Source organism: Gadus chalcogrammus, chromosome 4, assembly GCF_026213295.1.
Source record: "Gadus chalcogrammus isolate NIFS_2021 chromosome 4, NIFS_Gcha_1.0, whole genome shotgun sequence".
NCBI classification, from domain to species: domain Eukaryota; kingdom Metazoa; phylum Chordata; class Actinopteri; order Gadiformes; family Gadidae; genus Gadus; species Gadus chalcogrammus.
Window position 1 is genome coordinate 5,172,461 of NC_079415.1, and position 122,345 is coordinate 5,294,805.

General features: G+C 49.9%; 6 protein-coding genes and 1 long non-coding RNA gene across 12 annotated transcripts; 2 read left to right on the forward strand and 5 right to left on the reverse strand.

Annotated features, from left to right (window-relative positions):
* Nucleotides 1–1,289: 1,289 nt before the first annotated feature.
* On the reverse strand, nt 1,290–2,827 carry LOC130381735 (uncharacterized). Its single transcript, XR_008895457.1, has 3 exons — nt 2,731–2,827; nt 2,020–2,128; nt 1,290–1,588 (listed from the first exon to the last, which is right to left on the reverse strand). It is a non-coding gene; the product is annotated as an uncharacterized LOC130381735 (long non-coding RNA).
* A 7,084-nt stretch (nt 2,828–9,911) lies between these two features.
* On the forward strand, nt 9,912–21,237 carry LOC130381733 (sodium-coupled neutral amino acid symporter 2-like). 2 transcript variants are annotated; one of them, XM_056589464.1, is made up of 16 exons: nt 9,912–10,232; nt 11,493–11,612; nt 11,754–11,841; nt 11,988–12,103; nt 13,587–13,660; nt 13,978–14,070; nt 14,646–14,718; nt 15,467–15,549; nt 15,897–15,955; nt 16,315–16,479; nt 16,830–16,909; nt 17,119–17,219; nt 18,122–18,246; nt 18,512–18,656; nt 18,907–19,004; nt 19,372–21,237. In XM_056589464.1, exons 2-16 carry the CDS (start codon nt 11,494–11,496, stop codon nt 19,471–19,473), a joined length of 1,521 nt encoding a protein of 506 aa, XP_056445439.1. In that variant the 5' UTR covers nt 9,912–10,232; nt 11,493; the 3' UTR covers nt 19,474–21,237. The 2 variants fall into 2 exon arrangements, with proteins under 2 accessions (XP_056445439.1, XP_056445440.1); XM_056589465.1 differs by having other exon boundaries at nt 11,757–11,841.
* Nucleotides 21,238–21,395: 158 nt separating this feature from the next.
* scaf11 (SR-related CTD-associated factor 11) lies at nt 21,396–41,248 on the reverse strand. The gene is made up of 15 exons (XM_056587718.1): nt 40,939–41,248; nt 34,902–34,949; nt 33,963–34,135; nt 33,292–33,375; nt 32,668–32,747; nt 32,413–32,486; nt 32,291–32,328; nt 31,999–32,072; nt 30,697–30,822; nt 29,480–29,619; nt 26,917–29,121; nt 25,757–26,097; nt 24,868–25,035; nt 24,158–24,277; nt 21,396–23,991 (listed from the first exon to the last, which is right to left on the reverse strand). Exons 2-15 carry the CDS (start codon nt 34,918–34,920, stop codon nt 23,896–23,898), a joined length of 3,738 nt encoding a protein of 1,245 aa, XP_056443693.1. The 5' UTR covers nt 34,921–34,949; nt 40,939–41,248; the 3' UTR covers nt 21,396–23,895.
* A 1,502-nt stretch (nt 41,249–42,750) lies between these two features.
* On the reverse strand, nt 42,751–52,963 carry LOC130381548 (B-cell CLL/lymphoma 6 member B protein-like). 5 transcript variants are annotated; one of them, XM_056589202.1, is made up of 8 exons: nt 52,016–52,963; nt 51,312–51,434; nt 50,238–50,366; nt 49,578–49,683; nt 49,274–49,451; nt 47,232–47,420; nt 46,313–46,609; nt 42,753–45,309 (listed from the first exon to the last, which is right to left on the reverse strand). In XM_056589202.1, the coding sequence occupies exons 4-8, from the start codon at nt 49,647–49,649 to the stop codon at nt 43,901–43,903; spliced, it is 2,145 nt and encodes a 714-aa protein (XP_056445177.1). In that variant the 5' UTR covers nt 49,650–49,683; nt 50,238–50,366; nt 51,312–51,434; nt 52,016–52,963; the 3' UTR covers nt 42,753–43,900. The 5 variants fall into 5 exon arrangements, with proteins under 5 accessions (XP_056445181.1, XP_056445180.1, XP_056445177.1 ...); XM_056589204.1 differs by having other exon boundaries at nt 51,312–51,821; XM_056589203.1 differs by lacking the exon at nt 52,016–52,963 and having other exon boundaries at nt 51,312–51,981.
* Nucleotides 52,964–55,081: 2,118 nt separating this feature from the next.
* LOC130381749 (zinc finger protein 629-like) lies at nt 55,082–60,235 on the reverse strand. Its single transcript, XM_056589493.1, has 2 exons — nt 58,651–60,235; nt 55,082–58,380 (listed from the first exon to the last, which is right to left on the reverse strand). The coding sequence occupies exons 1-2, from the start codon at nt 58,862–58,864 to the stop codon at nt 57,482–57,484; spliced, it is 1,113 nt and encodes a 370-aa protein (XP_056445468.1). The 5' UTR covers nt 58,865–60,235; the 3' UTR covers nt 55,082–57,481.
* Nucleotides 60,236–61,597: 1,362 nt separating this feature from the next.
* On the reverse strand, nt 61,598–91,053 carry arid2 (AT rich interactive domain 2 (ARID, RFX-like)). The gene is made up of 22 exons (XM_056587500.1): nt 90,687–91,053; nt 88,151–89,602; nt 87,934–88,027; nt 86,945–87,042; nt 79,923–80,056; nt 78,754–78,972; nt 78,189–78,256; nt 77,830–77,899; nt 76,694–76,944; nt 75,263–75,359; nt 74,548–74,757; nt 72,330–72,494; nt 70,797–70,875; nt 70,490–70,624; nt 69,897–70,072; nt 67,096–69,305; nt 65,466–65,587; nt 64,793–64,931; nt 64,089–64,174; nt 63,374–63,497; nt 62,079–62,170; nt 61,598–61,711 (listed from the first exon to the last, which is right to left on the reverse strand). Exons 2-22 carry the CDS (start codon nt 88,240–88,242, stop codon nt 61,600–61,602), a joined length of 4,773 nt encoding a protein of 1,590 aa, XP_056443475.1. The 5' UTR covers nt 88,243–89,602; nt 90,687–91,053; the 3' UTR covers nt 61,598–61,599.
* A 2,104-nt stretch (nt 91,054–93,157) lies between these two features.
* Nucleotides 93,158–120,440, forward strand: gas2l3 (growth arrest-specific 2 like 3). Its single transcript, XM_056587503.1, has 9 exons — nt 93,158–93,388; nt 102,927–102,982; nt 108,145–108,322; nt 110,343–110,461; nt 110,847–110,988; nt 113,675–113,738; nt 114,209–114,350; nt 115,807–115,911; nt 116,602–120,440. The coding sequence occupies exons 2-9, from the start codon at nt 102,959–102,961 to the stop codon at nt 118,318–118,320; spliced, it is 2,493 nt and encodes an 830-aa protein (XP_056443478.1). The 5' UTR covers nt 93,158–93,388; nt 102,927–102,958; the 3' UTR covers nt 118,321–120,440.
* The last annotated feature ends 1,905 nt before the right edge of the window (nt 120,441–122,345 follow it).

Consider the following 122,345-nt stretch of genomic DNA (forward strand, 5'->3'; position numbering starts at 1 on the left):
TTTAAATTAAAACACTCTAGTTTTTTATTGCTCGTCCTTAAAAAAACATAAGGGGTAACACTGTCGCTTTTTATCGGTCAGCATGAGAGAAAGCACAAGGGGTAACGCTGTTGTTTTTTATCGGCCGACATGGAACAAAACATAATGTCGTTTTTTAGCGGTCGTCATTAAAAAAAGCGGAAGGTGTAACAATATTTTAAATATTTTATTCTCTATTACTCACAACATAGGTTTAAACTATTAATTGATCCCATTTCAGAAAACCGCTTTTGTCATGAAAAAAAACATAAGGCATAAGACCAATGATAAACTGTCGTTTATCATTGGTCGCCATTAAAAAAACATGACGGGTAACACTGTTGTTTTTTTATTGGTCGTTATCAGGGTGCGAATTGTCAAATAACCCAGAGGGGGGATGTTGTTGTTCCTTTTATCATGAAAAATAATAATCAACAGGTCTAATTATTTTAAGTTAATGGTAGACCCTATTAACCTGCATCTAAAACAGTGGAACATTCATCTTTAATGCAAACTAAAAAGACATGAAACATTTAATTTTCCAAAAATAAAATTAAACAGAGGGGGGGGGGATCCCTCCCATCCCTCCCATCCCCCACCCAATAATTGCACCCTGGATATGTGTACCAATAGAGCAGTGAACTAACCTAATATGGTTATAGTGTTTATGCCCTCATGATTGTATTGCCTGGTTAACCCCCTGCATAGCCGGTCAGGCTGCATAAATATCTATGTTAATATTGTATATACCTCCTAATTACGGGGAAAGTGTTACGCGTGTGATAAGTGTTATGTTTAATGTGTGTGAATGTGGTGTATATAATTGCTCCTGTTAGTTAGTACTGTTTATTCTAAACCGAAGGTCCTCTGCTGTGATCGGACCACAGCCACCACCCCTTAGTGTTCACCAGCTCTGTTACACGTATCTGCAGGGGCCCTAGACCTCTATCTCAGTCCAGGCGTCACAACAATGTTCTTTGTGGTTTATGTGTGTAAGTGTATGTGCATGTGTACACCTACACCTTAGCTATATAAGTTTAATAAGATAGGCAAAACTCAGCGTGGGAAAGTGTGCGTAGATTACCGCTTTTGAACCAGTCGCAAGCGGTTTTTGTGTATGTCTCTGTCGCCACACATTATAAAATGAATGTCATAATGTGTTATTGTCTTAGCTTATTACATGAACCTTGACATGATTTTACATACCTCCTCACATAATGTTAAACAATAATTGAAGAAACGACATTTAAAGGAAAGCCGAGCTAAACAGGATTTAAAGTAGGCCCCTGGAAGTCGCACAGCACATTTTCAGAAGTTGGTGATAAAGTAACATAAAAATGAAGTCATGCATCACAACCCTAATTCGATGGGACGCATAATTTATGTTGTACCTGTGTTTTTCATACTGTGAGAGGGTAGATTACTGACCAATCACAGGAGGCAGCAGGCAGGTGCATTCTGGGTATCGATGCCCTAGTCCTCCTAGTACTCCGACGCTTGAGTCGAATCGGCAGGAGAAGTTAGCAGGAGCTCCACCTCTCTTCAGGTGGGTGAAGACCACCAGCCTGATCTGGGAACGATGGAGGAGAAGAAGGCTTTGGTGTGAAGATCCAACTCAAAGTTAACTCAAGAGCAGACTCAAGCAAAGATCTACAACGCGTGAATGTTTGGCTACAGGTCTGGAGAATAAGTCTGAAGTATTTTTTACAAACACATAAATATACCTGGCATCAAGCAATCCCTAATGCAACAAATCGGCCGCCAAATCTGTGTTTTCTAACAGGAAGTGTTTTGGCAATTCTTCTATGTATGTCTTCAGATATTTACAAATCATGCCACTGTTTGGTCACATGCAGCAAACACAATTGGTGACTAAGTCAGAAGGTTTGGATTGGTCAGATCATCAAAAGTCAATGTATGCACTCAGAGTATTGTAAGACTCTTCAGATAAAAGCCTATATTTCCCAAACCTTTGATGTCTGATCTTTAGACGACGCCTACCTTTCCTTCTGCGTCTTCCTGGAAGCTGTGGGAGAGTATCCGCCGCTGGCTGAGGTCATCTGGGACGGACAGCCACAGAGAAGATGGACACTCGTCCTCAAAGCTGCATCTGTGGTGGAAAAAGAGACAGATAGAGGACTCCATATCCCATGATGCACCATTAACTGTGGTTTTAACTGGGTTCACCAGCAAGGTCAAATCAGCCATGGTGCGTTTCAAAGGAGGCGGAAATGGGACTGGTCACCATGAAGGTGAAGTATCCCGTCCAGTTTTGTTAAAGGAAATAGTGGCAGTGTGTTACGGTTTGTGTCATTGAAGATAAGTTTGTGCTTCTTATATTGTCAATAAGAGTACAGCTTCATAAGTGTGGTTTTGAAAAATCATGGTCATCCACTCCATTTCTGAGACAAATTTGATTACGGATGACATTGGACAAATGAAACAACAAATGACACCAAAGAAAAAGTTAGTGGCATCCGTGCCACGAGTAGAAAATGTTTATCTTCCGCCTCTCTGAAAGCCCTGTGTGCAATGGTGTGTGGTGTGTAGATGAGAGTGTGTAATGTGTGTAGTGTGTCAGTGTGTAGATGAGAGAGTGTTATGGTGTTAAGTGTGTCAGTGTTTAGATGATAGTGTGTCTTGCTCTGTAGTGTGTAGAAGAGAGTGTGTAATGGTTTGTAGTGTGTTAATATGTAGATGACAGCAGCTGACCGTCTCAGAGCTCCACACCAGCCGCAGTACGGGTCGCGGGCGTTCCAGCAGGACTGCAGACTGCTGTGTTGAACACACTGAGACACAGGAACATGCATCAACTGGGGGAACACACACACACACACACACACACACACACACACACACACACACACACACACACACACACACACACACACACACATGTATACAAGCAAACATGTACACGTACACAAACCAAAATACAAACACACACACACACACACACACACACACAGACACTTACACAACATTGACCATGTCGGTACAATAACCACGAGCCTACCTTGTCCTTTGCCGCCACAAAGACGTGCTTGCGGCCCACAGGGTCCAGGTGCATCTTGGGAAAGACGCGGCGGTCGTCGGGGGCCTTCCAGATGACGCTGAGGCACTGGGCCTGGAGCGTGGCGTCCACCGTCAGCTGAGTCAGACAGACAACCACACCGGGGTGAGCTGATGGTTACACTGAGAGCACAGAGGACCTTACACCAAAAATGTAGGTTTGTAAAAAGAAGATATATATTATATTATTATATATTATATAGTATCTTATTGAATTAAAAAAATATGTAAATTAGTTATGAAGAGGCCCACCGTTGTTTGTTCTTACTGTAATTGTATAACCTATCACTCAATTTCGGCAAATTAGATGTTTTTACCTAATATATAAAAAGAAGGGGGAGCCCCTTCCCCCCGCTCGCGTAGGGCAACGCAACGGCCAGCAGCGGCACTGCCTAGAGCACGGTTAGAGTAAGAGTACACTTAGAGGACCTTACACTTAAAGTACATTTATGAGTACCTTACACTTAGAACCGAAGCCAATACAACCAGTTTGGCCTCCACTGAGAACACCGTGTGTCATATCGCGTTCTGTGTCTCTCTGTCCGTCAGTCAGGCAGGACCGCATTCTGTCAAGTGCCTCAGCTTGGTGTTAGTGTGTGTGTGTGTGTGTGTGTGTGTGTGTGTGTGTGTGTGTGTGTGTGTGTGTGTGTGTGTGCGTGTGTGCGTGCGTGCGTGCGTGCGTGCGTGCGTGCGTGCGTGCGTGCGTGCGTGCGTGCGTGCGTGCGTGCGTGCGTGCGTGCGTGCGTGCGTGTGTGTGTGCCCGTCTGTCTGTCTGTCTGTCTGTCTGTCTGTCTGTCTGTATGTCTGTCTGTATGTCTGCTGTCTCTCTGTCTGTATTTCTACCCGTCCATGTGTCCGTCTTTCTCTCGGTCTCTCTGTCTGTCTGTCTGTCTGTCTGTCTCTCTGTCTCTCTGTCTCTCTGTCTGTCTGTGTGTATTCCAACTGTCCGTCCGTCCGTCCGTCCGTCCGTCCGTCCGTCCGTCCGTCCGTCCGTCTGACCGTGGAGTCAGCGGGTTCAGGTCGTTTGGCCAGGGGCCCCATCCCGGGTGGAAAGTTTTTGGAGAGCGAGATGAGATGAGAGGGCCCCTCATCCCCCTCCCCCCCCCCCCCCCACCTCCCCCCTCCCCCCTCCCATCCCTGCCCCCCCCCCCCCCCTTCCCCAGGTCTCTGCTCCTACTACAAATAATGTGGCGGCTAAAGCCGTTTCCCAGCAGTAAGAGGATTAGCAGGTAATGCTGCCTGCCAAGAGAAGCTAGCGCCGGACACGCCGCGGCTCAAATTAATAACTTCAGTAATCACGCCAAAAAAGGGGGTTGTAAATAAGCACCTACTCGGAGTCGCCCAGATCTCTGAGCCCTTCCGAGGTCGGGCAGAATCCTACCGGTGGGAAGGTGACCCTTGACCTCTCTGAGTCAGGGCGCGTTCCATTAGCGAAGGGGACGGTCAAGCTTCTCTTGACCAGGCGGGCGCGGTCAACTGTCTGTCAGCTGACCAGTCTGTTGCTGTTGTTGTTGTTGTTTTGATAAAGCACGCTTCTGATACGTCATGTTTAGGCGCAGGGTATGGAAATGAACATACCCCTGTTCTGTATGTATTCTGCATTGTCGCATTTTCTTATTACGCATGTATAATTTAATATATGATAACAGCAAAATGCGTCTTCTGTTGTCGACGTAGAGGTGTACGTAATGGAGGCCGTCTTTAAATGGTTTCTAACTTTGCTGTCACATCAAAGGTTGCCTGTTGAAGCAGCAATTACTTTAATTCTAAGTAATTTTAGTCTTATATATGTATAGGGTGTGACTAGTTGGAGGATATGTTATTGATATTCGTGTGTGTGTGTGTGTGTGTGTGTGTGTGTGTGTGTGTGTGTGTGTGTGTGTGTGTGTGTGTGTGTGTGTGTGTGTGTGTGTGTGTGTGTGTGTGTGTGTGTGTGTGTGCGTTTCTGCGTTTGCGTGTGTGTCTTTTGATGTCCACAGTGGAAGTTCACCCTCTGCCTGAGGTCTTTGTTTAGGAAAGTACTGTTTATGTAGCCGTGGCGACCCAATCACAACACTCACCTCCGATCAGGATCAGGGGACCTGTGTGTGTGTGTGTGTGTGTGTGTGTGTGTGTGTGTGTGTGTGTGTGTGTGTGTGTGTGTGTGTGTGTGTGTGTGTATGTGTGTGTGAGTGTGTGTGTGTGTGTGTGGGGGGGGGGGGGGCGTGTTTGGTTTTCAGTCTGATGAATGTGCCTATGTCTCTAACATAGAATGTTTTGTATTCACACACCCGTGACTCAATGAGGTGGCAGGGGGAAAAGAACAACACTTGCATCTACGCATGCATACACACACACACACACACACACTGACACACACTGACACACGGACACACACACACACTCAGACACACACACACACACACACACACACACACGGACACACATACTCACACTCACACACAGGGACACCTCAGCCACACGCGCACGTGCGCTGTGACACCCTGGCTCTGACGGAAACGGAAACACACTTGAATTCCAACTCTTTATCGGCAGGCACACATGGAACGACACGGTCACCAAAGCCTGGAAAAGTAGGACTCATTACATGATTAATTAACAAATCAAAATTCAATCATTCACTTTAGTTTTTTCATTCATATGCATTCACATGTATTTCTCAATCGACCGTTCATACTCATTCATCCAAAGTATTCAATTTACCCAAATGAATGAACGAATCCACAAAACGTTCCGCAATCTGCACCCATCCGTAATCAATGTGTGGGTCCACGTTCATTCATCATTTCATTCGTTCATTTTGTTCATCCATCCAAAGTCACTCATTCACAGGGTCAGGCTCTGGGTGGTGAGCCAATCACAGCAGGGGGGCTGTGCGGCAGCCGTTTAACAGATTAGGCGCCGAGAGCCATCCCCGCTTCCCACTACGAGGAGACCAGCTGATCCGTCCCATGACTTCCACACGTTTCCTCGTCTCCACGTTGAGTTCCCAGCACACTTTGTTGCGATCTTCCAGCCCCTTTAAACTCTGAGATGTAACCCTGACGCACTGGTAAATGATCCTAATGTGATTCCTATGCTCCAGTCATTGGATTCTGTGCATCGATTGTCCCTCGGTTAAGTGGCTTTGGATGAAGGAGACAGCTGAATGTGAAGATGAAGGCTAATGTACGTGCCGAGCAATGGTCTTAACGAGTACAACCCGCCCCGATCTACAACCTCCAGAACAACGTTGGCTTGAGTGCCGTGCGCGTTGGAAAGGGTCAGCCGAGCAGGTGGGTTTCCGACCGAAACCGAGTGAGGGGATTCGGTGATTAGCATCCTGCCTTTGATGGATCTTAAGTTCAGCCCGATCGCTTTGCTCTTTCCTTTTCAGGTCAACTTTCATTTCAGCTACTCAGCAGATCCAGGCCTCTACCCCTCCCTCTCTCTCTCCCTCCCTCTCTCTCTCCCTCATTCTCTCTCTCCCCTCTCCCTCCATCTACCCCTCCCTCTCTCTCTCCCTCATTCTCTCTCTCCCCTCTCCCTTCATCTATCCCTCATTCACTCTCTCTCTCATTCTTGCACTCCATCCCTCACCCTCTCTCCCCCTATCCCTCTCACCCTTTCTCCCCGTATCCCTCCCTCCATCTCTCTCACCCTCTCTCCCTCATCCTCTCTCCCCCTCGCGCTCACACTCTCTCCCCTTATCCCCCTCCCACTCTCTCTCCCCTCTCACCCTCCCCCACCCTCCCTCACCCCCTCTCCCCTTCTACCGCCTTCCCCTTCGTCCCTCCCCCTCCCTCTCTCTCACTAGGCGGTACACAATGCACCCGCTCACCCCTCACCTGGTTTCCCCCCCCAGCGGCAGAACCTGTCTCTGGGTTCCATGGAGGCTCACCCCAGCCTTCAGGGGGCGTGGGATCAGGGTTTGTTTGGTTCTGGTGAACCAGAGGAGTCGTGGTAATCGTAGATTCCCCCCCCCCCCCCCACCCTGTTCCAGGAACACTGGCAGGGGGGTACGGGGGGGGCGGGGGGATTGATAGGGGTGAGCAGGTACAGGAGGGGGGGTGGGAGGGGGGGTGAGAGAGGACTGAGAGGGGTTGGGAGGGGGGGGGGGGGGGGTGAGAGAGGACTGAGAGGGGGTGGGAGGGGTGAGAGAGGTGAGGAGGTGCAGGAGGGTAGTGGGTGAGGGGGAGGGGGTGAGAGAGGGCTGAAGGGGTGAGGGAGGGGTGAGCAGGTAGAGGGGGTGAGGCAGTGAGGGAGGGGTGTCCCGGGTGTGTGTGTGTGTGTGTGTGTGTGTGTGTGTGTGTGTGTGTGTGTGTGTGTGTGTGTGTGTGTGTGTGTGTGTGTGTGTGTGTGTGTGTGTGTGTGTGTGTGTGTGTGTGATATTATTTAACAGAAGCCCACCTATAGACCTCAGGATCCCCATCAGTTTAATTACACTCTCTCTCTTTCTCTTTCCCTTATTCGTTTTCTCTCATTCTCTGTCCCTCTCTCTTACTCGTTATCTCTCTCTCTCTTTCTCTCTTTCTTCTCCCTCTCTCGCTCTCTCTTGTTTTCGTTCTCTTTCGTTCTCTCTCTCTCGCTCGCTCTCTCCCGCTCTCTCTCTCTCTCTCTCTCTCTCTCTCTCTCTCTCTCTCTCTGACTCATTCTCTCTCTCTCTCTCTCTCTCTCTTACTCTCTCTCGTTCCACAGATATAGATATCTATAAAGATATATTTTAAGTTAAATAAATGTATATATATATATATATATATATATTATATATATATTAAAAAAACTTTGAAAAGGATCAAATAAGTGAGCAAAGATTGGAGGCTTTGGTAGCGAGTGGCACTCGTAGCCCAGTGTGTACCATAATAACAAAGTGAACAGAGTCATAACAAAACCACAGAGGTTTGCTCACTGTTTCCTGCTCATCACGGTTGAACGGATGGCGGGAGTTTGACAAAACAGGAAGTGAACGGGGAAACAGGAAGTGAGGTAGGAGCATTGCAACAAAGCAGCAGGTGTAGCTTCTTCTAAACAAACAACGTTGGATTTGGAATTTGGTTGTTTGTGAGGAATTCGTGGTCAAGGCCCAGATAAAACCTGTTTCATCTGGGTAAACCAAAAGATGCAATGTCATTGCAAGGTGACTTTGGACTACATCGTTGGTTCCCCATTGCCCAATGATTGATCTGTGAGCAGTTTCCCTACACACACACACACACACACACACACACACACACACACACACACACACACACACACACACACACACACACACACACACACACACACATGAATAACTACATATTCACCCATTTTACAGAGCCACACATCCACAAATGCCGCACCAGTCGTTCTCCGAGAATGAGGACTAGGGGGGCATGCATGCAAATACGCACACACACACACACACACACACACACACACACACACACACACACACACACACACACACACACACACACACACACATGCATTCAAGAGCTCAAAGGCGTGTGTTTGTATAGTGCATAGCCTATCACAAGTCAGCCGTTAATATCACAGGTTGACACCCTCAACACGAATATTCTCTGCCTTTATGTCGTTACATAAAGCTTGCTCCTAATTATTCCTTGCACTTTATTTCGGTGTCATGATCTTGCACTGAGGCACGGAATGTTATGAATGTCCATCGGTTTAAATGCTTGGTGGTTTTAACTATCGTTATCGTTCAATCCTTTCTAAATACTAATTATGGGGTTCAACTTTGCCTCAGGCAGTGTAACTTACTAAGGGACGCGATCGCGATGCAGGAATGCGGCGGAAATGACCGCCGCTCGACATGCGACGCCAGCACCATTAAGTAAACACAAGGTTTGTTTGTCCTCCCAGTTGTGAGATGGAAACCCAGAGCAGGCCCTTGTGTTGAAGGCTACACATACACGTTCCCCGGGGAGAAGGGGCTCCGGGACAAAAGAGAGGACCCGGGGTCGGTGTCCTCCCGGTATGATATAATAATGATACGATTTGATGGTGCGATCCTTGAGCCGGTGTCACATGACCACGGGTTGGAGTAAATCTCCCCTTGGGTGGAGGGAGGGTGCGGGGAGATGGGGGGAGGGCAGGGAGGTCCGCTTTGAAGCTCGCTCACACGCTGATTCTCTGTGACAACCAGGGTGTCTTTATCTCTGAGGTCCACCTGGATTATCAGGCCCGTAATGAACCGTGTTCCGCGGGCTTGTGACCTAACAAAGAGCCGCGAGACTCATACTCAGATGGCTCAACTATCTTTTTGAATTTGAACATTGAATCGATTTTTATATTTATGTAAAAGAAAAAGACACAGTAGAGGCGGTCATAGTATGACATGACACGGATGAAGTGTGAATATGTGTTATGTGTTATTGTGTATGTATATATTTCGCTCATATTATGACCTCGGACGATGTATTAGACCAGTGGGGTATTACTATTACTGTGGCATGAAATCGATCCAGTGTGAATTGGTGTTATTATAGGCCTGCAGAATGTTGTTTTACTTTAAACATAACACATATATAGCACATATTTAGTATTTATTTTAACTCGGCAGTCTTCCACATATTCACAAAACCAAGCAGCATAACTCCATTCCCCACGCCTATAATAACACACATTCACGCCTGGTCGGTTTCCCGTCACATCCGGGCGTTGCTTCGGGTCTGACGGGGGGGAAAGTCTCCTGTTGGTATACAAAGAGTCACGAGGTCTCCTCCACACCCCCCCCCCCCCCCACCCCGCCCCTCCCCTTTCTTTCTCCGCCACCCTGATAAGACCCGCCCTCCCTGGATGATGCAACTTTGACAGGCGGGCCCATAAAAGGTGGAGCTCACCCCTGCTCCTCAAGCAGAACACCGTCAGCCACTATCACCCAACATCTCCGGGAAACGGAGAATTAAATTAACCAAACCAAAGCGTCTCTTTCTGTGTGAGCTCAGTGGTTGAACTGGTTTCGTGTCACTAGCAGCGCCCAGTACAGGCCAGTATCAACAGTGTTTTATTTTTTATAGTCCTCCTCCTCAGAAGATCTCAAGGATCCGTTCGCTCAAAGGAAGACTCTGGGAACCGTTTTTTGTAGACTACGAATATATCGTCCGGACGTAAAGCTTTTGTGTTTCCCAAAAAGGACATTACTGGCGTCCATCCTCAAGGTAAGATTCGTCTCTTACAGTTTACCGGTTACAGTCCAACCGGCGAATGCCTAGGCGCTCATCGCCCAGATATGAATGGACTCAGTCATCCTTCTTCTCATTATTCTGCTTCTGTCCCATAACGTGATTCCCAGTGTGTTTTAATTTTTTTTAATGGTTTGTCAACACACCGTAGACCACCCCCTGTGGTTCATTCAAACCGTGGGCCGGTAAACGGAGATTAATGATGCAATGATATGAGCAGACTACAGGATGTCAAGCAGTAGGCCCACTTCATGCATTTCATCATTCTTGTGAGGCAGAGATGTCTGAGGGGTGAGAGGGAATTTAAATAATAATATTAGTAATAATGCTGAATATCAGGCGCTTGATCGGGTAAATAAGTGTCAAGGCTGAGAGACACTTTAAATGGTCTTACTACTCTCTCACCAGAAGACCACAGGCGAGGCCTTATTACTTTATTACAATTCTAATAGGCCTTCACTGAAACACGGGGCTGGGGACTGCTATTCTCTCTCCAATGGTGTATTTAAAGATCATCACCTGGCTCTGTTGGAACGGGACCGGCCGCTGCGCCAAACACCTCCATGCCCATATTAAGAACATGAAGAGCACGTGCCATTGTTTCTATCGGAACCAGCGGTGGAGATAATGTCATTAAACCAGACCGCTCCTCCGAGGCGCACCTGTTACGCATGGCCTGCGCTTCCCCGCAATGACGAAGCCCAGAAACGGACAAAAGGTTCTAAGTGTGGAAGGTGTTTATTTTAGAAAAAACCCGCGTCCGACAGTCTCACTCATTGCCATCGTTCAAAAATAAAGCACCTCGTATTATAAACCCCCTCAGAGATGCTAAGCCTGATGCTAAAACTAGTTTTGAATGAAATTACGTTGTTATAAACGTTGTTAGTGAGAAGAAGGTTCCAGAACCGCTGGGTCTAATGCGGGTTTTCCACCGCTCGCTGGTGATGAGGTCTAGACCGGGACGCCGGTCTGGTATTTTTCCACTGACTCCCCTCCCCCCTCCCTCCCGAACGGGTCACGTGGTCTAAATTCGACTCGTTCTGCGGCGCGCGCTCCCCTCTCTATTGATTATTTAAAGGAGGGACGCGCGCGGTGTGACAAGACGCGCATACATACACACACGCACATACACATGCACGTCTGCGTGCGTGTGTGTGTTTATATGGGCCCCTGATGCTTGACGCATACCAGACTCGGACCCGTGTTAATGCGGCTGTGTTTACCTCGCGTGTACAGAATGAAACAACTCGCCACCAAGACGGAGATGAGCCGCTTCAACATCTCCCAGGGAGAGGACAGCAGCGGCAGCTCCAACGAGTTCAGCTACCCGGACGGCCAGAAGGTCCCCATTGACGGGTAAACACTCGTTAATATAATACATGTTAATAATGTATGAGGTTTAATGATTCATGGTGCCGTCAGTGACCCTCATACTGTACATGATGAGGATGAGGTAGATGATGGTGATGATGATGATGTTGGTGTTCTGTCCGACAGCAGCAGCTACACGGCCAATGATGACGCAGAGAACCAGAACTTTCTCCCCGACAACAACCTGGGCAAGAAGAAATATGAGACGGAATACGTAAGGAAAAGAAACGTTATATCGGAATTATTACGGAATTAAATACATTTCAGTATGTTACACATATTTTCCTGTTTATCCCAACAACAAAAAAACATTGTATTCATAAATATGACGATATTTATCTGAATTCTCTTTACTTTTAGCACCAAGGAAATGCGTCGTTTGGGATGTCGGTGTTTAACTTGGGCAACGCCATCATGGGCAGCGGCATCCTGGGTCTGTCGTACGCCATGGCCAACACCGGTATCGCCCTCTTCGTGTGAGTGTCCCGCCAAAGTACCGCCGGAACACTCAAAGTGTGTGTGCGAGTGAATGCGCGTGTGTGAGTACATGTGTGTGCACGTGCGCGTGTGCGTGTCTCCCGGGTCAGATGCTAGTCCACTCAAGGTCTAAATTGTCTGACGCTGCTCTGGCAGAGAGCCGGTGAACAGCGCGTCCCCCGCAGCCCTCTGAGCGAGGGGGAGGTCACTGACCGGCGGACGGGGGACGGGGGGGGGGGGTCAGAGGCGTCCGGACTCTGCAGGGTCACCAGCGGCCAGGGCTGAAGGCAGACCGGGTTTTGAATCGCAGATCAGGGCGGACTGTCAGGGAGACTTCCTCGCCTCTTGCCACAGAACACAGATTACAGGAATTTACTGGAAAGGCTACTCCCAAATGTCAAAGTCTTTTAGGATGTGCTCATGCAAACTGGTTAGATAAAAGGGACCAACGGGGGTGTGTGGGGGGTGTGGGGGGTCTTCTTGTGTGTGTGTGTGTGTGTGCGTTTGCCAACCTTAGCGTTTAGTGGAGATAGGGTGGGGTTTATCATAGCCAGCGGGCAGCAAAACCCTCCCACTGGGCAATGGCAGGGTACCCTCTCTCTCTCCCTCTCTCTCTCTCTCTCTCTCTCTCTCTCTCGCTGGCTCGCTGGCTCGCTGGCTGCAGCTTTTGGGTTAAAAAAGTTCTGTCTTTGGCGGGGGTGGTGGGGGGAGGGGATGTGCGATCGGTGGGCTGTAGGATTAGAATCGAGGTTTACGGCTTGTGTCATCAAAACCTCTCTTGCTCTCTCTCCCCCTCTCTCTCTCTGCCTCTCTCTCTAGTCCCTCACACTCTATCTCTCTGTCTCTCTCTCTCTGCCCCTCTCTCTCTCTCTCTGCCTCTCTCTCTAGGCCCTCACACTCTATCTCTCTTTGCGAGCCACTTGGCGCTAGTAAACACTTGACTTGGCGGTGCTCAAACAAGCCCTTTATTAAACGGGTTATCTCACGGCTGTTTGACTCGGCGTTGATTCAGTAGCAAGGGAGGCTGATAAAAATATTAGAGGATTATGCTAACGGCCGCGGCCATCGGGAACGGACCTACGATCCTTCCTGCCGTGAGCGCCCACGTCCAAAAGAGAGAGTTCGGACTCTAAAGTTTTCCGACGGAAGGTTTAAATCGGAGCAGTTTAGGGATGAAGTCGACGGGACCGTGTGGTTGTGAATGTTATCACTGTTATGGGACGTGGGTGATTGTGAATGCAAATTACTCTCATGTGACCTGTGTGGTTGTGCATGGAATAACTGTCATGTGAAATGCTTGTGACCTCTCTATATAACATCGACGGGGTCGAGTCATTTGTGACTCATCTAGAGCTCGGGGCCACGCGGGTTGCCCTTTGCTCATGGGCTCCTCGGTAGCACTGCTGCACCTGCTCCTGGGACAGCGGTGGTGTTGTTAGCGTCGGTGTGGCTAACGTTCCCTTTCCGTTTCGTGCTCCACAGGATCCTGCTGGTAGCGGTGGCCATCTTCTCCCTGTACTCTGTTCACCTGCTGCTGAAGACCGCCAACGAAGGAGGTAAGGCCGTCACCATGGAAACACCCCGTTCTTAAAACCTATTTGTTGTCGTCGTCCCCCCACCCCCTCCCCAGGGAGCGGGCCGGCGACATTGAGCGAGAGAGTACAACAACACTGAAAGATGATGCTTTTATTCATGTGTTTTTTCGGGCTAGTATTTGACTGACAGTTTAAAGTGAGGGTTCGGGAGGGGGGGGGGGGGGGGGGGGGGGGGGGGGGGGGGTTGTATCAAGATATCATAGAGGGCAGCTTTCAAAGCTCCAGCAGCGACTGCTTGGCACACACTGACGTCTCTCTCCGCTCCTCCACGCACACAGGCTCCCTGGTGTACGAACAGCTGGGCTACAAGGCCTTCGGCATGCCCGGTAAACTGGCAGCCTCCTGCTCCATCACCATGCAGAACATCGGAGGTAAGGGGACATGGCCGCTCGGTGTAGCATGGCGGGGATAACACTGTTTCATAGTCGTAGGTAGGAGCAAGCAAAAACAGGCCTTACTGTGGAGCGTACTAGGACCTCAGCTGCTGTGGAGACTGCTACTTTTGAGCGTACTACTAAGGAGGTGTTTGCATTCATGAGGAAACCTGCTTTGCTCGTCTGTGTCAATGTTGGTCTGGTTCAACACAATGGTGCCCTGTCCGAGTGTGGAAACGTTGACTAAGTAGGGGAAAAATACGACGTTTCCGTCATGGTCTAGAATAACTATTTCCGGGCAACAAGCTTCCAGTCAGGACTTGAGTCATTTGGCAAGCGTTTTTTCTTGGGAATAACACTGGTGTCCGAGCCAAATATCTGTGTGTGTGTGTGTGTGTGTGTGTGTGTGTGTGTGTGTGTGTGTGTGTGTGTGTGTGTGTGTGTGTGTGTGTGTGTGTGTGTGTGTGTGTGTGTGTGTGTGTGTGTGTGCGTGCGCTGGTCGGAGGTTTGGCCTGAAGTGTACCGTTGGTCTACTGAGGACTGAGCTAACCGCTGTTCTCTTCCCCTTGCAGCCATGTCCAGCTACCTCTATATCGTGAAATACGAGCTTCCCCTCGTCATCCAATCCTTCGTGGGGAACAATGGGTAAGTCACGCGTGTGTGTGGTGTGTGTCGGTGTCAATGTTGGTTAGTGCGCTCGACGGGGAAGTGATGTACATCAGATCAAATGGCTGATGGTTGTTGTTGTTTTTTCATGTGCCAGGGGTGGATGAGAGAGAGAGAGAGAGAGAGAGAGAGAGAGAGAGAGAGAGAGAGAGAGAGAGAGAGAGAGAGAGAGAGAGAGAGAGAGAGAGAGAGAGAGAGAGAGAGAGAGAGAGAGAGAGAGAGAGAGAGAGAGAGAGAGAGAGAGAGAGAGCAAAGAAGGAGAGAGAGCGAGCAAAGAAGGAGAGAGAGAGCGAGCAAAGAAGGAGAGAGAGAGCGAGCAAAGAAGGAGAGTGTGGAAGGTAGAGTAGAGGGTGAAAATAGATTGGAGAGCGATCAAGATAGGAAGAGAGAGAGTCTTTGAGAAGCTTCTGGTTCCACCTGGATACGGCCACAGTGACCTCACTCTCCACATCAAACATTGATGGGAGTCTCCCGCCCAGCCTCTCTCTACTCAGTGCCTGCCTGTAGTTTTCCTGTGTCCTGGCTCTTTCTGTGCACGCTGCAGTCTCCATGCAGACGCGTGCGTTCGCTAGCTCCAGTCCAGATGGGGGCCAGCCAGGCACGTTAAGGAGAGGCAGGCTTAACGAGTCGCGGCAGGAGGCCTCACAAAGGGAACTCTGTGTGCTCTGTTGTAAAACAGTGTCATTAGGAGCGTGTGTAGCTAACGTGCTTTCCCGTTGCGTTACAGAGAATGGTACCTGAACGGAGACTACCTGGTGATCATCGTGTCTACGCTCATCATCCTTCCCCTCTCACTGCTCAGGAACCTGGGTAAGAGAAAGAGAGAGTGTGTGTGCGTGTGCGTGTGCGTGCTTGTGCTCGCGTGTGCGTGGGCGCGCGTGTGCGTGTGTGCGTGTGTTTGTTCCTTGATGTGAAAGTTGTTGAAACAGTTGGTTGACACACAAAAAAGATATAAGAGATAAAAACAAAAGATTTTGCAATTCAAGTGCTTCCTGCATGCAGGGAAACAAGAAATACAAACGTAGTACATGCACACACACACACACACACACACACACCGTCCCCGTTGTCGTTAAGTACAGTGCCTCAGTGCCTCGTTTCACGATTAAACGCAATTAAAAAAACGGTATGCACTCTCATGTTTCCCCCCCTCCCAGGTTACCTTGGTTACACGAGTGGTTTCTCCCTGCTCTGCATGGTCTTCTTCCTAATTGTGGTGAGTAGACCCCAACCCCACCCACCCACACCGTCCCCGGTCTGCCTGTTGTCACGGCAACCGCGCTGGCATGCGTTTGATGGGTTTCAGGTTTTTCTTGCACAACTTCCTTCTTAAAAGCCTGAGCGAGGGATGGACAGGTTTTACTAACTGAAACAAGATGGTTCACGAATACAAAATGGCGGGGAAACCGCATATTACGCAGTAACAGCCAACGATTGCGAACAAAGAATGGCTAAGGCTAAAATAACGCCAACAAGCCTTGATTCCTGATTCATGATATGAATAAACTGTAACCGGTTATATTAATGTGAGCTATGAATATAATTAAAACAGTACACCAACATCTTTCTGCACAGGTGATGTACAAGAAGACTCAACTGACTTGTCCTCTGCACGGCTTCGACGTCGAGAACGTCACGGTAACGGCCATGCTCAACAGCACACTGGCGCTCATCAACGAGTCGGCGGTGGACTACAGCGAGGACGTCTGCACTCCCAAATACTTTGTCTTCAACTCCCAGGTGATTGTCCCCACAAAATGGTATGCATTGGAGTGTCTGTGTCCGATGAACGTCCCCACAATGGGGGAATCATTGGAGTTTCTGTGTATGTGTTTTAAGGTGAATGTCCCAAAAAAGTCAGAAACATTGGAGTGTGTGTGTGTGTTGTCAGGCGAATGTCCCCACAAAGTGGGAAACAATGGAGTGTGGGTGTACGTGTTGTCAGATGAAGGTCCCAACAAAATGGGAAACATAATAGTGTGTGTGTTGTAAGGTGAACGTCCCCACAAAGTGGGACATGTGTGTTGTGGGGACATTTAAATAAGGTGGGGTTTGTTGAGTCTGACCACCGTGGGTTCTTCTTGTTTCAGACCGTCTACGCTGTTCCTATCCTCACCTTTGCCTTCGTCTGCCACCCTGCTATCCTCCCCATGTACGAGGAGCTCAAGGAGTAAGTGCTACACACACACACACACACACACACACACACACACACACACACACACACACACACACACACGGGGGGGGGGGGGGGGGGTTGTACTGTGTGTTCCATTGGCTCGATGGGAAGACCTTGGCTGAACAGGAGGACCAAGAGGGAGATAGGGCTGTATCGGTGTGGTGTCTAATAATATCACCTTCCCTCCCTCCCCTGTCCAGCCGGTCCCGCAAGAAGATGCAGGGCGTGGCCAACGTGTCCTTCCTGGCCATGTTCATCATGTATCTGCTGGCCGCTCTGTTCGGATATCTGACCTTCAACGGTGAGTCTCTCCCCCCCCCCCCCCCCCTCAATCTGTGTGTGTGTGTGTGTGTGTCCGTATATGTGCACAGGTAATATTATCGATTTTAGATGTCATGATTCTTGTACATTCATCTTCGCTGGCTTCTGGTTTTGACAAGTATGTAGGGGGGTGTAGCCACAGAGTCACGTAGAAAAAATGTCATGTCAACACAGGAGTACGGTTGGAATGTAGCCCGACTCGAAAATCAATATCAATATCGCAAATCGATACGAGTTGCTGACCTGGTGGAACCGACAGTGTCACAACCTGGCTTGGGGGGGGAAAAAACCGAACAAGTGGTCCTTGCCAATGCAAACAGGCACTCATCCAGTTCATACCGGTGTTGGAGAATCCTGAGAGAACCGGTCTCCAGGTGCACCTGCCCCACCCCCAAGGGTCCCTCTTCGTACGCGGGCTCGGACCGGTTCCCAGAAACAACCAGATAACAGCGTGGAGATAACACGAGCGGGGCATGTTGATTCAAAACATGTTAAGTTTTCGTTGTTAGGTGTTAAACAATCTGAGGGCTTTTGAGCAGAGCGGGAGCTGTTTCCACCGCCGGGTGGCCAGTTCCATCTGAGAGGGGTTTCACGTTAACTATTAGGGCATCTGGCGCTTTTATTTAACACACCGACAGCGGAGTCGACCATGCAAGGCGACAACCAGCTGGTCGGGAGCAGTTAGGCTGAGGGTGCCTCGCTCAGGGACACCTTGACACCCTAGCAGGAGCCGGGGATCAAACTAGCGACCTTCCGGTTACCAGCCGACCCGAGCTAAGCCCGCCCCCCGCCCCCCTCGTGTCTGGTGGCATTTGGGTGCGGTACCGTCCATCGGGTGATGCACTGCCTCTGTAGTGACACCTCTGCCCTCTCCGCCCTCAGTGAACGTGGAGCCTGAGCTGCTGCACACCTACTCCAAGGTGTACAAGAACGACCTGCTCCTGCTCATCGTACGCCTGGCCGTGCTGACCGCAGTCACTCTCACCGTGCCCGTGGTGCTGTTCCCCGTAAGTCTCACACTCACACACACACACACACACAGACGCAGACACAGACGCACACGAATAGACACACAGTAGTTATTAGTTATGTCCTCCCGATTCCGTCCGCCGGGGGAGATGTTGTTCCCTTCACATTAAGACAACTCTAGTTTACAGTCTACTGTTAGTAGTCTAACTGTCCGAATTCCACTCATCGGATCACAAACCATTCAGAATGTGTTGATGAAGGAGGTCAGAGGTCACATTCCCGTCTCTCTCTCTCTCCCTGTAGATCCGTACCTCGGTCAACCAGCTGCTGTGTGCGTCCAAGGAGTTCAGCTGGATTCGCCACATCATTATCACCGTGGTCCTGCTGGCCAGCACCAACCTGCTGGTCATCTTCGTGCCCACCATCAAGGACATCTTCGGCTTCATCGGTGAGCCGTGTGTGTGTGTGTGTGTGTGTTAAGGAATGTTCATTAGCGTGTGTTTAGACATGTGTGCGTTCATAAGCGTGTGTTCTTAAGTTTGTGTTCTTTGGCATGTGTGTAGGCAAGTGTGTGCGAGAGCCTTTTGAAACGTGTGCACAATACTGACGCATGCAATCCTCTGTCTGCATGTGTGCGTTTGACGTCTTCGCTTGTCAGTGCGTGACGGTGTGCCTTAACCGCTGTCGTCTGCTCACAGGTGCCTCGGCCGCGGCCATGCTGATCTTCATCCTGCCGTCGGCCTTCTACATCAAACTGGTCAAGAAGGAGTCCATGAAGTCTGTGCAGAAGATCGGGGTACGTTCAAGAGCGCCCGGAAACTCTGAGCACTTCTCAAGGTTGACGTCAGACCTGAATGATCTGTGACGTTGCTCCAGACCTTCTGAAGCCGTAGATTAAAGTCGCAAAGATCTGGTTACTCTTCAAGGGAACCCATGTTTGAATAACTGATTTAACATTTTGTTATAGAGATATAAATTACTGATTGACTGAACTAAAATCGATGGAGATCTTCAGGATTTCCACTCTATAATGTTGGTCATTTGTCATCTGGGAGAGAAATTAGTTTAATTTGTAAAAATGGGTTTATAATGCATGCATGTCATGTGATGGTAAAGACGGGTGGGACAAAGGCTCATCCCCCGCCCTCTCTGTGTCTCTCCAGGCCACCATCTTCCTCATCTGTGGGATCATGGTCATGTTCAGCACCCTGACCCTCATCATCCTCGACTGGATCTCGACCAGCAACACTAACGGCAAGCACTAGACCGCCTGCGCCACCGCCCGCCGTCCCCGCCACCGGGGGGCAGCAGAGCACCACTCGCTCAGCTCCTACAACACCCTGACCCCCGGGGCGAAGACCACGCCATTTCAACAGAATGTAACTGAACTGTGTACAGTATGTGGTGTTAGACCGCAAAGAACGGATTTTACCTTTTAACTTTTTATTTTCATGTTTTGCTTGTTTGTCTCAATTGTTTGTTTTTCGTCTTTTTTTGTAGGGCTGCACCGAATCCACTTTTTTCTCAGTACAAGTACTTGAATTTGGGTACTTGCCGATACCGAGTACCGATACTTAAAGGTTGGGTATGGGATTTGCGAAAAGCCAGCAGATTTTGAAAACACACAACTGAAATGGTCGAAAGGTTGCTAAACGTTTTTTTTTACGTCACGTTACGTAAAGTGGTACCTGGTGGTTGTATCGGAGGAGTATTCTGAGTACGAGTGCCTGAGCACAGTATCGATCCGAGTTCTGGTATCGGTGCATCCCTCGTTTTTTTTTTAATGTTGTCGTTTCGTTACCCGCAATTTCAATTTTTTCAGTATTTACGGCTAAATTCAGCAAAGAAATGCGACAAAAAAGAATCATCTGAAGGTGCCTCAAACAGGGATGCATGGCAGTTGAGATATTCAGACGATATTCAGGTACTGTATTGTGTGTGTGACCGTGACCTGCTGCCTGCGTCCTCCAAACCCAAAGCAAACTCATCTCTGGAATCTGACACGGATTATCCTTGAACACATAAATTACCCCCACGGCATACTACAGCTCCTTCCAACTGCGTTTTTTCGTTATTTTTTGTACGTTTGTTAACTTTTTGATTGTTTATTCCGATTTTTACTTTGCCAAAAGATGCATTTGAAAAACTTTGTTATTGTATATTGAAAAGCACTTGTGAACAAACAGAAAGTCTGGGTCCGTTCTGATGATTCTGGCCTGCTGCACCACCTATCAGTATTCGGTACAAGTGGCATCACTTTGGTACCGGTTTGATTTCTGGCTTCACCTGTAAAACCTCTCGTGTTAAAGTCGACAACTCCTGCCTTGTCGAAGCCCTGGTGGGGCAGTATTGGTATCTGCCACCAGAGGGCGCCAGTGTTTTCACAACTGTATTTAACGTTACTCTTCATAACCGACTCGATCGTATTGGGGAGAATGTGTACTCACACCCAAGACACTACTGCTTACGGGGTCGGACAACCTCCCAGCCCTGCCTCTACCCAGAGGCCGTGTTTTCTGCACCAGAGAGTCCTCTGAATCGGACCACATGCAGTGGTTATAACGTACCTGTATTGTTTTTACATTTTAAACACTTGGGGTCTACTACCCCAACTAGCAAGGCTGCACATGACCACACATTGTGTCAACTGTTACAAAAACCTGCTCGCATCGCAACGCTTAGGAGAGTGCTGGTCATGTTTCGGAGTCGGTTTCCCCCCAGCCCCCCCACCCACCATTTTTTTTATTTTATTTGTGCGGTTGAACCGGTTCGTTATTTTTCAACCGGTCCTTTTCGTTGGAGCTGGAGACTTCGTTGTCTGCGCTCCTCACGTCCGTCACTACTTCTGTCGGTACACTGGGCTTCCAACGCTATCGGACCATCCAAACCGTTATCACTCGCCGACTATTTATGGAAGTTTAAATCAATGTAATTTAATCTATTTTACTATATTTATATAATATTGTATGTATATATGTACATATATTGAGTTGAACTGTATATACGCTTTTTGTTTTTACCTTATTTGTTTTGTTTTTATTTTTTGCTATTATCGCAGTTTAACACATTGGAGTTCCAAAGTCAAAAAAAAAACATCAAGCTGATGAATTTTAGTCCTGTTGATTTTTACCGTTGTAGAAGCCTTAGGGTTTCGGGTACCGTTGACCGAGTCGTCCCACTGTGTTGATTATGTGCCCCCCCCCCCCCCCCCCCCCCCAAACCCTCTCCCACTACCATGTTGTTAATGTCGATCTCATCAAACACGGCCGAGTTTTAAGCCCCCGATTGAAACACAAGACCTGTGGTGTAAAAACAGCACGCCGTTTGCGACCTGATGACCGCGTGGGCCGCGCTGAGGAGGAAGAGGAGGAGGAGGAGGATGATGTTGAGGAGGAAGGGCCCACTGTGTTACACTCTTGTTTCAATGAAACGTTATGTATATCCTGTAATTATTGTCCTATTAAAAATCAAAGATAATCTTAGGTCTCGGCTCTCTGGCTCATTGTGACGTCATCTGAACTGAAACACTGAACTTCTAAATGGTCTGGATGTATTTAGAGGTCAAACGTAAGACAAGCCAGTAATCCTGACTGCCATTATCTCGCCCGCAGTGGGAACATCGGTGATCTTATTTACTGAGCGTAAATTGGTTTGCATACGATTACGTTAAGGTCAGAGGGGCCCAGTCTCACGCACTGACTCACTCAAATTACCCTCCTCACACACACACACACACACACACACACACACACACACACACACACAGAATATAAAAAAGTATTTCCGACACTACTCAATAAGGTTGTAAGTGGTAAGAGCTGCTGATTTGGTAGACCAGGGTTCAAGACCTTATGAGGGGATTTTTTTTAAAACAAAGTCATTGTGTGAATTGAATGTCAAGATAACATTGAATTGCATATTGGGTAATGGGTAAGTACTTCAACAAATTAAAATGAGGGGAAAATGGATCATTCACGATCACAACTTTCGTGGCCATTCGGCTGCACATTCCTGAGTTTACGAGTTGCACTGGAATGCACCAAGAAGACCTGTCGTAGCAAAAGCGCTTTACCGTACAGAAAGATGTAGATGCGCAATCGCTTTTTAAAGCGAAGATAGCGTGACCGTAGAACCCTTGCAGCGACCGCACGCTGAAACTGGGTTTAAGCCGTTTTAGTTATCCTGTCAGCTCACAGGAATTAACCGTAATCTAAATAACGCGGTAAACGTCAATTGCTTTTCATCGTCATAAGCTATGGCAAGTGATAGTGGCGCAAATAGTTAATTAAGGCAGCCGGGGTAATACTTGTTAAAGTCGCCCAAAAATGTATTAAAGGGGTGTGGGTTACATTAAACCAACCAATTCAATAATAACATAAAATAAATAAAGTCAAACATAAAAGAAAATATATATATTAACTACTTTTCAGCATTTTAAACCATGTTTTTATTTGGTCAAAAACATGTGGCTTTCTGGGATATGCAATTGGGTTTCTGGGAAACCGATGGGCATGTTTTGAAGACGGAAGGCTTTTTCTGCGATGAAAGAAAAAAAGAAAGAAAAAAAAAAAAGAGTATATTACAACTGAAAAGCAAATACTGCCGCAAAGAGGGTGTTCTGTTTTGACAGTGGAAGTCCGGTGTGGGTCAGAAAGTCCTATACCCAGTGATCATTGAACACCTACATTTGTTTTAGGTTTGGGTAAAGATAAGTTATTAAAACTTGGGCGTAGGTGTGTGCAGTCATGTCTTCAGCTTGGGGCATGCCCCTGACCGGCCCCCCCAACCAATGTGCCGCTCAAATCTCACACCAAGGTTTTCTGAAAACATGACCTTCAAGGTCTTTAAATTAAGGATTTATCACAACGTTAAAAAAAAGTTTGCCTTTCGTTTCCATAAACAAGCAAACGTTTTAGTGGGCAAGACCGCTCCCTAGTGACTCAAAAACAGACGACATCTGACGCAACTTTAAATGGCATACCAGCAGTGTGAATGTTTCAACGCATCATTAAACCACACGTTCTCTCAGGAAACAACCATTTTATTTCACTACTCTGGGATTTTTGCACAGTTCGTGTTTTCCATCAACAATTATCACATGTATTGAAGTCCCGCCCCCTTCCACACACCATTGATTGCGATTGGCCGTCAAACAACACTCATTGCTGATTGGCTACATTATTATTTCCTGACTTCCCAACCAACCAGACTCATCCACGCAAATCCCGCCCCTCCGCACGGGCTGTAGATTAATAAAGGCAATGCATGTCTGGCGTCCTTTAAACCAAGCGCTCGTCGGATTTGATCATTATATATTTCTTTAAAAACTAATAATTGAATAAGCAGTGTTTCAGGAGGCTTAGCCCACGGTGTCTTCCTGAGGCGTTGACATTTATGCAAAATAAAGGGCTCTCGCGTTACAATTTACGATTAGATAAAATTTTTCTACAAACGAAATGTGAAAATCTATAGAAACAAAAATGAGAAGAAAAGAAACTAAAACAAAAACTAAATCTTCATTCCATGAAAAGGTACAGATATCAAAACGGAACGGGTCCCCCCGCCCCCCCTCCCGGGGCCCCTGGGTTGCCGCGGACGACGGGGCGGCCCACTGCAGCCCGTCTGGGAGGGGTGCGTCGGCTCTCTCGTGTTTTTTTTTTTGCTTCCTGACCCCCGGCGGGTGCGGCTCACTTCTTGCGGGCGTGTTTGTACTTATCCACGTAGGCCTTCACCAGGTTGGCCACCTTGCTGGAGTTGACCTCGCCGCTCCTGCTGTGACACACCTGGAGAGAGGGAGGACGCACCCAGGGTTAGGGGGTGGACACACTCATGGGGGGGGGGGGTGGGTTGGGGTCCACCTAAACCCAAAGGGAATCCAGAGTCTTCGCAAAGACAGCATATGTTGAACCACACACACACACACACGTTTGTCACTCCTCAGTCACTGACCTTCTCCACGGCTTTCCTGACTATCTCCTTGTACTCGTCCTTGGTGATCTCCTTCTTCTGGTAGTACGGCTTGATGGCGTTCTTCACTGCGTTCACCGCCCTCTCCTGGATCTGCTGTTTCTGCAGCAAAGATCACAACCAATCCCAGGGGCTTAACTCAACACCACAGCGAGCTGCTCATCACTCAACACCAAACTCATCACTCACCCCCAAACAAGAGGCTCAACACTCACCCCCAAAACAGAGGCTCAACACTCACCCCCAAAACAGAGAGTCATCACTCACCCCCAAACCAGAGTCATCACTCACCCCCAAAACAGAGTCATCACTCACCCCCAAAACAGAGGCTCATCACTCACCCCCAAAACAGAGAGTCATCACTCACCCCCAAAACAGAGGCTCATCACTCACCCCCAAAACAGAGAGTCATCACTCACCCCCAAAACAGAGACATCACTCACCCCCAAAACAGAGACTCATCACTCATCCCCAAACAGGCGGCTCACACACAGCAGGCGACCACCAAATCATGAAGGGACTCAAACCGGAACGGACACTCTTCACACGCGGGGGCAGGAGACAAGCAGACCCAGCCATGCTGCACCACCCAGCCATGCTGCACCACCCAGCCATGCTGCACCACCCAGCCATGCTGCACCCAGCCATGCTCCACCCAGCTCCGGGTAGGGTGGTGGTGGAGTTAGGGGTACCTTCTCCTTTTGGGAGCCGTCCCCGGTCCCCCGGGCCTTGGAGGGCTGGCCGGGCAGCGTGGTGGACGTGGGGAGAGGGTGGGTCTGGACAGGGGGCGGGGGGCCACCCACTTTAGTCTGGGTGACCGTCTGAGGGGGGTTCCCGAAGGCCAACGGACCAGCGCTCATCTAGGACAAGAGACCAGCACGCCCCACCCCACACCAGAAGAGAGATTTAACTCAGCATCTGTCGCCTAATCTCTCACACCGTCTGTGACACTTTCTTCGATCTCACAAGCAAACAACACACACCAGACGGACACAGACAGACAGACACACAGGTGGGGACGAGGTCTGGAAACAGGTCTGAAACCAAGTCTCAAAGTGATCTGAAACCAGGTCTGAAAACGAGATCTGATAATAGGTCTGACAACGAGATCTGATACCAGGTCTAGAACCAGGTCTGGAACCAGGTCTCAAACCGGGTCTGGAACGACATCCGAAACCAGGTCTGGAACGAGATCTGAAACCAGGTCTGGAACGAGATCTGGAACCAGGTCTGAACGAGATCTGAAACCAGGTCTGAAAACGAGATCCGATACTAGGTCTGAAAACGAGATCCGATACTAGGTCTGAAAACGAGATCCGATACCAGGTCTGAAAACGAGATCCGATACCAGGTCTGAAAACGAGATCCGATACCAGGTCTGAAAACGAGATCCGATACCAGGTTTGGAACCAGGTCTGGAACGAGATCTGAAACCAGTTCCGGAAAGAGATCAGACACCAGGTCTGGAACGAGATCTGACACCAGGTCTGACACCAGGTCTGGAACGAGATCTGAAACCGACCCTAACCAGGTCTGAAACCAGGTGCGGGAGCGAGGTCAGTGAGACGGCGTGAGGCTCACCTGGGCCCCGTGTCCGTCCGGCTGGGCGGCGGCCGCCGTCAGCCCGCCGTGGTGCATGGGGGGCGGCGGCGGCGGGGGAGGGGGGAGGCCGTGCGCGCCGGGCGCCTGGAAGTGAGGCACGGCGGAGTGCATGTGCACGGGCACCTGGGGGGCCATGGCGTAGGGCGCGGCCGGCTGCAGGCTGATGGGCGGGGCCCCCCGCTGCCCCCCCGCCGTGTAGGGGTTGTGGAGCAGCCCCGTCTGGGGGGGGTGGGGCAGGGGCAGCGGCAGCAGGGGGGGGTTGCCGCCGGGGGCGTTGCCGGGCACGCCGGCCTGGGGGGCCGCGTCGCTCTTGAAGGGGTCTGAGGAAGAGGAGCATGACGACACGATGAAGAACAACACTCGGGTAGGGCTGCGCGATTTGATCGAATTTCGTTCAAAACTAATATAATCGATGTTCCGATTATTATTTTTTTTATAAATGTTTTATAGAAAGTGCATCTGGATACATATCTGTACATCATTTTAGATTTTAACATTTTCTTTTAGACCATATTGTGTATATTTTCAAGGCGAAATTTCAAAGTTCTCAGTTACAAAGGGGTTCTGGGAGAGAAATGCAGAATAAATACATCATGTTTTCAAACTTTATTGTTTTTGATTATTCAAAAACCGTTCGAATAATCGTGATTTCAATATCGACCAAAATAATCGTGATTATGATTTTTTTTCCATAATGGAGCAGCCCTAAATTCAGGCCAACATGTTTATCGGGGTGGCCAGCGCCGACTCGTGAATGCTTTCTCCAGAAGATTATTATTCTGGTGGTTAGGGCTGAAGGTCCGTCGCGCTTTTAATAGTTAAATAAAGATGTTAGAATATCAATTCATGCATCAATTCATCTGAACACAGAGGCCGGGCCAAAAGGCAGTTTATATGTTAACTGCTTCCAATGTTGTGTTGGTCGTTCTATAGTATGATTAATTACTTGTTTAGTGAATAATACAGAACATAAGGAACTTTAAAAAGAAACATCGCATACTAAATAGAGCGCAATATTGATCGAAATAATCGCAATTGGATTATTTCGACCAATTCGTTCAGCCCTGCTGGGGGGCTTCCATAAAGCCAGTCAAACCGACATGAGGTTCTGCGCGGCTCTGAAGGCCTGGGGGTCTCACCTGCTGGCTCCTCATCCGTGCGGTTCCAGCCCCCCCCTCCGGCGCCGCCGCCGCCCCCCCGGCCCCCCCTCCTGGAGTAGTAGTCCTGGACGTCGGCCGGGAGCGTCTTCCTCACCGCCCAGCTGGACTCTGACGACCAGCCCGAGCGGTCCAGCATGGAGTCCCCCCGGTCCCCCATGTCCTTGCGCCACCCGCCGCCCCCCCCGCGGTTCTCGTTGAAGCGGCTGTAGGCGTCACCCCCGGACCCGTTCCCGGCCCCGGGGAAGTTCTTCCTGCCCCCCCAGCTGTCCCCCTGCTGGCCGGAGGACGAGCGGTTGCAGCCACCCTGACCACCGCCGCCGCCGCCGCCGCCGCCGCCGCGGCCCCGCTCGGACGCCCCCCCGCGCCACCCGGAGCCCCCCTCCCAGGGGGCCGCCGGCGCCGCGCCCCCACGCTGCTCCGCCACCCAGTCGGGGTCCCGGGAGCGGGGCGGGCGCTCCGGGGAGGCGTCGGCCGCCGAGCCGTTCTCAGAGTTCCCCCCGCCGCCGCCGCCCTGGCCCCTCCAGGAGTCCCCCCCCCGGCTGCCCCTCCACGCCGTCCCCCTCCCCCGCTCACCCCTTGGCGGGGAGCGCTCTCGGGAGGCGGGCCGGTCGGGGCTGGACCCCCGTCGGTGGGCCCGGGTCCGCGACCGGGACCTGGAGCGGGAGCGGGACTTGGATCTGGAGCGGGAGCGCGACCTGGACCGCCTCCTCTTGCGCTCGCGGCTGCGGTCCCTCCGGGGCGGGTCCCGCTCCCGCTCGCGCTCGCGCTCCCGGCTGCGGGGGCGGGAGGAGCGGCGGGAGGGCGGGCTGCCGTCGGCGGCGGGGGGGGGGCTGCGGGAACGCCGGGAGGACGGGTCCTGCCGGCCCTCCGCCTTGCCGGCCCAGGTGGAGGAGGGCGAGTGGAAGCGCGTCCGCCGCTGGCGCCCGTTCTTCTTCTCCTGGCTCCTCTCCCGCTCCCGGCTCCTCTCCCTGGACCGCTCGGCGGCCGCGTCGCCGCAGGGGGGCGACACCGCCGGGTCTTTGTCGCCCGGGGAGGCGGACCCCTTCTTGGGGTCGTCGGCGGCGGGCTGGCTGCCGGGCGGGCTGCAGTCCATGGGGACCACGTTGGTGTCGTCGTCGGAGGGCGCGTCCTCCGGGGTCTTATCCCCGGGCGCTCCCCCCGCGGGGCCGGCGGTCTCGGGGCCGGGGGACGGATCGCGGACCGCCTTCGGGTCCTCGTCCGTCGGGGTGTCGCGCTTGACGTCCGCGGCCGCGGCGTCCGTCTGGTCCTGGCCGTCGGAGTCCGACCCGGGCGAGGGGGGGCTCCCCGGGGAGCCGCCGGGGGAGCCGCCGGGGAGCCGGGCGTTCCTCTCCCCCTGGGGGGAGTACGCTCCTTCCGACCCCGGGCTGCACACCGGCACCTCCTCCTCTTCCTCCTCCTCCTCCTCCTCCTTCTCCTGGTCGTCTTTGGAGAAAACATCTCCAGGGCTGTGTGGGGGAGAGCTCGCCGGCAACGAGTGGCTCTCCCCCTCGACCTCCTCCTCCTCCTCATTATCCTTGTTCTCCATCTCCTCTGGCTCCTCCTCCTCCTGCTTCTCCTCCGGGGGGCTAGGGGCCTCCTCTGTCTCGTCGGGGGTCTCCAAGGGGTGGGAGGGGAGGTCCGGGCTCCCGGGGCTGGGGAGCGGCCTCGTCTCGGGGCTCCCCTCTGCGTCCGAGTCAGAGTAGACCGCCGGCCTCGGTGGGGAACTCCCCTCGGCAGCACCTCCCTGCTTCTCCTCCTCCTCCTCCTCCTCCTGGTGGTGGTCTCCCCCTCCGTCCTCCTTCTCCTCTTCCTCCTCCTCCTCCTCGCTGGCCGACGGCGAGCTCAGCACCGGGGCCGACGCCTTCCCCTTCCCGGGGCCCTTTCCCTTCTTCCCGGTCTTCCGGTTCGGCGCCTTCCGGCCCTTCCTCTTGCCGGGCCCCTGGGCCGTCCTGCCGGGCGGGGGCGGGGCCCCGGAGGACGAGGAGTCCGAGTCGGCGGGGCGGGGCGGCGAGGGCGGGGAGGAGCCGGGGTCCGACAGCGGGGCCTCCTCCTGGGACCGGCTGTTGCGGCCGGAACGCCGGGACGGCGCCGCCTGCTTCGGCGGGGCTTTGGAGCCCGAGGCTCGGCCGCCGCGTTTGTCCCCGCCCTTGGGGCATGTGACCGCGCAGACACGCCCCTGGAATACTGAGGGGGGGGGAGAGACGGTGAGGGGGCGGGGCTTACATGCTTCTCGATCACATGAAAAATTACCTTTAGGTGTGAGTTTTTTTTTTTTTAAAGCCGCATTTTGTATAAATGTATTATCAATTGTACGTCGCTTTGCATAGAAGCGGCTGCTAGATAGCTGCAGCAATAGTTTCGGTTCGTAAAACGGAATACAAGCCACGGCTTTATTTAAAACATTGTGCTATATAATCACATACTGTTCATTACGGATCAGTTTTACTGTGCTTCATCCAATATTAAATATTGAGTGCTCCGCTGAATATTGACGGATGATCACGCTCACACACACACACACGCACACACGATTGTCACTCACCAAAATGCCCGGGACTTGGAGCGGGAGTGCGTCCTGGACCGAAGGAGGGGGCGAAGCTGAAGTCCAAGGTGACCGGGGGCGACTGGAACGGACACTGGTTCCAGTTTGACGCAGGAAACCTCTGCCTGGAAACAGCAGCACTAGAACACAGGCGCCAGCCGTCAGGACGGGCGGAGCAACACTTTCGTCACGTCAATCATCTCAATGTGCAATCACCGACACACATCACCCTGCATATTTCAAGAAGACCGCCGCTCTGCTCCGCGAGGAATCATAACATGAAACACGAGCTGGCGGTCCGCAGCTTTTGAGCGATCGTCTGAACGCAGTGTTTGTCCAACACCAGCCTCTCTCTGCCATAGAGGCTGAATCAGCTGCCAACACACCATCGGCACGACGACCTGCATCAGTATCTCAACGTAACACGAAACTGAAACGCAGCCGCCTAATACGTCCCAGCACTGAATGTACGCACTTAATGTATGTTGTATGACCCAGCACTTAACGTACGCACTTAATGTATGTTGTATGTGCTGGCACTTAATGTACACACTTAATGTATGTTGTATGTCCTGGCACTTAATGTACACACTTAATGTATGTTGTATGACCCAGCACTGAATGTACGCACTTAATGTATGTTGTACGTCCTGGCACTGAATGTACGCACTTAATGTATGTTGTATGTCCTGGCACTTAATGTACACACTTAATGTATGTTGTATGACCCAGCACTGAATGTACGCACTTAATGTATGTTGTACGTCCAAGTACTGAATGTACGCACTTAATGTATGTTGTTTGTCCTGGCACTTAATGCACGCACTTAATGTATGTTGTATGTCCTAACACTTAATGTGCGCACTTATTATATGTCGCATGTGAAAAACAAATAGTACTAAGCATTGTGTAGCATCTTATCCTAGCTATTTTTGTTGTATACAGGGAATGTGTCAGCGATTGTAAGTGCTTGGCACTTGGTAATACGAACAGCCTTACTGTACCGACAGAGATATATTGTCGTTTTCTCTTTCTTCGGACAAATGATTACAAGTCGCTTAGGAAAAAAGCGTCTGCTAAACGCCCTAAATGTAAATGTAAACTAATCCTGTGGACATGCGCCAAGTTCTTGTCCAGTTCTGAACCAATACGGATGTTTCCTTTGAGGAATCAGAGTCTAATCACACCGACGATACCAGGGGGGGGGGGGGTCTTACCTGGTGGGGCCGCTGGCGGGTATGGGGGCCTCCGAGCCCAGCCAGGGACAGTCCTGAAGCTGTCGTTTACACTGGCCTCCCTCGGGTCCTCTGGCCAGCTCCTCCGTCACCCACAGAGGATCTGTTCTGCAGAGACGACACGACACAGGGACGTCACAAACCACCGACTGGGCATGAACACACCGCGGGAGGCCCCGCCCCCAATATGCAAATCAAAGATAAAATCTGGGCAATACTTAGGAGTTGAAAATGTGCATTGCATTTATTTTATTTTTTTTATCCTAATTTCGGACACGTTGATACACGAGAGAGTTCTGTGGTTGATACGTTTTCTGATGCAATCGTTTATAAATGTACCTTTTGTAACATTGATTACAATATTCTCAGTAATACACTGCCAAATAAATGTCCTTCAAAAGGAAGACGAGGAAAACGACTTAAGTTCAATTTTTAACGCACACCAACACACCCACCCACACTCTCCGGTCCTCCTCTTCCAATCAACTCACTGTACCCCCCCGCCCGCCTGGTCACCATGGGGTCCAGGGCATTCAGCCGATCTGCCCCCCACCTCTGGAACACCCTCCCACCTGACAGCCGCAACTCTGACACCCTCTCCACTTTTAAGTCCCGTCTAAAACACATCTTTTTAAACTGACATTTTCAATCCAATTCATTGTCTCCCACCCATTTCACCCCACTTGTGTAAATTGTTTCAATGTATCTTGTCCTTGTGTTTTTTATAGAGCTGTCAGTTAAACGCGTTATTAACGCTCAAAACAAAGAAGCAGTAGCCTGACTGCTATGTTCAAATGACATTTGTTCAAAGCAGTCGTTTAATTGCACTATAGGCTCTTTTTTTGTATCGTCCCCTTTTGATCAGTATAATGCCAATGTTGTTATCAATAAAAAATCATTTGCACAAGGCAAGCCGATGCACTTCACCATGTTGATAAGAGAATTTAAATTAGAAGAATTATGGGACAAAAAAATCAAGGGATATTTAGCATAGAAAAATAATTTGCGATTAATCATGAGTTAACTATGACATTAATGCGATTAATCACGATTAAATATTTAATCGCTTGACAGCTCTAGTTTTTTATGATTGTTGATTTTTTTTTTTTTTTTTTTTTTTTAAACACTGCCCTGTAGGGTGACCTTGAGTGCTATGAAAGACGCCCTCAAATAAAATGTATTATTATTAATTTCGTCCTAGACAACGCCCTGCGATGCTCCGCGGTGGGGTTCACGTTTCCATGGTGACCTGAGTGGTGGTGGGGGGCGTTGGGCGGTACTTACAGGTCCTGTGAGAGCGAGCCCTGGATGGGGGCCAGCGGGGCAGGGGCCCAGACGGGGCAGCGGGTTCCCCTCACCTGTGGGGGGGGGGTTCAGAGACACAGAGCCGGGGTGTCAGAGCGGCCAGAACCGCTCGACGCCATGAAGGTGACAGACACACACACACACACACACACACACACACACACACACACACACACACACACACACACACACACACACACACACACACACACACACACACACACACACACACACACACACACACACACACACACACACACACACACAATACCTTTTTTCTGTTCATGGAGGCTGGGTCCTCATCGCTACCTGGAGGGGCGAGGCACATGTCAACAAACGGAAGTCGGCGCAAACAAAGCAAAGTCATCGATGGAGACCTTGAGGACCACTCACACTTCCTCACGAGTCCTTTAGATTTAGCGTCCGACTCGTCACTATGCCTCCGCACGCGCCTGCCTTGTTTACTCCTGACGAGAACAAAACAAACAAAATGGCGGATTATAAAAACATTGTTTTATCCTGGGTAGGAAGGTTGACAGTTGGAATATAAATAACCCTTAAGGACAAGATATGAGGAAGCCAACTAAACTACCAGCATCATGCTAGTAGTTCAATGGAAAAATAGTTCATAGGATGGATTATACTGACTTCAAACAAGGGCTTGGTTCTGGACTCCGGCACAAACATCTCTCGGAATCTGGTTGGCTGGCTCGCTTCCTCACTGGCACCTGGAGACAACACAATACACACTGCTGCTTTAAGTTTGGAAACTACACAAAACGCACTGGTGCTTTAAGTTTGGAAGCTACACAATACACACTGCTGCTTTAAGTTAGGATACATCAACAGAATACACACTGCTGCTTTGATTCTGGAAACAACACACACTGCTTCTTTAAGTTTGGATAAATCAACAGAATACACACTGCTGCTTTAAGTTTGGTTGCAACATAATTCACACTTCTGCTCCAAGTTTGGAAACAACATAATACACACTTCTGCTTGTAGTTTGGATACAACATAGAAGTGTGGAGTATGAACCAAAAGATAACCAAGACAAAAACTTTTTTGGACTTGTATAGTAAGACATGGATGGGAGAATGGCCGTACAGACTAGACATGAGGAGATCTGTTTGGCTGCATCCGGACCGGTTTGATGTCTGCTCTGCAGCCTCACCAGTATGAATCAACAACTCATCGAAACATGAGGGTCAGAGGCTGAGGTCGGGGGGGGGGAAAGGGGTGTTTGAGTGGCAGCTAGAGGAGGCGTACCTGAACGCAGCCCTGAGGGTGGTCCCACATGTAAACGTTATGGAAAGGCTGTCTGTCCACTGGACAGGAAGGAACCGTCTGGGACTGTCAACAACAAAATAGAGTTTCACAATAAGAGCGCTGTTAATACACAGTGCACATGCAAGAAACACAACAACGCCAATTATAACAACGACAACATGAACTCATTGCTAATGAAATTTGATCCAGAGTCCAGACCACTACCCTAGTATTTCTTTAGTATCAATAGTAACCATAGAAACACAGAATACATGCATTGGAATGAATCAACTTTAACAACAAAAACGGCATGTACTCATAATTAATCGATATTGTGCTTAAGGCCCTTGGTCATTTGCTTCCCTTTAGGTTTGTTGTGGTGTTGTTGATGTCCACTGTGTGTCATCAAAGACACAACAAATGTTTCCCATCTTATCTCAAGACACGCGCACATTAAAAAGAAAGGCCTATCTCGACCATTGGACGTTATTAAGTCAGGACATCTACGTTGAGGAGTGACCGCACACCTAATTGACCTATGGCTCTGATCGTAAGCCTGACCAATCACAAACATGAGCCGACTGGGAGTGAAATAAGACAGCGTTATTGATAACAATAATAATTAATGGCGACACAGTGAATGTTTGACGCAGTACTGAGAGCTGGCTGACCTCCGCCCAGGTGAGCAGACACTCCAGGCAGAAGAGGTGGGTGCAGCTGTCGGGCATGGCGAGGCCGGACCCAGGGAGGACCCCCAGGCAGATGGGGCATCGCTCCACCTGCTGCTCCTCCACCTCCTCCACCTCCTCCTCGTCCTCTGATGCATCTGGACACCGCTGGCTACCTGCACACATACACACACACACACACACACACACACACACACAGGCACATGATCAGACACAAGCACACACACACAGGTAAACGAGCCCGCACCCACAAACACCTATTTTAATACAGTATCATATACTGTATAACTATCAATACTTTATTGATCCCAAAAGGTGTTTTCCAGCAGAAAATAAATTCAAACCAAAGAGTAGAAGCGCGTCTGAATAGAAACAGGACAAACTCTGAAGAGCCCGCTAGAGACTGAGACCTTGACCCCGGCTAGTGTCCCAGACCTGCGCTGTTGTGTGCGTGACCCTTTGTGTCGTGTGGGACCCAGTGTGTCGTGTGAGGCCTGGTGTGTTGTGTGTTTCCCGGTGTGTTGTGGGTTTCCCGGTGTGTTGTGGGTTTCCCGGTGTGTTCTGTGTTTCCCGGTGTGTTGCTTGTGACCCTTTGTGTTGCGTGTTCCCTGGTGTGTTGGGTTGTGTGTGACCCGTTGTGTTGTGTTTCCCGGTGTGTTGCTTGTGACCCTTTGTGTTGTGGGTTTCCCGGTGTGTTGCTTGTGACCCTGTGTGTTGCATGTTCCCTGGTGTGTTGGGTTGTGTGTTTCCCGGTGTGTTGTGGGTTTCCCGGTGTATTCTGTGTTTCCCGGTGTGTTGCTTGTGACCCTGTGTGTTGCGTGTTCCCTGGTGTGTTGGGTTGTGCGTGACCCGTTGTGTTGTGTGTGACTCGGTGTGTCAGGGGTCAGGCGACCCTGTTCTGACATGCGTCTGGTCACTCACCATCTCCAGAGCCAGGCATCTCCGGCCCGCTGTCTGCCCTGACGACCGCTGGATCAGAACCACACACACACACACACACACACACACACACACACACACACACACACACACACACACACACACACACACACACACACACACACACACACACACACACACACACACACACACACACACACACACACACACACAGAGAGACAGAGAGTCAAATGAATGAGCAGATAGAAATCAGTCCACACGACACGAGCCAGTGGTTCAAAACCCTTTACATATAGGGCATTTAGCAGGCGCTTTATTCAAAGCGACTTACAACGGTTCACACACACAGTCGCACAGCGGCGGCGGAGTCAACCCCTCAAGGTGACAGCCAGCTCGTCGAGAGCCGTCAGGGTGAGGCGTCTCGCTCAGGGACACCTCGACACTCAGCTAGGAGGAGACGGGGATCGAACTACTAACCTTGCGTTTAAAAGTAAACCTGCTCTACCTGCTGAGCTTAAGGCCGATTTAGGGTCGTTTTAGACGCAGAGACGTAAGCACGTAATATACACAAGGGACTTGTTTTAGACAAGTTTTGATTTACGGTTCCTTTAAGGTTCCTTAAGGATTGCGCGTGTTGCAAGGGGATTCTCCGCCAGAACAGTAGGGGGAGCAACGAACGAATCTGTGGAAGTGGAAATCGCTGGCTTGTTTATATTTATAATTATCATAATTCGTTCTTGTGTTTTCTTCTTCTCCTTCTTCAAAATTCTTCATTCGCTTCTGTCACGGCCTTTTAAAAATGGCGCTATTATGCTGTAAAACCGGAAATTTGAGACTCCTGAAAGGATGTGGTTAGCTGGCCAATCAGTCTTTGCGAGCTGCGTAGGGCCGTAGTGTTTTAGTCGCATAGTCAGGAATTTTGGGCGACGCACTTAAGCACGTAAGGGGGGATATTTTACCGCGCAAGGGGGGGTTATGTATCTTACGTGCTTACGCGTTACGTCTAAAACAGAGCATATATCGGCCTTTAGTTGTGACCCTGGGACGTTCCATGTTGCTTTAACCCTCAAAGTTGGGAACCACTGCAAACAAACACTCTCCACACACCATTGTATCCGTCGCCACATTCACTAGGGGATGCACCGAAATGAAAATTCTTGGCCGAAACCGAAACCCGAAATTTAGGAAACCGAAAAATAATTATTATGCCAATTATTAGTACCATGCATTTATGGCTATGACTGTGTGTACCAACTTCATTAAAATCAAGGCATTGCAATTTGTGCAAATCGCTATACGTGGGTCTTTCTCAGAACCATTGAAAAACGTCCACACCGCAGACATATTGGCGCTTATCCAGACAAGCGTGTGCTGGCCGTGCTTTTTGTTTGTGTCGTCATCACAAAGTACTGTTTCGGCCGAAACATTCGGTGCATCCCTAACATTCACCACAACCAGGTTCTATGGTCGAGACCCCCTGAGGCTTGTGGCTCAGAGACCAGGCCTGCAGACAGAGGGGGCGACTGGGTTAAATTCATCCACCAGACCGCAGCGCGTTCCGAGTGCTGCTTCCAACACCTGAGGCCCTGGCATCTTGTTTCAGGCTGAGTGGTGAAGCAAGCCACAACGAAAACACAAATGAGGGGAAAATGAAGGGATTAGAGATTAAGTGATTACGCTCGTCTGTTTTGTAGGCGTGTGGGCCCTGCTTCACGTCTTTCGGTTGGCGCTCGCCCCAAAGTGGAACCGACAAGCTACGTTTGAGCTCTATGCCAGACAGAGGAGTCTGATAACAGGACCCCCCACTCACGACCTGCAGACTCACAAGGCCAAGCCAGCCCCCCCATAGGCTGGCTTTGTGTAGAGCAGGGATCAGTCTAGAGAAGGGGTCAGCCTAGAGCAGGGGTCAGCCTAGAGAAGGGGTCAGCCTAGAGAAGGGGCCAGTCTAGGGAGCAGGGGTCAGTCTAGGGAGCAGGGGCCAGTCTAGAGAAGGGGCCAGTCTAGAGAAGGGGCCAGTCTAGGGAGCAGGGGTCAGTCTAGGGAGCAGGGGTCAGTCTAGGGAGCAGGGGTCAGTCTAGAGCAGGGGTCAGTCTAGAGCAGGGGTCAGTCTAGAGAAGGGGCCAGTCTAGGGAGCAGGGGTCAGTCTAGAGAAGGGGTCAGTCTAGGGAGCAGGGGTCAGTCTAGGGAGCAGGGGTCAGTCTAGGGAGCAGGGGTCAGCCTAGAGAAGGGGTCAGCCTAGAGAAGGGGTCAGTCTAGGGAGCAGGGGTCAGTCTAGGGAGCAGGGGTCAGTCTAGGGAGCAGGGGTCAGTCTAGGGATCCCCATGCAGCTCTTCCAAACCTCTGCAGTGGCTCCCTGAACATGAACTTGGAAAAAATACATTCTTTGTTCTTCTTTCAAAAAGGGAACACCTCTTATTTTGGAGATCATGAGGATAATGCGTCGCTAAAACAACAAAGTGTTTTCATATTTTTTTTTAACAAAATAAACGTCAATCTACAACTAAAAACTTGTGCCACCTTTCTTCCACCTTCAGGGGGGGGCTGACCCCCGGTGAGCTAACCATGGATACAATGAGAAAAAAAAAAAAAAAAAAGGAGGCCTTCGAGGAAGTAGAGTAGCAGTTCATTCTATGTGGACAGGTTAGTTTACTTTTACTGCAGAGAATGCTAGCTTGAATGTATGCTTGACGTGTGGCCAGAAATGAGCAAACAACAATGTCGGGAAGACATTTCCAGAACAATCGCAGAGCATTGGCTGAGAAGAACCCAGCTGGAGATGAACGAAAAAGAGAGATATGGACCTGCAGCGAAAAGCTGATCAGAGCAAATGCTTTCAAGAAGTGGCTCAAATCCAGATACAACTTCTGCTAATGCTTGTTCTGTTGCCGCTCAGGAGATAGTTAAGCGTTCACAGATGACTAAATCATGAAAGAAGCATTTATCATAAACTTCACCACATTTATTCTCAGACCTCAAAAAGAAACATGAAGTCGTTCAGAAATTTAGAGACGTGCCTCTCTGCAAAAAACGTTGAGGTCAGAACCGTTTGGTGAGAGAGGCTCTTTTGATCGTGAAGGCGGCAGACCCCTGGTCTAGTGGTAAGGCCGGGTGTCCGAGTCCCCAGTGAGATCCATGACCCCTACCGGCTCATTAGTGAAAGAAAGTCCACTAATGAAGCCCCTTGGTTTAAGTGTGCTCAATGAATGAACAGTGAATAGAAGTGTGAAGTCCCTCACTTACGTGTGCGGTGGAGAAACAGCCAGAGTTATTAGTGGTTAATGTATTGAGGCTTTGTTAACTTAATGAGTATGGATGCGTCGTCTTTAGTCTCCTCTACAGCAGAAAGACATGAAACGAGAAGCCTCCCTGGGCTTGGAGTACAAACAGACTGGAACAGACTGGCTTCAGTAATGGAAGAAGCGGGAAGACTCAGAGGGATAAAACAGAAACACGGGGGAAAATGTTCTGCACTCAAACCAACAGGTCTGCCCTGAAGATTGGGAGAGCGCGAAGCAGAGACAACTGTTGAGTCATTTTAAAACCAGGCACAGCAACTGGTCCCGTCTGTACACATGCAACAATACCCCCCTTTCACTAGCGATATGGATACAGCCCCCTGCACACAGAGTGTGGTATCGACCGTAAAAACACTGATCATGATTGCTCTCCCGAATGTGGCTTGGAGGGCCTTAACCTGAACTAGAAGTTGTGCTTCCAGCCTTTAGGCCAGAGCAGCTCACGGAGCGTGGTCATTAACTAAACTATGCATAAAGAACATGCATTCTACCCCTTGTTATCAGTACCAACCTTGTCCCACTCTATCTTTCCCTTGATCAGCACCAGGATGGCCTTGTAAATAGTTGGCCTGATCAGAATACACAAGTCTGTTTACAATGGTAAGTCCTCAAGCAATGACTGCTATGAATGGTAGGGATATTAACCACAATTCCCTTTTTCAAATTGATGACGTAGCTTGGTTAACACTATCTGACCCTAGGCCAGTGACATCTTCGGAAGTCGGAGGAGCCTGTGAAGAGGACGAGCTCCACTCATTGGTTGGCAGATGGTTGCGTATTAATGACTAATCTTGGATGGTGCCGAAACAGAGGGGAATCCATTAAAGTCGGATAATAAGATGGAATGCGGAAAGAAAAAAAGGCGAAACATAGATTGCGGAAAACATTTGTGGGGAATTACAGAAGACAAAAGGAGCATCTTGGTTTTGTTTGTTGGTGTAATAGTGGACACGGATAATGTTAGCTCTGTGTTTGCGTTCTGTGGCAAGACCAGTCGACAGTCTGCACAAACTAAAGAACCTGGTCTAAAAGACCGGTCCAATTCTAAACCTGAACTTTGATTGTGGAGGGATCAAGATCAGAAATGGTCTCGGAAGAGTTATCAGTGGCTGTTCAACAGAAGGGTTTGTTTTTTGTCGTAGGTATAGGCCAAGCCTCAAGTCTGAAGCATGGACTCCCCCTCTTCACCAACAAGAGGGGGATGAAGGCCATCCCATCACGGCTGTATGATGCATTAGTGACATGTTTTCAGAATCAGCCTGCATGGAACAGAAACCAGTATCAACACAAGCACTCAACCTCTACTGGTGCATTTTGAGAGTCATCCTTATAGGCTTTCCGGTCGGTTGGTGCTGGGGGTCGCCATAGCTTGGTCTGATCTGATGATCCAATATAGTAGCTATTTTTTCAACCTTGCTCATGAAACATGTGCCAATGGCAGTGTTTGGCCAGCCCGGTTAAGGGTTGCCTCGTGGGTTTGACCAACACAGAGACCCCGACAGTCACACAACGGCAAGGGGACGTTAATGCAGCCCAGCACACACACGGCTGTTGGATTCAACAAAAATACATTTCTCAGATGCCAGAGCCAGACAATTGCTTCGCTGGCTGGCTCACTGGACGTCAGGGACGAGATTTCAACATGAATTTGCCCTGCTACACCTGTTGGAAAACGCTGACGTACATTATGTGAACATTCACCTCTTCCATGTCGAAACTTAAATTATAATATTATGCGATACTTCCATCCCTCTGGACAACTGTTGCCTTGCGAAAAAAATCAAGATCAGATGCCACATATTAAAATAAATCCCAGTAGTATTATACCTCACATTAAGCATATAGGTATTGTGCAATGCAAGTTAAAAGCTATGTCCCTGCCTGGACCCTGGCCGGCTGAATGTACAAACCACAAATATCGACGTTAACTTTGTTTTGTGGTATGTGCAATTTAATTTTTTGTGGTTGAGGTATTTTAATAACTTCAGGCATGGATAACTTACGAGTGTTCAAACATCAAAGTACAATATAATTGTTTCAACGAATGAATGACCATCCACGGACTGTTGTATCATGAAATGGTTCAACATCAAACTGAACATTCAGTGCACATTTAAACCACTTCAGCTATAAATCCAGATGTGTAGAACACAGTGGGTGAACTGGAGTGAGCATTTACAATAAACCCACAATAACCATGAGTTGTACAACACTTGGAGACGACACAACCTCCACTCATAAACTCAGCTCCTCCTGAGCACTGATCCCCTCAAAGCCCGGGGGTTTAGGGCGAAATGTCCCGGCGTGGGGGGCTCACAGCACGGCTGGGTGGACGGGAAACTTAAGTGAAGTGTTAAGTTAAGTGTCTGGTACTCGGAGTCCCTGAATCAGTAGTCACCGAGTTGACCGAGTGAACCCTGCGCCGCCGGTGCCAACACGACGATGACAACACGGTGGTTGTTTGTTGGCTAGTGCTAACGCTAGCTAAAAACATAGCCTGGTTAGCTGTTAGCTAGTGAGCTTCGGCCGAATCATCCTCCCGCCCGGCCGAGAGGAGCCTTGTACGGGCCACGCGTGGTGTTACTGAAGGTCACAAACAGGCTAGCCTCTACGGCCAAGTGCAGCTAACTCGCTAGCTAGCTGACCAACAGGCAGTTCGGCGGAGCGCTGCCCCTGCACACGTCGCGCTAGCACGCTAGCAGCCAACAGCTAGCATGCTACGCTAGCGGCTTTCTCTAACTGGCGTCCATTGAAGTACTCACCGAAAGCCTTGCGAGTGGGTCTGCGCTGCCGGGCTCCTGAGCGGCTCAGGATCTGGGGCCAGGCTCCGGCTTGGAGGTGTCGGGGAACTAGAGTAGTTCTGGTGGTTTCTTTTCCCTAAAAACTCAATGTTGCTTTCAAAAAGTCTCGGCCACATGTCTCGAGTGTGTGGGACTTGTGGGTTCACCTGCTGCCGCCTGCCGGCCGTCAGTGGCGCTGCAACCGCTGGAGCTCGGCGCTCGTCGTGCTGAGTTCGGGACGCCTCGGGGTTTCGGAGGCAGCTCAGCGGTCGTCGTGCTGCGTTCGGGACCCCTCGGGACTTCGGACGCGTCTCCAAAGCGTGAATAACAGGTACGCTGAGGTCATACTCGCAATATAGGCGAGATTACATTTGTATCCTGCTTTTTTATGTATGTCCATTGAGGTTGCAATGAGTCTTTCATATTTCCTCTGCTTTTGAACCGACACAAAATATGAAATGGACCAGTGGATAGTGCAGCAGGACCGGTGATTTAGGTTCATTGCAATAGATTTCATATTAGGCTCAAGGTCTCACTTTAAACAAATATAAAAAAAAAATATCTAAGTGTGTTGTTTTAGCCATAACTATTAAAAACAGTATAAAAAATAACCAAAATAATAGATGGTAAGGTCACATCTGCATTGTTATTTTATTGGGGTATTTAGTCAACTATTGAGATGGTACAGGGTTAAAGGTCCCATGGCATGCCACCAGGTGTGGTGTGATTAGCCGCTACAACAACCTGGCGCCCCCTACCTCTCTGACCTTCTCCACCGCCATACCCCAACCGTTGTCTCAGGTCCACTGATGCCAACCTCCTGCACCCCATCAGAAGCAACCTCCGGTCCTGGGGAGACAGAGCCTTTGCTCCAGCTGCCCCAGCCCTCTGGAATGCTCTACCCAACGACATCCGCAATGCCAAACACCTTTCATCTTTCAAAACTGCCCTTCAAACACACCTTTTCAGCCTTGCTTTTAACCTTTAAACTTTTGTTTACGTTTGTTTTGTTTAGCTTTTCTTTTTTTCTTCTTATGATTTAGCTTATGAAGCGATTGGGAAGCGTCTTTGAGCACTGGGAAAAGCGCTATTTAAATTTGATCTATTATTATTATTATTACCAGCCGTTTTGGAAATCTGCCCCTTATGACATCACAGGTGGGCGTGTCCACCAAGATCTGGACACGCCCACCTGTGATGTCATAAGGGGCAGAGTTCCAAAACGGCTTGTACCGGCTAATCACGCCACACCTGGTGGCATGCCATGGGACCTTTAAATAGCCTCTCCTTCCTTCAGGAGAGGCTGAAGGAAGGTCCTAAGTCTGGCCAATCGGCTGGCACTGAGTTGAGATTGGGTGAATTGGTCTTGGGCCTTGGCCTGGTGGACCAATGGCTGATGGTAACGTGGTACGTGTTTTCATTTTTGAGGCTGTTGGTGAGGTCTAGGTGCAGGAAACAGGCGTTGGATCCGGAGCCTTGCAGGAGCTGGGGTGATGGACAGAACTCGGAGCAAGACTGGACGGATCTCTACGACTTGTCAGGGTGTGTGGGGGGGGGGGGGGGGGGGCTGGTGCAGTAGAGCCTCGGCTTCATGGGGGGGGGGCACATTGGGGAATTGCAGACCACTCAACAGTGTCAAGCTTTTTTTTTTTTTTCTACGAAGACTCAAAGCTCTGCAGATAAAAAACCTTTTGTATAAAACTAACATTCAGGTTTTACAAGGTTTGTAACCTCCTAACAAGGGATTCAGATATGTGACCACCAGAAATGTTCAACTCTATTTAGCCCATTAGGTGCCATGAGAATATGTATTCATCCATGATATCATTTAATAAAAGTGACCTGTCATTTTCACACCCATAACACTAGAATTGCCAAATTATAAACTATGTAATAAAATGTCAAGTCAGTTGGCCTGAAGGTTTGTTTTTTTTTGTAAGCGACTAATGCGTGCAACAACTTTTGAAATTGGTCCAGTATTTGAGAACGTTCTCATTTGGGGTCATAGCGCCTCGTCAATGTACGCCTCAGATTGTCATTCTAAGCGTCTGCCAACAGTATCAGAAGGACCCTACAGAGAACTAAAGTGAGTGAGAGCTGGAGAAAGGATCGCCACTTAGAGTCCGGGGTGGTGGACTACAAGAAACATCATTGTGTTATTTAGGAGATTTGGGTGGAGGAGGGCTGAGATGTTAATAACGGGGGCTTCACAGGGACACAACACCAACCAGGATCAAGTGAGGGGTGAAGAAAAACGTTTTATTTCCCTGTACGATTACTTTCCTTTCCATAATGTTGTCAGACACTGTGGCAACCCGGCACGGTTAGCGAACCACCTCCTCCCAAACAGGACACCATTTTGTGGGGAAAAGCCAAAAAAGGCATGTTTAATTCAGAAAATAACAGTCTCTAAAAACACAAATAATGTAAAACCTGGGAGGAATCAACGGTCCCCTCCGTCGTGGGTGGAATCCCGACACCCACGAGGACCGGTCTCTCCGTGCAGGAGCTCCAGGGCTGGGAGAGCCCCGAATGAGTGGAGAAGCGGGCTATTTAAGCCCTGCTTCTCCACCTGTTCCTCAGGTGCTTTGAATCGCCTTAATTGGCCGGGGTTGCAACAACACTTAGAACAATCTGACTCTCGCCGGTTACAAAACAAGCACTTATAGACGACACAGATTGACGGTTGGCCGATGCCCCAAAGGAAATGCTGCAGCGTTTCACACTCGGTGCTGGACCGAATTCAACAACTGCTGTCTGCGTTTGTCTCTTTGGACTCGAATCGCTGGTGGAAAAAGGGTCCAAGAAAGGTGGAGAAATCCGGAAGCTCCTCAACAGCTTAGCAACAACACAAAAACCTTGCCTTTTAAACAGTACACAATACAAATTACAATTTAATAAACAGTACAGAGATCTAATTTCCCGTTGAGGGGTCTTTAAGCCATCACGCTTTCATCTTGCATTTGACGGATGTTATTCTATGGTGGATGTTGATGTGCCTGTTCAGCTTGTCCCTCGCAGTGTAGCTGAGGCCGCAGGAAGAGCAGGTGTACGGCCTCTCCCCGGTGTGGACGCTGAGGTGTCGGTTCAGACCCCACTTGGACTTGAAGCTTGCGGTGCAGAGCTCGCAGTGGAAGGGTCTGTCGCTGCGGGGGATGTTCTGGATGTGTTCGTTGACCCCGCCCTTAGTGGTGGACGCCTTTCCGCAGTCCGGACCCGAGTGCGGCCGCTCACCCGTGTGCACCCTCATGTGTATCCGGACCCGGGTTTTGGTATCGCTTTCGAGTTCACGCACCGGACGTTTGGCTCGTCGTCGGGTCCGCAATTTAGAGTCCATGTCTGGACACGGGGCGCCAACGGCTGCTCCAGACCCGGAGCCGCTCTCTGCACCCGCTTCCTCCTTCGCATCCGTTTCTGTTGTCGTGCAGTCGGCCGACGCACAGGACCGAGGCTGTGGTTCTGTTGCCTCGAACTGGTCCGACACACAGGACCGAGGCTGTGGTTCTGTTGCCTCGAACTGGTCCGACACACAGGACCGAGGCTGTGGTTCTGTTGCCTCGAACTGGTCCGACACACAGGACCGAGGCTGTGGTTCTGTTGCCTCGAACTGGTCCGACACACAGGACCGAGGCTGTGGTTCTGTTGCCTCGAACTGGTCCGACACACAGGACAGAGGCTGTGGTTCTGCTGTCGCATAATGGTCCGGTACGAAGGACAGAGGCTGTGGTTCTGGCTTTATGTCTGCTTCAGAGTCCCTGGTCGGTGGTCCGGCCTCCGTTGGATCTGTAGGTGGAGGCGGAGCGCCTTCCGTCTTCACGGAACCAGGAGGGGTCGGGTCCTGGATGACGTCCTCTCCCGTCGTCTCTTGACCACCGTCTCCCCCAGGGCTGACCCACAGCTCCTCCCGCTCCTCTTTGACTGGTAGGCCTGGGTTCCATGGCTCCTCCTCCCGCTCCTCTTTGACTGGTAGGCCTGGGTTCCATGGCTCCTCCGCCACCTCCTCTTTGACTGGTAGGCCTGGGTTCCATGGCTCCTCCGCCACCTCCTCTTTGACTGGTAGGCCTGGGTTCCATGGCTCCTCCGCCACCTCCTCTTTGACTGGTAGGCCTGGGTTCCATGGCTCCTCCTCCCGCTCCTCTTTGACTGGTAGGCCTGGGGCCCTTGGCTCCTCCGCCACCTCCTCTTTGACTGGTAGGCCCGGGGCCCTTGGCTCCTCCGCCACCTCCTCTTTGACTGGTAGGCCTGGGGGCAATGGCTCCTTCTCCTCTTTGACTCGTGTGCCTGGAGTCCATGTCTCCTCCTGGCCCGGACGGGGGTAGGGCGCCTCTCTACAGGCCGCGTGCTGCAGGACCTCTGCAGCAGCCGTGGAGATACAGACACAGAGAAAACATTACAGAAGGTGAAGATGGACTAGGGATGGCGAAAATGTTAAATATTCTTGACCGAGCACCGAGCCTCATTAACCGGTTGAAACCGGTTAACCGATCAAATTTGAATGTGCTATTTGAAATAACAGCCTTTTCGAGCCGCGCCAGCCGCCTGCTATTTCGTAACTCTGTTTATCTCTCTCCCGTTCTGCCTCTGACACACACACACACACACACACACTCTCCGAGTGAGGCAGTGGCTCTAACCGTGGCACGACCTGTGTTTGAATTGAAGCACGAGGCAGGCTTACTGCAAGTTGACCGCGTGTAGAGAGCGGGCTCGAACGCCCACCTGGTTGAGACCCTGCACGGGATTCATTAGGGGTCAATCTGAAGAGGGCAGCGTTAGGAGCTCATTTGAAACATTGCCGCGGCTCGTTTAGGAAAATGACAGCTCAGAAGAGACGCCGCTTGTTTCGTTTGGAGGAGACGGAAAAATTGAGTGTGAGGGTTCATTTTTTTCACTTTCACATTTAGGGATCATATTCTCCGCCGCTCGCATGCGGGAGTAATTAAGACTTAAGGAGAAAATAAGCAGAGGGCTAGGGACGCGGTGTCCGTCCAACTTCCAATAATTCACCTCATCTGATCATCTTTTTGTTGTGAAGTGAAACCACCACACACGTGATGATCGGTTAACGTTTATACGGTCAACCATCAGTCAAACGGTCATCGGTTAAAATCCCTATGATGGACGGCGTGAGTAAGGGCAAGCCGTCCTCACATTCGGTGATGGCTCATCACATACGATGACATGGCCGTTTTACGGTTGTTGCCAAATTCATCCAACCTTTAATAGCCCAGCTTCTGACCCGTCTTACTTCCACAAAATGAAACAATACGTCTACCCTCAAAGGAATCCATGATGATCTGTGTTGGGCCTCTGTTGATTCATTGCAATATGATTATTAATACCTGGGAATCCTAACCTGCTCTGTCCAAGCGAACCTGGGGACACCAGGCTGCGGTCAGCAGTTTCCATTGCCGACTTTTCTCTCCTTGTAACAGAGAAACTCCCTCCCGGTGCTCAGCGATGGTTTGTTGAATAAATCCCCGCATCTCCACGTTATTCCCGGTGACCGGGTGATGGAGCACCGCTCTCAATTGTCCTATCGTCCACATCCCGGCATCAGAAGCCGTCGGGCTCTTCTTCTTGTAAGTCCATTTCTCCTCCTGGACTGGACGGGGGGAGGGCGCCTCTCTACAGGCCGTGTGCTGCAGGACCTCTGCAGGAACCGTGGAGATACAGACACAGAAGAACATTAGAGAAGGTGATGATGGCGTGAGTAAGGGCAAGCCGTGGTCACATTCGGTGTTAGACACATATGAAGCAACCCGGTATCACGCCAAAGCGTGAAATAGATACGTTGGTACACCTCGCCAAGTGCATTTAGTGTCACGTTTTACCTGACCAAAGCGTGAAGAGTACACACTTTCTTCCACCCATTTAAATTAATGGAGGAATAGCACAGAGGGCGAGACGTTCTCCCAGCACTTGGTGAAATGGTTACGTAGCCTACATTAATCTTTATTATCTGAATGGGAACTGCAATACTTTAGGACAGATTCACCATTAAATTTGTTTCTAATATCATTTCTAGCGAGTTCGCAGTTTACGTCATAAATAGTGAAATTCCTTTTTGGCTTTTTATGGTTACGACAAAAAGCTAAGTGGGGCAGTGCGTTGGAATTTAAGAGAAAAACATAATTTACTCAAACTTCTTCCATTCCAAACGGATTACGGGATTGATAGATAGAAGGGCCTTAGAAGTGGTTTACATTTTCTAATTTGACGAAATAAGTGTATGGTGGTGCGTGGCTTACAACTCATTACAATGTTCTGCACACCTTGTTCCAGACCATTTGAGGAGGCTCCAGCAGGTGTCTCTGGAGTAGAGGGTGGAGGCCTAGTTGAAGCTCCTGCAGGTGTCTCTGGGAGACAGGGTGGAGGCAGAGTTGGGGTTGCTGCAGGCGTCTCTGGACGATAGGGTGGAGGCCGAGTTGGAGCTGCTGCAGGCGTCTCTCTGGGGGTCCAACCTTAATTGGAGTAGAACAGAGTTATTTAGAGAATGATATACTTTAACTAGTTAGTACCCGAGCACCAACAATGTGAAAGGCCTGTTGTATTTACAAACTACATTATATAGTCCGTAAAGAATTTTATTAAGTTTGAATAACAAATATTTAATACATTTTAGTCGTATAATTACAGAAAATAAAAAAGTTCAGCAGTCTGAATGAAGAAAATGTACCCTGCATTTACTATCAAATAATGTTCACTGTAAAGGCAACCTGAAAACCAAGATACAACAACCAATAGTGTGTTCTAGTAATTACAATAGTTACATTGAGAATTACAAATTCGTAGCCACAAACATGTTACCAAGCGGCTGTAGCGTTGTATGAAAAAACATGTTTTTACATAATAGATGCTGAATGTTAAAACAGTCCACTTCGACTAAACAGTAGTTATTCAGCAGAATAAGATTAACAAGACGATGTCAGGTGATAAGAGATATTTGAGATCAACTGCTTGCATGTCGCTTGTTGAACAATTGTAATTTGTTTCACAAGTAAATCACACTTTTTCTAATGGAAGTTTATCATTAAAATCTCGATACTTTGAGTGCATCTAGAGTAATAACTGTCTGCGTTGCTGGTTCATAATCACAAGCTCCCATCAAGTGTATTGCCTTCGTAAAAGCAGTGAGTTAGTTTGAAAAGGCAACCCATCTGCATGGTTTTGTTCAACGTAACACGTCTTTCCCTCTTTCCAGCTCTTCAATGGAGTCTTTTGAACCATTCTTGGTCAATTTTAATTGAAATAAGTTCATTGTGTTCTTCAGGAGAAGACAAAGATTTTACTGTGATATGACTGCAATAAATCGGTGACAACGACTCTGAAATAATAATATCATAGTGCTCCACTGTAAAATGCCTGAATAACATTCATGCTTTGTTGGTGTTGTCAGCGAGAAGTAGGGGTGTGAACGGTTACAAAAAATTCTAAGCGGTTACACAACCCCTTTTTTTTCGTGCACACACGGTTAACTGTTTTTTTTTTATTAATTAATGATTTTTTATTTATTTTTTTTAAACTGGACCGCAGTCGCGCTACAGGGGGATTATTTGTTTATCAACACGGCGGAAGCGCGATCAGAATGATCGCAAAAAGAAAATTAGTTTGACCGGTTGCCATGGTTATCTCCGTGTGGTTAATTTGCAGTTGCGGTGTTAATTAGGATGTTATCAGCTTACTGTTACATTAAACTGTAATCAGAAAAAGCGGTTATATGCTATAGACCCTAGAGTATCTGTGGTATAAAGGCTGGGACGAATTTCAAATGATAAATAATTAAACTTTATGTTGAAAGTATGGACCGTCACGATTCCCATTGAAACAATGGCGCAGTGATTCTTTATTTTTTACGGTTTTCGTTTAAGGTACTTATTTTTCCTAAACGGTTATGATTTACTAACCGGTTACACGTGTACACGTGTACCCGTTCACACCCCTAGCGAGAAGACAGGCAAACTTTGGTTAAAATTTGTGGTCACTGGATGGATATCTGATCAATCAATCAAGCGGTTCTGGATGCTACAGCCAATATTGACCCTTAGTGATGCGGTTAGCAAAGTAAGGAGAATATTTGTGGCCTCAGGCCCTCCATTAAACAATCAGACGGGTGCTCACTGGGTATGGACCACTACAGCACCCAATCTGAGCTTCAAATATCGCTGCAGATGTCCTTCTACAATGTGTTGTAGTATTTTTCATAAACTTTTTATTCACACATATATCCACAACAAACCCACTCAAAAGGGCCTGGAGAACCACGAGTTGAGGAACAATGTCTTAAAATATATAGATATATTAGAAAAAATATTACCTTTAATAATGAGATCAAACAGTGCCTTCATCCTTTGAAGACCCTCCACAGAGATCTCAGACAGATGGCAGGGAGGGGCAAAAATTTCTGAGACCCAGTGATTTTGGTCATGGCAGGAATAAAAGGGGCTGGCCAGGAATAAAACGGGCCTCAGTCCAAGGCCCTGCATTTTCTCAAGCTTGAAATATACAATACACAACACATATGACAAGACAATAAAATGTTAATATTTAAATGTACAGGGCAAAATTATAGCAACAAATGAAAACTGATCTTCATGAGAGTAATGGATGCAGGTGCATACCAACATGTTAGCCTCTATCCGAACGTGAGACCAGGTCCGGTTCATGTCGTGGGTTTGGACCTTATGCTCCATAATGGGTTGGTTTGCTTTCACTCCACTCTTGTTTCTAAAAATCAATCAGAAAATAATTGACACAGCTATTATCTTAATATACTGTATATATTCAACATAAATGCAAAGAGTAATGTATGGTTAAAGTAATATAATAAAACATTAACACTGTGCAAAAGTAAAGTTAAGTGCAATTTTAGTTTTGTGAAACTTACTGTACACCGACTCCCTACAGTAAGTCTACATTGACTAGCATTACCAAACGCTATGCAGATGGATATGTGGCTATTAACAATAAATGTGACTGAGATTTGTACCACAGTATCCTTAATAAATACATCATCGATCATAGTCTGTTCTTAATCTCTTGAATGTTGAAAGACATTCTTATTGCACATTGATTCATTGCATTGCAGCAACTTCTAGCCTACATTATCATTGTTATGTTATTATTATCAGTATTGTTACTGTTATTATCGTCGTCTCAAATGTAGGATTTTTACTTGCTTGGTTTATCTCAGTTTTGTTTTTTAGCACTTTGGTCAACTGTTGTTTTTTCTAAATGTGCTCTACAAATAAATGTAAAATACATTATTTCCTTTAGACTACCTTATGGTTTCAGAAGTGGCACTCTTCCTGTGGGGCTGGTGCTTAGGTGTGCGCCTCAAAGTAGTTTGGCGATCAAAAGGTGATACTGGCAGAGGATCATTGTCTCGGGTGGGTTTGCCTTCCAAAGTGCTATTGAATGATGGTAGAGATGCTGAGTTCACATAATCTCTTTAAGACGTTTAAAAAATACATTCATGCTATAGGTATAGGGGCCACAACAACAAACATTCCACCACAACTTGCTTTTTACATAAACACAGGTTTAATGTCATGGTATGCTACAGCTGGGCGATTACTGCTAACAGAGACCCAGTCACTAGCATTAGCTAACCTGTTATAGCAAATTACACTTCAGATACAACAGAAAAAGCTTATATCCCATCTCTAATGGTTTATGTGAAAGGCAAAAAATATCATGTTGTTATCAATCAGTATATTGGGAACACAGAGCATGCGTGATGTTAATGTACACACAAGCTCTGTGTTCGCCAATGGACTTATCGATAATAATATAACATTGTTTGTTTTTCTTTCTCCAGTCTTAAAGACAGGATGGCGTGGACGGATGAACTACTGATGGTATTGTGTATATAAAATGTCGTTTTTAATAAACAATCTGTACACTTACAAAGTTATCAATGACTAGTCTTATGTGTTAGGACCCTTATTATACTACCAAAGAAGTCTCAGGCTACTAGCCTTGCAAGTGGTTTAAAATAGCGAATTATTTTTTACCATGAGACATGCCCCGATCGTTCCAAGTTTATAGCGTTTGGGTAGATTCGGCTAAAACCAGCCAACTTAAGAATGCGTTTTTAGACGCTTTTTTGCTCCAGAACGAACATTCGAACTCGTCATCCAACTAAACATATCTCACATCCATTTTACACCGGATTTCCCCTTCAACATTTGATTGATGATGGTTGCAAGTTTAAACTTAACAAAGGCGTTGTTAGGAAATAGTTAACAACTTTCTCTAGTAAGCTACAGCTAGCGCTTACAAGCCTGGCTATAATGTGTGAGAACAGTTGATGCCACACAGAAAACCATTATCTGAAATTTGCTGCTACTTACATTTGAGCAAACGTAGAAATGTTTAGCTGTGCTTGTGCAACTTAATTTGTCGACGTTCAGCTTTTGGTGTGGTCTTCCGCACAGCTTTATCCACTGCAAACATTTTTCAATGTTCCTATTTGGCTTCGGGAAAGGGGAAAAAAAAAACACGTTGACAACTCGGTCGCTATATCGGCTGTCAGTGTTGCAGTTTCCATAACAACACCGTTTTACCATCTTGAGCTCTGAATTTAAAATAATATCTAGTTTCTAGTAATGACTCAACAGCTCAGTTGACTCTTCTCATTAGCCGGAATGTCGAGCGTTCTGATTGGTCAGATTGCCTGTCAATCAAACACTGGCAAAAGGCCAATTGGCTACTTGCCGTCGCTTCCCTGTTTTCATTGCGTTAAACCAGCCAATAGCGCGCCAGTGGGAGAAGCCATCTTGGTGATTGGCTCCCGCAAAAACCGACCCTTCTGGAGGGCTGTTCAAATCGCCGGCAGAACGGGCTGGGGCAGGGCAACCCATCTAGGTTGCATGATGGTCGTTTTACTGTTTTTGTTAAATATCATCCAACCTTGAATAGCCCCGCTTCTGCTATTGAACCGTTTTACTTCCACGAAATGAAACAATAGATATACCCTCAAAGGAATCCATGCTAATCTGTGTTAGGCTTCAGTTGATTCATTACAATATGATTATTAATATCTGGGAATCCTAACCTGGATTCCCCAGGTTCTCCAGGCGGTCAGCAGTTTGCGTTGCCGAATAATCTCTCCTTGTAACAGAAAAACTCCCTCCACGTACTCTTGTCTCGGAGTAGAAATGGTTTGTTGAATATATCCCCGGATCTCCACGGTATCTCCAGTGACCGGCGTGGCACCCGATTTGGTTCCCCCCTAGTTCCTGACTTCCTGTTCCACTTTACGATGATTTACTGATGAGCCGTGCGTAGTTGCTATGGCCGTTTCTCAATTCGTAGCACGCGTACTACGGACTCGATGACTTGCTAGCACGTACTTGGCAAGTCTGTACTTCAAGCACATACTTGCGAGCACGCGAGTACGTACCTGCAATTGGAACAGCAGCGGACTCGATGACGTCACCACCTCTGCTCGTCCGTTAACTGTGCTACGGCCTCATTTAGGCATATACTACTGAACAATATAAACAAATGATACAAAACAAAATCCCAGCCTCTTTCATTTTCAAATAGTATTTAAATATTCTGAATGAATAACAATTGAAAAGATATGAGTGTCCTGTCATGTGTATAAGCTATACACACACACGACCTTACATATATATATTTATATATTATTATTATTATATTAGGACTATATATTATATAAATATATATATAAGTTAAGAGTAACTTAAGCTACAGTTGTAACTTGTGCGTCTTCTCCATATTGTCCGCCCTCGTACTGCTGCGAGTGCGAAATGCATCCTGGGATTTATAGCGGGAGCAAGCACACACGAGCCACCTCCGATGCATGCTCGGTGAAACGGCGATATCGAGCACGCATCCAGAACACTTCCGGGTTTTACGACAGTACTCGCTTGATGCGTGCTTCGAATTGGAACAGTGCTCGGGCAACAACTGATGACGTTTCACGAGTCCACGAGCACACGAGCACGCAAAAGTACGCGAATTGAGAAACGGCTTATGTTATTGTATGTACGGAAGTAACTCAAATCGAAAACAGCTGGACGTACGGAAAGCGAAAGGGGACAAACCTCCCTCCAGGCTGTGTGGCAGTAGTCTGCTGCGTTGTTTTTAGCGTCGCAACACAACAATAATTGTAGACTCTAGGCTACTGTTGTGTCATTTATAACATGAAAGCAATGTATCATGAAGGCATTTGTTAGACCATTCATCAGAATCAGAAAGGATTTAATTCCCAAGAAGGGTTTTACACCAACCAGGAATTTGGCTTGGTGAATAAGGTGCATACATTAAGGCAGACAAAAACAATGAACAATGAACAAACAGTGATATATATATCTAACACAATATAAACAAGCAGGGACATAAGTGATAAATTAAAAATAGGATCATATAGAATAAATGAAAAACTAAAGTAAAAGATATTTAAAAATGTATATATGAATTTACAAATTGGTGATGGATGGGTATGAGTGCCGTGTCAGTCAGTGGGGGTGATGGTCCTGGGACCTGTTAAGGAACCCAACTGAAGAGGGGACAAAAGTAGTCAACAATATGCCATGTCGGGCCATAAAAAGCTTGTTACGGACGCTTGAATAGTACGAGTAATCTACTAGCCGCAAGCTAAGTCAGAAAAGCTGGGCTAAATACATGATAAGAAGCGTGTGGGTATAATAGCATGAACAAAAACTTACCACTGTGAAATGTCCTGGTCCATTCTACGACTAACATCGCCCTCGTCATAAGCGTCGTCAGCTCAATTATCGGTTTCGGGGTCCGACTCATGCTCAAATTGGGAAGGTAGTACTGAAGCCATAGTAGACAGAGTGACAGAGAGCACCAAGCTTCTAAATGCCTCAGAATTCTAAGCAATAGGGTATTTCACATAGGGGTTGTAATACTCATAAAAGTATGAGAAAAAATAATGTGCTAGACAACCCTTTATTGTTGTAAATCAATTCTATGAGGTCAAACAAATTAAATAATAAACAGTAAAAAAGGGCATAATAGGGCCCCTTTAACTTTTCTCTCTTTTCAGGCACAGACATTTCATGGCAGTGTTTAGACTGGTGATTATTTTTCTCACAAAAAAACAATATTGTCTGTCCATTTGATTCGCAGCATAAAGGGTAATGGGTGATGACACCTGGCTTGTAAAGAACAACAAATCCTGGATGCTTGATTTTGATGATGATCGTTACTCTGCCCGGTACAACGGTGGACAGTCAAACATTCATCTCACCCCCGCTGGCTCTAACAGAGTGCGAGTGTATCTGGACCGGCCTGCTGGCACTCTGTCCTTCTACAGAGTGTCCCCAGATGGAGGAGGGTCCTCAGACACACTGACACACCTCCACACATTCCAGGCCACCTTCACCCAGGAGGACCTCCTCCCTGCTTTTTTGGTATGGAGGGATGGTGACTTAGCGTCTCTGTGTCAGTTGTAAACACACACACACACACACACACACACACACACACACACACACACACACACACACACACACACACACACACACACACACGATGATGGTGAGGGTGAGGTTAGCTTCAGGGGGGGCTGAGGGAGGTGGTGAGGGGCCTTCAAAACGCCCCTCCCGATCACCAATCGGTCTCACTCACTTCTCACCTGCTCACACTCAACCGGCAAAACACTTCAATCAGGTGTGAGGGCATAAAAGAGGCCTCAGGTGAGCTCTGCTGTGTTGTAGATGAGCTGCTCTGGCCTGATCTGGATGTATGTAGATCTGTTCCACCACATTTATATTCTTATTTTTATTTTTTGTTGGCCTACGACTAGCTTGTTTTGCAGTCAGTTCAGCTGAACATTTACTGTGTTACAGTAACAAATACATATTTGCTTTGTTACCTTTTTGTACTTGTGCACTGATTTCATCATTAGATCCCCCGAAAGACAGTCTAAACCTTTTCTTACTGTAATGCTTTTCATTTTACTTATCAGTACAGTTACTGTACTGTGAGTATGGCCAAAATAGGTAACATTGGTGTATTCTCAGAACTTCAACAATGTTGCAGTATCAACTATAGATGTACAGTATGACTCTGGGAAGCTGGGATTGTGAGTTTAGCCCATTGGAGCTCATTGGATAGAAAAATACACATTGTATCCTATTCTGATACGCTTATCTTTATTTAAAATAATGTATTATCCTTGTTCAAACCAAATGTATTGTGTAATCCTCAAACAATCGTATATAGTAGTATCCGTACTATATCCCTAATGACAATGTGAAATTTTACATATTCATCCAGAATTTAACCTAAATGTACAACTAAAAATGAAACATGGGGCCTTACATCATACTCCATTCACATGAAAAAAAAATGCAACCGTTATTCAAACAAAATGTAATTTTGCATACAGTATTAATCCTATAGAAAGGGCTATATCAAATCTGACATAGTACTGATCCACAATACTGTACACCTTATAATGAAATATGGAGCCTTACATCAGACTACATTCACACAAATATTATCCATCCAAAATGCAACAATCTGACATCATTGGCAACTACTAGAGCAATCAGAATGAGAAAATCCATTTTTATTGATTTTTGGTGAATATTTTAAACTATTAATTGCATCCTGTTTCATTATAATGCGAGATACCAGCAAAGTGTTACCTGTAGTAATTAGCAGCCCCCATTGGCAGGTACTACTGTACAATCAGAATAAGAAAATGTATTTTTATTGATTTGTGGTGATTTCTTTCCTGAAACGATTCCATGGTAAAGTCTTTGCCACCAGTCTGTGGGGTGTAATTTTTAGATGGTCGCTAAGACAGATAGCAGCAACAAAGATATCGATGGCAACAATTAATGTCGCTGTGATTTTTTTCGATACGGTGTCCTAAAGGGTCCTCAACATACTACACCCGTAATGTAATTAAACCCATTGTGGGGTAAGTCAAAACCTGATATCCGGCGAATATCAAACCTGTTTCTAACTTTTACCCGGCCGCTACAAAACGAGACAACTGTGATCTTACCCTGCTTTTCACCGTCTCTTAAAACCACAGCAATACGATGCACATCTTGCAGGCAGGCAAATTTGAAACGTTGATAGCCTCTACGTCACCTACCTGCAGCACAGGTAGACGAGGCTACCAACTTTATCATTACTTTTCGATTTTTTTTATTGTCGAATAATTGATTAACACGTTCATTTTTTAAATGCTGATGTATACATTTGACCAAGCATTGATAATTTAAATGGCAACTCAAACGGCCCCTTGGACATTCAGATGCAAAGGGGAAGGTGCTAATGCACCCATTGCCGCCCCTCCCCTTCTGCACTAGCCTGCAGAGTACGAGATGGTTTGCTGAATATCTCCGCGGTATCCCCGGTCAACGGGTGATGGAGCAACGCTCTCAATTCTCCTATCGTCAACATCCAGGCATCAGAAGCTGTCAGGGTCTTCTTCTTCTGGTGTATTATTGTATTATTTTATTCTGGTGTTTTATTATGTTATCTTCTTCTGGTGTATTATTATGTTATCTGGCCGGAGGAGGCTTGTTGCTCCATGGCGGCCCGTCTGAGAACTGCCGAACTCTAACGGCCCCAAGGCGCCCTCTAGCGGCTCCCATGCGCCCTCTAGCGGCTCCCATGCGTCCTCTAGCGGATATACACCGTCAATGACATCTGGATGAATAGGTAAGAACCATTGGATACATCCTATATGGTATGAACACAGTTGTTAGATATTTACGTATCTAAATAGGAAACTTGAGTTCTGTCCAGTAGAGGGCGGTAAAACTTTGCATTTCAAAGCTTCGACCGGTAAAAAAAAAGAAGAGCAGAGAAAGCAGATTGTTTTTCACTGTGAAACTGGCGGTTTGATCATGGAAATGATGATTCTGTGGGTTCTGGTCAATCATATCATTTATCATTATTGAGGATAGATGATGAAGTAATTCCTGGGACTTGAGCGAATTTCACACATTGCCCAAAAGTTGATCAACAGAACCAGTGACTCATCTGGAATTTACAGGTTGTAGTAAATGGTTGATATTTCCTGGAGTGAAAAGCATTTGAGATGCCACTTAAGATGCACTTTCTTCATTTGAATAGTGGAAGACAGGAGGTCTTTCCGTTTAATGAAAAAAGTAACCCTTAACCATCTACAAATAAATCAATATTAATAACCGTAAGGTGTGCAGTGCAGTATGCAAGTCTGAAAAAAAACACCCAAGAAGAAACAACAAATAAAAACGAGCACTTATCGACGACATAGATTGATGGTGGGCTGATGCCCCGAAGGAAATGATGCACCGTTTCACACTCGATACTGGACCGAGTTCAAAACCGTGGTCTGCGTTTATCTCCTGAACCTCAAATCGATGGGAAAAAGGGTCCAAAAAGGTGGAGAAATTTGTAAGTTCCTGATTTCTGAGCAACAGGACATGAATCTTGCCTTTAATAAACCGTGCACAATACAATAACATGTTATAAACAGTAACGAGATCTAATCTCCAGTGGAGGGGTCTTTAAGCCATCACGCTTTCATCTTGCATTTGACGGACGTTATTCTATGGTGGACGTCGATGTGCGTGGTCAGATTGCCGCTCTGCGTGAAGCTGAGGCCGCAGAAAGAGCAGGTGTACGGCCTCTCCCCGGTGTGGACGCGGAGGTGTCGGTTCAGGCCTGACTTGAACGTGAAGCTGAAGGTGCAGAACTCGCAGCGGAAGGGTCTGTCTCCGTGGTGGATCCCCCGGATGTGTCTGTTGGCCCCGCCCTTAGTGGTGAACGCCTTGCCGCAGTCCGGACACGAGTACGGCCGCTCACCCGTGTGCACCCTCATGTGTGTCCGGAGGTGAGCTTTGGAAACGCATTTGAGTTCACACACCGGACAATGGAAGAGCTTTTCCACGAATTTGACTCGTCGTCCAATCCGCATTCCAGAGTCTGAGTCTGGACGCAAGTCTCCAACTGGGACTCCTGACCTGGCGCCGCTCTCTCCACCTGCTTCCTCCTTCACGGTTGTCTCATACTGGTCCAACAAGCAGGGCCGAGGCTGTGGTTCTGTTGTATCATACTGGTCCGACGCGCAGGAAAGAAGTTGTGGTTCTGGCTTTACGTCTGTTTCAGAGTCCCCGGTTGGCAGCCAAGCCTCCGTTGGATCTGTAGGCGGAGGCAGAGCGAGTTCTTCGTCATCATCGTCTTCCGTCTTCACGGAACCAGGAGAGGACGGGTCCTGGATGACGTCCTCTTCCATCGTCTCCTGACCGCCGTCTCCCCCAGGGCTGACCCACAGCTCCTCCCGCTCCTCTTTGACTGGTAGGCCTGGGTTCCATGGCTCCTCCTCCTCTTTGACTCGTGTGCCTGGAGTCCATGTCTCCTCCTGGACTGGACGGGGGGAGGGCGCCTCTCTACAGGCCGCGTGCTGCAGGACCTCTGCAGGAGCCGGGGAGATACAGACACAGAGAAACATTACAGAAGGTGATGATGGACGGGGTGAGTAAGAGCAAGCCGTGGTCACATTCGGTGTTCAACACATATGATGACATGGTCGTTTTTCTGTTGTTGCTGCAATCATCCAACCTGGGACCGTCTTACCTCCATGAAATTAAACAATACATCTAGCCTCAAAGGAATCCATGCTAATCTTTGTTAGGCTTCTGTTGATTCATTGCAATATGATTATTAATATCTGGGAATCCTAACCTGCTCTGTCCAAGCGAACCTGGGGACTCCAGGCTGCGGTTAGCAGTTTGCATTGCCGACTATTCTCTCCTTGTAACAGAGAAACTCCCTCCTGGTATTCTGAAATGGTTTGTTGAATATATCCCCGCATCTCCGCGTTATCCCCGATGACCGGGTGATGGAGCACCGCTCTCAATTCTCCTATCGTCCACATCCCGGCATCAGAAGCTGTCATGCTCTTGTTTCTAGGTATATTATTATAATATCGTCTTATAGTGTATTATGTTATCTTCTTCTAGCGTATTATTATGTTGTCTTCTTCTGGTGTATTAATATGTTGTCTTCTTCTGGTGTATTACGCTGGCCGGACGAGGCGCGTCGCCCCCTGGCGGTCCGTCTTGGAACTGCTGAACTCTAGCGGCTCCCAGATGTCCTCTAGTCTAGCGGGTCCCAGGCACCATAATGGCTCGCCTGAGTACTAATGTACTGAGTACATTATTTACAGAACATTTGCAAGTTATTGAAACAGGACATTCGAAATATTAGATCATGGGAACAATTTTAGAAGAATATTAAGTCAAAGAACATTAAAATGAAACACGGATTTACAACGTCAATGAGTTGAGTAGGTATGAACCATTTGATACATTCCTATGAATGGTTGAGTGGTATGAACAGTTCATAGATTTTTATGTTTCTAAATGGGAAACGTGAGTGCTGTCCAATAGGGGGCAGTAAAACTTCGCATTTCCCAGTCTCGTCCAAAAGAAAAGAGGAGCCGGGAAAGCAGATTTCTTTTTCACTGTGAAACCGACGGTTCATGGAAATTATAATTCTGTGGGTTGTGGTTTATCATATAATTTATCATTGAGGATAGATGAATGAGGTAATTCCTGGGACTTGAACGAATTTCGCACTTTGCCCAAAAGGTGATCAAAATAACTAGTGTCTCATCTGGTAGAAACAGGTTGTAGCAAATGGTTGATATTTCATGGAGTGAAAAGTTAAGGAGTCACAATTTCACAAGCAAAAAACGGTTAAAATGAATCTTAAGATGCACTTTGTTCATTTGAATAGTGGAAGACGGGAGGTGTTTCCGTTGATGAATAAAAAGTAACGCATCTAAAAAATAAATTAACATATTTAACCGTAAAGTCTGCAAAAAAAAAAAACACCCAGGAAGAAACCCCCCCAAAAAAGCAAGTTTGACAAAATGTTCAGTCTTTTATTTAAAAACTATAAACAGTCACCAAAGTAAATAAAGCCAATTTCTAAACAGACTGTTAGGTCTATGTATAGTCACACATCCTACCGAGTGAAATGAGGATGGCATGAGCTGCCCCCCCCCCCCCATATCATCATATTACACAACACACCGCAGAGAGAGAGGACGACTCGGGAGAACGACCGCCGGAATGTGGCATGTATCAAGAATGAAAAAATAGTACAATAAAACTCCACACTATATTAAGATAGAAAAAAGTAGTGAAGAAAATATCATACCTGCACATAAAGCGAAGAACACAGGAAAAACCCTGTATAAAAACTCCATGTATTTAAACCGATTTACAAATACAAAAAAAACGTTGAGGGTTTTTTTATCCGGGGGGGGAGGGTTAGGGGAGGGTTGTGTTTGGGGGTGGGGGGGGGACGCGTGGGGGTTTAAGGGGGACACCGTGCCGAACTGATGACGCAACACTAACAGTGGATAAAGTGGGGGTGTGAGGGAAGGAGGGGGGGAGAAGGGATGAGGGGGGGGCAAAACCTTCTGATTTTTTTTTCTTCTACAAAATGACATGAGATATATTATTCCATACTCTTTCAGCCAGCAAAATGAGTTCTACAAGGTATTATCATACAAAACAATGTCACAGTTCCCGCCTAAACTGTCTCCTCTCTCCCCTCCCCCCCCCCCCACCCCCGCCCTCCCGTGCCTGTCCCCCTGACCCCTCCCCCCTTCGCTGGACAGCATCAGTACCTTTGCAGAATTATTTACACGGTTTTAAAGTACATTCATCCACTGCTGAGTATAGAATCACATTGGATACGCGTGAAGGGGGATCGTTACAAAATAAAGCAAAAAACAGAACGGAACCGACGAGAACCCCCTCCCACACTACTGTGTCCTCCCCCCCCCCCCCCCCCGTGTGATGCCACGGGGCCCCAAGGGGCCGACTCAATGAGGGGCTGGCTCCGTGAGGGGGGCCCCCGACTCCAGTGGCTGCATCCGCATGAAACCATCGTCTTTTTTTCTTTATATATATTCACAACTATTTACAGGATTCATCTCATTAATTGTAATGGGATTACATTTTTCCATAATAAATAAGTGAAAATATATCGACTCAAGTAAGAAAAAAAACAAGCTACCAAGTTTTTGAAAAAAAAAAGGTTGGGGGGGGGAAAAACAACAATTAACGAACATTAACGAAAAAACAACACATTTTTTTTGTTTAAATTGCGCCAGTCTCGCCTCCCATGTCCTCCTCCCCCCTCTCCCCCCCCACGGTCCGTCCATCACTGAACACACAGCCATATGAAAACAGTCAGGGTTACCAGGGAAACGATGTGCTCGTGTTGAAGGGTGTCCTCAGGTTGGGGGGGTGGGGGGGAACAGTCTCCAGACCCCCCCCCCCCCCCCCCCCACGCACCTGGGGCCGCTGGTGGAAGACCCCCGTGGCAGTTTGTCGAGTGAGAGTGTGTGTCGCTGTGTGTGTGTGTGCGGGGGGGGGGGGGGGGGGGTCTGAGGGTGGAGGAGGAGGTGGGGTCGAGCAGGCGTGGCAGAGGGAGGCAGGCTTCAGTCTGGGTGGGGGGGTCCCTCCTGCCCCCTGTAGCACCCTCCACAGTGTCCGGGGTCCTCGTCTCCCTCCGGTGAAAGGGGGGGGGAGAGAGGGGGAGAGAGGGGGGGGGGGGCTGGGCAGCGGAGTGAGGAGGCCGGGGTCGGACCCCCCCCCCCCCCCCCCCCGGCCCTCAGGCCTGGAGCGCACGCGTCAGTTCATAAAGGCATTTGGCGAGGGTGGTCGACACCTCCATGTTGCTGATGGCCAGCACGGAGAGGTGGTTCTCATGCCTCTTGACCAACCTGGAGAGAGAGAGAGACAGAGAGAGACAGAGACACACAGAGACAGAGACAGAGACAGAGACAGAGAGAGACAGAGAGACAGAGAGACAGAGACAGAGACAGCAAGAGAGACACAGCGAGAGAGACACAGCGAGAGAGACACACAGACACAGACACAGACAGACAGACATGGCAGAAAAAGAGAGACAGAAGGCAGAATGTAAGCATGGTAAGAAAATGTCAACATAAACAACCTTTCCAGCCGTTACTAATTTCCATGAGGGCCGCTGGGCTCAGACTAACATTAAACCACCACCAGACGCAGAGAAACCGGTTCAACCGGTTCAACCGGCCCCGGGTTGGACCGGGAGCATGCGGGAGGACTTACTTGCGACCACAGTCCGAGTACTTGGCGATGTTCTTTAACGTTAAGGCAGCAGTTAGTCTTATGTGTTTGGTCATTGGTCCCTCTTTCTCATCCTGTAGAGGGAGGGGGGGGGGGGGGGGGGGGGGAGTACAGCACACATCAACATCCACAGTCATGTTTCATCAGAGCATTATTTCTGGTATTTTTACTGCTTGAGTATCAAATCAGAGCCCGACCGATATATTGGTTGATGGAGGCGTTGGACCTCAACTTAAGATCAGTTCAGACTAGGGATGGCGAAAATGTAAAATATTCTTCACCGACCACCCAGCCTCATACCTCAAAGTGATTTCTTTGCACTGAACAAGGACTGCACTTAATTTTGTTGTACTTGATGCAATGACAAAGATATTCTATTATATTCTATAAACCGCGGCACGACCCGGGTTTGAATTAACCGCAAGTTCACCGCGTGTGGAGTGCGGGCTCGAACGCCCACCTGGTTGAGACCCTGCGCGGGACTCACCAGGGGCCAATCCGAAGAGGGCAGCGTTAGGAGCTCATTTGAAACATTGCCGCGGCTCATTTGAGAAAATGACAGCTCCGAAGAGACACGCTTGTTTAGTTTGGAGGAGACGGAAAAAATGAGTGAGGGTTAATTTTTTTCACTTCACACAAAAAGATCTTGGAATGAGATGGCTAACTGTAGTCTTACAGCGTTTAGTCTACTGTCCATAATCATTTAGAGATCATATTCTCCGCCGCTCGCATGCGGGAATATTTAAGACTTGTTAAGAAGTGTCCGTCCGACTCCCAATCGGTCACCTCATCTGATCATCTTTTTGTGAAAAAAAATGATCAGATGAGTGAAACTAACACACTCCACAGTCCACTCTGACCCCAATTTTTGTTTTTAACCGACAAGCGACAAGATTGATCGGTTAACGTCGACACGGTCAACCATCGGTCAAACGGTCATCATCCCTCGTTCAGACTGTAGATAAAGTAGTACTGTAGTCGTCTGAGCAGTCACCCAGGCCTCCCTACAGACGGGGGTTGTTCACTCAGACACGTTGCTCTAGGAGGTAGGTATCGGTGGGGACCACATGGTCTTAACTGGCCCCGCCTTCTTTAACCTCCATCGATATACATCGGCGTATATGTTCTGCCGATATTAAAACTTTAGAACTGGGGTTGATTCATTAGCCTGATCCCCTCTTTATATATCCTCTCAAACCTCTACACAGAGCACATCCGCGTTAACAACGCAAACACTAACGGGGTGACGTCATGTTCTGGGGGGGGGGGGTACTCACGGTGAAGTCCCTGAAGACCAGGTTGCGGGACCCCCGGCGCAGGGCCATGAGGGCAGCGCTGGGGTGATTGACGATAGCTTTCTGGGGCCGCGTGGGCGGGGTGCTGCTGGCCACCGTTGGGGTCCTGCACACACACACACACACACACACACACACACACACACACACACACACACACACACACACACACACACACACACACACACACACACACACACACACACACACACACACACACACACACACGTCAGGACTCTATTGTAGGTTTATGGTCAGGACTCTATTGTAGGTCTATGGTCAGAACTCTATTGTAGGTCTATGGTCAGGACTCTATTGTAGGTCTATGGTCAGGACTCTATTGTAGGTCTGTGGTCAGGACTCTATTCTAGTTCCATCGCCAGGTCTCTACTCTAGTTAAGCAGATATGTGTATCCAAAAGCGCACCATGCAACCTCAAGCTCGTTATGTAATCACTTCTTCAGAGGAGTTGGCTAAAAATAGAAACCCCATATGGCGGGTAGGAGTGGAAATAGCAACAGAATAACTTGATGCTGGTCGCACGTGTTCCGTTAAGTCACACGCCTCCGCCGTGAACATATGTGAGGATCTGGGTCGCTCCCCAGAGAGCAGACACGCCCCGGCAAAAAATCAAAACAAAAACTTTGCAGCCGGCTGGGACAGAGTTTTAGGACGAGTCAGCGAAACCAGCACTTACTGGGAAGCGTTGGGATTGGGGCTGTTCTGGGACTGCTCCTCCAGCTTCAACCCTGCCAGCAGCGCATCCCGGGAACAGTGTTTATCCTGGAGAGGACGGGAGAATGATCAGGTCGAGGCTACCTGGGGTAGAGACCCCCAACCGCCCCGGGTAGAGAGCCCAACCTGCCCCTTGGTAACGACCCCAAAACAGCAATTTTAGCCCAGGGCTCGAGAAATTAAAATATGCTGAACGCTTCAAAAGCATAATTGTCATCGTGAGCCTCATAATAGAATTGTCAAAGTTTTGGGCAAATTGTGATATCTAACCTAACTCTACTCTCCAGACGCGCTGAATCACTGTGCCCCATTGGCTTTATCCTAAGCCAATCAGAGTGCTCCTTACATTTCATAATCACTATCTGCCTCAGTCATCTATTTGACTTGGGCATTTTTGACACTAAATAAAAGATGAACCTTAAAACATAACTTAGGCAACTATGCAATGAGACTAACGATATGTAACACTGCAAGTAAAGACAAAAAGTTAATCATCCAAGTTAAAGTATAGGGGGTAAAGCAAAAAAAGGGAGATTGTGTCTGCGTTGATCCCCGGTGTTCGGTCTGGTGTAAACATTAGCCGCTTGATCGTAGCGCAGCGCTAGGTCGCGACCCACGGCGGCGTACGGTTCGCGCCCCAGTGTATCTGTGGGGTGGGGGTCTCACCTGGAGGTGGGTCACGAAGGAGAGTCTCTGCCGGGGGAAGGGCTCGCAGCCCTCCCACAGACAGTGGCCCCGGTAGGCCTCCTTGCTGCCGTGGGTCGTGGCCCCGTGGTAGAACACCTGCGACGGCGTCTCGAACCACCTGCGGAGAGAGAGGGGAGCGTCGTCAGGGTGATGGGACACACACTTCCCCCCCCATGAAGACTGTAGATAGCACGGCTCCTTATGGTGCTGTAGTCGTCTGAGCAGTAACCCAGGCCTCCCTACAGACGGGGGTTGTTCACTCAGATGCGTTGCTCTAGGAGGTAGGTATCGGTGGGGACCACATGGTCTTAACTGGCCCCGCCTTCTTTAACCTCCGTATGCTCGGCGGGGGAAGTGAACCCCGAATCGCGATTGAGCGAATGGATTGGGCGTGAAATCCATCCACGTAAAAGTCTGGATTCTTTTGAATTGATTCTGATTATTTTTTTCTGTGAGCAACGTGTCAAGGACACTCTTCTACCACCATCTTTAATTATAAAATCTCATTTTAATCAATCGTTACTGGAACATTGCAGTATATATATTCAACCAGAAATGAGTCACACTTGGCAGTGTCCACCCAGATATGGGGAGCAGACAGACAGACAGACAGACAGACAGAGAGACAGACAGACAGAGCTGGGCGACTGACCGTTTACACGACTGCCACAGACACTTGAAGTTCTGCCCTGCTTTCCTGATGGGCTCCGGGGCTGCGGGGGGTGGGGCGAGGCTGCCTGCCGGGACGGGGGCGACGGGAGGGGGACCGCTGAGCTGCAGGAGGGGGAGACGGGTTAGGGACAGAGTTCACCTCAGACACACACTTTAACACGTTAAAGACGGGTTAGGGACAGAGTTCACCTCAGTCATACACACTTTAACCCGTTAAAGACGGGTTAGGGACAGAGTTCACCTCAGTCATACACACTTTAACACGTTGAAGACGGGTTAGGGCACAGAGTTCACCTCAAGCATACACACTTTAACCGTGTTTTTGTTAACACCAATTCTAAAGTAGATCAGAAATTGAAACTGAAATTCGAACACAGATTAAAATAACATTTGGCATCCATGTTTATCGTGTTACTAAAGCACCTGTAGCCTGTACAGTGCTACGAGGAATGTCTGGACAAATGATATTGATAGTTAAAACCCAGGGACAAGATAGTGAAACCATTACTTTGAGATTTATTTTTCACAAGACAAGAGTCCTCTTCTATAATCTTGATATAACTTATGGTTTCTTTGTGGTGACAAGATGGAGGCGGTGGGCCTGAACTGAATATAAAGTAGTGCTGTAGTCGTCTGAGCAGTAACCCAGGCCTCCCTACAGACGGGGGTAGTTCACTCAGATGCGTTGCTCTAGGAGGTTGGTATCGGTGGGGACCACATGGTCTTAACTGGCCCCGCCTTCTTTAACCTCCATGTGCCTCACCGGGGAATCGAACCCCGGTCTACCGAGTGATAGGCCAACGCCTTGTCTCTGAGCTAATGGATCGATAAGACCTACAGCCTGTGTCTGGATTAAGTTCCCATCCGATAGTGAGAAAACAAACCGCTCTTTATTCACACAATGAAACGACGGGCAGTTTTTAAAACCTGACATGAATAATGCATGTCTTACTACGCATATACCCAGCGCATAGAAACCACACATTTCATCACACAATGCATTTAAAAACAGGGCGATTTGGGCACCATGTAGACTCGCTGCAGTGTGAATCGCTCGCTGACGAGTGTCAGGATCAGCGCATGGATTAACACGTTTTAAACTAAATGTTTTACACTGCCTACAGATAGCCTTCACTGATTGATTCAGCTTGAGGAGGTTAACGCGGTGAGGGGAAAGGATTCACTGCCAGTATTGATGTGCAGCTGGCACACACTGCCTTCTGGGGCGGTTCAATACCCTCCATCACTGAGACTTAAGAGGACCTGTATCACATATCTAAACAACGAGAAGGCTAATTTGACCACCATGTGGAATATTTGTGATCAATACCTCCATTATAAAAAACAGGATTTTAAAATGCAGAATGAAGAAACTAATTAAAACAGTTAAATAGTATAAAGTATAAGAACTCATTCTCTGTGAAACTATTTTCATTTCCTCCCTGTAGTTATATAGCCGTATATACAAATGATCTACTGGAAAGAAGTTTTCTGCAATAAACATGAAAATACCCACAAACCACCGGGCCTAGCAGCACTCAGCCACCCGGGCCGGAGGAGCCTGGGCCCTCAGGTGGAGGACAGGGGGGGAGGGGGAGACGGGGACTCACCGGGGGGCCAGCTGCCTGTGGGGGTGAGCAGGTCCTCTGCAGAGAGGCCTTCTCTATTGCTACTTTGGCTACTGTGCTTGGGTCCGTTCCGGCGGGCACCGCCACCATGGTGGCCGTGCTGCCCGCGTTGTTGGGGTCGCTGATGGTGATGATCCGCACGCCCACCTTACTGGGGACCACCGGGGGCCAGTCCTCGGGGTCCGAGGGCCGCTTGAGGCCCCGGGGCTCGGGGGCCAGGCCGTTGGCCGAGGCGGCGGCGGCGGCGGTGGGCCCCTGGGAGGTAACAGTGATGGTGGCGGTGGGGGGGTGGGGGGCGTTGGGGAGCAGCCGCTGTCTCAGGGCAGGGAGGGCGTGGCCGGGCCCCGTGGGGCCGTTGGCGGCCGCCGGGGGCCCGTTGGCCAGCCGCTCCGCCTGCGGGACTTTGGCGGTGTCCTGCTGGGGGCCGGGGTGGGGGGAGCCGGGCCCTGACGCGCCCACCTCCCCGTTCCCCACGTACTGTCTGGAAGCCACGTGATTTGGAATGTTTTTGTTGTGGACGCCGCCGCCGCCTCCGCCGTCACGCTCCACGTCGCACACGCCGTTCACCAGCGTCTTGCCGCCGCCGTCCCCCGGAGCCGGCCTCCCGTTGGCCCCCGCCGCCGGCCCGTTGGGAGCCGCCGTGCCGATCCCTGAGTGGTGTGACGGCAGGCCCGCCTCGGCGCACTTCCTGCCGTTCAGGAGCTTGGCGCCGGGCGGGGCCAGCTCCCCGTTGCTGGCCGTGCCGTTGGAGGAGCCGCCGTCGGCCACCGACGAGTTCTCCATCACCTCGATCCTCCGCTCGTGGAGGTGCAGCCCCGCTGCGTCCTTGGCCTCCTCCTCCTTCTGGCAGATGATCTTGTCGCCCCTCAGCGGGCCCGGGGCCGGGGGAGGGGGCGGCGGCGGCGTGGCCGGCGCGCGGTAGGGCGTCGACCCCGTGGGGAACGGGGGCGGGGACACGCCCGGCGCCACGGCGCCCTGGCTGACGGCGGCAGCGGCGGCCGACGTGGTGAAGCCCGTGCCGGGGACCACCGTGAAGGTGACCTGCCCCCCCGCCGCGGGGCCCTGGATGACGGTGGCGGCCCCCGGGCTCCCGGCCGAGAGCACCTGGCCCGGGAGCAGCTGCACCGCCTGGAGGGGGGCCCCCCCGCCGCCGGCCTGGAGGGGCCCCGCGACCAGCTGCATGCTGAGCTGCTGGGGCTGCGGGGGCGGGCCCTGGGCCGTGTAGCTGGCCTGGTAGACCACCTGCTGGGCGGGCGCCGTCGGGCCGGCGGCGGCGGGCGGGGGCACCTGGGGGGCCGGGAGGATGAGCTTCCCCCCCGGGGTGCTGGGACCCCGCTTTGGAAGCAGAAGCTGTTTGATCAAGCTGGACTCGGCGGAGGTAGGTGGGGGCGGCTGGGCCACGACCTGGAGCTGCTGCTGCTGCCGCTTCAGGGACAGCATGTGGCTGACCGTCTGCGGCTGGCCGTGGGGGTGGGGGGGTGGGGCGCCCGCGGGGGGGCAGGGGCCCGAGGGGGGGGCGTGCGGCCCCGCCGTCGGGAGCGTCTGAGCCGCGCCGGGGTTGGCCAGGACGATCTGGTGGAGGGCGGGCGTGTAGGCGGGGCTCTGCTGCTGGGCAGCGCCCACCATGACCACGCCCTGCGGCGGCTGAGCGTGGGAGACGGCGGCGCCGGTCGCCGTCGCCGTCATCGTCAGACCCCCGGGCGGGGGCGGCGCCGGCTTGGGGGCGATGTTTTGGAAGGTGACCCGCGGCGAGCCCTGGGCGCTGGAGACGCCCGCGATGGTGAACACCTGGCCCCCGGCCACCTGGAAGTTCTGGATGGAGGAAGAGCCGGGGGCCGCGGCGTTGGGGGCCTCGGGCTGGGGCGTGGCCCCCAGTGGGGGGCACACGCCCTGCACCCGGGCCGTCAGGATGTGGCCGGGGGGCACCTGCTTGAAGAGCGTGACGGGGGCCGCGCTCGACGACTGCTGGGGGTGATGCGGGTGAGGAGGGGGGGTCTGGGGACTGTGGTTGTGGATGACCGCCGTCGACGCGGGGATCTGGATCATGGGGCCCGCGCGGAGCTGCTGCTGTGTGGCGGCGGCCAGCGGGCTGGGGGCCCCTTGCTGGGGGCCCGGGTGCCGCGGCTCGTGTAGGGTGAACGCCACGGGTTGGGGGGTGCCGGCCGGGCCCCGCACCAGCTGGGCTCCCAGGACTAGAGGGCGGAACGGGGGGGGAAGAACAACAACAGGCGGTGGTCAGTGATGGGGAGACGCTTGTGTGTTAGGAGCCGAGAACGATCCCAAGCAAACAATTAAAACGAGAGCCGCTACGACCAAGACTGCTGAGGTCTCCGAACAAACAAAAAGTCACCAACGATTGCCTTTTCCGAATTTTGTTTCCGAATTCGCTAGCTCACCTGCACCGAGTGTGTAAGTAAGCCGTGGGATTCGGAAGCAGAACAAAGTTCGGTAACTTTTATTTGTTCAGATACAGCAGTGGTCCATTCCCAACCCTTTTTTTCCTCAAAGTAATGCAGGAATTTCAGAGGTGCGAGACGGGCGGCGAAACGTCGACAAACCATGGAGTTTGCGTCGATGACGCCACTTGTTGCTTGACTGCGTCAGTAGTGGATGCATTCGTCACAACTCGTGTTCAGCACGCGTATGACGGTTCGCTCCGGTACACCTCGGGTCCTCTGCGGCCTGCGACGCAGCTTCCCTCCTCACTACATCCCCCCGCCACACCACACACTCTGAGAAACACGGCTTTACGTAGCGACGAAGACCGCCGTGCACATGCCCACCTGAGGGGGGCGCTACAGCCTCGGCCATCATCTGGGGGCCGGCCGGCTGCTGCTGGTAGTACAGCTGGATGGGCAGGGGGATGGCCTTCCTCCTCATCCCCACCAGGAAGATCTGCACCTGGCTGCCCGGCTTGGCGTCGTCCTGCCGTCGCATGGTGTGGTTGGGGAACACCGTCCTGTGGTGAGAGGGTGAGGGAGTCACTCATCCGTTCATCCAGGGCCACTTTCAAAATAATTAGTGCAGTTTTGGGGGGATTATCCGATTCAAATCGATACGGCATGTGCCCTTACATGTGCCCTTTTCCTGTTGATGCTTGAAGCTTCAAACAGCGGGTCAGTCTCATGTTGTTAATGGACTGCATTAAGGTGTGAATACAAATCGAACCCCATGGGACATCAACCAAGAGAGGGCCTACAGACAGAGGACGGTGTGTGTGTGTGTGTGTGTGTGTGTGTGTGTGTGTGTGTGTGTGTGTGTGTGTGTGTGTGTGTGTGTGTGTGTGTGTGTGTGTGTGTGTGTGTGTGTGTGTGTGTGTGTGTGTGTGTGTGTGTGTGTGTGTGTGTGTGTGTGTGTGTGTGTGTGTGTGGCGGACCGTAAGCATTTCAGGAAGCCTGTGGAGTTCAGGATGTTGGTGCGGCCCATCTTGCTGCACGTGGCCAGGTACTCCGAGTACACCTCCGACCGCGACACAGACGCCTCCGCCTGCACCTCAAAGTGGGCGTTGAGCCTGAGGGAGTTAGACATGTTGTGTGAGAGGTGGGCGACGGTGGACGGTTGAGAAGGCCGTGTTTCAGACCTGCTGCGGATATTGGATTCAGGTGAGAGGACACAATTCAAATGTGGAGGTTGAGGGAGGATTAAGGGAGGAGATGCGCGTTGTTGGTATGCGACGGCCTCACCACTGTAGCGTAAACTTCTCCCCGTCCAGCTCCACGATGCCAGGGGGGGTAGGAGTCGCCGGGGCTGGAACACGTGTTACTGGAGATGGAGACGGAGACAGAGAGACAGAGAGACAGAGAGAGAGAGAGACAGGGACAGAGACAGAGAGAGAGACAGAGACAGAGACAGAGACAGAGACAGAGAGACAGAGACAGAGACAGAGACAGAGAGAGAGAGAGAGAGAGAGAGACAGGGACAGAGAGAGAGAGAGACGAAGAGAGAGACAGATGAAGAGAGAGAGAGAGATGAAGAGAGAGAGAGAGAGAGAGAGACAGACGAAGAGAGAGACAGATGAAGAGACAGACGAAGAGAGAGACAGACGAAGAGAGAGATACAGACAGACAGACAGAGAGATACAAAGAGGGACAGAGAGAGAGAGAGACAGGGACAGAGAGAGAGAGACAGAGACAAAGAGAGAGACAGATGAAGAGAGACAGATGAAGAGAGACAGATGAAGAGAGAGACAGATGAAGAGAGACAGACGAAGAGAGAGATACAGACAGATGTAGACAGTGAGATACAGAGAGACAGACAGAGAGATACAAAGAGGGACAGAGAGAGAGAGAGAGAGAGAGACAGAGTGAGAGAGACAAGACATATTAGAGACCAATAGGATCCGAGCCACTGCAGCAGTTTGAGTTGCAGATGGAGCGAGGGGAACAAAGCCTGATAATTACCTTGGGTTTAATAACAACGCATTTCTCTGGTTTTCCACCAGGTGTCAGAAGGAAACGAGTGATAGGATTACGTAGCGGTAAGACTCTGCTACAGTGCTGTGTTTATTTGTCCCCATGACCCACGCGGTGGTATTTTTACACATAGTAACAGAAATGGAAAATCTTCCCATTATTTTTGGACGTCCATTAACCTACTAATGAGTCAAAGAAGGAGAGGTGTGGAGAGAGATCTGGTAGACACAACATGCCCCCACATCTTCTGTGTTTAGACTAACACGGGCCGTTTGGTGACACCGATTCCCAAAGCGTCAGACTATGGGGCTGATGCTGTGGCTTGCATGGTGGCCCTTCAAGCCTAGCCAGGGTTCCTGCCACGCTCTGGTTCAGATAGAAATGCCCTTTCATATCTGTCTCCAACAGATCCTTGGATAGACTCGGAATATATACTCTGATTTGTTTTTTGTCATTTTTTTATTCAAGGGCATTTAGCAAACGCTTTATCCGCTGGGACTTACAACGGTTCATACACATATTCACACACGAACGGCGGAGTCAACCCCTCGAGGCGACAGCCAGCTCGTCGGGAACAGTAAGGGTGAGGCGTCTCGCTCAGGGACACCTCGACACTCAGCTAGGAGGAGCCGGGGATCGAACTAGCACCCTTCTGTTTACAAGTGAACTCGCTCAACCAAATATCATACATCATGTTTTGCATGACTATTATTGTATTCAAACTCTGGTCGTGATCAGGACGTTACCAACGCCCAGCTCGCTAGATCCGTACGACCCACTAGGGAGTGGTGCGGGGACACTCACCAGGTAGGGGGGCCCCGGGGGCCGGGACAGGGGTCTGCTCCACCAGCTGGGGGCGCGCCTCGGCCGCCTGGCCCGCGCTGGCCTGGTGCTCGATGAGCCGCACCGCCGTGAGGGCGTCCGGCCCGAAGGTGTGGAGGTCCACCGAGACGAGACGCACCAGGAGGTCTGGGGGGGAGACAGAGGAGGGAGGGGGGGGGGGGGGAGAGAGAGGGGAGACAGAGAGGGGGAGAAGGAGGAGGAGGGGAAGGGGGAAGACAGAGAGGGGGAAGGGGGGAGACAGAGAGGAGGAGACGGAGGAGGAGGGGGAGGAAGAGGGAGAGAGGAGGAGGAAGAGGGAGAGAGGAGGAGGAGGGGGGAGACAGAGATGAGGAGACGGAGGAGAAGGAGGAGAGGGGGAGAGGAGGAGGGAGAGAGGAGGAGGAAGAGGGAGATAGGTGGAGACAGAGAGGAGAGAGGTGGAGAGGAGGAGTGGAAAACATAGAAAGGGAGACAGAGGGGGAGACAGAGGGGGAGACAGAGGGGGGGGATAGGGGTGAGTGGAAGTGAAGAGGGGGAGACGGAGGTGGAGAGGAGGATACACGTGAGTCTCAGACGTGGGTACCGATCGCGGGGCGTTCCATCCTGATAGCTACACTTGACTCGTGGCCCGCTGATGACACTTAAGCGCACTTAGCGGTGCGTTCGATGGCAGACAGGATGCAGAATGTACTCCACGCTGGAGCACGCCTGGACGGAAAAACAGCCGGCGCGCTCTCTGCCGTTCATTACCTCGCTGAAACCCGCCCACGCGGTGGTCCCACACGGTAAACACGCTCTCTAACTCGGTCTATCTGATCGCTAAAAGCTATAACCCCCTCATGTCGCTCTGTTAGTCATGGTCAACGACGGAGAGATGTCCCACCGTCGATACGAGAGACCGTCGGAGACATGGGCATCCACTTTGAGACACTTTTTCTAGGTTTAATTTAACCCTATGAAACAAAGCTCATCCCAGCCACTGACTGATCATTTCAACTCCATGTTCCCCTCGTCAAACGAGCCTTCACTCACTCACTGACACATGCCAGAGGAACGGGACCATATTGCTCCTGATCCGTCGCTCCTTGTCCTGGCAGCCCGTCAGCCTGTGATCAGACTTGGATCTTCTCCCCCCCCCCCACCCTTCTCCCTGCGACACAGACCTCTTCTCCCCCATACGAGCCAGGACTCGCCACAGACAGTTGTGGCAGGCATCCGCCTTCAATTCACAGGTCAAAAATATAAAAGTGTCGTAGACTCCTACACACTCACGTCTGCCAGCGGATGCCTGAACAGTCTGTTTGCTTGTTGCGTCGCACTGTGCGAGCCAAATCTTGCATTGAGTATTCGGTCCATCGTTTCGTTATGCCTTTCATGTTGGATGAATGCCCAACGTTTGTTGTTTACATAGCATACCAAGGACATTAAATATACCCTGTTCCTTGGAGTATGCGCCTGTCTTTTAAGTACGCTATAACCTGTGCAGAACCTCTACCAGATGCTACCGTGGTGGGCATAAAAACATAAGAAGCTGGGACTGCAAGGATTTCAAATACCCCATCTCATGCTTTTTAAGGGTTAATAATTGCATTTCGGGGTACTACTAAAAGGGTTACAACACCTTGCCCATGCGTCGGCAAATACAGCCCCCCCCCCCCCGGGAAGTTATGAACATTGTGGGTAGCCAGGAGGCCCAACTTCTGCACAGTATGTTGTCACACTATTACGGAAGTAAAGTTTGAGAACAAACGTGCTGCTTCAGGCACTTATTGAGTGGCGTTCTCAGTGGGCGCAAATACTCCCCCTGGCTCAGACTTATATTTTTCTAGCTTAGCAAACGTAAAACATGTACACATATTTAATATAGGAGTCTCAAGGAAAGGGCAAAGTCGAAAAACCATGATATCACCCCTTTAAGACCTAAAAAAAAAAAAGTCAAAAAGTTTGAGAACCACTGGGTTTAATAGTCCTTCCAGGACATAAACACAAACTATGGACAGAGTCGGGCCTCTTCTGGAGCGGAAGACCATGGCTGATTTGAGCACGTTTTAACCCGCGCAAAAACCTCTTCAAGTTTAGTTTATTGGTTTAGTTGAGGACCATGTGCAGAACAGTTTCTATACCAGAGTGAGCTGAATAGTTAAATTGCATCAGTGGTCCCCGGATTGCACGATGCTCGCGTCGGGGGGGGGGGACGTACCTATGCTGTGGTCCACCGAGGCGATCTTGGAGCAGGGGATCTCGCCGAGCTGGGCCAGGAGGTAGAGCACCTCCAGGGAGGACATGAGCAGCATGAGGTCGGGCAGCGTGAGCAGGGCGATCACCTCCCGGTACGAGTCCCGGTCCACGTACTCGCAGATCAGCACCGCGTTGTCCTCCGCCTTGCTCAGGTTGCCAAGGATCTCCATAGCTGCGGGACGGGGGGACGGGGGGGGACAGGAGAGAGAAGGTTTAGCACCCCGGTGAGCGTGCGTACCATATAGGCTCAGTCCTGAACGCAGCGACCCGGGTTTGAATCCTGCCCGGGGTCATCTGCTGCACGTCCTCCTCTCTAACTCCCATACCTTACTCTCTATCTCATTCTATAATAAAGCATAAAAATGCAAAAATAAATCTTTTAAGATAAATAAATAAACTAGGGGTCCCCTACCCTTACCCCACAGGAGGTCACCTGTTTGCAGATGAATGGTAAACGGACTGCAGTTCAACAGCGCTTTTCTAACCAGTAGCCACCCCAAGCACCACTGCCGCCTAACATTCACCCATTCATGCACACATTCACACACCGACGGCGGTGTCTAACCATGAAAGGCGACAGCCAGCTCGTCGGGAGCAGTTAAGTTGAGGTGCCTTGCTCAGGGACACCTCGATACTCGGGGCCAAGACCGGCACCAAGACCAGGCCCGGAACCTCACCTCTCATTTTGAGGAAGCGGTCTCTGGACATCAAGCATTTGGTGATGGTGTGGAACATCAGATGGGTGGTCCGAAAGTCCACTGGGTCCAGCTGGACCTGTAGGGAGACACAGAGGAGCAGAACCCTACGTTACGGCGGTGTCTTCAGAGGTCCGGTCTGCAGGGCCATTAGGCCGGAGTCTAACCACAGGTTTAAAAGAGGAACGTGAACAATGACAGATAATGAAGACGCCGTCTGGGGTGGGATTAAGGATCTGGTTCGTTTCTGGAGGTGCAGCAAAGCCGCAATTCGCCGCGGAGCGTTGATGTTCTACGGTGCTGCTGTCACAGAAACCAACACAGAAATCAGTGGTGGGGGCGCAACTGGGAAAGCTCACTAGCGTTTTAAATTGTGCTAGCTTCACCTGGGAGGGTTGGATCAATCTTAGGGTTGACATTATCCCCATGAACATGAATAAAATAATGATGATTCTAAAACACTCAACTCTTACATGTTGAACATCATATGAAACTCCAGGATTGCCACTAACAATATTGAAATATTAAGATGGCGGCCGATCACCTAATGACATCAAAAGGCCCAGCACATAGCCCCCAAACATTTACACACGGCCTCAAAAAGCCTTTGTTAGCCACACAGACCGTCACGCTTCCTCCAGTAAAGCACCACCTTTAAACCACACCAGACGCTCCAACGCAAGCTGTGGTTTCTTGCTGAATCAATGGCCAGGCCAACACGTGTGCAGATCTAACTTAAAGCAACAATAAAAACCACATCCTGGTCCTTCTGATCATTGACGCGCGTGCGATTGCGATCGAGCGCACATCACTGTGAAGTCAAAGCGCATGTTGATGCTTCAAGATCAGAGAAAAGCGAGAGATTACCGTGGCTTATATTAGGGGTGGAGGGGGAAAAAATCGATTCCTGTTCATATCGGGATTCTGTGCTTCCTCGATAATTGTATTGTCTACCACAATATTTACAGAATCGCAATGAATAATCGGAAGCATCGCATCATAAAGTCCCCGCTGATTCACGTCCCTACTAAACAGCAGCAGTGGAATTCATCTCGTCTTCTCGGAGATACTTCACAGCTCGCATCGTGTCGCCTGCTAAACACAAACTGAGCCACTAACCACAACAACAACAACAACAACACAGAGTGCGGATATTTTTAAGAGCAAACTCAAAATCCTGGGGTTGACACTAAGGTTTGAAAAGCACTTGCCCATTTTTACCTTTAAGTGGCTTTTAATTAAACAACTTATACAGTATATCCATTTTCACACAGACATCGCTTTAGGTTTGTTGTTACATGTGTGAATATCGCTGGGTGTGTCGTGCGAGGGGGGGGGATCGTATTAAGCACTTTGTGTCACATTAGCTTGCATGAAAAGGGCCATACAAATAAAGTCGGGGGTCAGACCCACCTCGGCGGCCACGTTGCCCAGCGTGTCCAGGCCCAGCTGGCGGAGGGAGATGAGGCTGCAGTGGGCGCAGAGCAGCAGGAAGCGCAGGCACGTGCGGCTGGCCGCCAGCAGCTTCACGTTGGTCTCCTCGAAGGAGAGGTTGCGCAGGATCACCGCCACCTGCAGCACCCGCTGGGCCTCCATGTCGCTGATGCCGGGCGCCCGCGGCGGGTGGAACAGCGCCGGCACGGGGGCGTCCGATGACGTGCCGTCTGAGGGGCGAGGGAGAGAGGGATCGACCAAGACGGACAGAGGGAGACAGAGACAGACAGACAGAGATAGACAGACAGAGGGAGACAGACAGAGATAGACAGACAGAGGGAGACAGAGATAGACAGACAGAGATAGACAGACAGAGGGAGACAGACAGAGATAGACAGACAGAGGGAGACAGACAGAGATAGACAGACAGAGGGAGACAGAGATAGACAGACAGAGACAGACAGACAGAGATAGACAGACAGCGATAGACAGACAGACAGACACACAGCGATAGACAGACAGACAGACAGCGATAGACAGACAGACAGAGAGAGGAAGGTAGACAGACAGACAGACAGCGATAGACAGACAGACAGCGATAGACAGACAGCGATAGACAGACAGACAGCGATAGACAGACAGACAGAGAGAGGAAGGTAGACAGACAGACAGACAGACAGACAGACAGACAGACAGACAGACAGACAGACAGACAGACAGACAGACAGACAGACAGACAGACAGACAGACAGAGACAGAGAGCGAGAGGAAGGGAGACAGAGGGACAGAGAGAGAGTCAAAGAGAGAGGCTTGGTTAGTCTGAGCAGTGCTGTGCTGTGAGGGGATGGGGGGGGGGGGGGAGTGGCTACTGGACTCCACTGGGAGACGTGTTAGTGGGGAAAATGTAATGGCTTCTGGAAAACTAATCAACACCCCGTGGTAATCGTTTTAAATGTAAAACAAGAACTCCATTTAAGTATTTTCTGGTAGCCGAACTAAAGACTACAGAGAGTTCACAATAAAGGAGTCATTCGTGCCTTTTCATTTTATTTTTGTCTGATGTGATTTCCGATGGAATGGGGGAAACGCTGGTAGAGCGAAGCCGTCCTACTCACCATGCGTTGGGCTCCTCCTGTCCCAGATGAGCTCCCTGATCTCCACATCCTCCACCACCTCCTTCCAGAACTAAGGAAGCACAAGGCCAGGGTTAGGGTTAGGGGGTACACCGCCCGGCCCATCCAGGCCCTCAACCACAAGCTGACCATCCGAGGTCACGTTCATTGTCAATTATTTATGAATCCGAAAAATAGGAGTATTCCTTTTTGCACGGTACACTGACGTGGAACAGGGATTGTACAATCCAGGCTTTGATTCGGTTTACATCCTTGAGGCAAAACAGAAGATTGCCCCCCAAAAGCTTTTGTGTTAGGAATAGAATAATCGGATTCTAGGAAAGGGATTAGTCCGGCCTTACCCTGACGAAGTCCCGGGACGTGTTCTCCTTCCAGTCGGCCCCAAACACTCCAGAGAAGCTGCCTAGCGCTGGGGGAAACAAAACGCGAGAGAGAACGTTACAGAGAGCGTTCCAACAGCGGTTCCATATGCTTCCTCTATTCCCTCCCAGTACAAAGTTAGGATGCGCACTTCAAGGCATCGAGGAAGAAAAGATGCTTTGATCTTCAAACACTCAGGGGGGGGGGGGGGGGGGGGGGGGGGAGAGAGACTGCTTGGTGGGATTCACACCCCGAGTTAGTTGGATGCCTCTGACAATGGACTTCTCATTTATCCTTTAGGCTTGTGTAGCCGTGACCGAGTGTAATAACAATGTCACATAAAAGCATGTATAATGTCTATAGCATTCATCGTCTCCAAAGGGTACAATTAGCAGTCGGAAGATGGATTAAATAACACTTATAAACACGTTAATATGGAACGTCAAGTCGCCATCCCTAAAAGAAAATTAAACAATTGCAAATTTCTCAAATCGTCCGCCCGGTTAAAAACCGGGAAGAGGCAGCGTCGCTAAGGGAACCACGTACAGTCGTCGAAGACGCCAGTGTGGGCCAGGAGCAGGGTCACCAGCTTCGGGTCCTTCTCCAGCTGCATGGCGTGCTTGCTCTCGTTGGAGAGCAGGGTGCACACGTTGACGGCGAAGTCCACCTCGTTGGGCAGGCCCGAGAGCAGCGACAGCACCAGTTTGTTGTAGTCGCACGGCGCCGCGAAGTCCGTCGACAACCCATAGCTTTGGCGGAGATAGTCTGGGAGGGGGAGCGAACGACAACAAGAAACAACGGTTTCAGTACAAGCCTCATGTTTATCGTAGTCCGGGCCTACAGAGCGATATTTCAGCTTCATAGAGTGCTGCTAAGAACAGCTTCACTTGGAAGAACGATCGTCCTTCTGAACTCTTTCTGAAGTTCACCACCACATCTGTATTTAGAGAATGATGAGGTGCCGTGAATGTGGGTTCAGCCACACTTCAGCCCATGAGATGATTGGTGATTTAGGGGTTAGCGGGAGAGACAGAAACTGTGGGCTGCATACAATTTATTTAGGTTTTTATGCAGTTTCCAGAATCTCACCCCTATGGCAATGAGGTGTGTGTTGGCCTAGACTTTTACGCCCACCAAGACTGGCTGTAGATCTAGACTCAAAACATTGCTTGCACAACTTTAAACAAAGCATGGAGCAGTAGAGCAGGCTTAGAAAGCCACCCATTCCTATTAGATGAAATGAGCCTGTAAGCCTTGGACACGCCATACAGATAATACCAGTGACAGACCGAGCGCACACAATCAAATGATACTCCGGGTTTGATGATTACTCCACTCTTGTTACCTACCTCTGTTTCAACACAGTTCCACTGCTTTAAGAAGGTCACAGACATCCCTAAACCGTCTGGGGAGCATGAATAATTTGCTGGTAGGAGTCAGCAAATGTCAAGGTTGTAATTCCGAACGTTATCTGGGGATTGCTGCGATTAAGAGTCGCACAAGCACTTCTCGTGGTGTTGATATGCAACATCCGCCGACAAAAAGGGGTTGTTTCATCTATTATTTTTAAACAATGCTGCTACAAGCAAGTTAAAAAATGAGATAAAAAGTCGGCAAAAGTAATAGTCTATGGATGTTCACAACGGCCAGGCAGAACACTGTGAACAGTTGAACATCGAAACAGCTGTTGCTGGTTGGGAGCTAGGAAGGCCTACCTGATACAGTGTGTTGCTGGTAGTTATAGGAGCAGGGAATTGCACCGATTGGAAGAGAAATTTTGGGATTCCCCGGTGGCGACTCGTCATCGTCCTCCCCAAAGTGGTGTACTTTCTCATATTTCTCCAAGTATCTGTTGAGAGAGAGAGACAGAGCGAGGGAGAGAGGGAGAGAAGGAGGGAGAGCGACAGAGAGAGAGAGAGAGACGGAGAGAGGGAGAGAAGGAGGGAGAGCGACAGAGAGAGAGAGAGAGAGAGAGAGAGAGAGAGAGAGAGAGAGAGAGAGAGAGACGGAGAGAAGGAGGGAGAGCGAGAGAGCGAGAGAGAGAGAGAGAGAGAGAAAGAGTCACAGAGAGGGAGAGAGCGATATAGAGAGACAGAGAGAGCGACAAACAGAGAGAGCGACAGAGAGAGCCAGAGACACAAAGACAAAGAAAGAGACACATCAGGTTACCACTTAGCAATTCTTTCATAAGTTACCCAGTGTTTATTGAGGCGAGAGCGGAGCGCCTTGGATTCCTCTTTAAGTGAAGTCATGCAGATTAATTATTTACTCTGCAAGACTCTACTGCCGTGGTTTCAAAAGGCAGGTACAATTCATTGCAATGCAGATAAAATCAAAAGCAGTTTTCTGTTGTTACGGCCTTCTTGCTCATGAGTAAACCTTTAAAAATAGATGTATACAAATACATATAAAAGAAGAAATCCAAAACATTGTGTTGAGTAGAGAGACAATGCTCAGAGACACAGGTGAATAGAACGACAATGCTCAGGTAGAAAGTCACCAGGTGTGACACAGTGCAGATGTGTAACCAAGATACGGGTTACGATTGTGCGTTCTAAACCGCACACCGACAGACAGCTGCCTTTTGTTCCAGTTCAACGTCATAACCATCAGTGCTTGGGTTACATCCGTAAACAAGGCGATAATCTCTCCATTATCCACCTCCCCAACTGCCCGGTGTCCTGTACAGCCAAACAGGGTGTATCCCCGACATCCTCAGCCTACGCGGGAGCCAACTCTAAACCGGTTACCAGACACCTGCCGCTGTACAGTGTGTGTGCACCTGGGTTTACACCCCCCCACCGCATCAATCGGGGTGAGAGTGCCTGCTAAACAAACGGAACAACTCTCGTGTTCGTCGTGGCGCTCTGTGTATCCAGTCCTCCTCTGTGCATCCCCCCGATCAAGCCCGTTTTCACGAGGTAAACCGCGACCAAAGAGACACCGACCACATCAGGCAATTCGACACCAAAACAAAAGATCAAATAAAACCAGACAACAACACTAGTCCCTCCCCCCCCCCCGCTCAACGGCCGGAGTGGACAGCATTCAACAGGCCTGACATGCTCCAAGGGAGAGCTGAATGAAGCACCAAGTGCAGTGAAAGCGGCACTGCTGTGGATGTTATCAACAGCCATCTACTTCCTCCTGATGCCAGAGTCTTGACTGAGCAGTCTGCGGTTTAATCAACACCTCAAGTAAAAGATGCCAAAAACATTACGACATGCAGACGAGAGCGCGCGCACGCACGCACGCACGCACACACACACACACGGGCGCACACACACAATGACAAATAGAGCAACGCCTTGATAAAATACACCAAACTGATTCCCTGATAAACAACTTGCAGAGCGGTTGCACGTGCAGCAGGCATGCTTTCATAAAGGCAATGACTTGAGCTCTGACGGCACATCTACAGACAGCCAGACAGCCCCCCACACTCCTCAGAAGAAACACAAGTCTCACCTTCCATTTCAGTCCCCCTGGCTATTCAAATCTCGAGGAGGCAACAACATAGTCCAGCCATCTCGCTGTGTGCGTCTGGTACTATCGTGTGCGCTTGGTATTGCTCACCGCCCACAACTCAGGAGCCGTCCGTCTAAAAATAAAACACCGTTTGTCATGTCTGCCTTCTGACGGAAATGATGACTATGCTCGCGATGCGACGCCGCCAGCAATGCAACAATACTACTACGACGACTACTACTACGACTACTACTACGATGACTACTACTACGGGCTACAACAGCCCCTGTGCATGTAAATCACCAGCCCTGGGTTACCTCGGAGCAAACCAACAGGAGCCCACAGAGCTAGTTTGGTCCGGTTACTCCTGAAAATCCCTGAGGTTTGGTTTTTATCCGCCACGCATTTGCTTTTCGATCTCGTCTTCCTATTCATTTTGAATTTACAATCTAACTATTAACACTATCGGGAGATGAAGGGTAAACCTGGAATACTAAACCTAAAAAATAAAATAAAAAACAGCACACTGCTACCTTCCAACCTACCAGACACAAACCTACCACACACACACACACACCACGATACTATAACCATACTTGACCAAATGATACTACCAAACCAGCCCACCATAAATAGCCAGCCCAGCCGCCCTGAGAGCAGCCCCCCCTGAGGCCCACCGTGGAGTGCCCCTCCCCCCCCTTAGGCAGGCCGGCGTGGAGCCCCCCCTAGGCAGACCGTGGAGCAGCCCGCGTGAGTCAGAGCTGGCGGCCGCCTCTGAATGAGCTCTGGCTCGTTCGTAGCCAAGGTAATCCCCCGTCCGCGGTCTGCACGTGACACGCTGGACTAAAAATACACCCAGACTCCATTTGGAGAGAGTGTAAAGAGGGAGGGAGGGAGGGAGGGAGGGAGGCGGAACAGAGGGAGAGAGAGAGAGAGACCCTGCGAGCGCTTATTCTGCACTTCGCCGTGTCATCAAACGCTGTCTGAGCGCGGGCCGAGGCCAGCCCCTCACCCAGCCGTCCACAACATTAAAAGGCCAGCCGACATGTTCGGCCTCACAGCTTTAAAGTTCGGAGTCAAGTCGACAGCTCAACGTTTCCACCCAACCCATTGCCCCCCTCCCCCCAGTGCAGGTTTAATCTCAAGGGGGAAAAAATGAATACACGTCAAAACCAGAATCCAAACCAAATGGCTCGGCAGAGTTGTAAAAGCGTTGAGAGATCAAAAACACTGTGCCTCCAGCGTACAGGGTTCGCTGAGTGATCACGCAGGTGATATGGATCAGAGAATTCCTTAGGCTAGCATGTCTGTTTCATCGCTGGCCTACACGCCCTCTGGGTGTCTCCCGTGTCTGGGAATGTGTTGCCCCCTTGTGGCCACGGCCACACATGCACCAACATTGGTCAGTGCATTTGTCCAATTGGATGGGATCCAGACTATTCATAAACCCCAACAGCAGTTTGGTTTGACCTTACTAAGCCATTATTTCAACTGTACGAGCCATTACAAACCCCAGCTCACCGACAACACCATCAATAAAAGGTGGATCACGCACATATTGTAGGAAATCTATGATTTCCAGTCACTTGACCGTACCTCTTAAAATTGCAGTGTGTGCAACTTCAGAATGTGTTTTCAGTAAGACGCCATCAACATTAGCTGTGAAACATTAAGGTCAACGTGACAATAGAGTTCCCTTCACAATCACATGAGATACCCGCTTTCAAAGCCAGAGCAGAAAGCCTAGGGGGACAGTATTTGTCTTACATCACCGTGTCTGAGTCTGCAACACACGGACAGAAATGCCAGCAGAGAAAACGAGAACGCATGTTTTCCTCTTCAGTGGGTGGCGGTCGATTATCAAAACATCCATCAGTTCACAACATTCCCAGCGTTAGCCTGCGAATTGGTCACATCAGCGCGGAGCCGCATACAGCGATGCCAGTCTGCAGCCCACACAGCCCAGAACATGCCCACAAGAACCACTTAGTGACTACGCTGGCAAATGTTTGGAGGAGACACTACAGCCAACTCACTCGATTCAAGTAGCTGCTTCGATAGGCCAGACCGACCGGTCTGCCGCCTGGCAAAAAAAAAAAAAACACAAGTGAGTAGAGGTTTCCCAGTGGACCAGCGCCCAAGAGCCAGCCGGACCGCGCACCCAAAAGGATTGCAGAACCCCAAACACAATTTCTCCCTTCTGTTTTTATTTTACATCTTTTATTGCACCGAATGAAGTACAGTGCCTGCAGGGAGTTGGTTTGTTCGCACTGTTCTGTCAAAGACGTCTCGGCACATCAGAGGAGAGAGGGGGAGAAAAAAGGAGGCAGCAGTCAGTGCAAGACCCATGAAATCCGACAGATCAAAAGGACGGCAGACAGGTGTTCAGGACAATCTCCCCCGGTGTAACCCGACCAGCGTACCGTTATTGTATCCATCCTTCAAACAACACTGGACCACAGAGGGTGAGAATGGCCCACATTTTGCCTCCATAAATGTCACACCATGGACCGATGAGAGATTGGTGGAGCACTATGTTTTTTAACCAACGACTGGAGGAATGGACTAGATAGATAGCAGCGCCCTTCTGGCTGTTCTCAGCCTGCTTATAGAGACTACAGCGTGGTCGACACACCGTCTCTCATCCTTATCTTTAATATGTAGGAACACAAACTTGGCCAGCACTGCATAGTAAACTAAACTTTTTCCGTAGCCGTTAGGAAGAAGAGCTAAAACATTCTTTCCGGACACGGACAGCCTTTGACAAATTGTCCGTAAAGTTTCAAAATGATACCCGTGTTATAGACTGGCCGTTGTGTTAATACTGAAATAGACTTCTGAAAACACTGTTTTACCACTCGCCAACGAGTTTGCTATCAGAAGAATGTCTCCGTAACAAAACATGAAACGCGGCGTAACTCCGCCCCTCGCACTCTCTGGTTTCCTGCCCAGGAGCTGTGCCATTTCCATCCAGAAGTTCAGCCGTAGCCCACTCTGACTTCTGGATCCGAGACGGGTAGAAACCTCCGGTCAGAACCAGGACGACCAGTCTCACTGGTGAGAGTTCAGCACAGGCAGGAGGAACAACCATCTCCTGGCTGGTGAGTTCAGACTTCCTAAACGCATAAAATATTCAGCTGTCCGGTTGTACCGAACCCACTGAAGGCCGTTCTAAGTACCGCCACGAGTGAGAAGTGGAAATTCGGTAGAGTGTGACAACCAAGCAAATGAGTTCGCCCACAGAGGAACCAGACCCGGTCATAATAACACAGCGAGAAACGAGCAACAGCACAGCAGGAGAAACAAGAGGGTCGAGTCTTAAAATGTAGTATTGCTCTGCACTGAATTAATAATAATACTATAACAGCAGCATGATTTTAAGGGTTACTGTCTCCTCCCCCAGTCGGGAAACGCAAGCAGTCCACACTGAAAATGTCATCAGAGGACATTTCAGATGTTAACCCAGCAACGAGGAGGCCACTGGCCGGGGACTACGAAGGATCGTTACAGACAGCAGGATGGGACACCGGTGTGACGGGGTGATTAACCCCTCCAGCAACAAGAGGTCACAAGTCCGACCCCGCGCCAACACATGCCTTGACAAAGTGCTCTTCTTGGGGAAAGTAGAACCTGTTCTGCCTAGCCGGTGTGAGCGGCATTGACTTAAGTCCAATTTTAAAATGTAATGAAGCCGTTTAGGTGCCGAGGCGAGAGAGAGAGCACAGGTTAAGGTCTGCACGAGGAGCTGGTAAATCAAGGCTCTCCATCTGTTCCTTTCATAAGGAGGTGCCAGGGCAACACAAATCAAGCAGGGGGGGCTGACCTAGGGAGAGCCTACCTCTCCTCAAAACACGATAAACAACACAGTCACCCAAACTGAATAAAAACAATGCGTTAATGTCATTGCAAGGGCAGATCACGCATTAGTTACAAATCCAACATGGTATACCTTACATTGCATAACTTCTCGGTCATTAGCATGGCATAGGTTTTTCAAACGTTTGCGTCTGCTGAAATAATTGCTAACATGGAATGTGAATGGATCACATGACGAGAAATATGGAAATTACTGATGGGGGGAAAAAAAGACTGATTCCTAACTTGGGACGGAAGCTCTATGATCCAGGAGAGGGAGAGAGCTGCCCACAACATTCCCTGTCTTAACCTATTTTCTTGTGGAAATAGCCACAGGTTTCTCAGCAGTGATGCAGTAGATCATTTGTCTCCCACTCTGCTGGAAGACAAGGTCTTGCCTACATACTTTTTATAACTTCAATAAACAGCTCAACAGATTGCAGCATAGTGCCCCGGTTTGTAAAAACAACCATAAGAACCCAGGTAGAGAGGATGAAGATCTGGTCAACAGCTTACAGCAGTGGTTATAAACACAAGCCATGTTAAAAAGTGACCCCACCACAACAATCAAAGAAAATGACCATCAAAACATTTTCACATTGTTGCAAATAAAGAAAAAACATCAATCAGTAACTTCACTTCTTTTTCGGTTAAAATCCAACCGTTTTTCTCATTTCCCTGCAAGTGGCATCTCACATGCAGCAGAGAACCAACTCAGCAGAGCTCCACAGAAAGGTGCCATATGGATAATATTAGTTCAATAAATCAAAAATACTTATAATCTTACAAAACCGTTTAATGGCATGACTACAAATAAATGAGTCGATATGGCTGTCAGTCTCTAAACATAGTAATTGTAATGCAAACAGTAGTAAAGGGGACACTTAAAATCATCCACACTGGACTCGTCCTCAAAAAGAGTTACCCTATGCCTTAAAATATCAAAATACAGCAAGCCATATTCCTGCTACAAAAAGAGGTAAACCACTATGGCCATGACACATGAGCCTGGTTTTGGAGGGAGTTTAATTTACACCACACTGAAAGGCTGAGGATGTGTACGACTGTGTAAAAAGAACCCAGAGCCATTCAACCAGTTGATCCATGCAGAACCGAAGTGCCTGTCCTGGTCTTGCACACAATGTAACTTCTGCACAGAGAACAGTTGGCTTGAATTATCAGAGTATCAAAGTAAGCAACCACGTAATCTAATTCCCAAATCGGAGAACCTACAACAAAGAGATGCTCGCTAAGCCCATTGAGGAGGATGCATCTCCTGCCTGATGCGAGGGACTGAGGCAGCACGCCATGCTGCTGAGCGGTCCCATCGTCGGTGGCTGCCTGGAACATTTGTAAACACTCCCCACATGCCGCCAGAAAGGAGGCTCGTCGGCCGAACGGCCATGCGTCTTACCTCAGGTAGTACTGTTTTAAAGCAAATGCCGCATTGGAACAACTCCGGGGAAAGTTAAAGTCTTCTCCGAGCTCGGACCACTGGTTCTTGTCTGAGACCTGTATGAAGAAAAACAATATTTAGAAAGAAACAAACCTCCAAAACAACGCTTGGTAGAAGGATCGTTCACGTTATGTTATAACCATCTGTTGTTAACACGCATCGAGGCTGAACGTATAATACCTGGAAATATCTTTACCGCCATAAAGGAAACACGGAAATCGGGCTAAAATTACAAATTCACAAATTAAAAACCAGTCGAACCAAAGTAGAATTACGTCCCCAGTCGCCCAGACAGCCGTGGTGTAGTTTACAGTACAGTTTAGTTCGACCTGCTTTCAACGGCCACTATCGTTACTGTTGTTGCTAGTTAGCCGCAGAGCTAACAGGCTACATGGACTACTTTTCCGTTTATTCGTGCTAACCCACCAGGGCCCCCCAGGAGCCCACCATCCACCTCCAGTCTCACACCGCGGCGGGCTGGAGCCACCAAGCCCGTCTGGGGGGGGGTGATTTTACCATGAACTGTGTTCAGTACGCGGGCCTTTGAGGCCTACATTTTGTGATCAGCCATTAAGCCAAAGATGGCTATGGCGAGGAGCAAGGCTTCCTCAAAACTCGGTGAAATATACCGAATTTCTGGCCCCCCAAGCAGGGAGCTCTCCTCCCGGCCGGTGCTCCGGGCCGATAATCGATGTTATAAGTGCCCGCTGATTTTGAGTCGCTCCGACTGCACTCTGAGTGGGACCGACTCCGGATTCAAACACAACACAAGCCTCCACACCACCACACACACACGGCGGACTAGCACAAGGCCGACCAGCGACTCGGTCCTCCCGGTAGATACCAGGGCTGATGAGCCCCGAAATGCACCCCGAACAGACTTGGAGGGGTCCGGCGGAGGGTACACGGTCAGCCAGTGTGGGAAATTGCACTTTAGTTGCACTCACCTTTGCGAATCCACCTAAAGAGACGACTCTGATGTAGAGCGCATTCAGGTCCAGCTCTTTCCCACCCACGATAGGAATCTTCTTGAACGGTGATCTGAAGGGAAAACACGTGAAATACACGCATGGATGTTTACACCACAGTCTTGTGTCGTGATCGGGGACATGCAAAGAGTAATTAAACTTATATTTATGGTGGATAAAGACGCCCCATTCTCACCCTCTGCTTTGGTGGAATTGCCGCAGCTCGTCCAGGAAAGCCTGTCCTTTCCTCCGCTGGTCTGGTACATTTTTCCCCGTCGAATTTGCCATTGTTTTGCATGCAAAAACGGCCCAGGACCCGCTGACTGGCTTCCTAAGACACCAAGGATCCCATACTCCGCCGGCGCTCAGTCATTCGCGAAGCTGCGTGTTTAAAAAGTTAAAGAAATAGCTGATAGCCCGGAGAGCGCCAGCAGCCCGCTAATAAAGACTGATGCCCACAGAGCCGCCGCTTCACCAGGACCAACTTCAGGAGAACACCCGCAAACACGGACGCTTTCCCCGGTGGATCCAACACGCCGCCGTGAAAGATGTTTAATTAACGCTCCGGGTTGCGATAGTAAGTCGTTTGGAGGGGTTTGACAGTGTGTTACGGACGCGGCTCCGAGCAATCGCACACACACCATACACACACACACACCGTAGAGCGGCAGACAAAAAGACGTGGAGGCCGCGGGCCCGAGCTGCACGCAGCGCCCCCTGCGGCCGGGCCGCGGTACTGCACCGTGTGCCGCGCTCTATCGGAACAATAGACGGTGATTCTCTCTTTTAGGGCTCATCTGCAACTTAACGACCCCCGTCGGAAACGGTCAGGGCCGCGCTGACATGGTCCGCGGGGGGATGGGGACCTCTGCGATTCAAGTGGAAAACTTTAACTTTAACAATGTTCCACATTAAAGTTGTACACTTTGATTGGATCACTGGTGATCTGATTGTGTTTACTTGTGTTAACTTTGCCCAGTGAATAGTACACAACACCAACAGGAGCATCTCCTCCCGAAGAAACCCCGCTTTATGCACACCGTAAACGGATCCCTCGCCAGGGATGCTTGTGCGATCATCTCTGCCTCGGAGTTTGTGCAATTAAAGTAAAGTTTGTGACTCGGCGGTCGGGATGAGGGTGACGGGAAGCTATGGTGTGGTCGCAGTGCTGGTACGAAGTGGATTCTGACATGAGTCCATGAACCAATCACCGCTACTTGTACCCGGTGTTTTTATTAAGCGTGTTGGGGGGGATACGATTTATAATTAGGATACTAGATTATTGGATTACTTGATTATTACCTTTTTGTCAGTTGAATAAAAACTAAAAAGAACGTTAGCATTATAGGCAGGGATGATAAATGTTTAATATAACATCTTAATGTCAGCTTTTCTCCTCCATATTGAACTTTTGCACATTTCAATTAAAAGCATTATTTAATCTCGTCTTAGCTTTTATGCCAGATATTGTGTCAGCAGTGTAATTATTGATATGAAGTTGTGATTGAATCCCCCTATCTCTTCAAAGGTATTTTTTTAAACCTCTGGGGATAGTGTGATATTTCTCCTGATCCCTGCTGAGCTGCCAGTCGGCCCTCCTCCTGACGGGGTTCAACCATTACACGCTCCCCTCCGCTCCGGGAAGAACCTGTCACAAAATGGCGGAGACGCGCGTTAGCGGACCCCATTTTGAGGATTTGACAGTAGACAGCGGAGCGCGGGAGGCGCGATATGCACATTATCCACCCGAGGCTCGAATCCATACGGCGGGCGACGGCCGTGCGATGCGCCGCCCGGGTTCACCTCGCGCACGTTTGGGCTCGACGTCTTCGAGGAAGTGAATTCTGAGTAGCTCAGGAGACGCGGCTCGTTGAGGCGATAGCCTGCTATGCTAATGAGCTAACGCGTCGAGGTGAAAGGGGAAAGACCCGGACACGTCTGATGGTGAACGTTGTTTACCGACTTTTCTGGTGATGTGGACGGTTGTTCGACACCCGTGCTGATGGGAGCTGATCAAACGTATCGATTAATGCAGTTTGCGCGAAGGTCGATGCTATATGAATGCTAAAGTTAGCCTCCCAGAGCCCATCCAATAACCGCTTGGGCAGCCAGCTAGACCGACCAGCTCCTTCTTTTAACTCGGGAACACGGAAATGTTAACAAGGAATATTCAAATGTGGATATTAATAACGTACACTTTACCGCCTCTCCCTTTCCATAAGCAACACATTCGTTTCCCGCAGGCGCTTAACTGATAGGGCGCGATATCTGGCCCTTTTGAGCGCGCGCTGGTTATTCTAACCACAGCAGGCCCGACATGGTTCACACATTACACTGTTATCATTATAAACAATATAGACTATCATGATATGAGGCTTCTCTTTGCAATGGTTGTTGGAATACACATGTCATTGTGGGAGGCTGTTCAAAAACATCAGATGTAGATCATTGTTGATTACATAATCTCCACCTTCATAAACCCCCGTCCAACTAGTTATAAAGTTGCAGTATTTTATAATTATTTTACTAAAATTCTCTCTAGGATAAACCTGGTTTCGTGTTCATGCTTGGATATGCATGGTATGAATGATCATCCGAATGAAAACTTAAGGCCATCCCCTAAACGTTATACTAGCCTATGTTATTTAAATACTGAATAACGGTTAAGATGCATCTCAGTCATAATTGATAACATATTGAAAATACAACACATCAGCATCGAAATTTGTTACCTGAACTTATTGCAATTCTGTGAAGTGCTCAACGCCATTATATACTGTATGTAGGACTTTGCTTGTATGTGCAGCTGCTGGTAATGTCACGTCTAGATGACCATGCGTTGTGACAGCTCATTCAAGGCATATGGCGCAAACGAGGCCAATGGCCCAAGTGGCCCCGAAGTAGCCAGACAAAAGATCGCAGTTGGACACTAATTGCACACAACGTTCTCGCACCCGCCTGTTTTCTTCAGCATCCCCTGGTCTGCTGTTTATGCACTTACCATCAAGTTCACTACTCTATTGTGGAGAAACAGCGCCATCTGGTGGCCACTAGGCACAACGCCTCGGAGAGTAGATATATCCTTGAAGAGACGTGGTATATTATCAAAAGTATCTTCGTTTGACAAGAAGTTTTATTTGCAGCTGCCCCAGTGCTTGAACCGAAGAATACAAAAAAAAAACGGATTAAGTCCACATCCATTGACCAGCAGGATAGGGTTGGTTTTAATTCTGAATTGGGGGAGACAGCTGCCCTCTCAACAATAAATCGGCAGGGATCTGGGGAAATGGGTATGCTTGCAAAGGATCACTTTATAACTACTTCAAGGCTTACTCTAATGATGAATAAAGCTGAAGCCTCTTTGTATTACTTTGTCGTCGTCTATTTATTCATGTTGTCTCAAATTAATCATTTGAAATGCAAAACAGACTATTGTAAAAACTAAACAGAAGTATTTTGTTTAGGACTTGATTTACCTTATACAACATCGAGGTTTGGTTTATTGATGTTCCTTGGGGATGGTGTTGAGTATAGAGACATGCACAAGTAATTAAACCAAAACATCCGCCTACTTGTGAACGCTCAACTGTCTCCGTGATGAGTCCTCACCACTAGGTGGCGGACGTGTTCAAGTTAGGGATCATTTCAACCGCTTGCTAATCAATGGTCCGGGCTGGACTGGAGCTCATTATGAGGAGAACTGAAGAGGGATTCTAACAGAAATGTTTACCCTTAAAAGTTTTAAATGACTGCTTAATGGGACGTAACCTGATCAAATAAAGGTCTAATTAATGAAATACAAGGTGATTGATTGATCAAATGGGAAACAGTTTAAGTTTTATGCAGCCTATATATCATATTCATAAGTGTTTACGATAAATACTAAGGCACGGAATATATACTAGGATGAATAGACCTACAGTAGAGAATTCAGTGAAAGTTGTAATAGGATTATCAAGTTAAATACATTTATGGCACACATCTGAGTGTTGATTGAACATTGGACAATGGACTCAGTGCATACTTTGAACCTTTGATTCGGGCCATGACATTAAAGCAACAGCTGTCTTTAATATTCCTAAATCTATAACTGCACAGCTCGTTTGATGACTCAGCCATGAGCAAACCTTTAGGGTGAGTATCCGAATATACAAGGGGCTGGTTGAAGAATCGGTCTGAACATATAAAGGCAACACACATATCATAACCTTGGACCTTGCACTCCTTGTCCCCGACCTTGTCCCCGAAGCTCTTTTAGCCTCAGACCACCTGTAGGCCTACTCAGTGTGGCTTTTACTGGGGATACTGGTGTCCTTCTTATATTCCATGAGGTGTGATTACATGGAAGGGAAAACAGTTTGTGCAAGAGCTATTCAGGTTATAGGGGCAAAGGTTGAGGGTGCAAATCCGGACGTCTGTTGTGTAGTTGTAGGCCTTGATGCCTAACTTCCTTCCTATATAGATAGATTATCGAGGCATCATGTGCTGCTGGGGTAATAGACATTAACGTGTGAATGTGAAAACAGTTCTGCTGTTCGTTAAGACTTTTTTGACACACTCTGCCAGCCTTGTCCATTGAAGTACCAAGTACTATATAAAGATGTTAGGTTTTTTTTGCTTGTATCTTTGCTTGTACTTTTTTTCAGTAATGTATAAACTACGAAATGTTTGTAGCATGGACATTACATTGTGGTGTTGGCATGTCAATTAATATTATGTAATGGAATTAGACTATATCATATTTCACGGGACTTAGGGTCATTATTGGGGGGGGGGGGGGGGGGGGGGTCAGCTGGGAGGCGTCGCTTGCTTCCTCAAGTAAAGGCCCAGGTTTCACTGCACAATAGGAAGGGTGGGGCTGAAACTCGAGCGAAATATAGGGAGACGATCGTATCCAAAGAACTTCAAACAATGGACATACATCCATGAAAGTTATATATAGGCCTATTATTGAAAAAATCTAAATAAGTAAAAAGGTTGTCTATAGTTTGTTAATCATAATCATTAAACAAAAAAAAAATCGATTTCAACCCTCGATTCATCCCGAATTGAAATCAATCTGACAGGGTAAGGTGCGTTAACGAGTAAACGGACCCTGCTCGTGCTCAGGTGTACCAATCTCTCCCCGCCCACCTGCTGTTCCCGCGGCGGTGCCTCGGCCACGCCCCCATCCCGGGGCCTCTCTGTTGGGAATGGAAGGCGGCCGCTCATTGGCTGTTTCGAACGGCGCAGCCACTCTCTCCAGCTCCACGCACAACATCACATTCCTCACAAGAGAGAGTCGACGTCCACGCTGGCGCTCCAGTCTGTATGGAGATATGAGTCCTCCTTGACCAACAAACAGCCCTGGACCAAAGAGAGGAAAGACACCAGAATAGAGACCAGAAGCGTCCTTTCCTGCAACCTTTTTTCTTCTCGGAGCCTGCAACCCCCGGTGAGTTTAAAACTTTTAGTTCCTACGTGTCAAGTCCTCCTGACTTCCCCATCTCTCTGCTCCACGAGGATCGGGGAGCCTCGTGGATCACGGCGGGTAGGTTGATTCACATCTGTAGATGAAAGCAGCTGATCCACGTTGTCTGGTACTCCACAAACCGTACCATCAGGTCCTCCAGTTTTCCTCGATTGTCTGTTCTCCACCCTTTGACTCTGAGGAAGCGCGTCGCTGTGTTGCCTGGCGAGCTGCCTTGGAGACCGAGAAACGCACTGTAATTGTGGGAGAGCTTTTCTAACACTTGTCGAACTCTGCTTATCTTTTGAATTTGATTTGATCTATGCATGGCGAATCTTTGACTTGAGTGTGTTGGCATATTGCGTTGGCTCCCCTTTAAATGTTGCTCAATCGGTTCTGGTATTGCTAGAATATACTGGCAGGCCCATGCCTGCATCGGCATACTTAAAAACTAACTTTTTCCAGTATGAAAAACGTCGTACAATGCAATGCAACATTAACTATCCAGTATGAAGGGTAGAGTTTGGTGTGTGTGGAGTTACACTTTAACAGGCTGGGGTCAAAGGGTATATTGATGTTGATGTGGGACAGGACACTGCAACTGCCAAGGGTTCGCTCCCAGGCCGTTCCTTATCTGTGTCTATGCTAAGAGTTCCTGGCGTCCATGCAAATGTAGTTTTATGCTCCATGCTGTCTAATCAAGGCAGCCTATTGAATGAGGCAAGGATCCAAGAAACTTCAACGTTAGTGGGGGAAACCCCAGGAATAAAAAGAAGAAGTATAGGGGTGAGCAGGTGCTTCCTAGTGGGGAGACACACACACACACACACACACACACACACACACACACACACACACACACACACACACACACACACACACACACACACACACACACAGAGACACACACACACACACACTGGGCTCTATGACTGACTTATTTCTGCAACCACAAACATCAATTTCCTCTTTTTGAATCGGATGTTGAAACTTGTAGTCGACGATTTATGAAAATAACTCATTGGTGATAAATTATATGTGAGCAATATGGAAACAAGTTAACAATGGGGACATATCCCAATATAACTTTGAGCTCCACATACTGTACGACCTCTTTCAGTATGTGATCAGACAAACTGTACACACAGAATACACTGAAACAAATGAATATTCCCCACTAATCCGCTGGAATGTCAGACAAAAGCAGAATGCAACCACACTCGCGAAAAACTAATCGCAGCAAATCCATTTTCCTTTCATGTCAAGGTGCTGCTGTTCAGAGATGAATCACAATAACAATTTGGGGAATGTCTGGGCAGAGTTTCGATCGCCCAGCCTATTTTCCTCGATTAACTGAATCCTGGTCGGTCTCGTCACGAAGCTGTCATGTGAAACTCTGCGGTACGGGAGAGTAGACCAGCTACAAAGACAGTGGGTGGGTTTCACATCTCACACAATGTCCGCACATTGCGGATTGTAATGCAGCGTATTCAGAGACACTCTGAAGTAGATACAGGAAACGGGCTGTAAAGACTGAATGCCTTCCTTTTGCTTTTTTCCTCCACGTTTGAATGGCTCCATTGTCTGGTTCATAACTTCTTCACAGCCCTTGGATCTCTGCTGGGATGCAACAGATTTTCCACGGTCTTCGCCAGATTAGGGATTGTCCCCGGACACACACACATGGACACAAACACACACACGCATCGCACACACACACACACAATCAAGGACCATTGTAGGTTTGACAGGGTTTGTTGTTGCAGGCAACCTGTCAAAGATAAGCTCAGTTTGGTATTCTCCAGTCAGTGAAGATAAAAACCGACTCCTCTCCTGAGACGAGGGCGTGCTAACTGGGCTATTCGGAGGGAAGTTTTTTAGCGACTTTAACGGTCACTGAGTTGAGGAAATGCCCGTTGATCTCTGAGACAAAGCCGACAGTAGTTTATTCATCAACGCCTGTGTGATGAATGAGAGCGTCGCATGACGGCCGGCCCAGGATTCCCACCTCCCTCGCCAAAGCCATCTGCCTAATATCTGGCATCAGGCCTCATATTTTGGGGGGTGCCCACCAAGTACCCCCCCCCCAGTAAACACACACGCCCGCGCGAGGCTGAGCCAAATGATGCGAGGACCAGCTAGATGAGGGGGAGGGGGTCTTGGGGTAAAGTCCCATATGGGGCCGGAGGGGGTAGTTTGCGTGGCCGCAGGACAGCTGATAATGACATTGTGGATTACCCCCTCGTTTATGTAGGGTACAGCTTACCAGGGGCGACGGTCTGTTGTGGAGGGGGGAGGGTGGACGGGGTTGGCTGGTGGTGTGAAGCAGACAGTCCAGTCTGACGGGCGGAGGAGTTTGTTTGGGGTGTTGTGTGGTTCCTTCGAGGGACGACGATGGGGGTCGTGGAGTGTTTTGGTTTCAAATGTTTACCGTCAAAACGTCCGCAGAACCCTTTTTTGTAAATGCCCTCATCGTCTGTTTACTTTTCCTTTTGTTGTTGTTGTTTTTAAAAACAAACAAAGGAAATCTGAACATGCAAGGAAAAATCCGGCTCCAGAGTTTGGAAAGTCAAAGTCTCGGCCTCTTTTCCCAGTCGGCCATTCCTTCTGTGCATACCTAGCGTTGTCCTAAAGCCTCCTGCTTTATGAGGGCCTGTCCCACTGTGATGATCCAGATTAGGGGGAAAGGTTGCTGTCACACCACCACCACCTCCATCTCTCCCAACTCACGCTAAAGCCCGGGATTATCATGTCGCAGAGCCCTCAAAACAATGCTTCCTGTAACCCCGACCTCTGACCCTGGAACTCACCTTGGGCCGACCTGCTGTCAGGTGTGTGGGGGAGTGAAGGGGGGGGGGGGGGGGGGGCAGGTGTCCTAACAGTCTTCTCATCTGGAACGGCTTATCTCAAGTGTCCCTGCTGCCAATGGCCTCTGGTTGCATAGCAGCACCCCTTCAAACCGTAAGGTGTGTGTGTGTGTGTGTGTGTGTGTGTGTGTGTGTGTGTGTGTGTGTGTGTGTGTGTGTGTGTGTGTGTGTGTGTGTGTGTGTGTGTGTGTGTGTGTGTGTGTGTGTGTGTGTGTGTGTGTGTGTGTGTGTGTGTGGCTTTTATATTAAAAGGTAATCCTTTTTTGATTGGACATCGAGAGACATGTCCACTCGAGTCTAGCAACGCTTTGTTTGAGTATTGTTCTTAGTTGTGTTTGATCGACAGCCAGAACAAATTTGGCGTGTTTGGGTAAATCAGAAGAGAGGTTTGTCATGGAGTCAGGGCCGAGGCCAGAGAGGGGGGGGGGGGGGGGTTAGGGCTGTGGCTGTGGATCTCAGAGTATTTCTCTTGGCCCTTGAGGGCCAACCGCCTGGCATCCCGTTTCAGTCGGTCCCACAGCCCCCAGCGTGACACAGAGATTCCTTCAGTCCAAGGCCTGAACCGGAACGTTCTGCCGTTACTCTTTAAATTCACGTGCAGCGTGACATCATTCCGGAATATTCAAACCGCCCTCTTTGGTTCCTAAGCAACAAAAACAACAACCACATTAACTGCCGGTTTGGGTGTAAGTGTGCAGTTTGTTTCTTTGAACATTTAAGGTGTGTGTGTGTGTGTGTGTGTGTGTGTGTGTGTGTGTGTGTGTGTGTGTGTGTGTGTGTGTGTGTGTGTGTGTGTGTGTGTGTGTGTGTGTGTGTGTGTGTGTGTGTGTGTGTGTGTGTCCCAGACAACTCAAGAGGGTGCTGCTTTTCCAACAGCCGGGTCGGAGAGGAGGATTCTGCGGTGAAATCTCTGTACGTTCAGCTACGTGGCATGAATGAATTCTGCTGATTCGTGCACTGTCCGATGACTGGCAGGTTTACAGAGTGTGTCCTTCAACTTCTGTCATTATTAATAAAAAGAGTCAAGGTTAGAACGTGTTTAAGGTGTTTCATATCCAGTATGGCTAAATGTTGCTAAGTCAAGTCAAATGACAAATCTTCATTTTGAAGTGTCATCGATTTCTAAAGGTCACGAATATCGCTTGCAAGAAGACGACCGTGTTCCCAGTCCCACCCTCCTCCAGTCGGCTTCCTGGTTTTCGTCTGAGGTCAGGATGAGGCGCCGCTGAACGGTTTCAGCGCTAGCACCACCTAGCATACGCGGACGCCCGCGTGCCGACCCACCCTTTTTTCCTGCAGGATTAGCGTCAACAAATCAAAATGGGATTGGCAGGTGACACTTCAGCCTTTAAGAGGGGCTTTGCTTCCTGTCTCTCACCTTTTTTAAAGAGCGTATGCCCCCCCCCCCTCTATCTCTCTCTTGTAAAGGTCATGGGAGGGGAGGTCAGAAAAGACTATAGATGAGGTTTATCCCGGTTAACGTTTTCTCTTTTGTTCCAACCGCGGAACCGTTGCAAGCTAGCTCTATCTAGCTCGCATGCTTTTATTTAAACCGGAGTGTTTGTTGACACGGTAACCGTTTAAACGGTAACGGTTACCCCGGCAACGGCCTGCCCCCCCCCCCCCCCCCCCCCCCCCTCTCCCCTTCCCCTTGTCGGAATAGGCTGCATTCACGGAATCCTTCCTTCTAGGACGGGAAGCGTGCTGGCAACCTCCCATGTGATGAAGCCAGGGCCAAGTGGACTCTGTGATGAGGGAGGGGGGGGGGGGGGGGGGGAGTGATGGGTTAATTAAGCCGCGACACAAAAGGGGGCTCAGCAGGAGCAGTTTAAGGGAGGAGGTGGGCTGGTGGTGGGGGGGGGGGGGGAGTTCCCCCTTGGGGCCCATGGCGGCCATGTTGGGCAGCTGAGGACAATGTGAGGGGAGGGGGGGGACGGGGGGCCCCATACTGGCCCCCAGCCGTTTGAGTTTCCCCGAGACGTGCACTTATTTAAAACAAACGCATCCCGATTTGTCAATCTGACTCAGCCGGTTTTCTGTGTGCTAATTGTCCACCGAGGGATAAGCTTGTGGTCGGCCTACGCATACATGTTTATTATTAATTAAACAGCTCGATCGGTAACGGTTGCATCGTCACGCACCGGGCCGAGGGCGAATCAGACCGGAGCATTACGTCATCATGCGCTCATCACCCTATTTTTATTCACTCGTTTGTACTTTTTTTCCCTTTTTTCTGTTCCCCTGTACGCACGAGTGCTCACACATGTAGACCACCGTACGCCCCCACCGCTGACAGACCGTTGGCTCCGTGCACGGGGCGCGCACGTGCAAAGTGTTGTGATGAGTGGTGTGAGGGGGAGGAGGAGAGGGGGGGGGACGGAGCGTGGTATTGTCTGGAATAGAGCTGATCCTCTTAAATGATTAACACACACACACACACACACACACACACACACACACACACACACACACACACACACACACACACAGTGTTATTGTTATGAATAGTCCCATGGGGTTTGTCAGCGGGCATCGTCTTTTCATTAATATTATTACTTCATAATCTGCGTTTATTACGGTGGTCATGTTTTCCAAGAAGCCGTCAGCTGGTTTCCCACTTGCCATGTTGGGGGGAGGGATGGGGGGTGTACCGTCTGTGCTATGAACCGGGGGAGGGTGTCCGTAATGCTTGACGAGTATTGATCGCAGCGGGCATGATGGTTATTAATTGGTACCATACCGGCGCGTCCTGGAAGCGAGGATGAGGGAACCCGGGGTTTTGTGGCTCCGGTGTCGGTCGTGCGTTTGTGTCCGTCTCGCTGCCGCGTCCGTCAACCCCACCAAGCACGAACGTTGTTCGAAGGGCCGTTGCCCGGCATCGAACCTCGTGCTTTATGAGGACGTTCTTCCGTCTGTGTGCGACGAGGTCTAGTGTCGGACGTGCAATACTCGATAGCTCTGTGCGGTCTGAGTTCTGCTCGGGTTAACCAGAAGATCGTCCGATCTACAGCACGGACAATGTAGTTTGGTGTATTCACAGCGAGGTTTTTCCTTTTGTTTCTGTACAGAGCAAAAAATTAAACGTACGCCGTTAATCTGGGCCTGGGGGTAAAAAAGTTTTGTAACCGAACAAGGTTTACTCTATTCGTGAAGTAGGAACCGACCAATCAGAGGAGGCCCTGGTCACATTGTTGGGGCCCCCATTGAGATCTTGAGAACATAATCCATAAACAAGGTGGATTGTTCTGGTTGACGGAGAGCAGTGTGTAGGAGGGGGATGGAAAGTGGGTTAGAGGACTCTACTGTATAATTCTCTCCAGAGAATGTGCTGCGTGTGTTCGCTGCCCTTTTTCCTTTCTCGAAAACAACGAAGGGTTCACATCCACCATCCAACGTGTGTGTGTGTGTGTGTGTGTGTGTGTGTGTGTGTGTGTGTGTGTGTGTGTGTGTGTGTGTGTGTGTGTGTGTGTGTGTGTGTGTGTGTGTGTGTGTGTGTGTGTGTGTGTGTGTGTGTGTGTGTGTGTGTGTGTTGGATCCCCACTGGGAGCCTAGCTGTCAGGCTGGGGGCCCAACAGATGTGGCCCTCCTGTGTGTTCTGGTGCCAAGAAATGGGGGGGCCCTTTCCAGTTTTTGCAGAGGATGACCTTTCTCTGCACAAAGCGCCTCCATGCTCGGATGGAAACAACGGCCACGGAGGGATTGTCGATTGTCCTCCTGATTCTGAAACGCTCAATTCTTTGTCACTGAGTCAATGATTCGGGTTGTCACGGTGACAAGGAGAGCTTTCAAAAAGTTTCGACGGATGGGTCGTATGTCGACCCAAGGAACTTTAGTTTGAAGTAAATGCTGAATGGAGTGCATTAATGCAGCGCTTTCCTACCCGGCGGCCACTCAAAGCGCTTTACAACATTGCCTCACATTCACACATTAACACGCCACATTCACACACTGACGGCCGTGTCAGCAACACGGGGGCGACAGCCAGCTCGTCGGGAGCAGTCAGGGTGAGGTGTCTTGCTCAGGGACACCTCGGGATCGAACCGGCAACCCTTCGTTCCCTAATCGACCGCTCCGACTCCTGAGCCACGCGCCCCGTGTTGTGTCTGTTTCCCCCGGACGTCACAACAACAACAGCGCGTTTGTTTGTTGTCCCTGACTTTCCCCTTTACTGTCCCCAGAGGGTCTCCAGTGACGAGGAGAGGAAGGGACAATCGCTAATGGCATTGAAAGCAACACTGGTGGGGCTCAAGGCTGCTTATTGCTGTGTAGCACCACCACGACCATCGACAACTCATTGTGCTGTTTATTGGTGGGGGAGGGAACACCTTGTTGTCCCTCTTATCTCTCACAATTTAGTGTTTCAGCAGCGTTCTTAGTCGTTATTGCTTTTTGTGTTCATGCAAAGAGTGTGGGGGGGGGGGGGGGGGGGGCCGTCATCGAGTTGGGGGTCTAGCTGTGTGGGTTGGTCAGATTAGGTGGTGGTGTAGGTGGTGGTGGGGTGACATGCCCCAGGCTGCCAAAACAATAGAGCCTTTGTGAGCACGACTGTGCGTGTGTGCCTGATGTGTGTGTGTGTGTGTTGCTCAGCAAACCGAAGCCACTTCATTAGTCTAGGCTCTCTCCCCCACCAACCAACCTTCCCCCTCCTTTCCCTTCTTACACCCCCCCCTTCTCCCCCCTCTCTCCCCCATTCTCCAATCATTCGCACCCTCTCTGTCTCTCACACACACACACACACACACACTCGAGCACAGGGCGCTCTCGGGCAGATGCCGCTGAAGCTGGTCTGCGTACGTTAGCACCGCGGCGGTCCGTAGCGCTGCAGTAGAAGGGATGGGGGTTCAGGGAAGTGGAGCCCGCGCAGGAGAAGGAATAAGTTAAGTCTGCTACGGCGTTGTCATGGTTCCATGTTTGCGGCGTCAAGGGTAAGTCTGCGTCCCGGGGATGGCTCTCCTGAGCATCGTGCTCTCGCTCTCTGTCGGTATCTCTCTTTCGGTATCTCTCTTTCGGTCTCTCTCTCTGTCGGTCTCTCTCTCTGTCGGTCTCTCTCTCTGTGTGTCGTCTCTCTCTCTCCCTCTCTGTATGCGTGGTCCGTTCTGCACTCTGTTAAGTCTGTCCCATCCTCCCTACTCTTCATGTCTGTCTCTCTCTGTGTGTGTCTCTCTGTCCCCCTCTGCATCTTATTATCTTGTCTGTCTGTCTTTCATCCATGCTGTTTGTCCCGTCCTCCTGTCTTACATGCGTCCAGTCCTGGGACAGTGCTGAGTCACCCCCCCCACCCACCCACCCTCTCAGACCCTGGACGGACGGCTTCGCAGAGCTGAGACCAGCAGCTGTGTGTGTGTGTGTGTGCGTATGTGTGTGTGTGTGTGTGTTTCATTGAGATGCCGACAGGAGCCTAGGCAAGGCTGCACTGCGTTGTTTACTGCAAGGTCTTTCTACGGCATGCCTTCAGCGCAGAAGTTTCAAATGCATGCTTTGAAACGGGCTGAGGGGGGCATAAGATTCTTATTCTTTTGGAATGGCATTTCCTGGGTGTGTTTGACAAAGCATTGTGTGCACCTCTGCCAAGAAATGCTTGGAGCGTTGCCTCAGCTGTGTGGGTGAAATCACCAATGTCATTAGCATCTAGACGCTGGGGATTGACACACACACACACACACACACACACACACACACACACACACACACACACACACACACACACACACACACACACACACACACACACACACACACACACACACACACACACACACACACACACACACACACACACACACACCCCCATCCTTGGGGACGGTTCAACATGGGGCCAATCATTCATCCCGATGTGGGAAGGGGGGATGAAGGGTTAGTGGATTGCTGGCCAGTCGTGGGTCTTCCTGGTCCAGGCAGCACGCTCTGTTCAGACCCCCTAGAAAGAGAAGAGGCCTGTGTGTGTTTTATTCCTATTCACCTGGTAGGCTGTGGGATCGCGTCCAGCCCCGGTGGCCTTTTGAGTCCACATCCTGCGTCACATTTCTGCCTCGTCATCGTTCCCCCGAAACGGAAAGCGTGCGGGCGGTCGCTGTCCTCCTAACGAAGGGAGGAACGGAACGACAGCCGCTTTAACGGAGTCACGGTCTGCCTCGTCTCCGCTGGGACCTAGTGTGTGTGTGTGTGTGTGTGTGTGTGTGTGTGTGTGTGTGTGTGTGTGTGTGTGTGTGTGTGTGTGTGTGTGTGTGTGTGTGTGTGTGTGTGTGTGTGTGTGTGTGTGTGTGTGTGTGTGTGTGTGTGTGTGTGTGTGTGTCTATATATCGACTGGAGATTATTCCCCTCTCTGGTGGTAGTTCTGCAGTATACTGCAGTGTTTTTGTTTCACTTTAGTTTTCTAACTGGGAGGGTAACATGATTCTCTCAACAGATTTCACCCCAGTTACCTGATTCATCTTTAATTTGGTCCTGGGAGATCTTAGTTAGTATGCATGAATATTAATACCAACACTTAATCAGTGAACACATCCTGCTACACCACTGTGGTTGCCAGCAAAGAACTACAAAGCGGTTTGGGTGAATTTGGTCTCGAGCCCTTGAGAGATGATGTAGCTGAAACATTTATTGCTTCTTGATCAAAATGTTCTAATGCCGTGCTTTTGTCTTCTTCTAAATCACAGAATGAAGAAGTGACCCACCGGTGATCGCACTCATGGCTGTGCAAACTGGCCTGCAGGTATGTCGGTCCTCCCTTCACGCGTCTGAGCTGAACTCTGGCAGCGGGAGGCTGAGGGATGTTGGGACGTAACGCCCCCCTGGGTTCAGAATAACTCACCCATCCCCTCCTCCCACACTCCCATGACACCGCCCTCCCCTCCACCTCCTTCTCCCCCACCCCCCCCCACCTCTCTCTCTCCTCTACCCCCATCTCCCTCTCCTCCAACCCCATCGTGTGTGTGTGTGTGTGTGTGTGTGTGTGTGTGTGTGTGTGTGTGTGTGTGTGTGTGTGTGTGTGTGTGTGTGTGTGTGTGTGTGTGTGTGTGTGTGTGTGTGTGTGTGTGTGTGTGTGTGTGTGTGTAATCAGTGATGGCACATCTGTTGTGGAACGTTCTGTATCCAGGAGATGACTTGGACGTCCTTCCCTGTTTCCATCGGTCCGTCTCCCCCTCAAGGGAAGGTCTTCTGGAGGTTCTTGAAGGCCAAACTTTGGACTCTTTCCCCACCAACCCTTTGAGCCAACAACAATGAACCCATAGCATCGCATGGCTAGCTAGCACAGCTAAATGTTTGCTCACTTTGGCAGAAGCGACTCAAATCCGTCTAGTCTCTATTCACATCAAAATCAAAGTCGGCTTCATTGTCAATCCCCCAAAATGTGGAAGAGAAATAGAGGAATCAAATTTCTTTTGCCTCTGACCCATGGTGCAATAAGTAGAAAAGGATCAAATGAGGTCAAATGGAATAAAATAAGTAATATTTATGATAAATAAATTCTAAATACTGTAAAATAGTTCTGAAAAGTGCAAAGGTAGGCAAAACCAAGCGTTACAAATAAAGTTAAAAAAGTGAAGCTCCAGGGACTTACTGCTGGGTAACCGGGCGTGGCAGGATATTAAAAGACAGGACAAACCCTTCATGTCCCCTTAATGTCCCGCTTTAGGCGGTGCACACGCCCTGTTCCAAGCCAGGCGAGGGCTCAGATATCAGACCTCTCGATCTCTCTCTCCCTCTCGATTCCCCTCTCATCACGACACGGTGACCTGGACCTCAGCATCAATAACTGTCTCCCCTCCTCGCCAAAGAGGGGGGATCGGGTTTCTATGCGTATACGAGAACCGACCGTGACCATCCTCCCAGATCCCCCGCCGACGGTTTCACTTCCTGCGTCACAAACCTTTTTTTTTTAAAACATCTTCCTTCTTTAACCGGTAAAGACGATCCAGCTGGGCCAGAAGACGGTGTCTCCGGACTGGGTAGGGAAAGGGCCTTTTGGGGCTTAATGTCCTCCTGATGGACCGTGGAAGTCGACGCACTGCGTGGATACTGGCGTACTGCGTACGTTCACATTCGATCTGTTCTGTAGTGATTCGACATCACATGTTCACACACGCCATTGAGAATGAGAGAATGGTCTTTCAATGAAGTTTCTGACATCAAATTAATTGTATAGATCGTTAGAGAGCTCAACCCCCCCCCCCCCCCCCCCCCCCCCTGTAATTAAAACCCGGGTTTGGTGTCTGATCCGGAACCAGAACTGCTTGGGAAACGGGTTGAATCCTTTGGATTATTCCTTGTGATGCAAAGTCCCATTGCTCAGGAAAAGGGGTGTAGTGCCCCCCCAAAAACAACCAGTCTGGGCCCCAACAAGGTGTGTGTGTGTGTGTGTGTGTGTGTGTGTGTGTGTGTGTGTGTGTGTGTGTGTGTGTGTGTGTGTGTGTGTGTGTGTGTGTGTGTGTGTGTGTGTGTGTGTGTGTGTGTGTGTGTGTGTGTGTGTTGAGTAATCCCCAGTGGTATGGCGATCTATTCTGATCGGCGGCGGTGTGTTGACGTAACTTAACGCAGTGCTGCCTTATTGTCTAATTAGCTGGATGAGGAGAAGGACATACGCTACACTGCGTACCCCTGTGTTCTGTGATGCTCTGAGCCAGCCAGGACCCCCCTGAGGCCGGGCAGCCCCTCCTCTAACCGGTGTTATGTAAGGTGTTCAGCTTGTGTGTAGAGCAGGCTCCCCCTGCTTTGAAGTACCCCCCCCCCCCCCCCCCCCCCCCCCCCAACATGATTTAGAGGCTTGAGACTCCGATCTCTCAGCCCAGCTTTTTCTCAGGGGTTCAAAGTTCAGCCTATTGGGGTCGGGGTTTTGGGTAAACTTCCTGGGGGACTTCAATGTGCTTTCTTTCAGAGAGAGGAGCTATGCAAATATAGACAGAAGAGGAGAGGGAACACGCACACAAAGGCTTAAGCTTATACCTAAAGGTTTTCTATATTATTTCAATGTGTATATCTATCGATATATATATCTATAGTTTTATATCTATATACATGTATAAATAACTAGAAAGTAGCCTCAATAGTGTTTTTCTTTAATAATCCTTTTAAAGGCTTATAAATCTTCATCTCAAATACGTTTAGAACAATGCCCAGATAACGAAGCACACATCGGTTCTGCATCCATACGACTGAGCGGACGTTTCCCTCGGGAAACCCCCTCCCTTGAACCTTCGGGAGGTTTCAACATGGTAAACAGCACACACACGTAGTGTTAGACTGAAGGGCAGAGCACCAGACTGAACGTAGGGCAGAACAACAGACTGAACCTAGGGCAGAGCACCAGACTGAACGTAGGGCAGAACACCAGACTGAACCTAGGGCAGAGCACCAGACTGAACCTAGGGCAGAGCACCAGACTGAACGTAGGGCAGAACACCAGACTGATCGTAGGGCAGAACACCAGACTGAACCTAGGGCAGAGCACCAGACTGAACGTAGGGCAGAGCACCAGACTGATCGTAGGGCAGAACACCAGACTGAACCTAGGGCAGAACACCAGACTGAACCTAGGGCAGAGCACCAGACTGAACGTAGGGCAGAGCACCAGACTGAACGTAGGGCAGAGCACCAGACTGAACGTAGGGCAGAGCACCAGACTGAACGTAGGGCAGAGCACCAGACTGAACATAGGGCAGGACACCAGACTGAACGTAGGGCAGAGCACCAGACTGAACATAGGATAGAGCACCAGACTGAACGTAGGGCAGAGCACCAGACTGAACGTAGGGCAGAGCACCAGACTGAACGTAGGGCAGAGCACCAGGCAGAACGCCACCCTCCAACCCTTCATTCGGCGTTGTGGCGTGGGCTCCAAGAATGTCGCCTCCAGAGCCTCCAGCGCCGTGCCTCGTTGTTCCCTGGAACAATACGAGCCTATGTGGAGGTTCACCACCACCCACCACCACCACCCCCACTGCAGCAGATTTGTGTCTGACATGGGGCAATACACTCGCGGATTAGGGCGGAGGAAATATCTGAGGCTTAAAGACCCCACCCCCCCCCCCCCCCCCCGCCCCCCCTCCCTCGTCGTAGAAACAACAGATCTGCGCCGGGCTCCGGCAGCTGATCCGTTCCTTCCCTTTTTTCCCCCTCGAGGAGCGAGTTATGCAACATCTGGTTCTGGGTTTCCCAGCTGCCGCTGAAACAACAGCCCTCCGCTCTCTCCCCCGGCGGGACGGGGCTGTCCGGGGAGGGGCAGGTCGGGTCGGGATCATTCCTTCCATCTGGGAAACTAAACGGAAAACAAAAAACGGAATAATCTCGTGGATGTTAATAAAAGATTAGCGTTCTGCTCGAGTGTTTTTTGTCGTCTCCGTTGGGTAGCAGCCCTGTCCCCCCCCCCCGCGCTCAGGAGGGGAAACGAGACTATCCAGGTCTCCTTCCTGTCGTGGACTTGTCTGGGGGGGGCAGTTCTCATGAGGGAGGGAGACGGAGGGAGACAGGGGGGGAGAGAGAGAGAGGTCGAGATGAGGGCTGAGACCATGGCTGCTTCCGTGGTTTTAACGCAGACGAGCGCTCTCTGGGTCTTGGGAGCGATCTTCTGGTCTGAGGGGCACTCTCTGGGGGTCTGAGGAGCGCTCTCTGGGGGTCTGAGGAGCGCTCTCTGGCCCCAGGTGCTCCAGACCTCGACTGGGTGTTCTCCAGCTCCGCTCAGTTCCAGGAACTGCCCTTGGCCCTTCCATCGTGTGCGCTCATAGTTCTATCCTCCACAGACGAGGGGGGGAAAACATCCTGTGAAAGTACTCGAAAAGTAATGAATTACGAATTGAGGTTTCCTCCCTTGGAAGAGGAGCACTGGCGTACATCGACCTGCTCCATTTTATCCTCCACCAGATTGGGGGGAAAGAAATCCTGTAGAAACTAGTTCATCATGAATGAGCATTTTCTCTCAAATAGAAACCATGTTTCAAAGTGGAAGAAGTGGTTTAATGGTGGACTCTGTGGAGAAGGTTCTCCCAACGAGCTCGGATGTCTGTGTCGCGTGACGTTGACCCTCCACACATCGGTCCGGGCTGTGCTGTGGTCGGCCCGGGCGTCTTCACAGGGTCACTGGGACACTGTGGGTGGTGGTGGTGGTGGTGGTGGTGGTGGTGGTGGGAGCTCCAGTGAAGCCTGAGGCAGTGGCAGGACATCCCTGCCTCGTCGCTCTGCACGGAAGGCCTCTCTGGAAGTCCCCCATGTCACGTGACTCCCGCTCCGGTCAGGACCGGTTCTAGACGCTCTAGAGTCTCACACACACTCACACACTCACACACATGCACAGCGGTGTCTCAGTGTTCCAGATGAGATGCACGCGGACACCGCTTCAGAACAGGGTGAGCCTCAACCGCAGCGGAACCAGGATGGGTCATGGCCATACTGGAACGTTCTTGGTTCCAATGGGTCCATTTGACCCTCCGTTTAAATCAAAGTTCTCCTAGTGTCGAGGTGCCCCTGAGCAAGGCACTTCACCCTAACTGCTCCAGACGAGCTGGCTGTTGCCTTGCATGGTTGACTCCGTGTGTGTGTGTGTGTGTGTGTGTGTGTGTGTGTGTGTGTGTGTGTGTGTGTGTGTGTGTGTGTGTGTGTGTGTGTGTGTGTGTGTGTGTGTGTGTGTGTGTGTGTGTGTGTGTGTGTGTGTGTGTCGTTCCATCCCCTCCTCCCACTCCCATCACAATTCCCTCTCCTCTGGTCCACCCTCATCTCCTCTTCCCTCTCCTCCACCCCCGTCTCCCTCGTCCACCTCCACCTCCATCTCCTCCACCTCCCTCTCCATCTCCTCCCTCTCCTCCGCCACTTTAAGTCTCTTCAGATTAAAGCCAAGCTAAATGCACTAACTGTATGTGTAAACGTGTTGACATGTTTACACAGGCGTGGTTCGGCGAGCGCTTCGACGCGCCCCTCCACTGCCCCCGCAGCCCCCTGGCCCAGCGCCATGGCCCCGGCCTGGCCGACGTCTTCCAGTACGACCAGTGGCTGGCCGTCAGACACGAGGCCACCCTGGTGCCCATGCAGGAGGACCTCGCCATCTGGCTCAGCGGCATGCTGGGTAAGTTCTGGCAGGAACGCCGAACCTAACGGGACGGGAGTTTGTTTTGGTTGAACACGGAAGTTGGGTATTTTTGTGAATGTTTGTTTGAACGGGCCATTCCCCTGTCTTCAACCCCCTTTTCCTCCCTCTCTTCAGCTCCCTTCGGTGGGGGAGAGAGAGGGAGGTGGGGGAGAGAGAGGGAGGGTGAGGGGAGGGAGGGAGAGAAGGAAAGGGAGGTGGAGGAGTCAATCACATGATATCAACCTAGAGTCGTTTCGAGGCGTGTTGTCTACATGGTTGGAAGGTTCGGAGGATCCACAACCAATCTTCAGTCCTAAGTCTTAGACATGCTGCGATATTTGCATATATTGATTGACATAATGCCTTGCCCATCCATTACACCACGGGGGAGAACGCCCTGTTGTCAAGCTTGAAAACACGCGAGGATGTAGAAGATTTCCCGTGGCTCAGGCGTCGGTGGGGCGCACACAAAACACACTGAAAAGAAATTCCCCCACTCCATTGCTGCGTCGTGCCATTATACTGGGGGAGGGCATTATACTGGGAGAGGTTATTGTCTTGGGCCACACAATGCTCCTGTGACGGCTCAGGGGAAACCAAAGGAGACTGAGAAACGGGCACCGCATTGTCCAGCAAACTCTTTGCTTTGCTGTGAGCGCTTTAAACAAAAAAAAAACACAAACACGGGAGTGAGTCGTGAGCTCCGCTCCTCGACCCCGTTTGATCACGGCGTTCTGCTCTTCGCGTGAAGACGGCGTACTTCTGTCGGACCAGGGGCCGTGAAGCGGTCGTGGGCGGACAGTGTTGTGGCCCCCCCCCCCGGCGGGGAGGCCTCTCTCCGGGATGCGATCAACGCACCTTTTGTCCGGGCCCTTTGTCCCCGCGCCGCGGCGGTGATTGTGGGGTGGTGACCGGGGGAAGGCAGGGAGGGGGGAATAGGCTTCGTCTTACAGAAGGGCCCGGGGGTGATGGTGGTGGCCCTCAATGTGTGGTCTTCGGGGGGGGGGGGGGGGGGGGGAGGATAGGAAGGATAGGGGGGTCATACGGGGGTCACCCGCTGAATGACAAGCGGTGTGGATGTCTTTGGAGTGTGTGGAAGTGATTCCTGGCACATTTCCTAAACCTTCAAGGGTGGTGCGTGCGAATACCGCCGTGGACGACCGGCAGGCATTAACACGACGCTGTTGGCATGAGGGTTATATTCACTCAGTCATTCAGCGGCGGTGGGCGTGTGGAGGGAGCTGGACGGATGATGCGGTAATGATGCAGATTGTGTTTATGCTTGAGTCTCATGGTTCTTCTCATGCACTCGTATCCATGGCAATGGCCTGCAGTCAAACGAACACACGAGAACCATGAGACTCAATCATAGCACCGTCGGATCATAACCACGTGGGCTGAGCAGATGGGATGCCGCAGATGGGCGCGTTGAGATGTTCTTTGTGGTTCTGTGTTGAGGTGATGTGGTTCTGTGTTGATGTTCTTGTTCTCTGTGGTTCTGTGTGGAGATGTTCTGGTTCTGTTCAGGAGCTTGTTGAGATTTTCTGGTTCTGTGTGGCTCCAAGAGCTTGTTCAGTTCTGTATGGTTTGATGTTGATGTTCTGGTTCTGTGTTGAGATGTTCCTCTTCTGTGTTAGGTTCCGGTTCTGTGTTGAGAGGTTCCAGCTCTGTGTTGAGAGGTTCCAGCTCTGTGTTGAGAGGTTCCAGCTCTGTGTTGAGCGGTTCCAGCTCTGTGTTGAGCGGTTCCAGCTCTGTGTTGAGCGGTTCCAGCTCTGTGTTGAGAGGTTCCAGCTCTGTGTTGAGAGGTTCCAGCTCTGTGTTGAGAGGTTCCAGCTCTGTGTTGAGAGGTTCCAGCTCTGTGTTGAGAGGTTCCAGCTCTGTGTTGAGCGGTTCCAGCTCTGTGTTGAGAGGTTCCAGCTCTGTGTTGAGAGGTTCCAGCTCTGTGTTGAGAGGTTCCAGCTCTGTGTTGAGCGGTTCCGGCTCTGTGTTTTGAGGTCCTGGTTCTCTGTGGTTCCAGGCGCGGAGGTGCGGGCCGAGTTCTTCATGGAGGAGCTGAACAACGGCGTGCGGCTGTGTCAGCTGATCGGCGCGCTGAGGGAGAGGATGGCCCAGAGCTGTCCTGCTGAGCTCTCCAAGGTGGGACACCGTCTGGGGCGCGGGGGGGGGGGGGGGGTCCTACTCACTGGGGGGCATCCTACTTAGTGGGGGGCGGGGGGCTGAAGTAATGGCAGACTGCAGCAGCTAATTCTCACTCTATATTCTGCGTCACTTGGTTCATCCATCTCTCTGATCCAATCACCTCCGTCCACCTGACTTTATTCATTCCATTCCCAATACTTCTATTCCCATAAGAATAATTATATCATTAACGCCATTCATTCTAATTATTCTTATTAACGCGTTTAATTCTCTAATTACTGCCGTCCGTCCCTCGTCGAGTCCCTCCTCTGGGGTCTCGTTCCCGTCTGTTGGGCGGGGATCCGACCTGACGACCCTTTTTGTGTTCCCGTTGCCATGGCAGCTGTTCCCCTCGCAGAAGGTGACCTTCAAGCGGGACGCGTCTCCGGGCTCCTTCTTCGCCCGGGACAACACGGCCAACTTCCTGGGCTGGTGCCGCAGCGTCGGCGTGGAGGAGACCTACCTGTTCGAGTCCGAGGGCCTGGGTACGGTCCGCGGGTCTGGGGGTCCTGGGGGTTTGGGGGTCGGCACCGGGGCACCGGGTCAATGCTCCTGTCAGGGAAGTGTGTGTTTAGAAGAGGAAATGGGATTGGTCTGAGGACCCCGCCCGAAACACATTTCCTGATCAATGTCTGAGATCATAAGATACACTTCTGATCAATATCTGATAAGGACATCCACTTCTGGTCAATACAGCCCCTTCTGATCAATATCTGATAATTACATCCACTTCTGATCAATACAGCCCTTTCTGATCAATATCTGATAATTACATCCACTTCTGGTCAATACAGCCCCTTCCGATCAATGCGGCCACTTTTGATCAATATCTGGTCGTTGCAGCCTCTTCTGATCAACCCAGCCCGTTGTGATCAGGCTCTGAGCTCATGACCAGGTACACCGGTCGTGTCTGTTGTCTCGGGTCATGAGTCAGCGTTCCTATATAGGTGCTGGCGTCCTGCAGGGCCGGGCCGACCAGGCCAGGCTGTGGTGTCTGTGGTGTCTGGTGTGTCTGGTGTCTGTTGTGAAATACAAGCTCTGCTTTACAAACACCCAGGGGAGAACGCCTGTTATCAAACCCTGGCTCACAGCAAGGACCTATATACAACTTTATAATAGTACGATACAAACGATTCAACTATGGCTCACAGCAAGGACCTATATACAACTTTATAATAGTACTATACAAACTATGCAGTTATACAACTATGGCACAGATCAAAGACCTATATACAACTTTAGAAGAATACGATACAAAGCATGCAGTAATACAACTATATAAATATCCAACTATATAGCTATACAACGATATAAATATAAAACTATATAAATATAAAACTATAAATCTAAGACTAAATATGGTTATACAGTACAACTATAAAAAATATCCAACAACATAAATATCCAGATATCTAGATATCGAACTACATAGCTATCCAACTATATAAGTATACAACTATAAGGTTAGAGATCTACACAACTATACAGTTCTACACAACTTTGCAAATATACAGTTATACAATTATGCAACCATACAGTCCTACACAACTATACAGCTATACAAATAACCCCCTCTGCATTAAGCCCGTTTGTTATTTGTTAAACACAGAGCTAAAGAGCGTTAAACACAGAGCCCATAAATATAACTGCATTCCATTCGGTGTTGGCTTTAATCCAGAGCATCTTACAACACAGTCATGCATACATTGTTGGCCAATGCCACCCCAGTGGGAATCGAACCCGTAACCCCGGCTGTGGTAACAGAACAGACGCAGAGGCAACAGAGCCACCCCCCCCCCCCCCCCCCCCCCCCCCCCCCCCCCCCTTGCCTCCTAATTAGACCAGAATCCAAAAGACTGCTCAGCAAATACATTTGAGGTACACGGGCAGAATAGCTAAAAGCTTTTTTAATTGCCGTTTCGATGGAGGACTAATTAGCTTAATTAGAAGCCTTGTTGGATCTCCAAGTCTCATGAGATTGGGAGGGTGGGGCCCCCCCATGGAGAAGGTTGTCAGAGCTTCAGGTCTAACAGGATCTTAGTGGAGGGGTTAGCGTTAGCGTTGTCAACATGCTCTCATTACCAGTAGTGGCTCTGAGGCGAGGGGGGATTCATGTGATGTTAAGTCGTCGGGACCCGACCAATGGGAACGGAGTACTCGTGCTACATAGCTGGAGTCTGGACTTTACCCTCTGGACATGTATTTGCAGTATCTTTGTATTTTTCTCAGGATTTCGACGTAACCCGATTTATTTTCCTGGGAATAATTAACATTGGGTTGATTGGGGCTCTTGTGTTCGTCATCTGACCCCCTTCCACCCAATCACCTTGCTTCTTTCTGCCCATAGTGGTGTAAAGGAACGTTGAGATGGACACACACTGATGATATGCGCTATACTGATCCACGCAGACCAATATCAATAGTACTTTATTTAGAGACGCATCAGTGATAATGAATCCAGTTTGAGTTTCTGGTGCTGACCAATCACATTCTGTGAAGTCTGGAAGGATTTCTGATAATCCCTCTGAAATCTAGATGTAGCTTCATGGAGATGCATTTAATTACCAACGAATGTTTCGGAAAATAACAATACTTGGATGAACAAACGGAGTACTTTATCTTAATTTGAAAGTCGAACAAACCCCAAGTTGGGTTTGTAGCCATATCTGTTATTAATGCTCTCCAGCTGTATTGCAGTGTTTCCTGCAGTTTAGTTTATTAATCAGTCAGGGACCACACAGCAAAACATGAGTCTCTTAGGTGTAGCTGCAGGCTAATCTCCCTCTGCACGCACTGCAGAGGAAGCCGGGTTCCTGTCTCCTGTAGGTAGTGTCTCTGACGCTCTCCTCTCTCTCTCTCTCTCTCTCTCTCTCTCTCTCTCTCTCTCTCTCTCTCTCTCTCTCTCTCTCTCTCTCCTCTCTCTCTCTCTCTCTCTCTCTCTCTCTCTCTCCTCCTCTCCTCATCTCCTCTCTCTCTCTCTCTCTCTCCCTCTGTCTCTCTCTCTCTCTCTCCTCTCTCCCCTCCGTCTCTCCTCCTCCTCGCTGTCTCGCTCCCTCTGTCCTCCCTCTCTCTCTCTCTCTCTCTCTCTCTCTCTCTCTGTCTCCTCCCTCTGTCTCCTCCCTCTGTCTCTCCCCTCTCTCTCTCCCCTCTCTCTCTCACCCCTCTCTCTAGTTCTGCACAAGGAGCCACGGCAAGTGTGTCTCTGCCTGCTGGCCATCGGCCGCATCGTGTCCAGGTACGTCGCCATACTTTGCACTTTGCTTCCTCTCGTCTTAACAGGAAGGCGGCTTCTCTTCACGGTAAGATTAGGAGACCTTTCTGTGCGGGTTAGGGTGAATATGTTGATCCCATGACTCGAACGCACGTTGTTTTGAGTCGAGTTGGCCTGATTACACCAGAGAATTATAAAGCCCTGTTCTGAGTGGACAAGAGTCCCGTTGTTCAAATGAGTCACGACGAGGTTGTTCGAGTTGTTCACTGGTAGTGGATGAGGTGTGACGCACACACACGCACGCACAGACGTACAGACACAGACGTACACACACCGACTGACTGACTGTAGCCTACAATTATAATATAAGCATTATGTAAATTAAATATATTCTTGATAACAATGACACACCATTAGACCCCTCCCCCCGGCCCAGTAGTTTGTTCACCGTACCACCAGAGGTCTGACTGTGCCCCCCCCCCTCCCCCCCTCAGGTACGGCGTGGAGCCCCCCGTCCTGGTGAAGCTGGAGAAGGAGATCGAGCTGGAGGAGACCCTGCTGAGGAACCAGGCCCCCCCCAAGGCCGTCAAGACCTTCAGCGTGTGCTGCCAGCACGGGGGTCTCTACCAGCCCGGGGTACGTTGGCCCGACGGAGACGGCCGCTGACAAAACCGTCACGCTCCTGCTCCGTTTGTTATTTATTTAGTTTAGCCTTTTTTTTTTTGTAGTGGCCATTCTTTTTATTGTTCAAACTGCCAGCTGAGGAGGTTTCATGTGATTATCTTTGTGTTAGTATGTTCTAAACCTCCTTTCTGTCTTTCGCACGGCGTCATAACTTTATCGCTACGAAAAATTCCGACCAATTTCAACAAAATTCTCTTCATCTGTCTTTCGTGTCGGGCGGCCATTTTAACCCCAACTGCCGTCCGCGACGGCTGTTCGTGACGCTCCCATTGTGGTCGAGGGCAGCTGCGTTCCCGCTCTTTTATACATCGGTTGTTGTTCTTTTTCCCGCCCTGGCGGCGGGGTGTTGTGTAACGGCCCTCGCTCCAGCGCGCCCGGTCCGTACGCGGAGTCCGGACCCACGTGTGACCTAGTTGAGGTTAGCCTCGTTAGCCCCCGAGGCTAGGTGACGCAACATGGCCGTCCGTGTGATGCTGCACTCAAAGACCTGCGACTCCCTTTCTTCGTCTCTGCACACATATGCCCGCCCCCCCCCCCCCCCCAACTTAAAGTGCACTGAGCCGTGAGCCTCATGATGTCATCCCCCCCCCCCCCCCCACCCCCCACCACCACAGCTGTGCTCAGGAAGTTTACTTCACGTGTTAGACCAACCGGTAACAACACGATATTAATGTTAATATTATGCGTCTTTATGATTCGATGTGATGCCGGCAGGGTTTCCGATCGACGTACGCGTCCTCGTGTGAGGTGTCGTCAGACCCGCCGATCAACATTATGATATGTTAACATGTCGATGAGATGTGAGGAGAAGGCGGCGTGGGCCCGAGTCCCGCGCAGCGTCCTGGGGTGAAACGTAGCCCGCAGGGATCAATGTTTGCTTGTTCCTCCGTTTCTCGGAATGATCAATGATTTCTCTCTCTCTCGCTCTCGCTCTCTCTCTCTCTCTCTCTCTCTCTCTCTCTCTCTCATCCTCTCTCTCTCTCTCCTCTCTCTCTCTCTCTCTCTCTCTCTCTCTCTCTCGGGGGGGGGGGGGGAGAGGTCTTATGTAATCTCCCACGTCTCTCCATCCCTCTTTTTTTTTTTCCACTGGCGATCGTTTCGTTTCTCTTTCACTGCTGTCCCTCTCACTCACTCTCTCCGAGTCTCCCTCACTCACCCTCTCGCTCTCTTTCTCTCTCTCGCCCTTTCACTCTTAGGCCCAATCCCATTTCTACTCCTTACCCCTTCAAAACAAGGGGGAGGGGTAAGGGGTAGAAATGGGATTGGGCCTCAACCTCTCTCACTTTCACTCCCCCCCCCCCCCCCCCCCCCCCCCTCACTCTCCCAGTGCCTGTGTGTCTGTCCCTCCCTCCCTCCGTCTGTCCGTCTGTCTGTCTCCATCACTCATCCTCTCTGTGTCTCTCATCAGGACCACGGGCTGGACGACCCCCCCTGTGACTGCGCCAACCGGGTGTCCATCGAGTATCTGTCAGAGGGGCGCTACAGGCTGGGGGAGAAGACCCTCTTCATCAGGGTGGGACACGCGCGCACCCCCCCCCAGACACCTCCCTGACAACCTCCCCCTCACCCCCTCACCATACGTAGTGGTCGTCTGTTTTACTACGGACACACTGGTCATAACGGACGTGTAACGCACCACTGTATCCTACTATGTGTACTGTGTAGGATACTATGTGTACAGTCTATAGTGGAGTACATTCTACACATAGTACACACACTAAACACCAAAGAAAAGTACCAAGTTCCTCCGATTGGCAGTGATTCAAGATGAGGTCACTCCATAATGGGGTCCTAATGGCGTCATAACGTATATATAGATGTACTGTATAAAGATTAGATTGATGGATGGAGACAGTCTCTCCCTCTCAGTCCATTTTAAAACACGCTTTGGCGTGACTAACGTAGACTGACAACGCCAAACACTAAGGGTTATGTAAGTAGTGAAACAAGAAGGGAAAATCAACTCACTCTCTCTCTCTCCCCCTCTCCCTCCCCTCCCCCCCCTCTCTCCCCCCCCTCTCTCCCTCCCCTCTCTCCCCCTCTCCCTCCCCCCTCTCCCCCTCTCTCCTCCCCCCTCCCTCCCTCCCCTCTCTCTCTCCCCCTCCCTCGCCCCCTCTCTCTCTCCCCCCCTCCCTCCCCTCTCTTCCCCTCCCCTCTCTCCCCTCTCTCCCTCCCCTCTCTCCCCCTCTCCCTCCCCCTCCAGATGCTCCATGGGAAGCATGTGATGGTGCGCGTGGGGGGCGGCTGGGACACCCTGAGGGGCTTCCTGCTGAAGTACGACCCCCTGCGGACCCTCCAGTTCACCACGCTGGAGCAGAAGATCCTGGCCTTCCAGAAGGGCCCGCCCGGCGTGGGCGGCCATCGCCACGGCAACGGGGCCCACCACCTGCCCCCTCCGCCGCCCCCGGACATGGACCCCCTGGCGGCCGTGGACGACCTCGTCTCCTCCTCGTCCTCTTCGTCGTCGTCGTCGTCCTCCTCGTCTTCGTCGCTGTCGGCCCCCGCCAGCTGCCGCGCCCACACCCCGTCCCCCGCCTGCACCCCCACTCTGCCCCGGAAGGGCGGGGCCCCCCACGGCCGCAGGAACGCGGGGGCGGCCCACGCCCCGCCCCCCAGGAAGCCCACGCAGCTGCCCCTGTCCACCACCCCCAAGGGCCCCGCCCTCGCCAAGGGCCCCGCCTCCCTGCCGGCCACGCCCCTCACCCCGGGCTCCTCGAAGCAGACCCCCAGTCCCACCGCGGGGCCCCAGGGGGCCCGGGCCCAGCGCCGTGCGGGGACCCCCTCCTCGTTGCCGGCCCCTCCCCCCATCCCCTCCTCCTCCTCCTCTTCCTCCTCTTCGTCCTCCAAGCTGAAGCTGAGGGCGGGGCCCCGCGGTGGCCCCGCCCAGCCCCGGAGCCCCGTCTGCCCCGAGCCGTCCCGCAAATGCCCCAAACCCTCCACCCCCACCGGGCCGCCGCCGCCCCCCGTCATCGTCTGCCCCCCGACTCCTCAAGGGCCCGGCCCCGCCCCTGGGGACAAGGACGCGCGGCCCCCCACGGGCGCCAGCCAGCGCTCCCGCCTCACCACGCGGAGGCCCGCCTCCCCGTCCGCACGCCACCGCCTGGAGGCGGTCCGCAGGGCCCGCGCCGGCCCCCGCAAAGCGGCGGCTACCGCCAGCCCCGCCCCCAGAGCGGGAGGGGTGCTGGTGGTCCCGCAGGTCAGAACTCGGACCCCCGGACCGCGGGCTCGCTCCCCGATGCCGGCGGCGTCCAAAGCCCCCTCCTCGCTCGTCAAGGGCACCGGCCTGGCCACGCCCACCCGTCCGGTCACGCCCACTGGTCGGGTCACTCCCACTGGTCGGGTCACGCCCACTGGCATGGCCACACCCACTGGTCTGGCCACGCCCACCCGTCCGGTCACGCCCACTGGTCGGGTCACGCCCACTGGTCTGGCCACACCCACTGGTCTGGCCACGCCCACCTGTCCGGTCACGCCCACCTGTCTGGTCACGCCCACTAGTCGGGGCACGCCCACCGGCATGGCCACACCCACTGGTCTGACCACGCCCACCAGCCAGGTCACGCCCACTGTTCTGGTCACGCCCACCAGCCTGGTCACGCCCACGCCGACCCTCCCCCTAGCGAACGCTCCTGGGCCGGTCTCCAAGGGCCCGGTCAAACCCGCACCGAAAGCCACGACGACGACCACGGCGAAGACCACGAAGGTCAACCGCAAGCAGGGGGTCCCGGCCAACCCCACCAACGCCAGGAAGGGGACCCCGAAACCCGAGGACGCTTCGCCGAGGAACCCGGTTCCCAAGAAGACCGGTCCCACCACGGGCAAGACGGCCCCCCAGGGAAAGAGCAAACGCACCGACCCTTACTTTGAAATGGACACTAAGAAGAGCCAGAAACCGCCCGTCAAAACCCAAGCGCACGGGTAAAAGGAAGCGTGGAGGACCAGGACTCTTATTTTGAAAAGCAACGCGACGTCTTCGTGAGCAATAATAATAATACGGTTGGACTCCGCTCTGAGGAGAGAAGGCGTCGGAGTCTGTTTCTGTAATTCTCTCTTTTTACCAGCAGGCCTTTTTATAGATCAGCCTTTTAGAGCTTCCTCACATCTCCTATCAAACAGGGGAATGCAGCACTTAGCGGCCATGGAAACTGCGCCGTTACATGCTCTAAACGTGTTGACATTAATCCTTTTAATAATCAAAATGGTCGTCAAGTTTTGACAGGTTTAATTTTCGTTTTTTTTTTTTTTACGTTTTGTGATTTTATTTCTGTTTTGGGAGTTGCTTTTGTTATTTAATTCATTAACCAAAAAGGTCATGATTTTTGTATGTTGTCTGTTTTGACGTTAACTCTTTGACGATGAATTTAGGTCAGTGGAAATAACTGGTTAAACTCTTACCTTGCACAATGTTTACATTTAGCTGTTCAACTTTTATTTTTGCTCTCCGATTTATTTTCCTCTGTGGATTCTTAAACTGTTACAGCCAATCCGTGGATGATGATATCTCATCATCATCATATCATCATTTTTAATGATGCATACCGCAGATCAGATCCAAGTTAGTTCAGCTGTAAATGCTTTTAAGATCCATCAATTTAGATCAAGTATTCCACGGATATCAGTTTTAAAGACGGGGAGAAGTGCTTCGTGTGTGTTAGTGTTATTGTTTTGCTGTGTGGAAAAGCCAGCAAAGAATATCCGTCAGTCATCATTCACAGAAGCAGGGATCTGGAACCAAAGTTTGGCAGACCGGCCGACTGGAACTGAATCCAAGCCCTGGGAACTGGAGCTAAGGCCTGGTTAGCTCGCCAGTGAGAACAAGCACTCCACTGGCAGAGTCTACCGGGCTCTGAGCGTCCGTCATGCGGGCTGTGATCGTCCGTCATGCGGGCTCAGCGTCCGTGTAGCGGGCTGCTAGCGCCCCTCATGCGGGCTTTGAGCGTCTGTCATTGCGGGCTGTGAGCGTCCGTCATGCGGGGCTATGAGCTTCTCATCAAGCGGGATCTGCTTGCTGTCGGCCTGAACCGCCAGTCGGAAGTAACCGGCCCGACCCCCTTCGTCGCGGCGTGCCTTTTTAACGAACGAACTCCTGCTCGTGTTTCACAGTGGGCGGCGTTGTAGAATGTATTGGGCGGGGTTTAAAGAGGGGTGGGGCTTGTTTTTGTTTTTATTCGAGTACATTGCACAGTGTAATACAAGCACTCGCTGTGACCTTTGACCTCCGTGCGGAGGACGGGTTCACGGACGAACTTTTACTACTGATCCAACTGCAGCTTCCTTAAGTGCGGGGACTAATTATGTTGTTTTGTGGGTTTCTAATTTTTTGTTTTGTTGAACGTGAATCATAATTATAGATATTTTCATGTAGTGGATGTGTGTGTGTGTTTGTGTGCGTGTATGGATATGTTTAGGCCTACTGTATACGAGGAGTGAGGGTATTTCATTTTTGGCACTTTATGGAAAACGTGTGTTTGTCACATTTTGAATGTTTATTCTGTCTGTCCGTCTCAATCTCTCTCTTTCTGTGTCTCTCGACCTCTCTTGCTCTCTGTCAAAGTGACGTCATTTGATTAATAAATGAATGTTTAAAAACGACGTGACCGTATACTGATTATTTAAAATCATCTTCCAGATGGCCTATTCTGAAAAAGGCTTTTTAAATCAAAACATTGTACAAACTTTCATTTGACACAACCTAACATGTAGCTTCGGTTAAATTATCCATTTGAAAAAATTGATGTGCGCTATAAAGGAAAAGCAGGCGTCGGAGGGGATAATGTTTCCAAGTTCAACACAACATGGTTCAGTGTGAAGTCAACCACCCACATCGGATGTGGAAACCGTCAACCACCACATACCAAAGAACATAATAAATCCATCATCCTCGAGGATCTGAACTAAGTCCAATGCAAAACTATCAGAACGTTGCTGCCCCCTAGTGACTAACGACGAGGCCCCCTACTGTTCAGAACACGCAACGCACCGTCTTTGGTATGAAATAGAAGCCTACCTTATTCACCTTAGTGTAAGACCACCGCTGGAGTATCCAAATTAAAATGTATGTTCAGCTTATTGGGGCGATTCAACTGACAATAAAAAGATAACGGTACTCTTGTCCCAGGAAGTAAGTCTAGAGTAGTTCATATTCAATGCATTCATCACAGAAGAGGACCTCATGATAATTAGGGGATCTGGCAGACCCCTCGTTAACTTAATGAGCTACACCTGTGGCCCCCCCTACTATTACACCTCTGAAATGTGTTCAGATACATATAAATACATTCTGTTCAATGAAATATAACGTCCTGGTGGTTGGTCCTCTGAAACCAAACAAAATCACAAGAGCAACTGTGTTGAATCGACATGTTGGACAATTTATTAAATATACAAAAAAGGTATTTAATTACAATATATCTTTTTTTTTGTAAATATACATAATGGAGTGCTACAAAAAATGCAGATTAAAAAACCTAATCTTGACACAAGGCTGGAAAAACCGTCTCGGAAAGAAAACAACAATAAAATAGGCAGATATATGTCAAACAAGACTGGTTGGCATTGGCAAGGTCCACACACAGAGACAAGTGGTTTTAGTGCATAGTAGTATTCAGTGAGTTAGGACTGGACCACCCTGAGATTAGACCCACACAGCCCGATGAACTCGTCCTAATCGAGAACGAGGAACCAATTAAATGAATCAACAGACACAGGCTCATGACTCATCACATCCTGTTTGCAGACGGACAGAAGCGCCGACCAAGCAAGCGTTCCTTGGCTGCTCGGCAGGTGGTCTTCGGGGGCATCGACTCAGTACACCAAAGTCTCCTCTTTTAGTTTTCAGGCTGTTTAGAATCACCTGGACTCCCTGCTCCATTTGGGTATAAAAATAAAACAAGATCACTCAATCCTTTTTTTACATGTCAAGATCTTGCCGTTTTCTTCTTTGTACCTTTTTTTATACATATAAAGCTCTTGCTATTTTCTTTTTCTGACATTTTGCAACGAGTCGTCGGCTGAGAGAAACGGGGTCACTGAATCCTTTCATTCAAAACGATGAACCCGTCAGAGGGTTGATCTAATAGAGCAGAGCCTGTCTGAGCTAAAAGGTTCCTCCCCTCCTCTCCTAGTGTCCCCGTAGAGCCAAGAGCGAACTGGGATCATGCCAAAACCTGCCAATGCGACGCCATATATCCCCATCAGAGGGGCAATAAACCAAGTTATCTCTGTGGGTTTTCTTGTAAAAGAAAACGAGGTTAAAAGACAACATGTCCCATATCGGGTGACTTAGTGCAGTTGGGCAAGGCAGCGGTGCCTCAGGTTGCAAGCGTGAAGATGAGCTCTGGGCCAGACATGCTCTGTTAATGCTAGCTCTTAGAGCTTTTAGAACGGTTTGGCCTCTGAGCTCGCTTCGGTGGTCTTCACGCATGGCGAGCATGGCTTCAGCGGTTTCAGTGGTTTCAGTGGTTTCTATACACATTAAGCAAAGTGTCTGATGAAAGGGGCTTTCGACGTCAGAGGGAAGGCGAGACGGTTCGGCCTCGACCTCTCGTCGGTGGTTAAAGATGTGGACGGTTGCCGTGGTAATCCATCGTCCTCGCGATCCTTTTTTTTGGCACGGCGGAACATTCCCTCCTCCGACGGGACGGATGTCTCGGACGTCGTCTTCCTCGCCCTTCCGTCTCCGATGGTTACCTGACGATGTCGCCGGGGGCCGGTGTACTGCGCTCAGTGTAGCGTGCTGCGTTCAATACCGTCGCTGCTCTGTAACAGCACACTGGGAGGGGGGGGGGGGGGGGAGGGGGGGGGGGGGAGGGGGGGGGGGTACTAATGTGTGATGTGGTCAAGGGTTTTGGTTTAAAAAGACAGCAGAGGGCCGAGAGAGAGAGAGAGAGAGAGAGACAGCGAGACAGAGCGACAGCGAGAGAGAGAGAGAGAGAGAGAGAGAGAGAG

Coding starts and splice junctions, on each gene's coding strand:
- scaf11 (XM_056587718.1), bottom strand. Junction 25,036..25,756: donor CGGACGGACACGGGGCCCAG/GTGAGCCTCACG, acceptor CTCTTGTCCTAG/ATGAGCGCTGGTCCGTTGGC. Junction 23,992..24,157: donor TCAGGAAAGCCGTGGAGAAG/GTCAGTGACTGA, acceptor CCCTCTCTCCAG/GTGTGTCACAGCAGGAGCGG.
- LOC130381733 (XM_056589464.1), top strand. CDS start 11,494: ATGAAACAACTCGCCACCAAGACGGAGATGAGCCGCTTCAACATCTCC. Junction 11,613..11,753: donor CAGAAGGTCCCCATTGACGG/GTAAACACTCGT, acceptor TCTGTCCGACAG/CAGCAGCTACACGGCCAATG. Junction 18,247..18,511: donor TGCCCGTGGTGCTGTTCCCC/GTAAGTCTCACA, acceptor CTCTCCCTGTAG/ATCCGTACCTCGGTCAACCA.
- arid2 (XM_056587500.1), bottom strand. CDS start 88,242: ATGGCAAATTCGACGGGGAAAAATGTACCAGACCAGCGGAGGAAAGGA. Junction 76,945..77,829: donor CAGGAGGAGCCCAACGCATG/GTGAGTAGGACG, acceptor CTCGCCCCTCAG/ACGGCACGTCATCGGACGCC. Junction 63,498..64,088: donor CCCAATCCCAACGCTTCCCA/GTAAGTGCTGGT, acceptor GTGTGTGTGCAG/GACCCCAACGGTGGCCAGCA.
- LOC130381749 (XM_056589493.1), bottom strand. CDS start 58,864: ATGACAGCTTCTGATGCCGGGATGTGGACGATAGGAGAATTGAGAGCG. Junction 58,381..58,650: donor GGTTCGCTTGGACAGAGCAG/GTTAGGATTCCC, acceptor CGGCTCCTGCAG/AGGTCCTGCAGCACGCGGCC.
- gas2l3 (XM_056587503.1), top strand. CDS start 102,959: ATGGCTGTGCAAACTGGCCTGCAG. Junction 110,989..113,674: donor GTTCGAGTCCGAGGGCCTGG/GTACGGTCCGCG, acceptor CCCTCTCTCTAG/TTCTGCACAAGGAGCCACGG. Junction 115,912..116,601: donor AGAAGACCCTCTTCATCAGG/GTGGGACACGCG, acceptor CTCCCCCTCCAG/ATGCTCCATGGGAAGCATGT.
- LOC130381548 (XM_056589205.1), bottom strand. CDS start 49,649: ATGGAGCATAAGGTCCAAACCCACGACATGAACCGGACCTGGTCTCAC. Junction 46,610..47,231: donor CTCAAATGGTCTGGAACAAG/GTGTGCAGAACA, acceptor CGGTTCCTGCAG/AGGTCCTGCAGCACACGGCC. Junction 45,310..46,312: donor GGTTCGCTTGGACAGAGCAG/GTTAGGATTCCC, acceptor CGGCTGCTGCAG/AGGTCCTGCAGCACGCGGCC.